Source organism: Anabrus simplex, chromosome 6 (genome assembly GCF_040414725.1).
Source record: "Anabrus simplex isolate iqAnaSimp1 chromosome 6, ASM4041472v1, whole genome shotgun sequence".
Classification (NCBI taxonomy): Eukaryota; Metazoa; Arthropoda; class Insecta; order Orthoptera; family Tettigoniidae; genus Anabrus; species Anabrus simplex.
Window position 1 is genome coordinate 163,886,918 of NC_090270.1, and position 144,179 is coordinate 164,031,096.

General features: G+C 41.2%; 1 protein-coding gene across 1 annotated transcript; it reads right to left on the minus strand.

The window, feature by feature from the left end:
• Window positions 1–30,652: 30,652 nt before the first annotated feature.
• Window positions 30,653–80,324, minus strand: LOC136875606 (protein takeout). Its single transcript, XM_067149145.2, has 6 exons — window positions 80,197–80,324; window positions 63,842–63,934; window positions 60,868–61,000; window positions 48,862–48,995; window positions 45,238–45,387; window positions 30,653–30,901 (listed from the first exon to the last, which is right to left on the minus strand). The coding sequence occupies exons 1-6, from the start codon at window positions 80,264–80,266 to the stop codon at window positions 30,744–30,746; spliced, it is 738 nt and encodes a 245-aa protein (XP_067005246.2). The 5' UTR covers window positions 80,267–80,324; the 3' UTR covers window positions 30,653–30,743.
• Between the last annotated feature and the right edge of the window lie 63,855 nt (window positions 80,325–144,179).

Genomic DNA, 144,179 nt, shown 5'->3' on the forward strand with positions numbered 1-144,179 from the left:
GTGATTTAGTTTAGCGGATATGTTCAACATTACGATTGGACTTCGTCAAGAAAAGGTGTTCTTTTTGACTTGGTGGTGGAGTATGGAGTACATGAGCAGAACGGTTAAGTAAGTGAGAGCTATCGGAAAACAACGTAAGCAGATAATTTAGTGCTTACTGTCAACGCTAAGGAAAAGTTTGAAGTTATGGCAAATGAATGGGCTGGTACGTTTGAGAGGAACGATCTTAAAAAATATGATGAGAAAACTGAAGTCATGCAGGTCGGCTTACCTCTCAAATATGTTAACTATTTCAGCTACCTTTGTGGACTGTACAAAGAAGAGGAAATGCGGAGAAGAATTACAATTTCATGAATGGGAGTAAAACGTGTCTCTGGAATGCTGTGTATTCTTAGACTCGGCATGAAGCTGAAAGAAAAACCGAGTACCACCTATGTCGGGTGTCGCCTCATGTAGCCTACTAGCTGAGAAGTGTATACCTAAAAAATCCGAGAGAAAAATCCTTTTGGTTGCATAAAGCACCATGAGAACTGTTTGCCGGAAATATAATTCAGACAGGTTCAGACATAATGATATGAGAAAGTGGCTCCATATTGAGTGAACCGTCAGCGAAGAGGTAACAACGCTAGGCTGATGTTGGCAGGTCACCTACTGAGAATGCAAGAGGAGAGGATCCCGTGGTCAGTATTGCTCATTGAAAAACATGGAGAGGTCCAACTAGACCAGGCGTGAGATGAAAGGGTAGTCTTCGACAAAGCCCGGAAGCCCTTGGAGTCCAGAAATTTCACTAGATAGATCTGGCAAAAGCTGAAGGGAATGGAGCACCACTAACAATCCAAACACTACAAAATGTGAGATGAGGGAATGGTGGTCTTCCTATTGGCTCTGTTTGAAATCATAATCTGTTTAAACAAAGAAGTACAAAATAGCATTCTTTTAAACTCGCTTACTTGATTGCCGACGGCATTCCTATAGCGGAAGTATGCGACAACTCCCGTCGGACGGAAGTGGGAATGCCCGATGAGTTCAAAATAAACCACTCTACACTCGAACTACAAATGCAAACCCCACGTTACTGCAGCACTGGTCGACCTGTCTTACCAAGCAACCGCTGCTCAGCCGATAGGCCTCCTGGTTACGAGTGATGCATGGTCAGTGCGACGAGTCCTCCCGGGGGTTATTCGGGCTTTCTAGATTCGGGCCGCTACTCGCAGTCAGATAACTACTCAAGTGTTGTTACGTAGAATCTCGAACGAGCCCTCAAGTCCAGAAAAAATGCAGCGAGAAGTTATTTTAACTCAATGATCAATAAAATGATCACCGCTCCTAGATTATTCGAGGGCTAGGGAGTCTTTCATTTTCACACCCTTTGTGGCCCTTGTATTTCTTTGGCCGATATCTTCATTTCTCGAAGTGTCGGATCCCTTCCATTCTTTTTTTATGAATAGTGTTATATAGAGGATGCTTGCCGAGTTGTACTTCCTCTTAAAACAATAATCACCGGGCGAGTTGGCCGTCTGGTTAGGGACGCGCAGCTGTGAGCTTGCATACGGGAGATAGCTGGTTCGAACCCCACTGTCGGCAGCCCTCAAAATTGTTTTCCGTGCTTTCCCATTTTCACACCAGGCAAATGCTGGGGCTGTACCATAATTAAGTCCACCGCTGCTTCCTTCCCACTCCTAGGCCTTTCCTATTCCATCGTCGCAATAAGACCTATCTCTGTCGGTGCGACGTAAAGCAAACTGTAAATAAAGAACAAAAACAATAATCCACGATTCCCTGAATGTACCTCTATATAACACTTCTAGACAAACCTCCTAACTTTCACGCATAACTGCGGTTCGTCTGAAGACGATCTAAGCGTAGATCTCTTCTCCTATCCGCCCAATAGTATCTCCAAATATCACTCCCGGTTTCCCACATACCCACTCTCATTTAAATCCCCGATCATCTTATAGTCTGTATGTATTCCACTGACAAATATATCTGCTCCCGTAAAGTTCCCCGTGCTGCATTAACCAGATCCCACACATTCCCAACTATGTTGGTACCTTCCCTGTCTTACATTGTTGCCACCAACGGGAAAAGCTACCACTTTCTCCTTACTCTCCCCTTTCTCTTCTACCTTCTTGAACATCTACCTTAACATGATTCCTCGATGACACCCTACACACTTTATGCACATGCCTAACAATAGAGTCACCCATGACCAGAGCCTCGACCCTACACACCTCATTAGATCAGATCACCTCCTCTCCTGGTTTCTATTAACATCTCTGACGGCTGCAGAACCTACTTCCTGCTCCCTTTTCTCCCTCCCATGAACCTTTTCCACCTCTCTTTTCATAATGAAGTCAAATAAATATTAAAATTTATTTATTCCACCTATTCATTACATAAATAGAGATTTTAATTAAGAAATTAAATCTTGAATACAATTATAGGGACATGTTTCGCACTTTAATTAAGGGCATCCTCAGCCTTAATCTCAATCTGAAAGGTAATTAATCAGGTACCTGATTGTATTAAAATTACATATGAAAGTGAGGATGATGTTGGAAATGTGCTTCAAATGGTGAGCAAATGGTTAACAATAGTTATGATATTCTTAAAATGAAGCCTTAATAAAGTCTTTAAAAAAACAAATAGTCGTAAATTTATACACTTTCTTGAATGTCCTTGTTTAAAAATTGGTAACAAGTTGTATACTGGTAATTTTATAAGAACGTAAATTGTTACGTTAAACCTCGTAAAGTGGCGCCCTGTGGAGATTGAGGGCGTTAGAATAATCTGGAGCTAAATGATGATGGGACAGCAGCCTCGGTCTAGAAAGCCAAGAATAACGGCTGAGAGGATTCGTTGTGCTGATCACTAGTTACCTCGTAATCTGCAGGTCTTCGGACTGTGCAATGACCACTTGGTAGGCCAAAGCCCGTCAGGGTCATTTTTTACAATATCCTTCCTGGCCTTTACTTCGTTATCTAATGTCTGCACTTCATATGTATTTAGCGTTTCCTTTTCTTTCTTTTTTTTTTTTTTTTACTGTTGGACGCCCTTTCTGAAGACAACACTATGAGGAGGAATATATTCTGTAGAGGTTTGTAGTGTGATATGTTGTGTGGAAATGGGGATGTTTATTGAGACGAACACAAATATGCAGCCGCACCGCTGGGCTGAGTGGTTTACAAGGAGAGACCGTGTCGTCTCAAAACTCACGAGTCTCAAAACTCACGAGTCCCAAAACTCACGAATTCCAGGAAGAGGATTAGTAAGAACAGGTTTCTCTACCTGGGCCAGTCTCAAAACTCACGAGCAAGGCGAGTTCTTCTTTGAATGGATAAATGTCCACCCTATTAGTGATGGGATAATGGAATACTCTTAATAATCGAATAACTTCCATCCAATTATTTAAATAATCGAATGAATAACCAATTTAAATAATCGAATGAGTTTCAAATATCATTCAGTTATTCCGCGCAGAATAATCGGATGCGTCATGAATAATATTTTTCGGTTTAAGTGTGTCGGGTAGATGATCTATTGAAATAAGCGAATAGATGAACTCTTACAAAAAATAGAAATACGCTTTTTTCCAAGTGAATCTCCAAGTATTGAAACTAAATGAGTGAATTAACTGTCTTGATCTTAAATATTTCTAAATGAAATTCCTCATTCAAGTAATTGCCGCCTTCTGGCCGCATAATGGAACTAAGTCGCAGTACTATCAACTGACAGTTTCTTTTAACTTGCAGCGGGCAATACTGTATACCTACTTTAATTTTGTGTCGTCCGGCTTCATACATAAATGGTTAGCATGCTGGCCTTTGGTCCATGGGGTCAAGGGGGTTCCGTGTTCGGTTTCTGGTCGGGTCAGAAATTTTAACTTTCTTTAGTTAATTCATATGGCTCGGGGACTGAGTGTTCGTGCCGCCTTCAGCATTAGACTTTATTTTAGGTAGGGCCTCATCCTCACTGACGTGCAGGTCGCCTTTACGGCGTCAACTCTAAAGACCTGCACCAGACCTCCCGGTGAAAGGAAAAAAAAATATCAGCTTTAAGTCAACAGCAAAATATTTTAATAATAATAATAATAATAATAATAATAATAATAATAATAATACACATCGGTCTCTTTAATTCACCAGCCATTATTCTTCCCCTGTGGGTCGGGATGGCAGAATAACTTCCACAGTATCCCCTGCCTGTCGTAAGGGAAGAGTGAGTCACGGCGCACCTCATCCCTCCTGCAGTCATCGCAAGCACCTGCTGTCCGGAGTCGTGAATTTTGAGACTCATTAGAATGTTTACTTTAGCAACTAGTTTGTATTCGTGAGTTTTGATACTATTTGTAACTAATTTTAGCCCTTGAGTTTTGAAACTCGTGAGTTTTGAGACATAACCGGAGAGACCAGTCCCTGGGTACAGCCTATTTCAACGAGCTTCAATGTACCTGTTGGGGGACACTCAGCAGTAACTCGTGTGTGTGAGTGTTTAGGTCAATACGGCTTCCGTTTTCGAAAAAGTTGAGGCCGAATGTCACGACGCAGGATAGAACACTAAAAGGAGAACATATTGTACTTAAACATGTCAGGTTCGCAAGGTAATAATTTCCGAAAAACTGATGAATCCCCGATTCCAATGCAACGCATATACACTTGGATAGTTACACCGCAGTCAACCAGAGTGGTGGCTCAGTGGTCACCGTACTCGTATCCGAACGTCGACGACGTGAGTTCGCGTCTCGTCGGAGCTATGTTATATTTTTTGTACAATATATTTGTAAAAGTTGCCTTACGTCGCACCGTCACAGATTGGTCTTATTGTCTTGTGAGAACGTTTAGGCCTAAATTAATTTCAAGTAGAAAATATAATGTTTAGAATGTAACAAATTGCGTAATGTTTTTGTTCCCTTTTTGTCTTCACGTGCCCTCAAATAATAATTTATTTTATCGAGTGAGCTGACAGTGCGGTTGAGGCGCGCTTTGTGAGCTTGCATTAGGAAGATATTTGGTTCGAGCCCCACTGTCGGCAGACCTGAAGATGCTGGAGTTGTACCTTTATTAAGGCCATGGACGCTTCCTTCCCACTCCTAGCCCTTTCCTATCCCATTGTCGCCAAGACATATCTGTGTCGGTGCGACGTAAAGCCAATTATAAAAAAAAAGTATATTTTGTACAAAAACAGCCTATAGCTTCGACAAGACTCGAAATCACGCCGTCGGGATTCACAAACAAGTACGGTGACCTCTCGCCCACCGCCCCGGTTGACTGCAGTGTAACTCTCCAGGTATATAATTATGTGTTGGATTGGTATCGGGGATTCATCAATTTTTTGGAAATTATTAGGTTGCGGACCTGACATGTTCAAGTAAAATTTGTTCGCCTTTTAGTGTTCTATCACCTCCACTTGGTCCGAAGAGGATCCTGCACCATGACATTGGAACTTAAATTTTTCGAAAACGAAAGCGTATTGACCTAAACCCTTCTACACGGGTTACTATTGAGTGTCAGCCAACATGTACATCGCAGCTCACTTAAATCGGTTGGACGCCTTGTCAGACATTTGAGGCACTGGCCTTCTGACCCAACTTGGCAGGTTCGATCCTGGCTATGCCGGTGGTATTTGAAAGTGCTCAAATACGTCAGCGTCATGTCGGTAGATTTGCTGGCAGGTAAAAGAAGTCCTGCGGGACTAAATTCCGGCGCCTCGACATCTTCGAAAATCGTTAAAGTAGTTAGTGGGACGTAATACCAGTAACATTTTTTATTGCAATCTGCTTTACCACACACCGACCAAGATAGGTCTTAAGGCGGCGTGGGGTAGTAAATGAGAATTAAGGTACATCCCCAACATTAGCCTGGTGTAAAAATGGGAAACTACGCAAAACCATCCTTACGGCTGCCGACAGTGGTTTTCGAATCCACTATATCCCGAATGCAAGCTGATAGCACAACCACTTGCTCGGTGATACTATTATTATTAGTAGCAGTAAGGTTGTTTTTTTCGCCATATGTCTGTTTGGACACCCCCTAAGAGGTGCCTATTGCGGTGCCAGTACCGGTGCGCTATGTAGCGCTCCTCACCTGGCCTGTTGTAGAAAATAAGGTATAAAAATAATAAGTATATGAGAATTGATAATAATAATAATAATAATAATAATAATAATAATAATAATAATAATAATAATAATAATAAAAGAAAAATGGTGAAGTTTTAAACTGTAATTGATTGCGGTTGTGTGGGAATATGGTAAAACGCAACATTATCCGCAGAGTGCCATGGCTTTGTTGGAATATATCTAAATTGGTGTGGTCCAGCGGCAGGGGCCGAGTCCGGATGGTGACCCATCCAAGCTCTGACCACGCCCGATGTTTCTTAACTGTATCGGACCCTGTCGCTGGGTTGTAAGCTAGAATAGGATGCTATTCTTGTGTGTCGGTTGTTTGTGACACTTGTAATTTAGATTGACAGCATTTGTTTTGAATTAGCTTGTCGGTATTGCTCATATTGTGCGACCCGCCTCAGCGGTTCTTGGTTCGTGGCAAGGTTACAAAAACGGTCCTTATCTTGTTGTGTGTATGACTGTTTAGGTATGTGGGCGTTATGCGTTGGTGTATTTTAGTCTGGATTTTGTAGTATGTCTTTTATTAAAAATATGTATTTGGGTAAACGGTGAATTTTGTCGTGACGGTCTGGTTCGTATTGGCCTAGAGATCTGATTAATGGGTTGTTATGTTGCTGTGTTTTGTTGTAGAAGTTCGTTGCTTGGTCGAGGGCGAAGTCTAGTATGTATGGTGTTTTTGTGATGGTGTGTAGATCTGCAATGCTTGTGGTGAAGTTTTTAACTGCTAGTTTTAGTGCCCAGTTTTGTATGTACTGCAATTTTTGTATAGTTGTTCTGGAGAGAAAGCCTATTGCTGGTAGTGCGTATGTAATGATTGGTCTTATGAATGAGGTGTAGATTAGTAGTACGTTCTTTCTGGATAATGAGCTACGGCTGTGTATGAGTGGATAGAGTGTTAGTATTTGTTGTTTGGCTCTCTTAAGTGTTTGGTTTACGTGTTCTTGTAGGTTCAATCTTGTGTCTAGTGTGACTCCTGGGTATTTGTGTTTGGGAACCCATTCTATGTTCTGATTTAGTAGTGTTAATTGTTGTTGGGGGCGTCGAATTCTGCGTGTAAAATGTACTGCTTTTGTTTTCTGTATGTTGACCTGTATTTTCCATTTGGTGAGCCAGGGTTCGAGTTGTTGTAGGTGTTCTGTGGCTAGGTCTGGGTTTCTGCTTTTGGCAAGAATTGCTGTGTCGTCGGCGTAGATGGCTGTGAGGGTGCGTGTGTTACGTGGGATATCATTTATGTATTGTAAAAACAGGGTCGGGCCGATAATACTGCCTTGTGGCACGCCTGCCTGTATGTTTTTAAGCTGTGAGTTAGTTCCGTCTAAGTGTACGAAGAATTTTCTGTTTGTGAGGTATTGGTGTATGATTTTAATGTATGTAGGGTGCAATTGTAGTTTTATTAGTTTGTATATAAGGTATGGGTGGTGTACTTTGTCAAAGGCTTGCGTATAATCTAGGAAAATTGCGGCTGTGCCTTGGTGATGTTGGAAACCTTGTGTTATGTATTCCGTAACTCTTAGTAGCTGTTGTGTGGTTGAGTGCTGGGGTTTGAATCCGAATTGTTCATTAATTAAGTTATTATAAATTGTATGTTTTATCCTGTTATGAATTAATTTTTCGAAGACTTTAGAGATTATGCTTAATAGGCTTATGGGACGGTAGTTAGCTGGATTTTTGTGATCTTTACCTGGTTTGGGGAAACAGATTATGTTAGCTACTTTCCACTGATGTGGAAAATATTCTAGGTTTAGCATTGCGTTAAATATGTTTGTTAGGATGTTTATCATGTTATTATTGAGGTTTTTTAACAGTAATGATGGTATTCCATCTTCCCCTGGAGCTTTATTATTAGGTAACTTTTAATAATGTTCTTAATTTCAATAGGTTTAAATTGGGGGACGGGTGAGGGGTTTGGTGTGTTTAGGTAGTTTATTACTTTGGTTTTTACTTTTTCATCGTGGGCATTGTTTATTAGCTGAGTATTAGGAGTGAGTAGCAGTAAGTACACAGCCCCTGAGCTAGATGAATTAGCCAGACAAAGTCAAAACCCCGACCCGGCCGGGAATCGAACTTGGAACGCTCTGAACCAAATGTCATTCGGCCAAGGAGTCAGATAGTTCTAATAATAATAATAATAATAATAATAATAATAATAATAATAATAATAATAATAATAATAATAATAATAATAATAATAATAATAATAATAATAATAATAATAATAATAATAATATTTGTATGGCAATGCAAATCTTGTGAAGCTTGCCTATGAATTTCAACAATCCGATTGTGCTGCTATCTAGCATCGAAAGTGGAACACTACTGTTTCATGATTGTGGGTCACTCAATTCGGTGTGGCGACGGTGAGTGCACCATCAATACAACATGCGGTCAGAAATGCCATAGAGTGCCAGAATTGATCGGGATGGAAAACACGGCACTCTTATCACTGATCCACTGACGAAGACAGATTATAACATTAGTATAAGATTATTACGGCATTTCTTACTTCTAATGGGAGCTCAAAAATATGATTGTGGCAAAGAATCTACGCTCCGAACATCAAAAGGCCAATCCATCGACACACTAATGTAAACAAAAAAGAAAAGTGTGAAATTCAAAAGAAAGCATATAACAAAGTATTTTCAGATGTAAGTATATTGGGTATCCCGCCCGAGGGCTGGTTTGTTCCTCAATAACTCTGCCATCAGCCGTCATAGAAGGCTTGGGCACCACCGAGGAAACAGTGAGGTAGTTTCCCGTTGCTTTCCTTACCATGCCAGTAGTTGTAAGTTGGTCTCAATCTACCAAGACCCTTGAACTGCACTCACCAATCCACCATATGAAAGACATTTTCACACCATTCTTAACAGGGATTTCGCTACATATGATATCATTAGCATCGCTCATATCCCAGTAATTCACAGGTCGTCAAAGCCAAAGATGAGACTGAGACAGGTCAATGAAATAAAAAAATTAGTTATAGTTCATACCAGAAAACACAGTGCAATTTAATTAAAGGCATAATGCTCGAATACATATAAACATATATAGTACTCGTGATTTAAGAGTACTAGTCAGGCTGAGTAGCTCAGGTGGTAGAGCACTGGGCTCCTGAACTTATATTGGGGGATTCGATCCCAGCTCATTTCGGTCTTATTTCAAGGTCCTGAAATACGCCAGCCTCGTGTCAGTAAATTTTTCGGGACGTAAAAGAACTCCTGCGGGACAGCATTTCGGCACCTCGGGGTCTCCGAAAACATTAACAACAGTTACTGGGACGTAAAATCACTAACATTATTATCCTCAGGAGGTTCAGTACAACTCTCCACCCGAGATTTATATCCTCCTCTTTCATGCTAGAGCCTGGGATCGACACCAGGTCAACGAAGAGACTACACTGTTGTCATAGTTTCCTTCCAAAGCCGCCACGACATAGTCGCAGTTGTAGAAACAATCTTCTCAATCTTCTCTAAGTGTCATGTCATTTTGTGACCGGATATAGATAATCAAACATAAATAATCTTGAAATTAGCTACGTGTGTATTTTCGCTAGCGTGAATTCCTCCAAAATTATTCGTTACTAAACATGCATTCTGCCTGCTGTCATTTCTTGATGGATACAGTACTTTTGCATCCATCTCTTGGCACAGGCCAGAGTACAGTGTAGCTTCCACCCAAGTCCCAGTCAACAAGCATGGCTGTGACAATATGGAAGCTGCTGGGGTATGGGTAGTGCTGAGTAATGATATTCGGAGCATGACTAGTGCATCTGGGTATTATGAAAGGTGCTGCTCATAGGGCCAGTCGTGCTGCAATAGTACTTTCTGACCCAGTGAGGAAAGCAATGGCAAACCACCTCACTCCTCATCTTGCCTAGTACGCCTCATTTTGATGCTGCCATTGGTTTTTGGGGTTTCCTTATAATCGCATAACCTTTGGTGGTGCTATTTGAGGATCCAACCAGCCTCTGGGCTGATGACCTAACAGACAGACAAACATGCATTCGCATGACTTTGGTAAATAATTGATAATGATATAATGACACATTACCTACAAGAGCAGCTAGATGTTGTCTGAGCACAGACCAATCACGTCCAGTATCTCCTTCATCTTCACCGTCAATATTTTTAACCACAGTCACTTCCATTAATTCAGTCGTCTTAAAGAGCACTCTAGCATTACTAAAACTCTTCCTGCTATGCCACTCACTTATCTGACCGGAGTGAGATACAACAGTATGCTTTAAAAGTGACTGGAAGATAATACAAGAGGCACTTGAAAGATTAATGCTGCCGTGTACCTCATGCAAACGACTAACGCGTTGAGGCTAGCTATTGGTACACGTAAAAAAAGATAAAGTTTATCATTGATAATGACATCTCTATGAAAAAAAATTAATAACCAATTTTGTTTAGTGAACTGGAAAGTTTACTATCGTACGACTTTTAGTGTCGGGAATGTCCGAGGGTAGGTTCGACTCACCTAGTTCAGGTCTTTTGATGTTACACCCATGGATGACCTGCGCATTTGGATGTGGGATGATGATGATGGGAGAAGGTGAAACCGGTGTCGTCACGTAGCATACGCTTGTCGAATAATACTGTTAGAGTAGCCTAACTTGACATTTGCTCTTAAATTTGTATTTAAGAATGAAAAAAGGTAAAAAGCATTGATTTACTGTTAACACAGCAACACACTCAGTTAACGACCAGATATAAACAAACCTACATAAATATACATTCCACAAGGAGGTTATACGATCTTAAAGAAGCAAAGAGAGAATGTAAAGATAGGTCACTTGGAGTCGTTTTAATGTAGGTGGAGCCACCACATACTCCCTCCGCAGTGATAACGGAGAGGTATAGTTGGGGACAAAACATGACGGCCTCAGTTCCTAGAAGCGAGCTGGAAGCCACTAGTCAATCACATCCTGCACCCTGCTGAGTTAATGAGTTCTAAGTGATCCTTGTTTGTTTTGGAGAGGCTGTCTGTAGTATTTACCCTTTCTTCGTGTAGAGTGTAGTAGTCGATTTGGCAACTCTGGCTGCAGTAGATGTATACTGAAATTCAAGTTAAGAGCTTAGGAAAAGTATCCTTCCGCATGTGAGCACGTCCCCTGTTCCCCCCTTCCCGTCTCGTCGCGGTTCTCCATCTCCGCCACAACCAGCTTATCATTAACGCCGTGCGTCCATCTGACAAGTACAGTACTTCATTCTGAAATAGTGAAGCATCAAATGAAATCACTGCCTTTCACATAGCTGTACTTTGATTACGTACCATACCTATTTATTCCTTCATTGACCATATAAAACCTACAGATTACTGACGAATTCCGAGGCAAGAGAAGCAAGAATTATTTTTGTTTCATAATGCGATTTGTGTGAGGCACATGGAGACTTACAACATACGTATACGATTCCGCTCTCTTGCAACGACTATCCGTGGCAGTTTCTCAGTTAAAAAAGCTGAAAAACCCACCGGTGAGTGGGATTGCAAAATACAATGCTTCCAGGAATGTTGTAAATATTGTAGTCTCGTCATTCGGAAGGTAAAAACGAACTCATGATCCTCTCATGACAACATTTCTGTAGGTAGAGTGCGGTTGCGAATATAAAGTAAAGTACACATTATTATTATTATCATCATCGAATACGCCAAAGATCCTATTCCCATACCGTGTTAAGGCCCTTCCTGTTTTATTTACGGCGAGTGCTGAGCTGACACATCTTTCTTTCCCTGGAGACTTGGATTTTCCATTCCAAGCGAGCGACGTAAAAACTGTACACAGAAACGCCGATCAGCTGCGCGGACTTTTTCACGTCTTCCACAGTCCACAGTGGATTCTAATCTCGTAGGCTACTGTAAACGTTTAAAACAATTTGGTTTGGATTTTCTACTTCATTTTCCTCTACTTTTGTTAGCTTTAAAGTATTTCACAGGGAACTCAAGCGTCACGGCATCACACACGTCTTGCTCACAGCTGGCAGCCATTATGAATACTGAACAGTGAACACGCTGTTGCAGCCAGTATTGCCAACAGTTTTCTTGGATCCATCTTCAACGTCCCACCTACTATGCGAACTTATCAACAGTGGAATGAACTCGAACAAACTTACTAAGTACACAGTGCAATAAGATATCAATATCATATTAAATTATTATTATTTTGCTACATACACCACTGAGAACAATAACTATTCACAGCCATCTACGTATGAAATATAAGAGTTGGTAACGAACCCGAATAACATACAACCTGTATATTTTCCATATTTATACAGGGCAAAAATTTTAATTCATCAAGTCAGTTCACCAGAATATCTAACCAAACTGAAGGAAGCTCCTGACTTCAGGAACAAGTAACAAACCTAGGGAACTATTTGGCGCTGCGGAAGCCTTTTCACCGACCAGAAGTCTGACTAACATCAAAGGGACCGCTAAGGTCTTAAGTTGACTCTCAGTATAGTAAATCCCATAAGTCGCTAATAGACACAGAGCTCCCCCTGGAAAGTAGTGGTGTGAGGCGAGGTCGTCATGATTTGTCCCCAACTATATGTAGCTGGAAAGTGAACAGGCAAATCTTCAGTCGTACTCACGTAAGTTTATAATCATGGCTGACGGTGGGCGAATGGAGTCTGCCATTGGTTGAAGGTTACGGCCAATGAAATGTCGTTCCCATAATTGTATGGCGATAATAATAGCGACACTCCTCTGCAGTTATTTACATTCGTTCTATCTCCTTTCTTATGAAGAGTGTGTATGACTGCACTCTTCCAGTCTTCAGGCAGTGTTTCAGTTTCCCAAATATCTTGTATTATCTTCGTGATTTTACTGATTGTTTTAGGTCCGAATTCCTTTAGCAGTTCGGGTACGAATCCATCTTCTCTTGCAGCTCTACCGTTCTTCATTTTCATGATTTGTGCCTTGATCTCTAATTCATCTGGTGCTTCAGTCTTCTCATTTCTGTTGATCAACTGTATCCTTGGGAATCTCTCTGTGGGTTCGGGACAATTCAGGAGTTCTTCGAAATGTTTTGCTAGTGTTACGCAGTTTTCTTTGTTGTTCAGTGCCAGATCTCCATACTCTTTTCTGAAACAAAGTTATTGTGCTTCATACTTGATATCCTGTGATTCTGCGTTTGAACATCTTGTAGAACTCTCTCTTATTGTGGTTACGAAAGTTCTCTTCTGCCCGTCTCAACTGATCCTTTAGATATTCTCTTATGACCTTTCTGATATATCTTGTCGTTTGATTCCTTGTCTCGAAGTATATTGATAATTTGGTTTCCGTTTTATCGCAGTTCCAATTGTTGTATGGTGCTTTTATATTCTCAATTGCTTCTTCACATATGTCATTCCTCCAAAGGTGTCTCTTTGATTTGGTTAGAGGAATTGTCTCTTTAGATTTCTTAATTATCTTCTCTTTCAATTCTCCCCAGGTCGTTGCTGTCTCCTCTTCCCATTCCTCTTTCATTCCTGATGATTGTAGTTTTGTCATATCGAACTTTGGTATTCGTGGAGTCTTCTTCTTTATTCTCTTCGGTGTCAGTTTGATTTTGATTCTCGTGTGGTAGTGATTGGAGTCGATGTTTGCCCCCTTCACACTTGAACGTATATAATTTCTGTGTGTTTTTTGTGTGTTAATGCCACATGATCAATCTGGTATTCTCCTGAGGACGTTACTGATGAACACCAGGTCTTAGTTTTCCTGTTATTCTTCTTGAAGTGCGTCGACATTTTTTTGATATTGTGCTGATAACACAATTCCACCAGTCTCTGACCATTCTTGTTAGTGAACTTATGTCCGGGGTAATGTCCTATTGTTCCCCTGAATCTTCTATCTCTGCCTAATTGCACATTGACGTCACCCAGTAGAATTTTAACATCTCCTTTAGGGATTTATCTCATTGTTTTCTCAAGTTGTTCCCAGTACCGTTCGACTCCTTCTTTGTCTCTCTTGTTATCTTCGTTTACTTTTGCATGTATGTTGATTATTGTATAGTACTTGTTAGCACATTTGAGCCTCATCGTCATAAGTCTGATTGTTTAATGGTTTGACTTCCATTCCTGAGATGAGTATGTTCTTGTTGACAGTGAAGGCCATTCCCAGGAGCGGTGTTCTTTTACCTACTTTCTTTTCTGTTATTCTCTTGAATAACCTGTAGTTGCCGAAGTCTATCGTATTGTCATCTGCCATGCGCGTGTCTTGAATTCCTAGTACCTGCATCTTCTGTTCGTCTAGCATATTTTCCAACTCTAGTAATTTCCCTGCTCTGATTAGTGTGTTGATATTCAATGTCCCTATGTACGTCTTTGTCTTGGTGGCGAGTTTGCCAGAGGTCTCCGACTCCCTCTGTTCTCGCGGTTGGCCGGACTCCCCAGAATCCGATAGACCGGTTGCGATGCTACCTTAAGCACTGGTGGATTGATTACCACCTAAGGTGCGCTTGTTGACTCTTGCTGAGTGGTTAGAACTGGAGTGGCTAGTTCCAGAGCTTTGTTTGCAGCCGCACCAACTAGGCTAACAGACGCTGACTGCCTGCCGCTCGCTCCGAGTACAGACGCAGAAAGATTTACTTCATTCAGATCTTCCGTTCACTCCGCCGTTGGGAAATGGAATTCCTCTTCCGCCTTCGAGACCGTTGACTGTATTACCCCACAGTATTGGGTATAATAACAATAATAAATTATCCAAACTCTGTGTCCTAGGCAACGCCGTGAAGAATATACATTGTGCCAGTCTTCTTCGTGGTTTCCATGATAGTCTCGATAAATGGCTGACACTTAGGGCAAAGGTTATAAGCGTGATATCAAGTTTATTATTATTACTATTATTATTATTATTATTATTATTATTATTATTATTATTATTATTATTATTATTATTATTATTGGAGCTGGTGCTGAGCGTGACAGCAGGAAATCCACCAGTGACATAATGCTGATCAGATGGGCCCCTGAAAATTCTACAGCCGACAATTCAGCTAGGAGAACTCGACAGCTACCTTCTCCTCCTGCCGAAGGTGTTTCAGAAGTTCATCTGACCACCAAGGCAGGTAACCCAAGGCAGCGCTTGAAACGGACAGATGAAATGAATACATTCATAATGCGCCCCTACTTTATAACTACGAACTTGGAAATAGCAACCAACAACAGACTTCCTGCCACAATAATTCAAGATCTTAAAGAAGAAGCTGCTAAAATTTTAGCTACGAGGCCGAACAGTGAAGGCAACTCCATCTCAGTGTCTCAAATTGGGAAAGACGATGCTGGAAGAAAAGAACCTCAGGAAGACAAATCTGTGGATATAAGAGAAACTGTGCTGATGAAACACGTCGTGCTAAAGACGTTTAAAGAGGCAAATGCCTTCGTTTATTACGCAGCAGTAGGCCTAACTCTGGTTAGGCTGAACAATCAAAATCTAATACCCCTCTCCAGAAGCTCTTGTAAGAACGTATATTCAGCAGAATACATTCCACGAGTTCATGGGTCTCAAAGTGAACTATAGACTAATACTGCTCAAAATTCGAGAAACGCCCTTGATCAAAACCCTTGTAAGTACTGTAAATGACATCCTAAATCAGTATATATAAACATCCAGTAACATAGAGCAAACAAATGCCTTCGTTTATTACGCAGCAGTAGGCCTAACTCTGGTTAGGCTGAACAATCAAAATCTAATACCCCTCTCCAGAAGCTCTTGTAAGAACGTATATTCAGCAGAATACATTCCACGATGGCGACGTCGATTACGAAGTGATATCCAAGAGCTCAGAAAAACCATAGGTCAACTTTCCGCGTACCTCTGTAACAAAACTAAAACGAAAACTAACAGAAACTTGAGGAATGTGTTCACGAAAATCAACACCCACACAAATGAACCTGAGCACAGAGAAAAGGTCAAAAAATACATTGACATCCGAAAACAAAAGTTGTGTGCAAAAGCAGCAAGGCTCAGGAGGTACAAAGAATCTCGACCTGGGAAATTGCAAAACAAACTTTTCTCCAAGAATAAGGGCCAGTTCTACAGAACGCTCGAACAAAACCGGTAAACTATACAGAAGAACCTCCAAGTATGCAGGACATGGAAGGCTTTTGGAAACGTATTTCGTGTATCAATAAAGTCCACAATAGAAACAAAACGTGTATTAAGGAAGAGCAAAACAACAATGCTTATGCAGAAATGAGTTTTGGTAACATAGAAGAAAGCCATGTGAGTAATGCTGTAAGGAGAACTCAAAGTTGGAAAGCACCAGGTGCAGAAGAAAAATACAAAATTTGTGGCACAAACATTTCACTTGCTTGCACAACAAATAGCCCAACAATTCGCTTACCTCGTGCATCATCCTCAAGAGTGTCCTGAATTTCTTACGTCATGAATTAGATACCTCCTACTTAAGGAAGGTGAAAATGCTATAGATCCATCACCTTACAGGCCAATTGCATGTACACAAACGATTTTCAATCTATTTGCATCCATACTCACAGAAGAATTGTATAAACAAACAGCGACCATAACATTCCAAGTGAGGAGCAGAAAGGATGCGAAAAGTCATCACTACAGTGCAAAGAACAGATAATCATCGACTCCGTTGTAACACAACAGGCAATACACTCATAAAAGGAACCTATACACAGCATGTATAGATTATCTGAAAGCATTAGATCATTTCCCCACTCACGGTTAAAAGAATTACTTCATTTGTACAACATTAATCCTCCCATAAATAAATTTCTTGAGGCTACTCTGAACCATTGAATGACAGTGCTCTGTATTGACAGAAGATAAATGTATTATATCCGACACAATTAAAATAGAACGTGGTACATTTCAAAGAGATTCGTTAAGTCCTCTGTGGTTTTGCCTTGCAATGAATCCCCTATCCATTCTTCTAAAAGCTATTGGTTTGGGATTTGATATTAAATAAAACAATAGTAACACAGAATATCCCATTTGTTCTATATTGATGATCTGAAAGTGTATGCCCACAACGAAACACAAAGGAATGTCCTGCTGAATATAATAGACTCCTACTCATCTGATGTGGGAATGGCATTGGGAGTAAAAAAAAGTGTAAATTGCTAACAATTGAACGTGGTCGGTTCACAAACTCCCAACCATATGAGCTTCATACCGTATCTTTAATTGATGGAATGACACAAACGGAGACCCACAAGTACCTTGGATTTGCTCAGAATACAACTCTGGAACACAAGAAAATCGAGCAAGAACTCGTTGACAAATATACATCAAGGTTGCATCAGATTTTGCGTAGCTACCTAAATGCCACGAACAAAATTAAAGCAATAAACACGTATGCTATTCGAACCCTTGTTTATTCGTTCGGAATTCTGAAATGGTCTGCTACAGAAATAGAGCACATACATAGAAAAACGAGAACTTTCACTCACCGCCTATAGATTACATCATCTAAATTCATGCATGGAAAGGGTCACTCTTCCACGAATATCGGGAGGCAGAGGAGTACTCGATCTTCAAGTCATGCTCCTGAATCAGATAAAGAACCTAAGAAGATACTTCCATAAAAGCAAGGAAACAGCCCTCTACATAAAGCTGTAGTACTTGCTGACAAGTACACTGTACTGTATCCATATAATGCCTCTGACCCTCATACAAATCACCAAGTATCCCTGCAGGAGAAAGAAAGGACCTGGGGAGAGAAGACAATCCACGGAAAATGCTACAGTAATCTAAACCAACAGAGCATAGGCAAGAATGCGTCATGCTTGTGGTTACAAAGTGGGCGCTTATTTGGGGCGACAGAGGGATTTGCAGCTGCTATACAAGACCAAGTAATAGCTACAAACAATTACAAAAAGTACATCATCAAAGACAACAGCGTACTCTCCGACAAATGCAGACGATGCTCCGTTCATCTCAAGACCATTGACCATATTGTAACGTTCCAGACGTTACAGTGTAATTATGTTAATTTTATTATGTGTAATTAATTCAGGAATTTAACGTCATGATATTTATTTTGGTATGTAATTGTATTATAATTCATGTTTAATCATTTGTTCACTATCATTTCATTACTTTGTAACTACGACTTGTAAACGAGGGCTGAATATCCTAATATTCACTTAGATTCTTGCGACATTAGTTTAAAATTAACTTGCAGTAGATTTCCTCTATCTTGCCACATCACCGAGGAAGAAGGAAGGACAAATTTAGACACCAAGTTCTGGGAAAAGCGAGCACGTGTTCAAGCGTTGTAACGATGCTACCGTATTTCGACCAGAATTATTCAAACTGATCACCGCCTACAATTTCAAAGGAGCGTCATGTTGCCATGGATACTGAGTGAAAGGACTAATAGAAGAACAGTTAATATCATGGTTAAGACCCGTCAACTCTAATATCTAGAGTGGGGAGAGACGTGTCATCTGATTGGACCACGTGTAGCGACCTGTAATTAGCGCGAGAGAAGGTTATAAAAGGGCGTGTTGGAGCTCTTGGCGTCATTCTGATCGATATTCTTCTACGGATCTTCTACGAGTCTCTCTACATTATTCTGATCGATATTATTCTACATTATTCTACTTGATCTCTACTTGATTCTTCGTCTCGATACTTAGAAATTCTGAATGAGGGGTATAGCCACTCTCATCAGGAAGTACGTACAGCTCGGCTACAAGACCGGTTTGAACCAGTCTAAGTCAATAGGTAGTATTAATCTAGATAGAAATGAAACTTCAGAGCACATTTTCAGTAAAGTTGGAAGGATTCTTAATTGAGTATCCTCTCCATAAAACCCAAGGTGGTTTTTCTAACTATGACTTAGGGCTTATCTCCAATATATGGGATAGAGCATAATAGGGAGTGATAGTTTTGAAGTCATCTTCCAATTAGTGGTGGGTGCAATTTGCAAGGTAGGAATGGTACTTAGCTGCAGATGAAGAGATCTCAAAGACGACCGGTGATGTTCCAGCTACAAGGAGGGAAGCTTTCCAAAGACCAGCAGAACAAGACTACATGGTGAGCAAGCGAGTTAAAGATATTGCAAGTTTTCGCGAAGTAGAGTCATTCATTTTTTTGTTAAAGCATTTTCTATTTTAAATTCAGTTCTCGTTAAACCGTCGTCATTTATATTCAATATAATAAATAGTATTTTTCTAGTTCACTTTAATCAATCTGCCTTAATTAGCCTTTTGATTTCTAATTCTCCTGCTTAATGATTAGTGTACTATCACCCCACCCCTGTGATAAGAGTCCGTCCAAGCTTGATTATAAATTTTTATCTTTAAGTCCTCAACTTAAAGATTGGCGCCCTTAGCTTGCTTGGTTGCATTTCTCGTTCGATGATTGTTCTCCGAGAGGGGAAGTCACAATATCACTGCAGGCTGCCCAATACTTGCCTCCGTAGAATACACGAGACGGCACAATCATGTATCGGTAATTTAATTATACACCAGGCACTTGCTCAGGAAAACCAGTAAACTCAGGAGCGTATCCCTTATTACAAGTACCAACCAACGCCACTCCTGGAGAACGAGTCGAGTAAGCTTTATTGGGACACTGCGGTAGTGACAGACCAAACAATCAACCATAACAGATCAGACATCATACTGGTAAATAAGAAAACCGGGACAACTTTTAGTATTGGCATCGCAATCCCCAATGACACCAACATCGACAGGAAGTACCATGAAAAAATCTGCAAGTAAAAATAACTTGCAGAAGAGATCAAGGGGATCTGGAAGATGAAACTGATACGGATAGTCCCTGTGGTTCAGTCAGTCAAGGGCATCATTCCACACACACTTCATAAGAGTCTGCAAAAACTGGGTCTTCCACCGAACATCTACAAAATTATGCGACATTCTGTCCTCCAATCAACCAATCAATCCTGATCTGCATTTAAGGCAGTCGCCTAGGAGGCAGATTCCCTATCTGTTGTTTTCCTAGCCTTTTCTTAAATGATAGGATATTTTTTCCCATAAGTATTTCCCCTGAACACCCCGTGAAACCACAGGAACATAAAGGTTAGATATATAAAGAGAATGAACCAAGAGAGAGCAGCAAGAGAATGGCTTGAAAAACATCTTGAAGGCCAGAGACCAATAGGCTAACCAAAAACATGCTAGATCACTCAAAAAATAAATAAAAGAGGACTTGAAATCAACAGCTGTGGAATGGTGCAAAATCCAATAGAAACAAATGTTCCTTGATCAAAAACAATGGAGAGTGCTCTTATACTGCTCCAGGGAAAATGGAGATGGTTAAATAATGATGATGATGATGATGATCTTATAGAGATATTCTTCTCAAACTACACTGTAGAAATGAAATATCATGCCAGGTGTGATGAATGAGAGAATAAAACCTTTAACTAAGTTATAGCTAAGATATTGGTGCATTCATGTATAAGCCATTCTGATATCTGATAGATAATGAATGGATTATGGGGTTACATATCTGTCAAAATAAAACATGACACCATAATTACTTGCTATAAGACCTTCCCCTCCCCCCTCCCAGCTTTTCAGGACAAGGACAATTAAAAAAAAATTAAAGCTTGCATGTAAGACCCCCTCCCCAACATAATTCATCAAAGAAGAACAAGATTTTCACTTCATAGCACTACAATAACAGTGCAAAATTGTTTCAAATGTCAATGAATCAATGACAACAATGCCATAACAACTTCCTTTTGATAGTTTTGAGCAATAGTCTGCTGCAAAGCTCTCTCTCTGTGAGTGTGTGCACAAGTGTGCATAACTGATGGAGTTGAAAAATACAATAAGAAAATCAAGAATTATAGTTCTACCACAGCTTTCAAATTAAAATTGGTGTCTTTATAAACAAAGGTGTGAAGCTACAATCCAAAAGATTTAATATGTAAAAAAAAAAACAACAACAGAAACTGTAAAAAAAAAAAAAAAACTCGAGCTCGATAGCTGCAGTCGCTTAAGTGCGGCCAGTATCTAGTATTCGGGAGATAGTAGGCTCGAATCCCACTGTCGGCAGCCACGAAAATGGCCCTCCGCGGCTTCCCACTTTCACACCAGGCAAATGCTGGGGCTGTACCTTAATTAAGGCCACGGCCGCTTCCTTCCTGTCAACATGCAACATTGTGCGATCGTTTCTCTCGCAAGAATGAAGATCCCGTGATCTAGAGTTTTGTTGTATACCTGTACATCAATGTTTGTATTATAATGTGTAAATAATTATTGTAAGGCACTTGGTGCATCCCATGCCCCGTTACTACCCATATTTCCTGTGGCGAAGTGTGTGTATAATAATAATAATAACAATAATAATAATAATAATAATGGTGGTGGTGGTGGGTTCAAATCCCATCGTCGGCAGCAATGAATATGGTTTTCCGTGGGTTTCCATTTTCACACAAGGCAAATGCTGGGGCTGTACCCTTCCTATTCCATCGCCGTAAGACCTATCATGTGTCGGTGCGACGAAAAGCAAATTATAAAAAATGAAAAGCAATCATGAACGAAATTTGCAGAAAAGAAAATCGGCGGTGACTCGGCAATTCTCTGACTGGAAGGGCTGCAAACGTTATTGAACTGTAGCCTGTCTAACACTTTTATCCAAAAAGGAATTAACAGTTAAATAACACGAGAAAACAAAAGGAACAATTTTATAATTATAGCTACGTTAGACTAAATTAATTAAGACTCGAAAAATTCCTGATTTTCCGACGTCACTCTCTCGTAGTGCCCACTAAGCACAAGCTCACAAATTTGCCGCAAACGGCGCACTAAGAATGTAGCAGTTTTCGAACACTTCCTTTTTCAAATGTTTTGTTTTGCGGTTGTATGCAGAATCTCATCTACAGCTTATGTCTACATTCTCGTATGTATGTTCAGTCTTCAGCCCTAAGGCTTGTTGGATCCTCAACAGCTCTGCCATCAGCTGTCATAGATGGTCTAGGCATCACTGAAGAGGCGTACTAGGGAAATGAGGAGTGAGGTAGTTTCCCGTTGCTTTCCTCACCGAGCCAGACGTTGCTATTATATATCGGTCTGCCAAGCCCACTGAAATGCATGCACCAACCGACCCCATGAGTGACATTTTCACACCATTCATAGCAGGGACTGGCTGCAGAAGGAATGGCATTACTAGCATCGCCCATACCTCAGTCACTTTCATATTGTCAAAGCCAAGGATAAGACAGAGACAGATCAATGAAAGTAAAAAATTGCTCTAGCCTATACCCGAAGACATAGTGCACTGTAAACACTAGGTCCTGCCAGCAAAAGCATCAAGCATCACAAAGTAAATGCCGCTATTTATGTGCTTTTCCTTAACTTTCTCACTAAGGTGTTTTTTTCTGAAACGCCGTTCATAGCCACGCATGATCATTATCATTGCTCATGAAACTAGTATAACAAAAGAATGCGTTTCTAATTTCACACACAAAGAGAGAGAGAGAGAGAGTCAGCGTACTTACGATGGGAAGGATCAAATTTACTGGTGTAGCCTCTTGTTATTGTTTTTAAATGAAGATTAAATTAGGTGTTGGAGGTCCCAAACTCTCTGTTCTAATCTATATTTAAAAGTAATTCCCACCATGTTTAAAAACCCTATGCATTCCTCTCCTGCAAGGAATCGTACAGCAAAGGTAACCTGCATATTAAACTCTTTACCATTTAAATACATCATTGCTTATCTATATATATATATATATATATATAAGATAACTTGTCCTGACTGATTCATCATCGCCGAGCCAAAACTATTGGACATAAAGTAATGAAATTTTGGGGATATATTCATATTAAGATGTAGGTGCTCGCTAAGAGAGGATGTTTGAATATTCCGTCGCTAAGAGGGTGAAATTTTAAAATGAGTGAATCTATATCTCCAAACTTCTAAAGTTTACAGATGTAAAAATTGGTATTTAGAATCTTCTTTAAAAATAAGGAAACACGTATTTTTTTGTTTTCAGAAAATCCCAATAGGAGGGGTGAAAAAGGGTGAAAATGGGGGGAAATGGGTTGAATGCCTTTAATCAGGATACCAGTACTTATATCTCAGAAACTGAAGATATTACAGACCTGAAAATTGGTACTTTTGATCTCTTTTAAAAATAAACATGTATTTTTTTGTTTTTGGAAAATCCAATTAATGGGAGGGTGAAAAGGGGGTGAATTTTTAAAATGAGTGAATCTATATCTCCAAACTTTTAAAGTTTGCAGATGTAAAAATTGGTATTTAGAATCTTCATTAAAAATAAAGAAACACGCTTTTTTTGTTTTCGGAAAATCGCAATAGGAGGAGTGAATAGGGGTGAAAAAGGGGTTGAATGCCGTTAATGAAGCTACTTATATCTCAGAAACTGAAGATATTACAGACCTGAAAATTGGTGTTTGGGATCTCCTTTAAAAATAAAGAATAGCGTATTTTTTGTTTCTGGAAAACCCAATTAAGGGGGGGGGGTGAGAAGGGGATAATATTTTAAAATGAGTGTATCTATATCTCAAAACTTTTAAAGGTTATAGATGTAAAAATTGGTATTTAGAATTTAAAAATAAAGAAACACGTATATTTTGTTTTCGGAAAATCCTAATAGGAAGGGTGGAAAAGGTTGAAAAAGGGGTCGAATGCATTTCATGAGTCTACTTATATTTCAGAACCTGAAGATATTACAGACCTGAAAATTGGTGTTTGGGATCTCCTTTAAAAATAAAGAATAACGTATTTTTTGTTTGTGGAAAATCCAATTAATGGGGGGTGAAAAGGGGGTGATTTTTTAAAATGGGTGTATCTGTATCTCAAATCTTTTAAAGTTTATAGATGTAGAAATTGGTATTTAGAATCTCCTTTAAAAATAAAGAAACACGTATTCTTTTTTTTTCGGAAAATCCCAATAGGAAGGGTGTAAAAGGGTTAATAATGGGTTGAATGCCTTTAATGAGGCTACTTATATTTCAGAACCTGAAGATATTACAGACCTGATAATTGGTATTTTGGATCTACTTTAAAAGTAAAGAAACACGTATTTTTTGTTTTTTGGAAAATCCAAATATTGGGGGGTGTTAGGGGGGTGAATTTTTTAAAATGAGTGTGTCTACATCTTAAAACTTTAAAATTTACAGATGTAAAATTGTTAGTTAGAATCTCCTGTAAAAATAAAGGAACGCGTATTTTTTTTGTTTCCTGTAAATCCTAATAGGACGGGTGTAAAAGGGTGAAAAATGGGTTGAATGCCTTTAATGAGGATACATATATCTCAGAAACGAAGGATATTACAGAACTGAAAATTTGTATATGGAATCTCCTTTAAAAATAAAGAAACACGGATTTTTTAGTTTTTGAAAAATCCAATTAATGGCGGTTAAACAGGAGTGACAAATTGGGGTGAATTTTTTGAAAGACTATATCTACAGAATATCTTGGAAAGATAAAATGTTACAGACGTAAAAAGTGGGTGTTTGGAATCTCCTGTAAATGTAAAGAAACATAGGTGATTTATTTTTGGAAACTCCACTTAAAGGGAACTCAAAACGGGTGAAATTTTAAAATGATAATTTTTACAGTATATCTAAAAAAACTTAACATGTTACAGAAGTGAAAAATAGTATTTTTTATCTCTATTAAACATAAAGAAACGTGTATTTTTAGTTTTCGGAAATAACACTTGGATGGAGGGAGGAGGGGGGTAAAAGTGAAAATGATGTTGAATTATTTTAATTAGGGTACTGATATCTCGAAAATGAAGATGTTACAGACGTCAAATTTGATATTTGCAATCTGCTTTAAAAGTAAAGAAACACGTATTCTCGGAAAATCCAATGAAGGGGGGGGGGGGGGTGAAAGAATTGAAAAAATAATTGACTTAATTGTATGAGAATACATACATCTAATAAAAACTAAAGTTGTTACTGACGTGAAAATTCGTTTTTGGATCTCATTTTAAAACAAAGAAAAACGCGTTTTGGTGGGTAAACCATCTTGGAGGGCGGGAGTGTAAAGGAGTTGAATTCCTTTCATGAGGACACATAAATCAAAAACTGAAGAAGTTAGAGTCGTGATAATTGGTATTTAGAAGACCCTTTACTATTAAAGAAACAAGTATGTTTTGCGGGAAAATTCACTTAGGGGGGGGAGGGAGTATTGTGAAATGAAGTGAAAAAAGTAAATTATTTTTATGAGGATACTTATATCTCAAAACTGAAGGTAATAGACGTGAACGTTGGTGTTTGGAATCTCCCTTAAACATAAAGAAACAAGCATTCTTTTAATTTTCTGTGGGGGGGGGGGGGGTGGCGGTAAATAAACTTAACGGCGGTGGGGTGTAGAAGGAGGTGAGACCAATTGATTTTACTGTTATTAATGTACTTATAAGGATCCTCCTTTGCTCAGGCGCCAGCGCGCCTGTCTCTCACAGCTGGGTTCCGTGGTTCAAATCCCGGTCACTCCATGTGACATTCGTGCTGGACAAAACGGAGGCGGGACAGGTTTTCTCCGGATACTCCGGGTTTCCCTGTCATCAGCCATTCCAGCAACACATTATAGTAGTAGTAATAATAATAATAATAATAATAATAATAATAATAATCCGGACCGTCGTCAAATGTGCGGACCGCGCTGGAAACGGCTCCTGGACGGGTAATGACTAAGAATGCAGACCGGCCGCAGGTTCAGTGCCGCCAAGGCACCCAATATGACAACACGCCGGATCTCCTGAAGGATTTTATCCATATTAAAAATGATTATAGGAAAAGATGGCAAAGATTTACGGACCCAACTGAACGGGAGAAATACCTGAGCCTAGCCCGGGAAGAACGAAATCGATTGCTGGAAAGGAAGATTGAAAAATGGGAGGAAACGTGCCGTAAAATAATAGAAAACGAGTCAGATCGGGAATTTTGGTGGATTCTCGCAGAAAACGAGTCAGATCGCGAATTTCGGCGGATTATATATCTAAAACAATAAGCATTCAATTATAAATTTCAGTATAATACCGTAGCGAAGCACGGGTATCTTGTTAGTATAGTGTATAAGATTACACATTTGGCCTTCTACAATTTAATATATTACCTTTCAAGAGTTAATCCAGTAATAATAATAATAGTCTGTATTTATCACGATTAAATAATTGTACTGCTGTCATCACGTCCACGGGCTCTCCCCTAATTTCCTTTAAACCACACAACCCTCTGCAGCCCACGGACTGCTTTCACCCAACCACTCGCCGCCCGCATGGCAGCAAACCAAGGAGCCCCTTTATGGGCTGTGTTAGGAGCCTCACAGGTTATCCGGAGTGATGCAGCTTTCATCTACCGAGTACTACAGAGAACGAATACCAGAAAGGGAAGAGAAGCAAATATAGACAATGATAACTAATTTACATAAACAAAGACCGTAATGGCACAAGGAAAATGGATAACGGGCAATGTACAATCATTTATTATCATATTCACAGTGGCGGCTCGTGACCAAATTTTCAGGGGGTTCACAACAAACTTTGTGTTCACGTCTCAAATATACCACAGTAGAATGCAAATACGAACAAAATCACTTACTTAAATCATTTCACAAAAAGTTCCTTGTACAGTTGCTTCTCTGCTCATAATATGGTATAACCCTTATAACCGAGGATACATTTGTCCGAGACTAATTTGTGAGTGTACAAGAAGATTAAAATCAATATTACCGGCCTGAGTCGCTCAGGCTATGACTGAGGTTGAGGCTCTGGCTTTCTGATCCCGTGATTACGAACACCTGTTCAGAATTACCTACTGGCGAAATCTTCCGGCGATGTAATGCAATAGTAACTTCTGGGAGCTGTGGCCAACAGTAACAAGGGAGGTGGCGGAACCTTGTGGTCAGCTGTAATACTATCTCTGGTTTGAGGGTGGTCGTAGAGGGAAAGGCACATTCCGTACTGTGCTCCTCGCTTATGGAGATATCTGTGCATAAACCATGACGTCAATTCCATGCGCATGCGTATAGTCTTAAGGCTCGTAACAAAATATCCAGTGTGCTCCCTGGTATTGTCAGCCGAAACGAACAACTGTTAGTATAACGGAGCTTCGATATAAGTCGAATGCTTTCGATCGATTGACGAAATCACGTCGAAAGAAAGGAAACAATTTTGAATTACCGGTATCCATGAATGCGTGAATGTTAGAACTGGGTGTTCACGTGCTCGTGTGCTCTTGAGAGCCCACCGCCACTGCATATTCAGCTACCAGTTGATGTATTTTATATTAGAAACATAACTAAATTACTTCAATTATTTTATGACTGGTCCGGACATCAGGAGTGCTCCGCCCCAGAGCCCATCGTTACCTTCTATTACATGTAACGTAACGTAACGTAATATTACAACGCAGACACTTAAAAATTCACCTACAATTTACAAAATATTAGAACTCCCTGAAGAACTCCGCTAATTTAGAGGAAGTTGTTAACTATTCTTTCTCACTTTTCATTTTTCTGTGTGTTCCAGTTAGTCGGTAGCTCTGTCTGTGGATCAGTGATATAGTGTCAGCCTATGGAACCAAAGATTACGGGTTGAAGCACAGCAGAGACAGTGGGAATTATGAAGGTTAGGAGAGTTTTTATTCAACACTAGAAGATGTCTGGCACCTACCCGGCAAAGTTATTTGCTACTCATCAGTAGGTCACCCAGAAGCCTCCGTGGCTCAGATGGCAGCGCGTCGGCCTCTCACCGCTGGATACCGTGGTTCAAATCCCGGTCACTCCATGTGAGATTTGTGCTGGACAAAGCGGAGGCGGGACAGGTTTTTCTCCGGGTACTCCGGTTTTCCCTGTCATCTTTCATTCCAGCAACACTCTCCATACTCATCGCTCATTAATATAAATCACTTTGGGAGTGGCGACCCCATCGTAATAACAGCCTATATCTGATTCATTCATTACATCCCTGACCCGGTCAAAGACTGGAAAACAGGTTGTAGGTTTTCATTCAGTAGGTCACCCAACAGAATTCTGGTTCCTCTGTGATCTGTTAGTGTTAAACATAACGTGAAAATTCACATGAAACATGTCAAAATATGACCATATAGCTCGGAAAGTATTACATATATGGGAATAGTTTGTATATTATTTTTAATTAGAAGGAAGAATGCGCAAGACTTGATCGCTGTAGCTGAACTGAAGTGCATTACGTCATCACAAGATGGCCGCCAAATTAAGGTATGCTTTGGTACTTACTGCACGGAGTAGCTGAGCTTGCGTGTCATTTGACTTGCGTCAACCAGATTTATCCGAAAAAACAAAAATTAAAATATGGTTGAAAATAAATAAAAGGTTTTGTGGCTGAAAATTAGCAAATTTTGGCATACCTAAAAATGACTAAATATAGGACTAGAATACCAGTTACATCCTACAGAAAACATATTCAGGAGGAAACTAGACTCAGTAAGGGATCGAATACAAAAAGTATATTTGTAAAACGAAGGGAGCGCCGCAAACGTGAGCCTGCAGTATATCTGTAAAACGAAGGGAGCGCCGCAAACGCGAGCCTGCAGTATATCTGTAAAACGAAGGGAGCGTCGCAAACGTGAGCCTGCAGTATATCTGTAAAACGAAGGGAGCGCCGCAAACGCGAGCCTGCAGTATATCTGTAAAACGAAGGGAGCGCCGCAAACGTGAGCCTGCAGTGTATCTGTAAAACGAAGGGAGCGCCGCAAACGTGAGCCTGCAGTATATCTGTAAAACGAAGGGAGCGTCGCAAACGTGAGCCTGCAGTATATCTGTAAAACGAAGGGAGCGCCGCAAACGCGAGCCTGCAGTATATCTGTAAAACGAAGGGAGCGCCGCAAACGTGAGCCTGCAGTGCTGGCGTCTTGTAAAACCAAATGGCAAATCAAACGATATTGTAATTCGCACATCTCTTACTTCTCATATCATTCACCAATGTTCAATAAAATTTTGATAACTGCTAAAAAGTTTGCGATGAAAATTTACATTAATGAATAAAATGTTGTAAAAATTTCAACTTGTTTATATTCTTCATTACAATACACGAGAGATTTTCCACGTTCATATCTCTAGCGGCTGTACCTTGTAAATACCATGTTTATTATTATTACAGCACTATTATTATTATTATTATTATTATTATTATTATTAATATTATTAGCCCATCTGGCTTCAAGTCTTTTTTTTTTGCTATTTGCTTTACGTCGCACCGACACAGATAGGTCTTATGGCGACGATGGGATAGGAAAGGCCTAGAAAGTGGAAGGAAGCGGCCGTGGCCTTAATTAAGGTACAGCCCCGGCATTTGCCTGGTGTGAAAATGGGAAACCACAGAAAACCATCTTCAGGGCTGCCGACAGCGGGGCTCGAACCCACTATCTCCCGATTACTGGATACTGGCCGCACTTAAGTGACTGCAGCTATCGAGCTCGGTGGGCTTCAAGTCTATATGGTCTGACACTGTGGTTCCAGTCCCATTGATCGAAACAAATTTCACCACCAGAATGTTGGTCGGCAGGATAGGAGAGTTATGCAATTTCTAATCACTAGATTGAGTGCCAAAAACCTGGATTCATTTTCAAACCTCCCCGCTGTGTTCATATCAAGTAAGGGCGTATGATGCATCGAACCTCACAGGCCTCGTTCGATTCCCATTACTCCAGAGATTTAAGGATTTAAGAATGGCAGAAGAACTGTTATGTGGTTCAAAATAATGGTACATGCAGCTCAGCTCCATTAGGGGTGTGCCTAAAAGGAGCTGTACCACCTCGGTACGAGGAACACGAATTTAATTTACCAACCTAAACCGCCGTTCCTATAAGGTCCATATATTTTTCTTGCAAGTGTACACTCATCATCATCATCATCAGTCACTTCTATCATTACATGATGTGGCCTCTTTAAGTCGTGAACTCAGGTAAGTCTTTAGCAGGACTCTCCAGGTGGAACGGTCTTGAGCAGTTCTCAGCCGGGTAGCACCAGCTATTCTCTTGATGTCTTTATCCAATCTGTCTGGCGGTCTTCCTGTAGGCCTCTGATGATCTCTAGGACCCCATTCTAACTCTAGCTTCGTCCATCTGTCATCTTCCCTTCGAGCAATATGTCCAGCCCACTGCCATTTTAACGTGGTTATTCTCTCAGGAATGTCATTAACTTTAGTGACTGATCTCATGTCATCTGCAGTGTCCAGGTCTCACAGCCGTAAGTCAGCACAGTTAGAATGAACTGATCATAAACTATTTGTTTCAGATTTACTGACATATTTTATCTGAATAAAGTTGAGTTTCTTCCATTCACCTGCCATCCTAGCTTAATGGCAAGTGCACATTACATTTCCCAAATGCCGCAACTACATTCAAGTGTCTTTTTATAGTACAGACACAGAGAGGTTTTATAGCGACGAGACGGGAAATGACTCAAACCGCGAAGCCACTCACTCGGTACAATCAATTTGAAATGAAGAATTAAGTACTCTTACATTTGGATCATCGCTTCGGTGCGATTAAATATTGCCAATAAAAACATCTAATTTTAGGAGGTGATATGTCTCGGTTCTGCTATAACAATTTAAGAAATGAAAATTCAATATGGATTTGACCAAAATTAGTTATTTTCTTAATATTACAGAAAAACACTAATATTACATTAAACGAATGTAAGATGAAGGTCTACGGCTTCTTCAGTCAGTATCTGGAAAGATTTCATCGAACGAATAGTTTGATGCCAGCGAGTCCATGAACCCTTTAATAATGTCTTGTACGACGGCTTCAATGTCTGGTTTCAACTCGGACACAACATCCTTCCAGTTCTCGTTGATAGCAGCGTTCATGGCATCACCTGGAACAAAGGAAGATCACGCACGCACTTTAGTTAATATATTATATGGACACAGCCATTTCATTTGTTCGGTGCTTGACTGAGCAGGAAGATTCGCGAATTCCATAATGATAAAAAATCAAATACGATGGATAGTTCCGCTGAAATCAATGCTTATTGTACCAATTTTAGCTGCCCATAGTTGTAGTTATCCATGATAGATATTGGTATAACAATTAATACGACAAGAATATCAGTAATGAAATGGCGTATGGCTTTTAGTGCCAGGAGTGTCCGAGGCATATGGCTTTTAGTGCCAGGAGTGTCCGAGGACACGTTCGGCTCGCCAGGCGCAGGTCTTTCGATTTGACTCCCTTAGGCGACCTGCGGGTCATGATGAGGATGAAATGATGGTGAAGACGACACATACACCCAGCCCCCGTGCTAGATAAATTAACCAATGATGGTTAAAATTCCCCACCCTGCCGGGAATCGAACCCGGGACCCCTGTGACCAAAGGCCAGCACGTTAACTATTTAGCCATGGAGCCGGACAAGAATATCAGTAATGAATAATGACTGGATTTTATTAATTTTATTAGTTGTCCTTACTATAACCTGAAGCATGTTTATGGCTCTTGATGTAGAGATCTTTAAAGCGTAAATTTATTTATGTATTTATTTCTTTATTTATTTATTTATTTATTTATTTATTTATTTATTTATTTATTTATTTGCGGTCTAGAAAGCCAAGAATAACGGCCGAGAGGATTCGTCGTGCTGACCACACGACACCTCGTAATCTCCAGGCCTTCGGGCTGAGCAGCGGTCGCTTGGTAGGCCAAGGCCCTTCAAGGGCTGTAGTGCCATAGGGTTTTTATTTATTTATTTTTCGTATGGATTTTAGTGCCGGGAGTGTCCGAGAACATGTTTGACTCCCCTGGTGCAGCAGCCCGTGTAAGGCAGACGCTCCAGGCAGGGCGAGTGGCATCTGTGGTGTATGGGAACTGCGTGTTTTATTAATGGAGGATAGTGTTGGGTGTGGGGGTTGCATGAATGTTGGGGACATTCCAAACATCCAGCCCCAGAGCCAGCGGAAAATATCCGACCTGCCCGGCAACTGAGCCCGGGGCCGTCTGAACCGAAGGCGACTATACTGACCGTTGAGCCAAGGAGCCGAACAAAGCACACATGAGGGTACAAGGGGCCAAGGGGTACAAGTGACATTTTTGAAAAAAAAATAGTTAAGTGCAGAAATGGATACCTTATGTAAAATTATTGTGGCCAAGAGATACAAGTGCACCTCCATCTGGTGGTGTGATCTGGTAAGTGAAAGAAAAACTACTTAGTAAATTTCTTATTTTCTTTGGAGGCCAAGAGGTATTTATGTGACTTGACCATCAATGTCTGCATATTTATTAATGTATACAGTGTTACTGTTTTGAAGTGAACATTTGTGGTGTTTGTAAGTGAATGAAGGAACTGTTCTTTCTTCTTTCCATTCATACATATATTCATATCTTTTTTATACCGAAATGATGGAAATAAGACTGAAGAAGTTTAAGTAGCCCTGGTAAAGGAACACCTTGGAAGCAATAGCCATTATTCACGCCAGAAAGCACCTAACAAGAAATATCTCGCTGTTAACCTAAACCTTAAGAGAATGTATCAGATTTATAAGGAATTTTGTGAGGGGAAGCAAACTGAACCAGTACGGAGAAGCTTTTACTCACATATTTTAACACATGCTTTAATCTCAACTTCTATAGGCCACATACAGACACGTGCGACAAGGTGAAAAATACCATTGGACATGGTTTGCCTGACAAAAAAAAGTAATGCTCTTGTCGAAAAGGATTTCCATTTACGGAAAGAAAAAAGCGCTCCGAAAAAAATGGTGGATGTACAAAAACTAGTTGAAAATGATCCTAAAGGCGAGGCTTCTCGGATATGTCAAGGGATCATGTACTGTCCGTTGAAATTTATTAACAGTTTGCCACCTACCATCATGCATCTGACCGCACTTAGTGACTATAGGGGAGGACAAAACAAAGGATGAACCATGGACATTGTTCTATAAATGTAACATTAAACGAAGGTATAGAACTCTTAACATACAAGATAAAAGCTAACGCAGTTGAAGAGGTGTTCAGACATTGCTATCGCTTACTCGCTGGTCAACATTGCCAAAAATTAATGGAAATAAGTACCAAGATTTACTCAATCTTCTACCATTCGTTCCTCCTGTACATCACAGATTCTAGAGACAACTGAGTGCCCAAGTCAGTCCACAAGAGCATAGAGACGTTCGAAGCTTGTGGAGAAAAAACAGAACAGAAACGTACCAGTTACAGGTCTCGGAACCAACATGTGCAGCACGAGTTGAAGAACACAGTTCCCAAAGAGCAGGTTACAGGCCTCGGAACCAACATGTGCAGCACGAGTTGAAGAACACAGTTCCCAAAGAGCAGGTTACAGGCCTCGGAACCAACATGTGCAGCACGAGTTGAAAAACACAGTTCCCAAAGAGCAGGTTACAGGCCTCGGAACCAACATGTGCAGCACGAGTTGAAAAACACAGTTCCCAAAGAGCAGGTTACAGGCCTCGGAACCAACATGTGCAGCACGAGTTGAAGAACACAGTTCCCAAAGAGCAGTTACAGGCCTCGGAACCAACATGTGCAGCACGAGTTGAAGAACACAGTTCCCAAAGAGCAGTTACAGGTCTCGGAACCAACATGTGCAGCACGATTTGAAGAACACAGTTCCCAAAGAGCAGTTACAGGTATCGGAACCAACATGTGCAGCACGAGTTGAAGAACACAGTTCCCAAAGAGCAGGTTACAGGTCTCGGAACCAACATGTGCAGCACGAGTTGAAGAACACAGTTCCCAAAGAGCAGGTTACAGGCCTCGGAACCAACATGTGCAGCACGAGTTGAAGAACACATTTCCCAAAGAGCAGGTTACAGGCCTCGGAACCAACATGTGCAGCACGAGTTGAAGAACACATTTCCCAAAGAGGAGTTACATAGACAATGCAATTGACAATATCTTTGACAGTGTTTCAGATTAAATGAAATGCATCAAGAAATTTACAGTTAATCATATTTTCTTTATTTTTTATTATTAAGTTCATTAATCTGAAGAGATAATTTTCAGAAATTTACAGTTCATTTTATAAATTTTAAGAGACAATTTTTCTTTACTTAATATTGCTTCATATTATACAACCAGATTTTCAAAGTCATATAAAATTTTATTCACCTCCTACCTGTTCAGTTCTCGTTTGGAAGCCAAGGAGTACAAGTGATACCTTTTATTACGGTATCAATTATAACTGTCGACTGAGGGAAAGTTTTGTTACAGTAACAATAGGCACGGACACATAAAACACTATCTTAACATGATATATAAATAATATTTCCATATGTATGTCCTAGAATTAAATACCCAATCTAAACTTTATCCTCGATTTTCTCAAAAGTAACTTTCTCTCACTTGTACCCCTTGGCCTCTCACCCCCTCAAATGTAAACAGCACGTTGCGTTGGGAGTTGAGCAACTTATATCTTCAGTGTCCCAGATAATATTGTCAAGGCCGGGCTGAGTAGCTCAGGCGGTAGAGCTCTGGCCTCCTGAGCACAAGTTGGCGGGTTCAATCCCGACTCTGTCCGGTGGTAGTTGAAGGTACCGAAATACGTCACCCTCGTATCGGTAGATTTACTGGCACGTAAAAGAACTCCTGCGGGACAAACTTCCGGCACCTTGGCGTCTCCGAAGACCGTCAAAGTAGTTAGTGGGACGTTAAACGAATAACATTATTGTTGTTTTTTTTTGTTGTTAACATTGTTAGGAGCACCAAAGGCATTACATTCTACAAGAAAACGTAACTTTCTTCGTGGCATGCTGAATCATGTTACTGAATATTGGGAAACTGAACTGATCGTGGATAAGCGCATGAAGGTTGATGATATCGTTACGTCTCTGGAGGTCAATGTCTATCTTGTCGAGTAGAAATCGCTCACGAAAACGTTTGACTAATTACTTCCACTGACGGAAAAAATCCAAGGGCTGAACAAGGGAAGTTGCACCAAGATAAACGATTGTTACCTGTATGTGTTTCTCCAAAATTACGAACAGATTTTGCTGATGGAGTGAGAATGAACTAGTTAGCATGGCCAGCTAAAACTTCGTCACTGCCTTCTAGAGGATCATTTACGCCTAATTACGAACGGTGAAATAAATATTCGCCAGGCACTTTGCGAATGTTCATTTTGAGAGAAACGAGGCGGAAGATGGAAGAGCTAGTACGACGTGGAGACAGTAAATTGCACACATGTTTTAGAGTACGTTGGTGCCTTCAAAAACCGTAAAAGTAGTTAATATGACCTACGACCAATAACATTATTAACACTCCGAACCGCTGTGAGTTTAGTATCCCCTGGGTCACATATAACCCACCATTCTTCTTGTATTTTATTATTAATGGACGGAAGGAATAAGTTGCTACTATCGAATAGACTGTTACGTGTGTTTTACGTTTTATTTTGAATTTAAAATACACAAAATATTTTTATGTGAAATGTTAATATAACATAAGAATAAGTAAAATGTAGGCACTGGTAGACTATAGTGTATCATTATTGGTTAATATCACATGATGTACAAGCAAAATTGCACGGCTCTCTACTAAAAAAAAGTGTAAGTGGTGAGTGTGATTAACGCCGCAGCTCGTCCATTCAGGCGATCAACGTGCCGAATGACTACACGTAAGACACTCCATGCTTGTATATTTGTACCGATATGGTGATTATGGCGATGTAAAAATTGTATAAGCATGCCAGATAGATGTCAGTGTCGGGGTGCGTAAGCCACTATAAACTATCAGTAAAATTAGAATGATAGATAAGTTGTTTTAGATTGCCTGAGGATTTTGATCTTCGTCTTAAATGGATTCGTTCGTTCCCACTCACAGACTGATTTAAGCGAACAGATCAGCAATGTGTATGAATCATATTCAAGACAATGACTTGTTATTGAAAAATATGTCGATAGGGCGGAAAAACGTATTTCCATAAATGCGAACATCCTATTTTAGGCGAATTAGAGTAACCAGAGATTTTAGTGTGTAAATGCATGCCAACTCTGACTGCCTACGGAATGAAGTTTTAAGAGTTAAAACTTCTAGCTTGCTAATCTGTAGAAACTGTCTAGTTGCAGAATGGAGTCAGGTTTTCCGACAACCACATAACTTTGTTTCTAAAGGTCGTGGTGTAACCGTTGTCGTACCGCCATATCGGACTTGTTGGGAGATTTCTAAATGCATCATATATGAAGGTTCTGGATAGATATTTAGTTGGTTAAATCGCCTTTGTTCGTAAATTCCAATCTCACATTTTGAGTTCTTTCTTTCCGGATTATTCATTTGAGATTCAGACATATTTTTATACGAATGTAAGGTGTCAAATGCTCTAGCTTTAGATATCTTAACTATCTTCGTATGCCTATTCGATTCGGAGGTACTAATCGCAAACCAGATCATATACCTCGAAATCATCACTTCTTTTAAAGGTCCCCACCCACCCCCGCCCCGTATATTTAACGGGTATCATACATTTTGTTCTCTTATATCCCACATATCTAATGAAACTACCTCAACCATCCAGATCGAATCTTCAGTTTTGGAGATATCAGACTCACTGTAACCACATGATTTCGTTGCGCTAAAGTTTGACTCTATACAGCCTGATTTTATAGACGTCTCATCAATAATGTAATTTAAAAATAATTTTAAAAAATTCTTCGGTCAAAAGAAACAATATCTTACTAGGCGTTCAAGAATTCCTTCCTCCTTAAGGAACCTTTCGCTTGAACAACTCCAACCTTACTAAAATTACCAGTATGTCACGGGTGTGTGGAATGATACAATTCTCAGTTATGAACCTCTGACTGGAAGTAGCCAAAGTGGTGGTGGTGGTTTTTGTTTCAAGAGGAAGTCCAACTTTTTAACCATCCTCTCTGAACAAATTAAGTGGAAACAAAAATGAACATAAAATGAAACTATTAAACGGAGGAATTTGAAAATGGATTTAAAAATAAAGCAAAAATTATGTCATTAAACGAAAAAATCACAGAACACCTTGAATTTATAAGCCCTTGATTTATCCACTCTCGTACATAAAGCGAATGACGAGATCAGCAGTTTTCTCGTCACCGGCTATTATGAGTTTGAGTCTCTCCTCCAGGCCGAAAGAACGGCGAAGGGCGGGGGAGCGAAGAGGGAAGGGGCGGGGGTTGTACATATCCCTCTTTAGGAGGTGAGAGTGCGCATATCTTCCAGGAGCTTTCTCAGCCTACACAAAGCTACGACCTCTCTCCATGAGTACCGGAAAGAGGACCGTCACACGGCAGTTGTCTTGGTGGCGCTTCCGCAAGCGGGCCGGCATTGGTCATCATTAGTAAAGATTGAAAAAGAACGTTTTACAATACCTGGAGTGCCTGAGAGGAGAGATCCTTCCTCTACGCTTGCTATAATCCCACCATCCCGCCCCCAAAACTATTCTTTCTTTTATAGGAAAACAGAAAGTAATACAGCATGAAGGAAGAAATTGCCACCATTATCTTTACTCCCATTAGCTAGCTCCGATCAGCTGTGAAGAAGCCTATGTAACTTTTTCCCCGCTAGAGGTCGCATGGTCGGTCGCCACAGGGACACCACACCGCGCAAAATATAAACACTCGATCGTCAAGAAAAAAAATGTAATTTAGTAGCTGTAACCTATCATTTTAAATCCAGGCCAAGCTCTGTCATGAGAACAGTGGCCCCCTTCGGGGGCCACACTCCCTTCGAGAGGCTCTTCACTATCGCCGCGGCGCATACTGCCCGCACGGCAAGAAAAAAGTTAATTTAGTGGTTTTATCATATCGTCACATTTTCTCAACTCTTTTTAAATCCAGTCCAAGCTCTGTCATGAGAACAGTGGCCCCCTTCGGGGGCCACACTCCCTTCGAGGGGCTCTTAACTATCGCCGCGGCGCATACTGCCCGCACGGCAAGAAAAAAGTTAATTTAGTGGTTGTAACGTATCGTCACTTTTCCTCAACAGTTGGTAACAGCATCACCCGCCGTCAAGCCACCGTGCGTACAGCGAGCGGAGTGCGAGGCGCGCCATGCCCGGCCCGCTTGCGGAAGTTTTACCGTTGTCTTCTTAATTGCTCTCAGCTTGTTAGCTACCCATTCCGACTCTCAGGACGGCAAGACGGTTCGACAGCTTGCATTTGGGAGATAGTGGGTTCGAACCCCACTGTCGGCAGCCCTAAATGTGGTTTTCTGTGTTTTACCATTTTCGTATCAGGCCACGGTCGCTTCCTTCACTCTCTTAGACCTTTTTGTATCCCATCGTCACCATAAGATATGTGCCGGTGCGACGTAAAGCAAATTGCTAACAAAAAAATTGCGGTGGTCGGAAAAGTGGGATTTTCTTAATCTTCTTCTTATCGACTTCTCACTGTAAATGTCAATCCATTGTATGTGTATCACTAAACAGAAAATCTTATGCCCAAAATAACGGTGTATGGAGGTAGACTTAGAATGATTGGAGCACAAGTTACATGGAGTTGAAATGTCAAAAATGACCAAATATATGCTGACTTATTTTCGTTTTTCGTATTATGTGAAAGTGGAATGTGGAAAGGATTGAACTGCGCCATCGTAACTCTTCTCAGACAAATTATAACCGTAAGGAATCGTACGACTTACTTATGTGCACGCACGGAAGGATACGCTGTGGCTCGGTTCGCGCATGTTCGGACTATATAATTGGCCACCCTTGACACTAGGCCACCATCCAGACAAGTTAGTTCATCCAAGTCAGACTTGCGGTGTGGAATGTAATCACTAGGGCCCGGATTTATATGCACTAAAAACCTGAAAATATGCATGCAAATATGCACTAAAAAGTTACAATATATGCACGGAAAATAAGGAAATATGCTCTTAAAATATGCAATTTTAATCACTTACCTATTTACAGGTATCATTTATTGCAAAAAGAAGCATCACAATAGGTAACTAGTAGTCTTTCAATGTTTTCTGGAGACAAACTATGTCTGTTGTCCGTCAAAATGACTTTATAGGCTGAAAATGATCGTTCTACAGCAACTGACGTAATTGGACAGTACTTATAGGGACCGTGCGCGCACGAGATTTTTGGTAGTAGCGCCCCTAACGGAAACAGCTGCAGTCGTTTGATGGGGCACTCACAAGACCATTGACAGTGCAGTTCATTACAACCAGGGCAGTAAGCTTTGACTTGTGATTGTAAAATAAAGAGGTAAAACCGGACAATAATGGCTTCGACTGTAGCAGCGACCGCTATAAATTATCTAGGGTTTCAGACAGTGCAACACTCAGATTATTTCCGGGAACCCACGCTAAAGAAAGGTGAAGATTTAAATAGCAGTAACCATGTCTTTAACGTGAAGGAAAGGTTAGGGCAAGAAATATACGGCAAGTGTCTACGGGAAACGAGTATTAATCAGTCACCATACAACGTTGAAATTAAGGTATTTACTATATTTTATTCCTATTTCGGGAAATTGTTAATTAATTATTTATTCACAATAACTTTAGTTATAAATAAGTGAATCATTGAGCGGTGCCATTGCATACACTGAGTTCTATAAGAGTTGTAATCATGAATTTAGAGTCGGATGCCTTTCCTGAAACACAATTCTTTCAACTGAAAATCGCACTTCAGTGATACTTGGGTTCAAACCACGGTCACTAAATTCAGAAGCTAGCTGCTAAGCTAACATAGGAAAAGCAAGCCAGTTTTTCTCAGTTATTCTACTGTATTATAAAGGGGGTAGCGAGCGGCTTGCTTCAAGTTCCGGCGACTGTGGTTCAAATCCCGACAGATTTTCACTTTATAAATAACTAGCTGATGTACCCGTGCTTCGCTACGGGATTCTCAGAAAGACTGACTTTGTTGTTTTCCTAACTGAATTCAACATAGGTCATTACAAATACGTCAGTAGGAATGTAGCGATTGAAAGCAATGTTATCATATAAAATACCCGATCAAATGAAAAACCGCACACTTTCTCACTTTCAACGAACAGTACTACGGTGCCGATCTAAGAGTCCAAATTTCCAGAGCTGGAATAACCAGGTCGCAGACTGTCGTGAACACTCCTCTGTCATTATTCCGTTAAATATTCACACTACTCATTCCAATCAGTGGCTCAGAGTAGGGATTGTATAGCTCGAATACTATGATGAACCAGTGTGTTACGTACCAGATATATCAGAAAATGTATGAACCAGAGGAATGGCATGCTAAACAAGAAAGTTATCTTGCACCCCAGCTACTTCCCACCAATATACAGGCAGGCTGTTACAGTCGGTACGACCAGGCGAGTTGGCCGTGTGGTTAGGGGCGCGCAGCTGTGAGATTGCATCCGGGAGATAGTGGATTCGAACCCCACTGCCGACAACCCTGAAGATGGTATTCGGGAGATAGTGGGTTCGAGCCCGACTGTCGGCAGCCCTGACGATGGTTTTCCGTGGTTTCCCATTTTCACACCAGGAAAATGCCGGGACTGTACCTTAATTAAAGCCACGGCCGCTTCTTTCCACTTCCTTGACCTTTCCTATCCCATCGTCGCCATAAGACATATCGGTGTCGGTGGGACGTTAAGCAAAAAAATGGTATTCCGTGGTTTCCCATTTTCACACTATTCACACCAGGCTGTACCTTAAAGCCAAGGCCGCTTCCTTCACACCACTATTCATTTCCTATTCCATCGTCGCCATAAGACCTACCTGTGTCGGCGCGACGTCAAGCAAATAAAAAAACACTTCGGTACGCTGCAGTAATCCTATCTATCCTATCTATCGGGGATGAGAGGAAACAGAAGACAAAAAGCACATCACAACAAACAATGGTCAATGTAATGTTACTGTTGATAAAGTTTATAAGCTTTCTATATTGCAGGCCTTCACATTAGTTTTCTTTCGACTCTGTGATATTAGGGTGTCTTACAAAATTATTTATATCGTAGATTGTAGTTCCCTATTCTCAGACTTTACATACCGATTTTCACTAAATTCTGTTTACCCATTTTCTCGTTACTCGGCGCTGATATGGACTTAGTAACAAAAATCCAAATTCATGAATATCTCCGACTATATGCGGTACGGTAACAATCTATAAGTATAACTGATCAGAAATGTAATAACTTCTTACATAACTACTACTAATTTACGACATAACTAAAGTTAGGTTAGTTATGTAGTATTTATCGATACGACCACTAATAACATAAATAACTTATTTGAGAATTACATTTCAGACCTTCCCCTAAACTACCATTTCACTCAGCGTGAATAAAATAATTTGTAGCCTAGATTGCAGTGGTTCATCACCCGACGTTACATACCGATTTTCATTAAATTCTCTTCAGCCGTTTTATCGTGATGCGTGTACAGACAGACGGACAGACAGACAGACAGACAGACAGACAGACAGACAGACAGACAGACAGACAGACAGACAGACAGACAGACAAAACTCTTATTTTATATACAGTATATAGATGAGTGAGAAAGGACAACCGACCCGCAATTCATGGCGACAACTTCTTCTTGAGTGTACTTCCCCTGCGCAGGCGGGCTAAGCTGTGAATGACGATGAAATGGTTCAAAGATTATAACAAAAATATTTAATTCCTAAAGGTGATGCTATAAATAATTCCTCATTATAAGTATTTTTATTTTTTTTCACATTGACAGTAACAGGAACATTGTTGACGGTGATTGTGGATGCAAAGCAGGTCAATCGAAACGCTGTAAGGACATTGCTGCTTTGTGTTCCTTTATTAACTCCGAGAAGGACTCCTCCAAAACCACCATAGTGCAGCAATAGAAAAAATAAACCTAAGTGTGCTCGTAAGGATCTATATTCGAAAGGAGAGAAGATAGCAGAACTGTTGAAACCATACGTCCACGTTGCTGAACAAACAGAATCAACCACTTTCAATAAAACTTGTTTGTACCAACGAGTAAAAACATATTGAGTGTGCCCTCACTGATATGCTTAAAGCCGAATGGTAGAGTGAAAATTACGAGGTGACAAGTTCCATTCTACAAAAAGTTATAGATGATGCTGTAGAACGTAGCGAAATTGAGGATTTGATCTTGTGTCTGAACGAAGTACAAAATCAGAATACCCATGCAGTCCATAGGTGCTATTTTGTTACAAAAATGTCCACTGTTAAATTATGAATCAAACCCATGAATTATCTCGATTTCTTGCCTCAAGATGTGCAACTATTTTATATCGCAAATGAAACAGTTACAACAGAATAGATGTACAAAATTGCATTTGACACAAGGTTTCAGTATCGCTGTGCTGCGTGGTTCAAATAAAGAAAATTACGCTTATCTGCCAGCCAGCAAGCTGATCAGATTAAGACACTGAGAAGTGGTGATTATGATCAGCTTGCAAGGTCATTTCTAATTTCCACATCCCTTAACACACCTGCGATGAGGTAATGTAGGAACACTGAACAACTTGCGGTGGCTGAGTACTGCAAACTCAATGACTGTTTTGTAAAACAGGTGGGAGTGTGCATCAAAGTAGAGCACCCATTGCTGTGTTGAAGTCCAGACGGGATAGTATTTCATCCCAATGACTTTCTCTCCTGGAAATTAAGTGTCCTTTTTCGTGTAAAGGAAAGCCTATTATTCAAGAGAAACGGAGCAATGTACCGTATTTATATGTGACACAACAAGGTGAAATTATTATTAGAGATAGTCACGTCTACTACACCCAAGTGCAGATATCCGTGTATGTTTTGAACATCAACTTATGTGAACTGTTTGTATATTCTCCTAAAGGAAGTATCCCTGGGAAAATTTCAAGGCATGAGCAAATCATGTGTACTGCCATTCCCTTACTGGAAAGGTTTTATTTTCAGTATTATCTGCCATTAATTCGGAATATGTCGTTACGGGTACGGGTAGTGTCACATTGAGGGACACGTGTATGCACTTTTACCTTTTTATCTTGCTCACTGACGCACTTCAAAGTTTTCAATGCAGGGAACTAACAGTAACAAAGATACATTGTATTCGGTCCCAAACGCTATCAGCGGTTGAGGAGACATTGCTTTCTCTTTTTTGGCCAACGTTGAGAGGCTTACCATGCTGCAAAACCCACCTTATGTCTCATAATAAAACAGGATGAACACGAGGCTAGTTCATTTTAATTTGAAGAAGTTCCCTACAATAAATGTTAATGTCAATTCCTTGCTGGGAGATGAGTGAAAGTTTTGTTTACTTTTACTTTTACTCGTTCGACTCTCCATTCTTTCAGTTAACACCGTCATGGAACTAACTCGAGCGCTGGCTTTCAGCTTACCCCATCAAACGTTTTCTGAGGTAGTCGCAAGAGTGCACCACTCGCCATTCGCACGGTCCCTATACATGGGCACCAACGTTTCGGAGCATACATCTGGCAAGGATACCCTAGTTCCACTCAAGTATTGACTAATTAACTTAATCTTCTTCAGTCCTGGGTTCGAATTCAACACCTTTTCTAACTTGCATTTAATCTTCTCTCCAATTTCGCCTGGAGCGTAATTCAACGAAGATGCAGCTTTTTCAACGAGATCAAGTGATTCATGGAGGGGAGTACCAGAAGATTCTAAGCTCCAATGGCTTTCGGAAGTTTAGAAAAAATGTGCATGAATGAAATTCACATCTTGATAAACAGTAGCGGTTTCACACACACCTTTTGCATCACGGACACACGCAATATGTTCATCTTCAGGTTTTGTAACCACTTCTTTCACTTCATTAAAATGTTCCTGATAAAATGATACTGCAGATAACCATGTCCCCCACCTTGTCAGGACAGGTTCAGGTGGCAAAGGAACTTCAGGTAGACAATCTTTGTAGAGCTGGACACGATCTGGTGCTTTCAGAAACAGTTTCTTCCCACATCCAATTAAATTGTTAACAGCTGGAAACTGTGCGCGTATTTCTTCTGCAATGCGGTGTAATCCGTGCGCTAAACAGGTTACGTGTATGAGTTTTGGATAAAATACTTGGAGGGCCTTTGCTGCTTTCAACATATACGAAGCTGCATCTGTGAGTAGTACAAGCACTTTACAACAGTCAGTCTCAATTTCAGATGACCACAATAGTCGCAGAGAATCATTTACAAATCTTGCTATTGTGCTATGGTTGGTTTTCTCTAGTACTTTACAAGCAAGAAGATGTGGCTTACCGGGTTCGTCTGGATGTAATTTACCAACCACGAAATTTGCTATGTAACGGCCACACGAATCCGTTGTCTCATCCACCGATATCCAGACACAGTTCCTTCCGATATCAGAACGGATCAATTCCAGGGTAGATTCATATAGCGGAGGTAGGTAATTTTTCCTAAGAGTTTATTCATCTGTTATTTTTTGATTTACGCAATATTTCTCGAGAAATGATCGCAGAACTGGATTGTTTAATTTATTCCATGGAATGTTGCCGCATACGAAAGCCCTACAAAGATCATTTGAAAATGTATTAAGACTGCAGGACTTGGGCTTTACCTGTGTAAGAAGTAGTTGTTGTGGTTTGCTGTTCTTCTCCTCCTTTGCTTTAATATGTGCAGTTGTTTTTGAATGCTGTTCAAGCTGAAATTTCTTTTCACATTTCACTTCCGTTGAGCAAACTTGACAGTACACGATGACACCATCTGTTGAATAGTCCCTATTACCCGACACCCACTGATTTAGTAAATCTCTTCTGCTGCTCTTTTCCTTAGGCATTTTTTAAAAACTAACACTTTTAGAAATGAGATGCAGGGCACTAAAATGGAACGTAACTAGTGAACTGAAGATACTTCTGTCCTGACCAAGTGCCCAGCCCCCTGAGATTATTATCTGCTGTGGTAGAGACAGGAATTCAGGGAAGTCCAGCCTGCCTACCCACACCTAAGCTATCTGTTGCCATTGTCAATTGTGAAAGTAAAGTGCCGTTACACGGACAGTCGAAAATACCAACTAGCGAGGGATGCACATAAAATAGGCAACTAGCTAGGGGTGTACAAAACAGATTTATTTTAGTAGTTCTTGGAATTATCCTTAAATTCAGACATTATATACCGGAATATGCTGTTACGTCTAGAATATGCACTAACCCTCAAAATATGTCAAAATATGCAATTGCATATGCGCATATGCATTTTTAAAAAATCCGGGCTCTAGTAATCACGAAAACCCAACGGGCAGAGCCCCCATCTCCCCCCACCCGTGTAATTGGCAAAGAGGCAAAAGTATCACAATGCTACGTACCCAAGGTCTGATCTCCGTTGAAGAGGTTAGACAAGCTGAAGTAGGCCTGGTCTAAGTCGAACTGAAGTTTACCGTTCTTCGACACGGCGTACTTCTTCCCTTCTCTCTCCACCAAGTCGAAGTCGAAGGAATGTTTTGCTTTGTTTCCAACTGAAAAAATAAAAACACAAATACTGTGTATAAGGAGGCAATGCGATCATTATCGAAGACGTTTCCTGCTGCGAGCACATTTGCACATATGATCAGTTTATGAACACTAACTGACCAAAAGGCGCTAAGCACTTACAAAGAGCGATGGAACTCAAATGTAACAACACATTCTGAAAGATCATATGACCTTATTGCGATAATTACAAACCAATATAATGAACTTCTAAACTGCCAGTACGAGCATGCTACTGGTGCCATGTAAATAGGATGTAGACTCAGAGCTATCCACATAAATTCTGGGCCCTCTGAAATATCAAGATAGCAGGGCCCATCTTCCTCAACTATATCATTAAGTTGCAAATACACCTTTTACAATAATTGGTACACATATACATTATTTGAAACAAGTAAAATACAAAAAAAAAATATCACAATTGTTGTATAATAACTTTACGAGTTTGTAGAATTATATATCTATCATCAATAGCATTCTGAACTTTCTTACCTTGACAGTCTCAAAATCATTTTTAAAGTCTGATAAGTTTAGGCTTAATGATAGTTTATTTTCTACCTACAAACATTTTTGTAACGGGTCCTCGGTATCCCGAGGATAGTTGCCCAGTTGTACTTCCTATTAAAACAATAATCACCTCGATAGTATGCATATCGACAATGGGCCTAGTAGTGTCAAAAAATCACTTTAAGATCTTGACGTGGTGTTTTAGAATTTTCGTGATGCTGACATCGAGGGTGTTCCTAAATCTGTGTTCTCAGAGTCTGGTTTTGGTCATTAGTCGGCCTGTGGACATTGACTAACGTATAAGTTTGGTTTGCACAGCGCAAGGATAGTAGGCATAGCCTATCGTTTAGAGGTACAAAATTTGAGACAGGCCTAGGATTGACGTGTTGGCTTCAAAATTCGTGCAGAAGGTTGGAGGTGCTCTTCATTACTTCTTTCTGGGCTTTGCTCTTGAAAAAACGGTACCCATCTGATTCGAAGTCAGGCTCCAAGGCTAAATGGTTAGCGTGCTGCCCTTTGGTCACAGGTGTCCCGGGTTCGATTCCCGGCAGGGTCGGGAATTTTAACCATAATTGGTTAATTCCCATGGTACGGGGACTGGGTGTATGTGTCGTCTTCATCATCACGACGCGCAGGTCGTCTACGGGCGTCGAATCGAAAGACCTGCACCTGGCGAGCCGAAGACCCCGGAAATAAAAGCCATACACCATTTTATTTTTATTGCCTGATTCGAAAATGTTTTCCTCTGTGAAGCGGGTTTCTTGCCATTTTATTACAGATATCTTGTTTTCATGGAGGGGTTTGGTCAGTTGTTTCACATTACGGCTTGTGTGAGACAGTTTAATGTTGACGTATGCTAGAAAAGTCTTAGATTTGGGTCTGAGTTTTCGTGACTGTTTGGAGTTTCCGAGACTCTCCGACTCGTCTTCAGCATGACGTTGTAATTCGATCGGGATGCGTGCGTCGCATGTCAGCGACGGTGGATTCCTGCAGAGCGTTACCACCTGGAGTAATAGTTCGTTTCTGTTGTGTCATCATGCTTGTAAACTTGAATTTGATTTGGAGCAATTGCTCACTCCGAGTACTACCAGGATTGTTAGTCTTGGAAGGCTTTGATTTTTATTGAGGCATCTGTTTCACGGCCTAATGACAACCGTGCTCCTTTATCCGGGCTTGGGATCGGCAAAAGCAACTACTGAGCTACTAAGTTCACTCAGTAATTATTATTATTATTATTATTATTATTATTATTATTATTATTATTATTATTATTATTATTAGTTAGAGCCATTAAAGACCGCAAGATCTGAACTGTTTGTCTTCTTGCGGGCCCACCAGGTTTTCATCCTTTAGGAGTATGCTTTCTTCCATGTATCAGAATGGACATGCTTCAGTCGACGTGGGACTTCTTGATGAACCTGTCTAAGTTTGTGTCTTAGTGGTGCTGGGAGTTGAATGTCTGTTTCTGCGACTCCCTACTTCAAATGATCCTTATCGATCTCCACCAGTCAAGGATGAATCGTTTTTAGACTTCTGAAGTAGGATAACAAAAATTTTAAAGATTCTTTCAGCTGGCAATCTGAAGAGATAAGCGTAAAACGTTATTCTTTTCCGAATTACGCTTGATATCTTTTCGGTGTGGGGTGTATATTTCTAAGTTGCTCCGAAGTCTGCAAACAGCATCTTTGGAGCTGTGACCAAGAATTTTTCGGATAATCCTCTTTTCCTTAATTGCCAAAATCTCAAACAAGCTTTGTGTTTGAAGTGTTAAACATTGTGCCGCATATACTACTTCAGGTCTAATTACAGTTTGATAATGTCTATTTTTCTGCATTTCGAGAGACAGACCTTTTGTCATATATGGTTTGAGTGAGTCGAAAGGCTGTTTCAAACGTGTTGATACGTGTGAAGACTTCTCAGAATTATTATTATTATTATTATTATTATTATTATTATTATTATTATTATTATTATTATTATTAGAGCCTCCGTGACTCAGACGGCAGTGCGTCGGCCTCTCACGGCTGGATACAGTGATTCAAATCCCGGTCACTCCATGTGAGATTTGTGCTGGACAAAGCGGAGGCGTGACAGGTTTTTCTCCGGGTACTCCGGTTTTCTCTGTCATCTTTCATTCCAGCAACACTCTCCAGTCTCATTTCATAGTATCTATCAGTCATTAATAAATCACTTTGTGAGTGGCGACCCCATCGTACTAATAGCCTGTATATGATTCATTCATTAGATCCCTGACCCGGTCAATAACTGGAATACAGGTTGTAGGTTTTCATTATTATTATTATTATTATTATTAAGGCCGAGATCGGTGCGGCCGCAATAATGTCAGCGACAGATGATAATCGCGGCGGAGAGAAGACAATGTGGACGGAGCCGGTAGCGAGTAAAACAATCTACTAGATGAAGCTGAGAGCTAAATAACAATGCACCACGCACTCAGAATGATCTGAAAAGTGGACTACAAAAGAATCTTCCACGGGTCTTTATAAAAGCACAACTGGCGCACGCCAGTCAGTCTGGAGTCAGTCTCAAGTGAGTCAGCCTGAAATGCGTCGATCACGAGTGAAAGTAAGTATTACGACCCGTTCGTGAGTCCGTGACGAGTCATTCATCGGGAGTGCGTTCGTTGGACGACTGCGCGGAGCTAACGAGGCATGCTATTGCGGAAAGCTCTGGAACAACACTGCACTGTGAGAAGTCGTGTCGGGGACCGGAAGTTGAACGCGCCGTTGTGCAGTGTGTGTGTGTGTGTGTGTGTGTGTGTGACTGTGTCGAGTGAAAAAATCAAATGCCAGTGAACTTGTAAATAGTAGTTTATAGTAAAACACGCTACTTCTCTATGCTATAGGCCTAATTATAGTTTTAAGGACCACGATAAGCCGCCACTGTCTGCAGTTCATTCCACCTGGAAGTGAAACATACACAACTGTTCTTACCAAACGTGAAGTTGGAGACTCCATTTCCTTGGATGGGTAGGGACAAGATCTTGCCGGTGACTTCATAATTGCTGACTATCTGCAGTCTAGGAATTGAGTACTCACTCTCAACGTGCTGCTTGTCTAAGTCGACTCTGAAAAAAGAAAAGTGACAAATATAACACATTAATACCTCTAGCCTGGCATTTCATAGATTTTAGATCTACCGACGACGAGTATTCTTCTGAGCTGCTGGAGTAATACAATATATTCGTCCGTTAACCTAACAACACTTGTAGTTGTGGATGTAGAACACATCCACAGTATACTCTGCCTGTCATAAGAGGCGACTTAGAGAGGTAACTCCAGAGGGTTCTTAATTTCATAGTGTGGGTTGGCGACCATGGGCCCCTAACTCATTCTGGAACTGCGTCTACTTATTTGCACCAGCCTCCTTTTTTAATCTATCTTACGAGATCTATCTCGGCCAAATCTTGCTCTTTTACAGCCCCGACGGTATTACGTTGACGAGGCCTAAAGATTATTTCTGTTGCCCAGAACTTCACTTTGCGAAGGCGGACACGAGATGCTGTCAGTTGGTACAATTAATTTTATTCACATATATACACATATATACACAAATTAACACACACATAACCTTAATCACAGTATCAAAACACTTCACTTCGAGAATATCAACAAGACGCCATTATTAAGAACAACTTAATAACAGAGCACATGGACATTACTGTACAACCTTGAACACAAATAAAACAGTTGACTGCGTACGGACATGTCACTTCAATATGAAGACTGCGTTTACGGCATGTCAAATCAACAACTGTCTTCCAACAACTACCAATGACTAAGTTCAGTAACTCGCAGTAACTGACTTCAACGTCAAGATCGTCTCTTTATATTGAACCCTACTGGTCCACTATGAAGGATACCTACCTTCCTTACCTATCAGCAAAATTTCATGAGATCTGTCTCTTGGGTCGTATCGGGTTCTTCGTCACTTGCTGAGGTAAAGGTAGGGTTCAGTAATTCTAACCTATCTACTCAAATGAAAGGTCTGTTTAAAAAATATTCCTATTTATTCAAGTAGTCTCTGAAGAGTTAATCATTTACCACCGGTATCATTGGGATCCAATCGTGTCCACTGGACACCACAATCATTTTACACAGGAGGTCAGAACACTGGTGTGAACCTTTGACATAACTGCCTGATGGGCATCCTTATTAGAAGCCATTGTCTCAATTATTAATTAAAGAAAAGAAAGTCTGGAAATCCTTAGATTCGGCTTCTATGTGAGACTCCATGTACCATCATAGTGATTCTTTATGCTCTAGTCCTCGTAACACGAACTCTGGACTCTGGGTATAATTAAGGCAGTCCAATCGGTGTGTGCCACACAGTGGTTCTACGGCATGGACCCTTAATTGAATCGATGTGACCTGCGACTATGTCATGGACCGACATCTAAACTTCTAAGTCATTGTGGATGATGACCGCAAGGAAAATGATTCTACGGTGGCATATGGCCCTACTCTAAGTCACTGAGGTTGATGACCCCATGACCATCCAAGTTTCTAAGCTGAAGGCTAACACAATTAAGTTACATTGGTTGATGACCAAAGTTTCCACTTTACTAACCCCAGCACATTTACTGCTCCAGGAGAGGATACAAAGGTTCCCGTTATCCATAACCTCAAACTAGAAGGGCAACAGTTGTTAGCTCTAAGCTCAGCTAGCTTTGCCTTCTCCAGTTAACCGAGTACATAGTAAGCTGTGTGAACTCCAGGAACGATATGCCTCTCCAGAAGAGAAAGCCTCTTTTTCAAATAATAATAATAATAATAATAATAATAATAATAATAATAATAATAATAATAATAATAATAATAATAATAATAATAATAATAATAATAATAATAATTTATTTCAAATCTTAAGTTCTCAGAAGGAAACCATAATTTAATTTCATCGATTGTAAATGTTTTTGTGTAGTGGTTAATGTAATTAGCTGCCACCCCCGGAGACCTGCGTTCGATTCCCGGCTCTGCCACGAAATTCGAAAAGTGGTACGAGGGCTGGAACGGGGTCCACTCAGCCTCGGGAGGTCAGCTGAATAGAGGTGGGTTCGATTCCCACCACAGCTATCCTGGAAGTGGTTTTCCGTGGTTTCCACTTCTCCAGGCAAATGCCAGGATGATACCTAACTTAAGGCCACGGCCGCTTCCTTCCCTCTTCCTTGTCTATCCCTTCCAATCTTCCCATACCCCCACAAGGCTCCTGTTCAGCATAGCAGATGAGGCAGCCTGGGCGAAGTACCGGTCTTCCTCACCAGTTGTATCCCACGACCCAGAGTCTGAAGCTCCAGGACACTGCCCTTGAGGCGGTAGAGGTGGGATCCCTCGCTGTGTCTGAGGGAAAACCGACCTTGCAGGGTAAACCGATAAAGAAGAAGGAGAAGTAAATGTTTTAATCATGTATTTATTATCGTAGCAGAAATATCATTTACATAGTTCAATTATACATACTAAACTACACAACAAACTATATAACACAGATAAAAAGCACTTCACACCAATCTCGACCAGAACCTAGCAACAAGTGTATTCCGTGTTGCATAAAAAATATCATCTTCAATGCAGGGAGATGGGCACAATGAACACTAGAGCATAATTATGCTGCATAGTTTGTTCTTCGCCACAGTTACATTTGATGTTACTAAAGTCGATATAGCCCCATCTTGCTAGGCTGACTTTGGATCTGCCCACTCCTGTCCTCAGTTTGTTCAAGGGCTTCCAGACAGACAAGTTTTCTTGACATCAAGGTGGCAAACGTTCTGCACCTGTCATCTGTCCTGGGATGACGGGGACCTTGGCTTTCCAAAGCTGTACTCCTTCAGTCAGGTTATCCACTTATTTCCTCAGACGTTCGTAGGAAACTTTTCCTTGACTTCAGTCTCTGGGATGGAGGTGTATGTCCATGCAGGGGATGAGTACTTTGTTGCTCCATTCTAGCCCTCTCCTTGTCTGCAGCTACTTTCCTTCGAATACAAACTGGAGAAATCCCTGCAAGACAATAGAGCTTGTCAAGTGGAGTAGACTCTAAGCAGTTAGTCTCTAGCTTGCATGTCACGTTGAGGGCCACATCACCTGTCTGGCATGGGATGATGAATACCAAACAGGACATGCATATTCTCCGACGGAATAAGAAAGTGCCATTACAGATGTACTGAGGGTTTGCGGTTGACTACCCCACTATGGACCAGCCAATTTACGAAGTAGGTTATTCCTTGCCGACACTTTGAGTTTGCAATTCATGCAGTGCTTCTTGAATGTGAAAGTTCTGTCAAGGTATTTTGGAGTGTCACAGTTCCGTAATTTGATACCAGACCACACTATTTCGAGTTCCCGATGAGCTTCCTTGTGCTTCAGGTAGAATGCACACACCTGAGTTTCTGTAGGGTTAGGTTTCAACTGGTTTTCACTGCAATATCGTGACAGGCACTCAAGCGCATTAAATAGAGTTGCTTTCAACTGTGGCCAGGACAAAGTCATCAGCATACAGGAAGCTTCTGGTGTTCAAAAATACTGGCTGATCATTCGTGTAAATATTGAAAGGTAATGGAGCCAACACACTTCCTTGGAGTAGACCATTTTTTCTGTGTCCTCCAACAGCTACGCTGTCCTTGGAAGTCGACGAAAAACCTCTGGTTCTGGAGAAGCGTAGCGATAAGTCTAGTTAAACCATTATCGCTCGTCAGATTGTAGACCTTGTCTAGAACTATTTGATGGCTGACAGTATCATATCCTACTGAGAGATCCACAAAGACTGCACCTGTGATATTACGGGTTTCATATCCATTCTCTATAAACTGCGTTAGGTTCAGTAATTGTTCGGTACCGCTCTTGCCAGGACAAACCCACACTGTTGTGGTATTAGTAATGAGTCAATGGTAGGTAAAATGCGTTTTAAAATCAATCTTTCGAACAATTTGTAGAGGTGACACAGAAGCGCTGTAGGTCTGAAATCTTTATGTTTGTTACGTCCCATTAACTACTCTTACGGTTTTCGGAGACGCCGTGGTGCCAGAATTTATTCCCGCAGGAGTTCTTCAACGTACCAGTAAATCTACCGCCACGAGACTGACGCAGACTTGAGCACCTTCAAATGCCACCGGACTAAGCCAGGATCAAACCTGCCAAGCTGAGGTCGGAAGGCCAGCGCCTCAACCGTCTGAGCCACTCAGGAAATATGTAATAGTGAATGCATCCCTCTACATAGGTTTGGTGTCAGGAAATGCATTCGTCGTAAAACTGGGCCAAATCTACACTAAATACCAACCCCAAGTAGTTGGAAAAGAAGCCAAAATAATAATAATAATAATAATAATAATAATAATAATAATAATAATAATAATAATAATAATAATAGAAAGAAGAATAAGAACCGCATGGTATAACAGTTTCATCAGGTAGCACACAGGATTTGCCACCACAGCTCATTTACGACGTGAAGTTCAGAGTAACATACAGAATTATCCATCCTTCTCATATCTGACTACGTCTGTTGGATTCGAACCCACCTTTTTGGTATCCAGAGATCAACACCTCGCCGCTTATCTAGAGATGAAACTAATGACTAGCCGAGTTGGTTGGGTAGTTGTGAGCTTGCTCTCGAAGATGGTAGGTTCTAACCCCTCACTGTCGGCAGCCCTGAAGATGGTTTTCCGTCGTGTCTCATATTCACACCAGACAATGATAGGGCTGTACTTTAATTAAGGCCACGGTGACTTCTTTCCCAGTCCTAGCCTTATCCTATCCTATCGTCACCATAAGATCTGCCTGAGTAGATGCGGCGAAAAAACAAATCTATATATATTTAAAATAAGAGTTTTGTCTGTACATTGCTCAGAATTTGAAAAGAATTATATTCATGTATCGGTCATCTCCACAGTAACAAGGAAATGCACTTTTTACTTTTCCGTAATGTCTGTCTGTCTGTCTGTCTGTCTGTCTGTCTGTCTGTCTGTCTGTCTGTCTGTCTGTCTGTCTGTCTGTCTGTCTGTCTGTCTGTCTGTCTGTCTGTCTGTACACGCATCACGAGGAAACGGCTGAAGGGAATTTAATGAAAATCGGTATGTAAAGTCGGGGGATGAACCACTACAATCTAGCCTATAAATTATTTTGTTCACGCTGAGTGAAATGGTACTTTAGGGGAAGGCCTGAAATTTAATTCTCGAATATTTATATTATTAATGGTCCTATCGATAAATATTACATGACTAAAGTTATATAAAATTAAATTTCCGATCATTTATGTCTTCTACATTTTTACCGTACCGGGTATGATAACAGAGATATTCGTGAATTTGTTTTTGTTGCTATGTCCATATCAGCGCCAAGCCACGAGAAAATGGGTGAACAGAATTTAATGAAAATCGGTATATAGAGTCGGGGAATAAGAAACTACAATACAGTCTAAGCTATAAACAATTTTATTCACCCTGGATGAAAGTGTAGTTTAGGGGAAAGCATCAAATATTTAATTTTTAAGTACTTATGTTATTGGTCCTATTGAAAAGTACTACGTAACAAAAGTTAGAAGCAATACAATTTCCGATCATTTTGTTTCGTTCAGTTTTACCATACCGATTATTATAAGAGTGGTATTTCAGAGTCGGAAGAAAACTAAATGTGAAGGCCTACAATATCGAAAGCTCTTAAAATTGATCAACAATAACATTAATATTGACCGTTGTTTGTTGTGATGTTCTTTGTCACTTATGCTGCCACTGAACTCCGATAGATGGGTTTACTGCTGTGTACCGAGTATAAAAGCCCGACTGAATATTGGCAGGAAATAGCTGGGGAGTTAAAAAACTTTATTCTTTAGCATGCCATTCTTCTGGTTCATATATTTCCTGATACTGCTGGTACGTAACACACTTGTTCATCATACTATTCCAGCTATTCGATCCCTACTCTGCCGCGCTGTTTTGAATGAGCAATGTGCACATTTAAAGCAAAGGTTCACTTAGTAGTAGTAGTAGTATGACCTGGTCTCGAATTATAATTTAGGTCTATTCCAAATTATAGCACCACAATTCACCAAATAACTTAAAATTCAACCCTGAAAAGAGCTGTTTCTTAAGAAAAGCTTCTTCCTCTTCATCTTTATTAAATTATACATTCATTTTATTCCAAATTAGCAGTGAAGAGGGGGTTTCTCCTCTGGCTTGGAGGAAGAATTTGCCTCCAAGTCACATAGTTCTTTCCGCCGCCAGTGTTAGTGAATTGAGATTTTGCGATTCATCGGGTACTCCTAGGAAACAGATTAGCAAAAGAGCATAGTTTTTGGCCTGGGACTCTATTTGATAACCCCCCCTTCCCTGCCGCCGAAGAAAGACTAAGATTTTTCACGAATCACGGCTGTCTGCGGCTTGGTCATTCCAGCTCTGGAACTTTGGACTGTTAGATTATCAGCGTAGTACTGTTCATTAAAAGTGAGAAAATATGTGGTTTTTCATTTGAGTATTGCTTTTTTTTTTTTTCAAGTTGCTTTACGTCGCACCGACACAGGTAGGTCTTATCGCGACGATGGGAGAGGAAAGGGCTAGGAATGGGAAGGAAGCCGCCATGGCCTTAATTAAGGTACAGCCACGGCATTTGCCTGGTGTGAAAATGGGAAACCACGGAAAACCATCTTCAGGGCAGCCGACAGTGGGTTTCGGAGGTATTGCTTTTAATGGTGCTATTCCTACTGATGTCATTGTAATGACCTATGTTCATTTCAGTTGGGGAAAGTACTAAGAAAGTCTTTCTGAGGATTAAAAAGGCAGGTGGAGATTGAGTGCCTACAAATTATAATGAAAACTCCCCAACTTGATTGTGATTGATAGTAGCCTAGCGGACCTACCGTTACAATGATATATTCCTAACCCAGTCTCCTTATGAGAAAAGACGTTTGGTGACTTCCCCGTCGCGTTTCTACGGTAACATTAAGTGCTATGCAATTTAATAGTCTTGCTCACAACGTGTACACTAGCTAACCTACAATTCTGTATACAATGTAGAATTCCGTAGCGAAGCACGGGTACATCAGATAGTATTGTATAAATCTTGCTAACGGTTTAACGTCGCAATAACACATCGAAGGTTTTCGGCGACACAAAGATAGGAAACCGCTAGGAATGAGAAGGACGTAGCAGTGGTCCTAATAGAGGTAATAGAGGAAATCCGGTGTGAAAATCGGAAACCACGGAAAACCCTCTTCAGGGCTGCCGAGTGTGCAATTTGAATCCACTATCGCCCGGATGCAAACTCACCGCCAATCAGCCCGGCAAATATCGTGTGTGTACGATTGGGTCATCCTAAATTAAGTTTTTTAAAAATTTATTTTACCTGTCGCACCGACACAGATGGGTCTTATGGCGACGATGGGATAGGGAAGGCCTAGGAGTAGGAAGGAAGCGGCCGTGGCCTTAAATAAGGTACAGCCCCATCATTTGCCTGGTGTGAAAATGGGAAAACACGGAAAACCATCTTCAGGGATGCCGCCAGTGGGGTTCGAACTCACGATCTCCCGGATGCAAGCTCACAGCTGCGTGCGCCTAACCGCACGGCCAACCCGCCTGGTCTAAATAAGTTAGATCAGTGTTTTATTCGTAACAGTGTGTTGACGATTTACCCCGAACGCTGGTTTCATCCTCAACAGTTACGCTATCAGCTGTCATAGATGGCCTAGGCGTCGTTGAAGAGGCATACTAGGAATATGAGGAGTGAGGTGGTTTCCCGTTGCTTTCCTCACCGAGCAAGAAGTTGCTATAACATCTGAGTCTGTTAGCCCAGTGAAATGCACGCACCAACCGACCCTACGAGTGACATATTCAAACCGTACATATCAGGGACTGGCTTCATAGGGAATGACATTACTAGCATCGCTCATACCTCTGTCACTTTCATATCGTCAAAGCCAAGGATGAGACTGAAACGGGTCATTGAATGTAACAAATTAGTTCTAGTCCACACCAGAAGCCATAGTGCACTGTTTACACTAGGTCTCGCCAGTAAAGGCACAGGACTAGGTGATCGAGGAATAATTAAATGCCGGGCTGAGTGGCAGAAGGTTGAGGCGCCCTCCTTCTGACCCCAACGTGGCAGGTTCGATCCTGGCTTAGTCCGGTGGTATTTGAAGGTGCTCAAATACTTCAGTCTCGTGTCGGTAGATTTACTGGCACGTAAAAATTCCGGCACGGCTTCTCTAAAAACCGAAAAAGTACTTAATGGGACATAAAGCCAATAACATTATTATTATTAATAATTAAATCATTTACGCATATACTGTCTATTTTCTCCCTCCCAAGGATGGAACCCCAAATCTCTCTACACAAGCACTGTCTCGGTCATTTCCCTCATAGGCTTACTAGACTTCTTTCACTCTACTGAATAACGAGTTCTTGAGGAAAAAATCAACATAAACTTTCACCTTGACGAGGGAAGGTAGCCGTATGCAACAGCAGAATGATTCTCCGAAGGCCACTTGAAAAGAAAAAAGAAAAAAAAAACCATGGATGTTGAATGTTTTACACGATCGAAGGTTATTACACGCGTCATAATAATTCAAGGTATTTCGCTTTCCTCTGACCATGACTTCTCCCGTATTAATTGAGCTGTCCATGTTTACCTTATTGAATGTCTGCCAATTGTACGGTGTTGACTTGAATGCACTATTTGCGGAGGGTTTGGGGTGATAGCAAAGTGGCATCGTTACAGGCTTTTCACCAAGGTGGCTGTGGTTCGTATGGCAAAGTGATTTTTGATTTTATTTTTTTTCCTAGGGGATTTACGTCGCACCGACACAGATAGGTCTTATGGCGACGATGGGATAGGAAAGGCCTAGGAGTTGGAAGGAAGCGGCCGTGGCCTTAATTAAGGAACAGCCCCAGCATTTGCCTGGTGTGAAAATGGGAAACTACGGAAAACCATTTTCAGGACTGCCGATAGTGGGATTCGAACCTACTATCTCCCGGATGCAAGCTCACAGCCGCGCGCCTCTACGCGCACGGCCAACTCGCCCGGTGATTTTTGAAATGAACAGTCACGTCTCAGTGATTCAGATTCAACGTAAAATTGAAGGTCTCGTGGCTCGGGTTACGTTATCACACTTTTAATTATTTTCGTTATTTAATTATTATCATTAAGTTCAAACGTTTCAACAATTATTATTATTATTATTATTATTATTATTATTATTATTATTATTATTATTATTATTATTATTATTATTACAAGTTGCTTTACGTCGCACCGACACAGATAGGTCTTACAGCGACGATGGAACAGGAAAGGGCTAGGAGTGGGAAGGAAGCGACCGTGACCTTAGTTAAGGTGTGAAAATGGGAAAGCACGGAAAACCATCTTCAGGGCTGCCGACAGTGGGATTCGAAACCACTATCTCCCGAATATTGGATACTGGCCGCACTTAAGCGACTGCACCTATCGAGCTCGGCAGCTTATTATTATTATTATTATTATTATTATTATTATTATTATTATTATTATTATTATTATTATTATTATTATTATTATCTACAATCTGTTTTACATTGCACCGGCACAGTTGGGTCTTATGGCGATGATGGGATAGTCAAGGGCTAGGAGAGGGAAGGAAGCGACTGTGACCTTAGTTAAGGTACAGCCCTAGCATTTGCCTGCTGTAAAAATGAGAAACCAAGGAAAACCATCTTCAGGGCTGTCGAAAGTGGGGTTCGGACCCAATATCTCCCGAATGCAGGCTGGTAGCTACGTGAACCAAAGATGGTGGTGATTATTGTTTTAAGACGAAGTAAAACTAGGCAACCATCCTCCATATAACACCAATCAGAGAGGAAAAATATGGAAGAGATCCGACACTTCGACAACTGAAGGTATCGGCCAAAGGAAGACAAGGTCCACGAAGAGCGTACAAATGGAAGACTCCTTAGAATTCGCAAACCTGATATTGTTGGGGTCGAAAAGAACAAGAGTTGACCAAGTGAGATCGGATAGGACAGATTAAAGTGAGGGGTCTGACACAAGGCCAGGAATCAGCTCGGGGCCGCGTGGTCTCAACCCACGTTCCCGAGTTAAGAGGCCCTGGGGTGCTTTTTAGTCGCCTCTTGCGACAGACATGGGATACCATGGATGTTATTCTATCGCCACCACCCACACTGCGATACGTGACCCAAACCGCACAGCCAACTTGCTCGATCAACAATTATTAGGAAGGTGTACACAAATGTTTTTACACTTGTTCATAATATTCATCTATTAAAAAAAAGTGTGATTTGGTAGAACATGGTGATGTTCTTTCAAGAACGAAGGAAACGTTATTCTGTTTTTAATTAAATGGTACCTTCTTCAGGTATAATCTATAATTATTTTTATTTTTCAGGTATTATTTCATTTTATTAATCGTGCGTTAGTTTCGACAGACTGGAAACTTCACACTTATAGATCAACTAAGGCGAAACTGACACAGAATGGATTCCAGTACAACAAAATGAAACATTTTACCTTCACCACAGGAAAGTGGATTATTTTCATATTCCTCAGTAAATATTTAGTAAATGTCGACTGATATTTTCACTTCAGATATTACAAACTGATTTCACAGTCAAGAACGTGAATTTCAAGATGGGGCGTGGTTAATGCAGCGACTTAGCTCATGGCTTCCTATCAAGAAAAACGGATTCGTTGCAGTCTCAAAATATCCGAGAAATGTAGGTGGCTATATAAGTTACAGGAACTTTAAAAACAAACAATTCTTAAGTTTACTAGCTGGGTGCCGTACTTTGCTACGTTGAGGGTGAAATTATTATTAATATTATTATTATTATTATTATTATTATTATTATTATTATTATTATTATTCATGATATTTGAAAGTTTGTTTCGACTTTTTCGACGACCAGTTGCACAATCTACAAATGCCACTTGAGCAGTGAAACTGTCATGGGAAACGACGCCGAACAAATAATGACGTTGAAGGATGGTATAGTAAGTTCAACCGTCTGATTAAAAAAAGTCCTCGGCCCCGCTTCAAGGAGTTGGTATCTTGTTTGAAAACAGAATCTAAAACATTGATTTTCAAATCGGGATGGATATGAATCTCGAAGTATTGAGGATAAGAAAAAAATATTGCATTTTATATGAAAGAATGAAAGGGACTACAGCTAAATACGAGTAAACTCGAGACTTCGACTTTTTTCAGAATAATCTCTTACTTCATCATAACGGCAACATTCTGACGAAAATATTGTAAATATATTTTTACGAAAATATTGTAAATATTTTCATAGTAAAATTTGTAAATGGTCAAGGTTGTTCATATCTAACATATTTAAAAGAATGGAACCAGATGAACTTTGTAGGCCACAAGATTTTGCACATACGACAAAGCAATAGCTGCATGGGACTAGAGCTAACTTCGCACGGGTTCGTGGCATCCGCGGGCCTACTGACCCCTGTCGTATATGTTCGTATACGGCAGACAGACGTCAAGATTGAGGTACATTTCTTTAGAAGAAATCACCCCCCCCCCCCCCCCCGGTGTTAACAATGAACATTTTCACACCTTTTTGTACTACTTCATTCTCATTATTATGATAATACTGTATATACGCAGGGTGTTTTGAAGCTGTACTGCCATTGGAAATCAGGATATTTTGTGACTCGTCGTACAGGTAGCAAACTGGTTTGTTCAACTGTCCTCTGGATATTTTGAGACGGCACGGCGGATTTCAACCCCGGCTAATCACGGGCTGAAAATTTCTCCTCCAAAATTTCGACACTAAGTGCCTGGCCAAAACACAAAATTAGGCAGGGTGGTTCCAGTGCCCCGAAAACAATTGTACCTGGGATAAGTAGCAGAACGATTTATAAACATAAAACTCAGGAAAAGGATTTTTGTTGTTATTTGCGGCTGATAATAAACTTCAATTCTGTGGTTGAGAATAATGGAGTCCTTCATACCTAATACTGTCAATATTCGCATCTCTCAGTCCTGTGATCTCTACGTCTCTACTCGTCACGGTCAGACCATGATCGAACTTGACCTCAGGAATACGCATGGGATCAAGAGCTGGAAACTTGATCTTCGGATCACCTGAAACAGAAGGTGGACTCTCAGTCAACATAGAAATGAAACCAAGAATAGAAATACAAATAATATTTACAGTGGCGGTCAAAATAATAGTGCCACCTCTATTGACGGGATTAAGAACTAGGATATCTATTAGTTCGCAAGATCTCCACGAGTGCCGTGTTGTCAGTCCGTTTTAGACATCAGGGAAGACGTCGCTGCTATCTGTGGTCGTGCGAAAGGAAGCGTTTGAGCTAAACGTGCGAAAAGAGGCATAAAGGTAAGAAGCTTATGGGTCAAAATAATAGAGCCGTTTTACAGAAGTCCCGTTCAAATTGATTTTTTTGCAGTTGTTTTGGGGGCTAGCGATATTATTTGTCAACAAACCTGCACTCGATATTATTTTGTATGTAAATTAACGTTTGGTTTTGTTTACATTCTTCTAGATGGGCAGAGCAAAGCATACAAGTGATGATGAGCATATAGTAATATTCTGGATGTTCAAAAGTGGGATGTCCATGAATCAAATATCCAAAGATTTACACGTTTCGCGAAAACAAGTCCAGAACACAATTAGACTGGCAAAACAAACAAAGCCACCGGTGGAGAACAGGGGGCAACATCGTGTAACTACTCCTCGCGTAGACAGACTCATCACTAGGGAAGTAAAGAAAAACCCATTTTTGTCAACACCACGACTGAAAGCCATTTTGTTTAGCGACAAAAATGATGTTCAACCATCAAACTCAACGATTCAAAGACGACTGAGATCCACAAAACTGAATGGACGCATTGCGAGACAGAAGCCACATGTTTCAAAAGCTAATGTTCAGAAAAGGTTGACGTTCGCCCGGAGAAATGAACAAAAACCTAATATTTGGTGGAAGAACATCCTTTGGTCCGATGAATCCAAGTATAATAGGTTTCCCTCAGACGGAAAAGTCTATGTGCGCCGCCCACCAAACCAGGAATTTAATCCCAAGTACACTTTAAAAACTGTGAAATACGGTGGCGGAAGTGTTACGGTATGGGGATGTTTTTCATGGTACGGCATTGGCCCAATACACCGTATCAACGGCGTAATGAACGCACAAATGTACAAAGACATCTTGGCAAATGTGATGCTGCCTTATGCTGAAGAGGAAATGCTGCTGAAATGGAAATTTCAGCACGATAACGATCCAAACCATACTGCAAGGATCATAAGGCAGTTTTTTCAAGATCACCATATCGAAGTATTAGAGTGGCCACCTCAATTCCCTGACGCATCACCCATTGAGATCTTATGGGAGATCGTAGACAAGAGAATTGACCACTCAAAAGCTACATCTTTAGATGAACTGTGGGAAGAAATCCAGAGAGCCTGGTATATGATCAGCAGCGACGAATGCAGGCATTTAGTCGACTCTATGAGTAAGAGGTGCAGGGAAATCCTCAAAAATAAGTGTTACCCCACGAAGTACTAATGCACTCCTATGCAAAAATGACTGTTCCTGTAAATTTCATAAGACTGAGATCAAGTACATAATATTTGTGTCAATTGGCTCTATTTTTTTGACCCTGTGGTCTGGTATTCTTTTGAATATTATTGATTAGTTTGAGTTGTGTTATCTATATAACTGACTGTGGTACAATGTGACTCTGTTGTAATGGTTCCTGTACAACGTAAAATTTTGTTTCCATCATAGTACAAACATGTCTAGTAATAAATTTGCACTTTATTCCAAACCTTTGCCAGGTGGCTCTATTATTTTGACCACCACTGTATCTTCAAAATTACAATTCTGGATATATCATTTTTGTTATTTTTCTCATATTTGTAAGTATATAAATCTAGTCTTATATCTGACGTGGTTCACGAATAAAAGAGTTTAGTAAGTCTCCGATAAGCCTTTTGACGATCGACAAGGGTGATTTAGAACTTTTTGGTCATTCGGTTCTCTTCAATGCGTTTTCAGAAATTTTGTAGTAATTTATTGTCCATGTGTCGCGACATTTAACGAAAAAATGTTGTACTAATTCTCCACAGTATAAATTTCTCACGTGTTCACTATTTGGTAATATTTGCCGAATACATGTAGAAACCACTGAGTGAATCAAGTAACACCTCACACAATGTGTCCAGAACTATACTAATTGTTAGACACCTGGCACGGAGATTTTTGTACCTCGATATGGCACAAGCAGAGTCATCTCCGTGCAAGCCATGAAGGCCCTTGGAGGGGTGGAAGGTAAAGGCTTCCACTATCTATAACCTCGGCGCTTGGTGGGGTAGAGTGGTTAGCTCTACGCACGGCAGCCTTTGCACCCAGGAATTAACCTAGTACTCATTTTTGGACTAGGCTGAGTAAACCTCAGGGCCATTTTTTCCTCCGGAAGTGGAAATCTCGTTTTAAAATGTTTCGATTTCCTAACGAGGAATCGATCCACGTCCCTCCGGGTGAACCGAGCACGCTTTAACCGCCTCGGGCAGGTAACTTCTACCTCAAAATGGAGCAAGATCAAAACCGTTAGAATAGAATAGAATACTCCCATCCCCTAGTTCTGAAACTGAGGAGAGAGTAATCATTTTTTGTAACTTATAAAAAATTATTTATTTTATATAGGAATGGTTTTCCTTATTTTTTTAGCTTTACCATTACTTCATTAAAGATTATAATTAAGCCTAATAACTCTTTACTACCATTGTCCAAATTATCATTTTCAAAGCCGTTAGCGAAATATACTTTTTTTACTTTCTCGAATTTCCCATGTCACACTAGAATCAAATCCATCCTTGAGACCCCGTGACAGGGGCTATAGTTCCTCGCTATTAGAAAGTTAAACAGTGTTAACTCCACACTTCATGAATATAAAATTACTTACCACCAACGAGGTAAGGTAGCGCTTCTCGGCCATGTTGAATGATGCAGTCGTTCAAGTTCGGGTTATTCTTTGCACAGGTTTTGATGTACGGCGCTGAAACAGAAAAATGTTCTTGAAGTAACACTATTGTTACAAATAAAAATGCTATTAAACTACTAGTACGCAAGCCTGTCTTCGATAGTCGAAATTACTCTGCGAAAACTAATAGGAAATTTTTTGAAATGGCAATGTATCTTATGAATAAAACTTACACAGGGCCGTCGATAGTCGTAATTATTATTTAAGAAGTAACTCGAAATTTTAAATTAACATATTAGTATAATTATCTTATGTATAAAACTTTAGATGTTGCACATAAGGCATTTGAACAGAATTAGAACAGGTATTATACTATTTCCTTATAAACCATATTGAGTATAGTTGCAGATGGGAGTTGTACGTCTATAGATGTGCGGACTATTGAGAATGCTGTATGGAGTTGTCCATGCCTAAACACCGCTGTGGAGAGATCTATCCAAGCTCTATGTAAAGTTTGTCCCTTTGACTAATTGATTGTGACACGGGATATATTAGAGGAAATTGTCTCCGTTTAAGAACGAATGGTATAGGCTATCGGGATTAATAGGTGCTAAGTCTATTCTTGGAATAAAGCATTTCTTCCTGAAGCCGAGCTCCTCCGAATTTCTCTGGGAACTATTTTTTTTGTCACGAATAAAATTTACGACGCATCTAGCTTGTGAGGTGGCAAATCCGAAGGATGAATAGAATTCAGAAATTCAACAGGATAATATGATACTTCATTAACATCATCAGATGTACTAAGTTAATGTTATCGCACGTTATTTCGACCGAGGAAGTTGGCCGTGCGGTTAGGGTCGCAAAGCTGTGAAATCGAATTAGGGAAATAGGGGGTTCGTACCCCACTGCCGGCAACCCTGAAGTTGGTTTACCGTGGTTTCCCATTTTCACACCAGGCAAATTCTGTGGATGTACCTCAGTTAAGGCCACGGCACCTTCCTTTCAATCCTAACCGTTTCATATCCCGTCGTCGTCGTAAGACCTATCTGTGTTGATGCGACGTAGAACAAATTGTAAATGGTAGGTAGGTAAGGGTTATTCTACCCCAAGGCAGGTCCGAACCTCCGCAGAGGTGTTCCTGAGCCGGAGTTTACGTGCGGTAGGGTGGCCAGTTCCTTTCCGCTCCTCCATTCCCTTACCCCCCACCAACAGCGCGTGGCAACCCATCCAACTCCTGACCACGCCCAATGTTGCTTTACTTCGGAGATCTCACGGGATCCGGTGTTTCAACACGGCTACGGCCGTTGGCTAAATTGTAAAAAAGTACATTATTTGGTCACCTATAAAAATATTGTGAACCTGTTGGTTAATGTCGTTAAACGTGTTTGTTTATTGGCCACAAAATTGCTACTTTTGAAATAGTTGAACTCCCACTCAGATACAAAGGAAAACCAAATAAATGTTGTAGGCCTACATTCTTTTTGAAATCTGATTTTGTGGAATGTCGATAATGCCACTTTTGCCCAGTTTTTTGTTGCCGAATTTTAGAAGCCATTAACTGAAGTTAGAAACAACATCTCTTATATTCTTGATTTTTCAGAGTATAATACAGCATTTTAAACTTGACTGGACAACATCTGCTCGGTGACTAAGTACTATTTGTTTTGCTTCACGTCGCACCGACACAGACAGGTTTTATGGCGAAGATGAGATGTGTCAGAGCTAGGATTAGAAAGGAAGTGACCTTCTCATTTTCTCAATACCGCCGTAAAAGACAAACAGAATGGAGATTATATATATTTAGATTCTGAGATCGTTAGTTTAATAATGTAACAAGAATAACTACAAAATTAACTAATAATGATAATAAAAGTACAAAACAAACCAAATACATAGGTATTCATAACCTATACAGAGAACAAACTTACGTGTGTCGCATCATAATAACACAGTTACGTAAATGTATTATTTAAAACAACTTAAGCACGTTATTATAACAAAGAAGATATATATAAAGATGCTTCAATGCACTGTTCTCATGAATTTATGTAAGAACAAATGCACTTAGGTGCGATGACATGTGTCTCGAAATAGAACTGTTGTTTGAGTGATGTTCCTGAATTTCTTGTACCGGATTGGTCACTCCAGTTATGAGCTAAATAGTATCCACAAATAAAGTTTACGCTTTGTATCGAATGAAGATGATCAGTTTGTTTGACTGAAAGCCTGTCCCTGTCATATAGAGACTTTAGAGGTCTGGTTCAAATTCTGCCGGTATGTATGTATGTAGCCTATGTATGTATGGTATGTATGAAGCATGAAGCCTATGTATGTAAAGTAAAGGGCAGGCATACGGTTTTCAAACTCAGCATATACAGAGTGTATCTAAAAGTGTGGTCTGAACTTCAGATATGGATTCCTCAAAAGAAGAAAAATAAGTTATCTCAACATGGGTTCTGCTGCTGCTTTTGGTTATTTCATTCTCCCTATTTGGGGAGCGGGCCAACAGTCCAACTAGGGACTCTTTGGCCACGAATTCGGTGGTTTTGTTTGAGTTTGCTTTAGTTTCTTATCTCTTGGTTTGCTATGGCATACGTGTTGTTGGTTTTGTTGGTGTCGATATAGATACTGGCGTGTGGATTGTCACAAGGCGTCACCCAGTGTGAGTCCCGCACCGCACCCACCCGGCTTATACCCTGCTATCCCCCGTTTATTGAATCTTTTTCCAATTTTTAAATATTTACACTTTATATTATTTTCATTTCTTCTTCTTTCAGAGTTTTTGCTCATCATTCTTTCTTGATGTTGTTATTAACATTTTTCAATACTGTGTTTTGTGTAATTGTTACATTTTGAAGGGGTGTAGTGTGTTGTATCGTGTGTAAAATGTATATTATAACCACATTCACTGTAATATTATTACTTCATTTTTTCAGATTTTGAGTTCTTTTGCTTGCGGTTTTGATAATTTACAAATATTAGTTTTATAATTTGTGTTCTTGTTACATTTCATATTCGTGTAGTGTGCCTTTGTATATGAAAGGGATATAATATAAGCATGTTTGTGTGTTTAAAATTATTGGTGTATTGGTACTTTAATTGATGGCGGTATTATCGCCTTAAAGTCAGTGTTGTGTGTTGTCAATGGTAAAATTATGTGTGGGGCCTTTGCCCTACTTTTGCGCTATCTGCAGTGGTTTATTGTAATTTTCTGATCATTGTTATTTTCGGGCAATGGCTGTTGTTGGGAATAGGTGAGTGGTAGCGGGTTCAACATGAGTTTGGTTGCCGCGTTATGTGTTACAAGTATGTTTGGAATCCCTGTGCTGGCGTTAATATAATCAATCCTACATCATTCACCCTAAACACGATATCTCACATTATAAAAAATGAAATGAAATGGCGTATGGCTTTTAGTGCCCGGGTGCCCAAGGACAAGTTCGGCTTGCCAGATGCAGGTCTTCTGATTGGATGCCCGTATGCGACCCGCGTGTCGTGATGAGGATGAAATGATGATGAAGACAACACGTACACCCAGCCCCAGTGTCAGCGGAATTAACCAATTATGGTTGAAATTCCCGACCCTGCCTGGAATCGAACCTGGGACCCCTGTGGCCAAAGGCAAGCACGCTAACTATTTAGCCATGGAGCCGGACTCACATTACAAAATACGTAACACACGTCTCGGATTTTTTTTCCAGCAAACAAAGGTTCTGGAGTACACACTGACCCTGCTTGCAATCCTTAATAACATTAAATATTAAGTTTAAAATATTATATTAATATTTTTCCATCTCTATACGACGAAATTATACCTAAAGTTTTGCCCAAGGTTTTCTTTACTTTCTATATTCTATAATTGCGTTAACTTAGATTCTTGTTAAATTGACATTACAATATCCCAAAGGGAGTGGGGCTGAAAGCGGTATTGAAATGGTTTGTTGCTGATATTTTGAAAACGGTCAGCTTTATTTAGAAATGTTTCAAATGAAAATTAATTTAAACTTACTTTAATACTAAATATTTTTGCTCACGATAGGTTTTCAAATGGTACAATCTCTGACTGACGTAACGGAGAATGACCTACGGAATATTCCTCTTTCGGTTTTGAGCGTGCGATCTTGGGATTCGTAGGCCTACAGTGTTCTGTAACACTAATCCTCAGAGAGAGCCCCTGGAACTATCAACAATACCATAACACTGGCTAACTATTGGTAAGTGACGTGTGTTCTGTACCATCTGTACCGAGCACAGACATATAGTAAATAGACTGGCAGCGCTCTATCTCGTAGCAGTGGTGCTAGTGAGGCCGGAAGCTTGCGGCCGCCGCCATCTTACGTCACTACAGTTCCACTGTAAACATGCATATTACCGTGTTACGTGCAGTTTTTTTCTATTTGTTTTACGTCGCACCGATACAGAGAGGTCTTATGTTGACGATGGGACAGGAACAAGCTAGGAGTGGGAAGGAAACGACCGTGGCCTTAATTAAAGTACAGTCCCAGCATTTGCCTTGTGTGAAAATGGGAAACCACGGAAAACCATCTTCAGGGCTGCCGACATTGGGGTTCGAACCCACTATCTCCTGAATACTGGATACTAGCCGCAGTTAAGCGACTACAGCTATCTAGCTCGTTACGAGCAGTTTTGGTTTATGTTCTTTTTATACACATTTCACATTATTTTTCGGCGAAATACTGTGTGGCAGAATGGTAAATACCTGTGTACTATCTGGGTGTAGATTTTACTATTCACGAACAAAGAGAAAGGAAAGAACAGGAGTTTCGATACACCGGTAAAAGGCTTACATGTGCTCATGTTCATTTGCTTTCCAGTTAGTAATGCAATTAGATTTACTATTAAAGATGTCTAATTATGTAGGAGACTGAGATCACTTCCTTCCGATGTATATCTGTTAGAGTTAGCCCCCTTGTGATGAAGTGTGGCATAGCATTAATAATAATAATAATAATAATAATAATAATAATAATAATAATAATAATAATAATAATAATACACGTCGGTATAGGTTTTCGTTTTGGTTATGTTAGTAACTGAATAATAGTGATCTCGGTATTCTCTATTCTTTATTGCATTTTTGGCTATTTTTAAGCAATTGTAAAGTAATATACAGTACCAGTGTTCCTTTTCTTTAACAATAAAACAAAATGACATAATAGGTCCAATTACTCAGTGTTATTATCATTATTTCGTTGTGCTTTTAATTATTGTAATTATCTCCTGTCCAATTTTCCCGTTTCGGCTGCTATTTTACATTAATGCATCGGGATAGTGCGGCGGCCGCATGCTTCCGGCTTTAGAATTCTGCTGCTCATTGCCAGTCTAAATCTATTTTTCTGTGGTACCGAGCGAGCTAAGCGTGCGGTTAGGGACTCGCAGCTGTGAGCTTGCATTCTGGAGATACAGGGTTCGAACCCCACCGTCGGGAGCCCTAAAGATGGTTTTACGTGGTTTCCCATTTTCACATCAAGCGAACGCTGGGGCTGTACCTTAATTTAGGCTACGGCCGCTTCCTTCTTCTATCGTATCACTTCCCTATCCGAACGTAACTATAAGACCTATCTGTGTCGGTGCGACGTAAAGCAACTTGTTAAGAAAAACGTATCTTTTGTTGCCCCTACGCCGACAAAGACCAGTACAGCCACAGGCATCTTCATAATCGACATGACCATGGTACAGCTGCTAGTATATTGTACAATACTCAGTAAGATATTACAACTTCTCTGCAAGTCCTGCTGTTCGGACTGAACTTTACCCTTTCACTTGGTACCCCGAGAGCTATTGAACAATCAGCCTAATTAATAAGTCGAGAGAACCAAGACAATAAGACCAGATGTAAATGAAATGGCGTATGGCTTTTAGTGCCGGGAGTGTTCGAGGACAAGTTTGGCTCGCCAGATGCAGGTCTTTTGATGTGACTCCCGTAGGTGACCTGCGTGTCGTGATGAGGATGAAATGATGATGAAGACAGCACATCCACCCAGCCCCCGTGCCAGCGAAATTAACCAATTATGGTTAAGATTCCCGACCCTGCCGGGAATCGAACCCGGGACCCCTGTGACCCATTTAGCCATGGAGCCGGACAGAACAGATGTCATGACACAGCAAAGCAGTTGCTCGTTTCTCACACTCTGAAGTTCAGGAAATTTCATTCGAGAAACGAAACCTGATATTCTACCATATTAAGCTTGTTTTAATGTACGTGCAACTATAATGATGATATTTATATAGCAATGCCAGTGTATCGTGCCTTCCTCTCCCGACTCACGATCCCTGCTGAGATGCTCAGTTAAATATCACTCCTGGAGCGCTCAATGTCGCCCGGCAAAATTAAATTAACTCAGCCTAGGCCGAGCAATACTGACTCTACTGCAGTTCCTTTGCTAAATTTAAATATTGAATCGGAATTGCTTTATCAGACATAGTTATTTTGTGTTAGTAATTTTTGTACAATGTCATTTAATATATTTGGCTTTTTTCAAGTCACAAAGAGGTCGAATTTTTGGACAAGTACTAGAAATTTGGCTCGAAAATGTGAGAATTTCATTCCGAATTGCTTGGCCACACCGTCAAAGCTTATTTATTTGTCAGACATGTTGTAATGTTTAGATATTGCATTGTTATGGTTAACAGACAATCAATATTGAAGATATGGTCAATCCGTAGTGTTTTGTGCTGAATATTATTATTATTTTGATGTTCTATAAGTTTCTAGAAGAGTTTCAACATGGTAATAAATTGTTTAAATTATACAGACAAGTTTTGCTACGTGTGTGGTGAACAAACTTTCAAGTACCCGAGACGAAATTTCATGTCACTTTAAAAGAAGAGTGTGATGAACTTTATTTTGGGTGCAAAGTTGGTGATTTTGATCAATAATGGGCCCCAGATATGTGCTGTGTATCATGTGTTAGGCTTTTCACTGGGTATATCAATTCAAGATTTCATTGAACATTTTTCAAATAAAAAAGCTAGAACTTATATCTTCCCATCAAAATTCACCACTTTACAGACTACGCAGTACAACAGTGCATCTCGGAAAAAATAATGCTCTGGATTTCGGTACCATCATGACAATATTTTTAAAATAATTCACGTCTAGCTTTAGAAGATAGCAGTTGTGATCAAACACTGTATGCTGAGTGTATTAAATCATATTATTATAACGAAGACTTGCAAGACCAAGCCCATAATAACAAAAGAGAAAAGATTAGATTAATCATACAGTGACCGAGCTCGATAGCTGCAGTCGCTTAAGTGCGGCCAGTATCCAGTATTCGGGAGATAGTAGGTTCGAACCCCACTGTCGGCAGCCCTGAAGATGGTTTTCCGTGATTTCCCATTTTCACACCAGGCAAATGCTGGGGCTGTACCTTAAGTAAGGCCACGGCCGCTTCCTTCCCACTCCTAGCCCTTCCCTGTCCCATCGTCGCCATAAGACCTATCTGTGTCGGTGCGACGTAAAGCAACTAACAAAAAAAAAAAAAAAAAAAAAATTCGATTAGTTCAGATTAGTTAGGTTAGGTAATATTAAGTAAAAATTATTTGCAAATTCACTTTGTAGCCTATCACAAAGAATGCCGCTCTAATTGGGATGAAAACCTTGTAGCAAGCAATAAATTTAATTAAATTAATTTAAATACCATAAATACCATTTGCAGTTCCTATGATTCGGAGGGAACCGAAGGATCATTCAACTAATTGATATTTATGTGTAGGTAACGTAAGAGGAATCACAAAAAATAAAAATATACAGTTAACTGTCCCAATTTGTCAACTGCAATGAAAGGTGTGTTACATACAGTAGTTGAGAATAAGTATCCTATGCCAAAGTATCGAGATTTCATAACCTTGAGTGATAACTCCCAATCAATCAATCAATCAATCAATCAATCAATCAATCAATCAATCAATCAATCAATCAATCAATCAATCAATCAATCAATCAATCAATCAATCAATCAATCAATCAATCAATCAATCAATCAATTAATTAATCAATCAATCAATCAGTCAACACGGATCTGTATTTAGGACAATCACTCAGGTGGCAGATACCCTGTCTTTTTTTTCCCTAGTGTTCTTAGATAATTTCAAAGAATTTGGAAATTTATCGAACTTCTCCAGTGGTAAATCATTTGAACTCCTAACTCCTTTTCCTATAAATAAATATTTGCCCCAATTTTCCCTCTAGGATTTCAACTTTGTCTTCATATTGTGATCTCTCCTACTGTTAGAAATTTCACTCGAACTTATTCGTCTGCTAATGACATTCCACATCATTTCTCCGCTGACAGCTCGGAACATACCGCTTAGTCAACCATCTCGTCTCTTTTCTCCCAAGTTTACCCAGCCCAAACTTAGCAACATTTTTGTACCGGTACTCTTTTGTCGGAAATCAGCCAGAATAAATCCAGCGATTTTTCTTAGGACTTCTCATACACTGCAACCAAACTCTAATTGGGGTCTTACCAGTGACTTATACCAAAGAGACGAGGGAATTGGTACTACATTTCAAACAAGTTTTCATCAAAACCACACTTTTTAGCCCAAGAAGATTTTAATCATCTTTTTTTTCTTTTTTGCTAGTTGTTTTACGTCGCACCGACACAGATAGGTCTTACGGCGACGATGTAGAGGAAAGGGCTAAGAGTGAGAAGGAAGCGGCCGTGGCCTTGATTAAGGTACAGCCCCAGCATTTGCCTGGTGTGAAAATGGGAAACCACGGAAAACCATTTTCAGGGCTGCCGACAGTGGGGTTCGAACCTACTATCTCCCGAATACTGGATACTGGCCGCACTTAAGTGACTGCAGCTATCGAGCTCGGTTTTAATCATCTTAATCGGAATTTAAAATTGTCTAAAGAGTTGTCTAAAGTTTTAAGTTTTGTAATCAAAAGTTAGAATCTACTCAACAAAGACACAAGGATAAGCATTTATTGTAGTCGCCATAGTGATTTCGAAGATTACTTCTTTAAAGTGAAAGGTGAAGCTTACTGTAATAATGTTTGTTCAAGTTTTGGACATCAACACCACCAAATGATAGGCGATTTTTCTTAGACTCATCAAAAGTGAGTTTGAAGACTGTACTTGCATAATAGCAATGGATTTCCATGAATACCTCTGGCGCATGCCACTGATATGAGTGGTTTAATCCATGTTAAATGCCGACTCAACATAACTGTCAAACAGGCCAGGAAATAATAATAATAATAATAATAATAATAATAATAATAATAATAATAATAATAATAATAATAATAATAATAATAATAATAATAATAAACGGCTGAGTAACATGTTTGCCGCCCGTTAACCAGAATTTCTGGTTCTAATACTGGCCTACCCTAGGATTTTAATCGTAGTGGTGGTGGACTTAGTCAACAATTCCAAGGACTACGGCTTAAGAATTCCGCACTCTGGTCACGTTACAACGAAATATCTGGTCAACAGCGTACTGGCAGACTCTCAATAGGCTGGGCTATAGGTGGAACAGGTTTGTTGGTCCACAGGTATGTTCGCTTTGTTAATTCGTTTTGATAAGTGCCGTCGTAAAATACAGGTAGAAAGAGTGTGAACAGGGTGAGAATATATGTATAATATACTACTAAAAATACAGTTGTTGATCAATGTATATATAAAAAGTAAAGAGTTTTGTCAGCACTTTGATCAGAACTTAAAAGGAAAGGTATTTCTGTATTGGTCGTGTCTACGGTAACAAGGAAATACACTTTTTAATTTTCCGTCATGTCTGTCTGTATGTATGTATGTAGTATGTATGTACGTACATACATACTACTACATACTAAAGGCACTACAATCCAGGATATAAATGATTTTATTCGCACTGAGCGAAATGATAATTTAGGGAAAGGCGTAAAATGTAATTCTCAAATGTCTATGTTGTTAATGGGACTAAGATGACCAGGCTACTGGCAGAGCTAACTCTGGAACATGCAACATAGACATGTACATGTGAAAAACAGTCCTCTCTCCAGTTGAAAAAAAAAAAACGTGTTTCTTTATTTTTAAAGAAGATTCCAAATGGCTTCATAGAGTAGTAAAATTAGCGTGGAGTGTTGGTAAGGTACCTTCAGATTGGACAAAAGCAGTAATTGCACCTATCTATAAGCAAGGGAACAGGAAGGATTGCAACAACTATCGAGGTATCTCATTGATTAGTATACCAGGCAAAGTATTCACTGGCATCCTGGAAGGGAGGGTGCGATCAGTCGTTGAGAGGAAGTTGGATGAAAACCAGTGTGGTTTCAGACCACAGAGAGGCTGTCAGGATCAGATTTTCAGTATGCGCCAGGTAATTGAAAAATGCTACGAGAGGAATAGGCAGTTGTGTTTATGTTTCGTAGATCTAGAGAAAGCATATGACAGGGTACCGAGGGAAAAGATGTTCGCCATACTGGGGAACTATGGAATTAAAGGTAGATTATTAAAATCAATCAAAGGCATTTATGTTGACAATTGGGCTTCAGTGAGAATTGATGGTAGAATGAGTTCCTGGTTCAGGGTACTTACAGGAGTTAGACAAGGCTGTAATCTTTCACCTTTGCTGTTTGTAGTTTACATGGATCATCTGCTGAAAGGTATAAAATGGCAGGGAGGGATTCAGTTAGGTAGAAATGTAGTAAGCAGTTTGGCCTATGCTGACAACTTGGTCTTAATGGCAGACTGTGCCGAAAGCCTGCAGTCTAATATCTTGGAACTTGAAAATAGGTGCAATGAGTATGGTATGAAAATTAGCCTCTCGAAGACTAAATTGATGCCAGTAGGTAAGAAATTCAACAGAATCGAATGTCAGATTGGTGATACAAAGCTAGAACAGGTCGATAATTTCAGGTATTTAGGTTGTGTGTTCTCCCAGGATGGTAATATAGTAAGAGAGATTGAATCAAGGTGTAGTAAAGCAAATGCAGTGAGCTCGCAGTTGCGATCAGCAGTATTCTGTAAGAAGGAAGTCAGCTCCCAGACGAAACTATCTTTACATCGGTCTGTTTTCAGACCAACTTTGCTTTACGGGAGCGAAAGCTGGGTGGACTCAGGATATCTTATTCATAAGTTAGAAGTAACAGACATGAAAGTAGCGAGAATGATTGCTGGTACAAACAGGTGGGAACAATGGCAGGAGGGTACTCGGAATGAGGAGATAAAGGCTAATTTAGGAATGAACTCGATGAATGAAGCTGTACGCATAAACCGGCTTCGGTGGTGGGGTCATGTGAGGCGAATGGAGGAGGATAGGTTACCTAGGAGAATAATGGACTCTGTTATGGAGGGTAAGAGAAGTAGAGGGAGGCCAAGACGACGATGGTTAGACTCGGCTTCTAACGATTTAAAGATAAGAGGTATAGAACTAAATGAGGCCACAACACTAGTTGCAAATCGAGGATTGTGGCGACGTTTAGTAAATTCTCAGAGGCTTGCAGACTGAACGCTGAAAGGCATAACAGTCTATAATGATAATGTATGTATGTTCCAAATACCAATTTCCATGTCTGTAACATATTTCGTTTCTGAGATAAAAGTGAAAATGAAAACCTACAACCTGTTTTCCAGTCATTGACCGGGTCAGGGATGTAATGAATGAAGCATATAACTTATAGGCTCTTAGTACGATGGGGTCGCCACTCCCAAAGTGATATATTAATGACTGATAGATGCTATGAAATGAGAATGGAGAGTGTTGCCGGAATGAAAGATGACAGGGAAAACCAGAGTACCCGGAGAAAAACCTGTCCCGCCTCCGCTTTGTCCAGCACAAATCTCACATGGAGTGACCGGAATTTGAACCACGGTATCCAGCGGTGAGAGGCCGACTCGCTGCCGTCTGAGCCACGGAGGATCTGAGATAGAAGTATACGCAAAAATTAATTCAAACCGTCTATCAGTCTCTCATCCCCCCCCCCACCACCACCACCCCCAACCTAAGTGGATTTTCCGGAAAAAACGTGCTTCTTTATTTTCAAAGAAGATTCCAAATACAAATACAAATTTTCATGTCGAACTTGAAAAAAAGTAATCGTTCCTCGGTACTGTTCTAATACATTATCTCAATATCGCAAAATTATAACAACTCACCGAAAAAAAGCATCTTTAGTTTTTGAGATATAAGTATCATAAACAGAATTAAATTCCTTATTCACTTATTTTCCAAAAGAACAAAAAATACACGTTCCTTTATTTTTAAACGTATGTAACACGTTAAGTTTGAGATATACTGTAGATATAATCATTTTAAAAATTCAACCACTTTTTCAATTCTTTTCGCCCCTTAATAGGATTTTCTGAAGACAAAATTATGATGTTTCTTTATTTTCAAAGGAAATTCCTAGTACCATTTTCACATTTGTAACATCTTCAGTTTCTATGATATACGGATCCTCATAAAAGGAATTTGACTCCTTCATGTCTTTTCGCCCCCTCCCCCATTAAGTGGACTTCCCGAAAAGAAAAATACGTCTTTCTTTATTTTTAAAAGAGATTCCAGTTACCAGTTTTCACGTCTGTAACATTTTTAGTTCCTGAGATATAAGTATTCTCATAAGAAAGTACAACTCACTTTTCACTTCTTTTCAACCCCCCTCAAGTGGATTTTCTGAAAACAAAAACCTACATGTTTCTTTATTTTTAAAGGAGGTTCCAAATACCAATTTTTTACATCTATAACATGTTAAAGTTTTGAGATATACTAATTTTAGAAATTCACCACATTTTCACTTTTTAAACCTTTTAAGTGGACTTTCCGAAAAAATGCATGTTTCTTTAGTTTTAAGGTAGATTCTAAATGCTAATATCTAAGTTTGTAACACGTTAAATTTTTGAGATATTCTAATTTTTAAAAATCGCCCCTTTTTCACTTTTCAGCCCCCTAAGTAGGTTTTCCAAAAGCAAAAAGATACGTGCTTCTTTATTTTTAAAGGAGATCCCAAATACCAATTTTTACCCATGTTAAGTTTTTGAGATGTACTAATTTTAGAAATTCACCACATTTCACACTTTTAACCACCTTAAGTGGATTTTTCGATAGCAAAAAATGCATGTTTCTTTATATTTAATGTAGATCCCAAGTACTATTTTTTTTCGTCTCTAACACGTTAAGTTATTGAGATATTCTCATTTTCAAAATTCAACCCTTCTTCACTTTTTCACCCCCTAAGTGGGTTTTCCAAAAGCAAACAATACGTGTTTCTTTATTTTTAAAGGAGATTCCATGTGCCAATTTTTACTTCTGTAACTTCTTCAGTTTTTGAGATATATGAATCCACATAAAAAGGATTCAACATTCTTTCACTTCTTTCCCCCCTCCCCCCCTCAGGTAGACTTTCCGAAAACAGAGAAATACGTGTTTCTTTATTTTTAAAGGAGATTCCAAATACCATTGTTCACGCTTTTAAATCGGTAAGTTTTTGAAATATAGATATACTCATTTAAATATTCATCCCCTTTTTCACCCCCTTAGCAGTGGAATATCCAAAAATCCTTCCTTAGTGAGCTTCTACACTTTAATATAAATGTATCCGCAAAATTTCATTTCTTTATCTCCATTAGTTTTGGCTCGGCAATGATAAATCAGTCAGTCAGTCAGTCGGTCAGGACATGTTACTTTACAGTATATATATATTTTCAACTGCTGTTCGTTCAGACCAAACGATCTGTGCGACGCCTGGTGTTCAAATATGGAACTATTCTATGGACTACAGAGCCTTAATAACAACTATTATGATTATTATTTATTTATTTATTTATTTATTTATTTATTTATTTATTTATTTATTTATTTATTTATTTATTTATTTATTTATTTATTTATTTATTTATTTATTTATTTATTTACCACAAATCATACAGATTATGGATGGTCTAGCGAAACAGGGCAAGCCCCATGTACTTAAGTTGCTTCACAGACTTACTAAGCTAATATATACAAAAACTAGCTGATGTACCCGTGCTTCGCTACGGGATTCTCAGAAAGACTGACTTTGTGGTTTTCCTAACTGAAATCAACATAGGTCATTACAAAAACGTGAGTATGAATGTAGCGATTAAAAGCAATGCTATCATATAAAATACTCGATCAAATGGAAAGCCGCATGTTTTATCACTTTTAACTAACAGTGCTACGGTTAGATTGCGGTGCCAATCTAATAGTCCAAAGTTCCAGAGCTAGGATGACCAGGCCGCAGATTGCCATGAACACTCATCTGCCATTATTCTGCTAAATATGCACACTGTTCATTCCAATCAGTGCCTCAGAGTAGGGGTTGAATAGCCCGAATGCTATGATGATCCAGTGTGTTACGTACCAATAGTATCAGAAAATTTATAAACCAGGGGAATGGCATGCTAAAGAAGAAAGTTATATAACTCACCAGCTACTTCCCGCCAATATACAGGCAGGCTGTTACACTCTGTACGACTGGGCGAGTTGACCGTGTGGTTAGCGGTGCGCAGCTGTGAGCTTGCATCCGAGAGATAGTGGATTCGAACCCCATTGTTGGCAGCGCTGAAGATGGTATTCCGTTGTTTCCCACTTTCACACCAGTCAAATGCTGGGCCTGTACCTTAATTAAGGCCTAAGGCACTCCTAGCCCTTTCCTATCCCATCGTCGCCATAAAACCTATCTATGTCGGTGCGACGTAAATCAAATAAAAATACTCTGTACGCAGCAGTAATCCTATCTACCGGAGATGAGGGGCAACAGAAGCCACAAAGCACATCACGACAAACAATGGTCAATGTAATGTTATTGTTGATCAATGTTATGAGATTTCTATATTGTAGGCCTTCACATTTAGTTTTCTTTCGACTCTGTGATTTGTAAAATATTTTATACCGTAAACTGTAGTTTCTTATTCTCCGACTTTACATACCGATTTTCACTAAATACTGTTTACCCATTTTCTCGTTACTCGGCGCTGATAGGGACTTAGTAACAAAAATCCAAATTCATGAATATCTTTGTGATCATAGCCAGTACGGCAACAATGTATAAGACATGAATAATAGGAAATTTAATACTATATAACCTTAGTTATGTAGCATTCATCAATTACACCTCTAATAAGAAATATTTGAGAATTAAATTTTAGGCCTTTCCCTAAACTACCATTTCACTCAGCGTGAGTAAAATGATTTATAGCCTAAATTAGAGAGGCTCATCCCCCAACTTCACATACCGATTTTCATTAGACCACTAATAACATAAATAGTTGAGAATTCAATTTTAGGCCTTCCCCTAAACTACCATTTCACTCAGCGTGAGTAAAATTATTTATAGCCTAGATTGTAGAGGCTCATACCCTGACTTCACATACCGATTTTCATTAAATTCTCTTCAACCGTTTTCTCGTGATGCGTGTACATACATACAGACAGACAGACAGAAATTGCGGAAATGTAAAAAGTGCATTTTCTTGTTACTATGGACATGACCGATACAGAAATACCATTATTTTCAAATTCTGAGCAATGTACAGACAAAACTCTTATTTTATATATATAGATTGTATTATTGCCTCTTTCTGTGATGGTTGGTAGTGTGGTGTGTTGTCTGAATATGGAAAACAAAGTGTTGGAACAAACTCGAACAACCAGTCCCCGAGCCAGAAGAATTAACCCCACGGGATTAAAATCCCCGACCTGGCCGGGAATCGAACCCGGAACCTTCCGAACCTAAGGCCTCGGCGCTGATCATTCCGCCAAGGAGTCTGACAGTAATAATAATGATGTTGATGATATTGATTTTCACGCTAATCACTTTTTTTGCTATTGGTTTTACGTCGCACCGACACAGATAGGTCTTATGTCGACGATGGGATAGGAAAGGGCTAAGAGTGGGAAGGAAGCAGCCGTGGCCTTAATTAAGGCACATCCTCAGCATTTGCCTGGTGTGAAGATGGGAAACCACGGAAAACCATTTTAGGGTTACCGACAGTGGGGCTCGAACCCACTATCTATCGGATGCAAACTAATTACTTCATTGCCTTCTCGAGACACCTAGGTACCGAAATTTTGTCCCACAGGAGTTCTTTCACTCTCCAGTAAGTCTCCCGACTAGAATCTGTCATACATGAGCACCTTCAAATACCATGATACTGAGCCATAACCCAATCAAACAATGTCGTCTCTGAAGGTTAAGCACTCGACCGTTTGAGCCATTCAGCCTTGCCACCACCCTCCAAAAAATTCGACTTCCGTGCTGGGCGTGTCCTGGAATCTTGGAATCCGGAAGCTGATATTACATGATTTATCCATAGAGTGAGTTGAGAGGTAAATTGAAACTTAAAGTACACAATACTTACGTAATTGTGAAGCGCTGGCAACTGACCACAGCACCACTGAAGCTGCGAGTGTGTGTAGGAACCCTTCCATTCTGACAATGACTATGGTACTGAGTGGGAAGAACCGTTCAACTCCATTATATAACGAGACGCAGATTAAACAAAGGAGGCACAAAAAAGGACGCACAAAAAGTAACTCTTAAGGTAGCAATGTCTACATTATTTGTTGGCATGGATCCAAGAACACCTTGGTGCTCGTAACGAATAGAAAAGGAGATACATAACTGTGATTATCAATTAAAGCTTGAAGATCTCAGGCCTTCAACACCTGTTTAATTCTAAGGTCGCGCAGATGTAATACGAGATACGTCATGAACTTTATTGATAAAGAAGGGACCGGACTGAGTGGCTCAGACGGTTGAGGCGCTGGCCTTCTGACCCAACTTGGTAGGTTCGATCCTGGCTCAGTCCGGTGGTATTTGAAGGTGCTCAAATACGTCAGCCTCGTGTCGGTAGATTTACTGGCACGTAAAAGATCTCCTGCGGGACTAAATTCCGGCACCTCGGCGTCTCCGAAAACCGTAAAAGTAGTTAGTGGGACGTAAAGCAAATAACATTATTATTATTGATACAGAAGGGGAGGGGAACAATGCCACAGAGACATTGAAATACTAACATTGGTGCGGGAGGAAATTAAAAGATGGGGGCGTAATACTGCAGATGACAAGTATCCCCACTGGTTCGTGACCGAGACAGCCTTGGTTCGAATTCCGGTCAATGGAAGTGGGACTTTTGAAAGGAATAGCCACATCTTTATGGTTCCAATTCGACGTGAAACTGGGGATCCCGTGGCTATGATCACGGTATCAACAGTCTTACATAATTATCTTTGCTTTAAAGGTAAACGACTCGAACATAGTAATACCGTATTGGTATGTTGGTAAGAATGTGCGAAGTTTTGTCTGCCTGTCTGTCTGTCTGTCTGTCTGTCTGTCTGTCTGTCTGTCTGTCTGTCTGTCTGTCTGTCTGTCGAGACCTCAACCCATAGGCTGTTCGGATTTCCAACATATCCACCATCAGCTTCCTTGGATAGCCGAAGCGTAACTGAAATAAGGAATGACGTGGTTTCCCGTTGTTTTCCTCACTGATCCACAAGATATTGGCAAACTAAAATAAGATAATACCCATCTCCCATAATCTCGGAAACCTCAGATCTGGGAGAGAGATTTGTTTATTTGTAATCGTTTCTTCGTTTTGGTACATGAAGTATACAAAAGTTGATATCCTATAGCATAATTATAGAACACAAAGAAAGCACAGATATAGAAGTGCCCGGTAATCATCATAAAACAATTTTAACACTTAAATGATTTAGGAATTGTACAGAGAAAGAATGGTCTGAAATGTATTTTAGAAACATTATGATAATAAATGAAACTTAAAAAATAAAAAAACAAAAAATAAAGAAAAATACGAGATTTTTCTGACATGCTGTAGAGATTCACTGGATACCCCGGAATCGTGACCCCCAAAGTGAGGGTCACCACAGTATTCACCCTCAGTCCCTGCATACCACGTCCGACATCTCAAATGAATATTCATATTACGTTATCGCAACATGCAATTTAAATAGAATACGATGGTTCATTATTTATATGCTATTTACTATAATGTACGTACCTAATAGCTCAAGACTTCTACAAAGTTATACTGTCCTATTTACCTTCATAATTCCATCACCAATTAGCCTGTATCAATTATTACCTCTATTTATTTATTTATTTATTTATTTATTTATTTATTTATTATGGCTTCTTTCATTTGGCGAAGTTAGGGCACACGGCCCTCTCTTACACTTAACCACAATACAACAAATAATATTAAGGTAGCCTATTACTAATTATACTAATTACACTACTTATACTATTTCCTAAATAATTTAGTTACACACCCACCCAATATGCAGTTTATTAGCTTATTAGCTCGTTACTTCAGTCCTCTTTTCTATCTCCCACAGCCACTTGCGCACACACACTTACAATGTACACGCTTATCAACTACCCTTACGTTTACATTATATAAAACTAACAGAAACAATTTTTAATTTTACAATTACCAATCACACGCACACAATACACACCAATACACACTTCAATCGGTAACTCTCAACAGGAAGTCTCGGCAAGATATTTTAAATTTGAGAAAGGAGTCAATGCCCCTGACACTTACTGGCAGGGAATTCCAAAGCCTGGATCCGGTTACAATGAAAGATTTATTATACACAGAAGAGTGGTGAAGAGGAATAGCTAAAGTGGAGCCCGAGCGAGTGTTACGATTATGGAAGGAAGAGAAGTTTAGATGAAATATACCGGGGGGAGTTACTATGCAGGAGTTTGTGTATTAAGACAAGTATATGATATTCACGTCTCTTATGAGGTTTTAACCAGAACAGTGCTTGATAATAAGGAGTAATATGCACATCATACCTTAGGTTAAAAATGAATCTAAGGCAACAATTCATAATACGCTGCAGTTTCCTAGTTTATTCTTTAGTAGCGTCTACCAAGATAACATCACAGTAGTCAAGGATAGGAAGAATTAGGGTCTGTGTTAATCTTTGCCGCATGTTTAGTGGTATAATATCTTTATTTAATTTCAGTGGGTGTAGAGTAGCAAACACCTTCTGACCTACGTTTTTGATATGTTCTGTCCAATTTAGAGTTTCAGTCATAGTCACCCCAAGATTTCTCACTGTTTTACTGTACGGAATTGTGCTATTATTTATTTGTAAAGGAGGAATGATCAAATCGTTGATCTTGTGTAGGAGCTTCTGGGAACCGACAATCATAGCTTGCGATTTTGATGAATTTATGAGAAGTCTATTTGCGAGAGCATATTCACTGAGTTTTTTCATGTCATCATTTATGCATTTTACTGCGTTTAGTAATTCGCTTAAGCTGCAATGGTAATAAATTTGGAGATCATCAGCATATAGGTGATAATTACACGTTTTTAGAGAAGATGAAATGTCATTGATATACAATTTATTTCTCTACATTCCCGTAATATGTTGAATAATTTAGCAATTCTTCCGGGGTGCATCGACTCTCTGTTCAATAACTTTTTAACGGTATAAAGCTGAGCTTCATTATCAATGTTTATATTATCCTCCTCATCCATTCCTTCTCATTTCCTTTGTCTCTAAACTTTCGTAAGATGTGCCCATTCCCTTTCTTTAGAACATAATAAACATGTGTTTTCATCCCTGTTCTGTTTGCATGCTTTATTTCTGTGTACAGCCATTAACCACCATGTTATTCCCCTCATTTCCTTTTTTGTTACATTACCTACATTTGTTCTCATTTCCCAATTACATTACAAAATTCTGCTGGTGACCTCTAATTTTTACACTGTGAAACATTTTGTTGCTTTCCAATATCTTTAAGTCTTAGGACTATTTATTTTACTTATTCTTTACTGCTCTAAGACATTCCTTTCTCAGGAGTATCCCATTCTTACAGCATTTAAAAATGAAATGGCGTATGGCTTTTAGTGCCGGGAGTGTCCGAGGACGTGTTCGGCTCGCCAGGTGCAGGTCTTTTTGATGTGACCCCCTTGGGCGACCTGCGCGTCATGATGAGGATGAAATGATGATGAAGACGACACATACACCCAGCCCCCGTGCCAGAAGCCCCAGGGGCTCTGAACTTTGGAGCGTGGGTTGGCGATCACGGGGCCCTCAGCTGAGTCCTGGCATTGCTTCCACTTACTTGTGCCAGGCTCCTCACTTGCATCTATCCTATCCGACCTCTCTTGGTCAACTCTTGTTCTTTTCCGACCTCGGCGCTATTAGGTTTGCGAGGGCTAGGGAGTCTTCCATTTTCACGCCCTTCGTAGCCCTTGTCTTCATTTGACCGATATCTTCATTTTTCGAAGTGTCGGATCCCTTCGATTTTTTCCCTCTGATTAGTGTTAATAGAGGATGGTTGCCTAGTTGTACTTCCTCTTAAAACAATAATCACCACCACCACCCCCTGCCAGAGAAATTCACTGATGATGGTTAAATTTCCCGACCCTGCCGGGAATCGAACCCGGGGCCCCTGTGACCTAAGGCCAGCACGCTAACCATTTAGCCATGGAGCTGGACCTTACCGCAATGGCAACTAAAGAATGCGTAAATTATCAGTTTATCAGAAGAACTGAAACAAGTTGTGATTTCTCGTGCAAAAACAATTTTGTAGTTTTATGGTTGATCTCATATATTATGTTAGTCATAGAGAACAAACTGTTGATGCAAGACTTTGTCGGAGGACAAATCTTATATAAACAGTAAAATCTAGACGTTAACTGCAGATACACTAGTTTCCCCACTTTCGCTAGTTCCTGTCCCGACCAAGACGAAATGTGATCGCCCAGATTTGTCCTTTATAGCATGCGGAGTCTGTAAGCGAGCGTGATTTTTCCGTCCACGAAAATAAAGACAATGTTCTGATCCTTGCGCCGTCATTATTAAATCAATACAGCAAGAGTGCTCCGTTTCTTGAAATAATATACAACGTCAACCCCTCCCCCCTCAAACCCCATGGCCCTACAGCCCTTGAAGGGCCTTGGCCTACTAAGCGACCGCTGCTCAGCCCGAAGGCCTGCAGATTACGAGGTGTCGTGTGGTCAGCACGACGAATCCTCTCGGCCGTTATTCTTGGCTTTCTAGACCGGAGCCGCTATCTCCCCGTCAGATAGCTCCTCAATTCTAATCACGTAGGCTGAGTGGATCTCGAACCAGCCCTCAGGTCCAGGTAAAAATCCCTGATCTGGCCGGGAATCGAACCCGAGGCATCCGGATAAGAGGGAGGCACGCTACCTCTACACCACGGGGCCGGCATAAAACGTCATATTCATTGAAATAACAATTGAAAACCCCACAACCCCATGTGCAGGAGCCCCGAAGGGCCTTGGCCTACCAAGCGACCGCTGCTCATCCCGAAGGCCTGCATATTACGAGGTGTGGTGTGGTCGGCATAACGAATTCTCTCGGCCAATATTCTTAGCCTTCTGGACCGAGGCCGCTATCTCATCGACAAATAGCTCCTCAATTGTGTTCACGAAGGCTGAGTGGGCCTCGAACTAGTCCTGGGAACCAGATAAAAATCCTCGAACTCGAGGTCTCTAGATAAGAAGCAGATACATTACCACTACACAACAATTATTATTTTCAAATACATTGCGATGTAGTGATGGTGACGCACAAGTATTCTAAAAAGTAACTAAAAAGATCTCACAACTTTATACTTAAAAACGACAGTGTTTAAAGGAGCGTAATGAATTTCCTACCGTTGTTCCATTTCTCCTTGGGATCGGGTATGAAGTGATTCTTCGTAGCGAGCTTTTACGACCGGATGCCCGTCGTGACGTCAACATCACCAGAGGAGTTAATGAGATGAAATGAATTACGTGAAATGGACGAATCACCATCAACAGCATCATCCACATGAACCCTATGGAAACATTTGAAATTGTATCCAAGCTTTCTTTTTCATTTTTTATTTTTACAAGTGGGCTTACTTCGCACAGACACAGATAGATCTTGTGGCGACGATGGGCAGGGAAGGACTAGGAGTGGGAAGAAATCAGCCGTGGCCTTAATTAAGATACATCCCTAGCATCTGCCTGGTGTGAAAATGGGAAACTACGGAAAACCAGGGCTGCTGACAGTGGGGTTCGAACCCACTATCTCCCGGATGCAAGCTCATAGCTGCGCGCTCCTAAACACACGGCCAACTCGCCCAGTTGGTTTATTATTAATGAAGAAGTTACTGACAGCGTAGTGACCACTAGGGTACGCGTTGGTCTTGGTGATAGTCGGGTCATAGCCATAGTTATTGTCTTTAGGAGTAATAATAATAATCTGATAACTCAACAAAAGAATTTTGTGATACGATGATTTAGAAATTATTCCACGAGTTCGAATATGTGTATTCTCCGAAGTATTCGTGATGGTATGTAATTGTGATGGTTTAGGTTCATCTGATCGTGGTAATTTGTCTCGCATTATACTGCTATTCATTGCTATGAGTCGTGTATGTCACTACTGGAGGGTCTTCTACAGAATCCGGGGTTCGAGATAATAATAATAATAATAATAATAATAATAATAATAATAATAATAATAATAATAATAATAATCCACACGGTGATAAATCTTTTTCCATAAACTCGAGGGGGTTGTATGGTCGCGTGATATTTTTGCACCTGTGCACTTTATGTTTTAGGATTTCTTTTTGGGGAATTCTATGTATACGCTCATTGTGATTATTCTGGTATGGCTGAATTTAGAATGTTTTTGTTTTGTTGGTTGTGATTGTGCTCTATTTCTCAGTTAATGATTAATTTAGTTAATGGAAGGATTATTGGTGATTAAACGGAGGAATACAATCAAACGAGCTCTAAGAAGGAGGAGAATAAGCCAAAGAATTTGAATGGAAACAAATATTATGTATAAAAAAGAAAATCTTATATGTAAAAATTTGAATCCAAAATTATAGAAACATTATATGAAATAATTTAAGTGAAATCAAAAATTATGGTAACGTGTTATGTGAGAATTTGACCATTAAAAATAAAAGGAAATATAACGACCTGTAAATGCAAGAATCGAAGAGCTATTAAGAAACCTAAATTATTAATTATTAATTCATGAGTAAAATATGGAAGGCAAGAGGTCCGACTCGTTGGCTGAATGGTCAGCGTACTGGCCTTCAGTTCAGAGGGTCCCGGGTTCAATTCCCGGCCGGGTCGGGGATTTTAACCTTCATTGCTTAATTCCAATGGCTCGAGGGCTGGGTGTTTGTGCTGTCTCCAACATCCCTGCAACTCACACACCACACACAACACTATTCTCCACCACAATAACACGCAGTTACCTACACACGGCAGATGCCGCCCACCCTCATCGGAGGGTCTGCCTTAGAAGGGCTGCACTCGGCTAGAAATAGCCACACGAAATTATTATTTATTATTATTAGAAGGCAAGAGTACCTTTTTGGAGCCCAACTTTATAGAAAAGAACTGCCCTGATACTGCAAAATCTGTCCTGCGATCGTTCCACCCATGGGACTCAAGCTCCGCCGAGTGAGTGACCCCGGAAAAGGGGACAATATATATGGGATTTATTTCAAATCTTGAACTCTATGCTAACTTCACCCACCGAAATTTTATGTAACCAAATATACAATGAATACCAAAAAATACTTTCATTTCCATTGGTGCAGGAGGTGGTTTCAGTTCTTCTTTTGTTAGTAGTACTGATTGGTTGGTCATAGTCATAGTGTGTTGCTGAAGACTCCTTCTGTATCTAGATATGCCGCCAGTGCATATATATATATATATTAATTAAATGCAAACTGATATATATATGTATGTATTTTTCCTTTGTTTTTACAAAATAAATGCAACACACTGTTAATTATCCGAACATATTCACAGTGAATGTTAATTTCATTTAGCATTGTCATCTTCATCTACAACGGGGGTTTCCAACTTTTAAGGTGGTGGTGGTGGTGGTGATTATTGTTTTAAGATGAAGTACAACTGGGCAACCATCCTCTCCAACTTTTAAGGGCTCGAGAGCCATATTGAAAACCTTAGGCACGATCGCGGGTCGCAGTTTAATAACAGGGAAATTTTCGTAAAATATTGCAGATAAAACAGAGGTTACTTTTCTTTTCACTGGATAGGAGTTTAAGAAAATGTGACCGCTTTTCTTGTCTGATCCAGAGCCAAAAAGATCTTCCTTGTTGAGAGAAAATTCATATTCAGTTGCAAGAGTCTAAAATCTCAGCAAGAGTACTTACCTCTAAATTTCTTCAAAAGTGGAAGACTGCATAGGTCTACCAGACAGTACTACCAACAAAAGAACTGAAACCACCTCCTGCACCAGTGGAAATGAACCTATTTTTTAGTATTCATTGTATACTTGGTTACATAAAATTTCGGTGGGTGAAGTTAGCATAAAGATTTGAAATGAATTCCATAGCCAATTTTATAACAGTTAAGACCTAACACCGACATTTCTGAGGGCTAATTTTCACAAAAATTATGTATTTAAATTTAAAGAATCAAGTTATGTACTATATTTAGATCAAGCGAATAAAGTACATATAAACAGGAACTAATATTTATTTATTTATTTATTTATTTACTGCGCACTACAGGATTTCTAATCCCAATTACAGTGGCAAATGTTTACACTTTTTTTTGTTTCAATCAGTCTAATATCATAATATCTAAACTATTCTAACATTATATTTACGTTGAGAAATAAATGATATTACATATCTAATCCTTGCAAGAAACAAGTATATAAAAACATATTTTCATATCTAAACTAGTCTAATAACCTAATACCTAAATTATTCTAATATTATATTTACAATGAGAAAGGAACAATATTTAACATCTTATCTAATTTAATCTTTACATGAAAGAGGAAAAAAATATAAAAAATAAATAAAAAATCGTAATTTCATATTTAAACTATTATTTGTTTTTAGTTCTAACACTTATAATTACTTTTGTGGGATAGGGCTTAATGTAGAATGTTTATAATACATTTTTTTGGTTCAGCATTACAGAGTTTTCACGGAGATGGTGAATTGTTGTAAAAACAGGCCTCGAGGTACACAGAAGTCTAAAGAATTATTTTTCTGAACTGCACTGTTGTAGACATTGCATAGCCTGTAGAGTGGGGAATTTTTGTGAGCGGTTGTTCTGACTTTTTTATTATGAAAAGTTACATTTGTCCTCGCATTAAAGCGGGGCACGTGGAAGTTCAAGAGGCATAAAAAGTCAGGGTTGTCAATAATAGAGTACAGTTTTGTACAGAAACTTCATGTCATCCTTTTTTCTCCTCAGTTCCAAGCTTTCTGTTTCAAAATTTAGGAGAAGTTCGTTGTATGCTATGTGTGGATAATTACCGGTTTTTTTGAAATGTAAGTATTTTAAATATCTCTTTTGGATTTTTTCGATCTGTGCAATATATATTTTGTTAACTGTATTCCATATAACGCTTGCGTATTCTACCTTGGGCCTGACGAGAGAGCTGAAGAGGTGTATACAGGTTTTTAGGAGTTTAAAGGGTTTGACATTCCTCATCACAAATCCTAATGTCCTGTATGACTCAGCAACTACCTTCTGTATATGTGGAGTGAAAGTGAGTTCTCGGTCTAATAATATCCCGAGGTCTTTAACCTCATTTACTGGTTTCAGATCATCGTAACCTAGTTTATAGTTAAAGGAAATACACGTTTTATTTCGCGTGAACGACATGGATACACATTTCTCTACATTTAGATATAGTTGATTTTCAGTCGTCCATTGCAGTAAGTTACTTAAGTCAGCCTGGAGAAGTTCGCAGTCGTTAATAGTGACAATCGACTTGAATACCTTAAAGTCATCGGCGAATAATAGAGAGTCCGAGAATTTTATTCGTTCAGGTAAGTCATTGATTAGCATCAGGAACATCCACGGCCCAACATTAGAGCCCTGGACTATTCCTGAATTTACAGGGTATTCTCTGGACGAGTTTCTTTTATATATTACATACTGCTTTCTACCTCTTAGGTAGGAGCTGAAAAGACATAGTAGTGGGTAAGATAATCCAAGCATATTTAATATTTTTAGGAGAATGTCATGGTCAATTTTGTCAAAGGCCTTTTCGAAGTCAGTAAATATTGCATCTATCTGGCCACCTTTATCAAGTTCTGAGGATATTGATTGTGTAAAATTTATGAGATTTGTTACTGTAGATCGTCTTGAAATAAATCCATGTTGCTGTTCTGATATTAAAGGTCTTGTATAGACTGTTAGTCTACGACATAATATAAATTCGAAAACCTTGGCTATAGCTGAAATAATTGATATTGGTCGGTAGTTTTTTATTAACACTGGATTACCCGATTTAAACACAGGGCATACTCGGGACAGTTTCCATACTGTGGGAAATACAGATGTTTTCAGTACATCTTTGCAACCTTTTATAAGATACGGTGGTATCTGATCTGGGCCCGCGGAAGACTTTGGCTTGAGCTTTTTTAACGCTAGTTCAACATCCTCTACAGTAATGCTATCAATGTGGATATTGCCAATGGTTCCTGATGGAACGTTTGGAATGTTATACTGAGCTCTATCTTGGGAATATACAGATTGAAAGTACGTTGCAAACCCTTTCGTAATGTTCCTATCATTCTCTAATACTTTAGAGTCGTATTCATAGGTACTGCGATTATTGTTGTTTTTTCTTTTATTCTTTACCCACGTCCAAAATGTTTTGGTGTTATCAGTGATATCCTGCTCTACAGTTTTTACATAATCGTTATATGAGGATTTAATTGCAGACTTAGTTTCGGACCTTAACGCTTTAAATTGCCTATTGTAATATTCTGAAAGGTGCTTCCGTTTTCGGTAGTATTCTTTTTCTTTCAGTTTTTGTTTTATGCTCTCTGTGAACCAAATTGGGTATGTCCTGACTTTCCACGAGCCGCTTTTAGGAACAGTCTCATTTAACACTGTGTAAATTTTAGACTAAAGACAGGCTACTGCTTTGTCTACATCAGTGCATTCGTACAGGTCTTCCCACGTAAGATCTCTTAGTCCTGTGAACAAGTGTTCAAATTTAGCTTTTTTGAAATTATAAGTATTTTGAGCTTCCCTTTTACAGTTCCCACGGTTTGGAGTGATATGTACTTCTATTTCTAGGGCGGGGTGATGGGAGTCCTCAGGCAGCAGCGGATCAGTGTTCTTTTTACAGGTGACATTCGTTATTGTCTGACTGGCGAATACTAAATCCAAAGTTTTACCGTTACTATTGGGAACAGAATTATAGGAATTCAAGTTGTGTAAACTGAGGAAGTTCTTTAGTTCTTGGGTTTGTCTCGTTAAATTTAAGTCACTGTTTTCATTAATTACTGTTGGCATGTTAAAGTCTCCAGTAATGATTACATTACCATCTATTATTTCATAGTTTTTTTCGGGGGGGGGGGGGGCCCCCGAAGCCCGCTCCCCCCGAATGACCAACGACTCAATCTACATGGCCTCCGACATGCTATTATTTCTAAGAAGAAGAAAGAGATAGCAGGGAGGAGTGGGAAGTGATACAAGGAGTATCTGCCGGTTTCCGAGTCAGACTCGCTACCACGGCAAGAGTTTGTGTTAGGTATATGGTGTTGAAGTATGGTATTGAAGGGTCAGGGAAAAACCACATAGGCAGAAAGAAGAAAGAGCCTACATGTAAAACCTGACATCTTTTGATAGCACATGCAAGGATGTGGGCTGGAAAAAGACCAGAGGTTGTGTTAGTTAGGAACAGGTAACATGCACAAAACATAAACCAATTCCTCGCCATTCCATCGCCTGGGGATCAGTCCGTCTGGGCACTGCTGGGACTAGCGCGGTCCTTGCCTGCTGCGGAGCCATGCGTCGAGTACCACTAGGGCCTGTCGCACGGCTCCACCTCCTTGGGGTACCTCGTACCCAGTCTCCGATCCCGGAGAATGAGGCCAAGCCCGCCGAGGCGGGGGCCTCCTGGAATGGGGTGGGTCATGGCGCCGGGCCTCCCTCATCTCTGCCCGCGCCATGGCCCTGTAGACTGGGCAACTGCGGTGGGAGGCCGGGTGGCCCCCCGCGCAATTGGCGCACACCGGCGCCTCCTTAAGTGTTGCGCAGGCCGTGTAGTAGTGATCATCACCACAGCGGTTGCACTTCACTTGGAGTCCACAGCTAACTTGACGGTGGCCCCACCTCAGACAGCGGAAACACTGCAAGAGCTGCTGAGGGGGACGTTTTACTCTCACCTGACTGCCGCTACCCGCTGAGGTCCTCTCCTGATTGGCTCCTCGGTTGACTGTTGTCCTGGGAGCAGTCTTGGGTTGCGGCTGGGCGGCCCTCTCCTGGTGGGCCGGTGTCGCCTTCTGCTTCGTGGTCCGGCGTCGTCTTCTTCTTCTTCTTCCCGGGCGTGTCTTTTCGGCAGGGGAAGAGGCCTCGTCCTGGTGACGCTCCTCCCGGCCTGGTGACCCCAGGGTAGCTGATGGCTCCGCTGCGTCGCCGTCTACTTCCTTCTCCTGGCTGGCGGCGGCGGCGTCGGTCGGTGCTAACGCTTGACTGCGTTCCCTGTCCTGTGGGGCGCACATCGAGGTCTGCAGCTCGATAGACGTGCTGGCAGGCTGGGTCTGGACAGCAGCCTCAGAACGCCAGGGGGCGTCCTCCTCCACTGAAGTCGCACAGTCGCGGCGCCAGAGGGCGTCATGCCCCACCTCCCTGGTGGCGTCGCTGGTCGCCGGCTGGGTGGCCAGGACTAGGTCGGTATTAACCGCCCTATTCCTTAGCCTCCTCGGCGTCTCCCTGGTCTCCATCGCGGCCCTGACTGCGCCGGTGTTCATCCCTGGTAGACGGATGACCTGGAACAGAGAAGAAAGCTCCCTCTCTGCGTCGCGCATCCGCTCCTGGTCGTGATGCCTGATGATGAGGCCTCCTGGTAGGAAGCTCTCGACGGCCATGGTTGTCGAGATGATCCTGCCTCCTCGGCGAGGGCGCCGCATTCTGTCCAGGACGAGACCCCGTTCAGAAGTTACAGGGCGCCCCGGCCTGTAGTACACGAGCAGCGCTTCGTGCGCCGGGTCGGTGTAGCCTTCGGAGAAGAAGAAGCCGTTAGGGGGTCACACCCGTCCCTGTAAGGCTCCGTCTCCACCTCGATCTCCGGCTCCTCCTGCGGCAGCTCCGGCTCGGGTGCCGGGGTCTCCGGCACAGGTTCCAGCGTCTGCGGCTCCGTGTTGCTCTCCGGTGTTGGTGTCATGCCGGTGAAGAGATCTCGGAGCAAGTGCCCGATCGCCACCGCCCGTTCTTGGGTTGTCATCGTATCCGCCTGGTTGTCCATCCTGGTCCTCCTGTAACAAACTCTGAAAGAGAAAGAGCGAGCACTGAGAAGTGCTCAGCTCAGACAAATGCTCTTCCGAAGTCGTACTAATAAGTACAGCTACCTGGTTAGCACTAGAAGTACTGAGCGCCTGGCAAGGAGAGAGAGAGCGCAGCGAGGGGCACGTACGTCCTTTCACTTCAGCAGTCACCTCGTCCTTATTATTTCATAGTGAGATTCCATCCACCTAAATACCTCACAATGCACCTCTAGTTTTGCGCTTGGAGGTACGTACACGTTAATTAGATACCAGACCTTTCCCCGGATATTCACCTTCAGAAATAACCCCTCGAAGTGTTCCGTTGTTTGTTCGACCTTGTGGACAGCTAATCCGCTTCTAACTGCTATGACTACCCCACCTCCTCGCCCCGTTGAGCCCCTTACTCTGTCAGCACGGTATACTTCGTACTTATTACAACAGACCTCGCTATCATAGACACTAGCATCTAGCCAGGATTCAGTGAGCATTATAACATCGAAATTATTACTAAGAATATTTACATTTAAGTCATCTAGTTTAGTCTTAAGACCACGCACATTCTGGTAATAAATGGAAAGCCTACTCTTCTCCATTGCAATTACAATTTAGATAGGTCATCCTGGTTATTGATAACAATGACTCCAGACCCTTGGGTCTTGCGTATTTTAATTATACCATTCCTTACCCAAATGTAAGCGTAATTCTTCTCCCTCCGGACTGCACGCGCCTGGGCCAGCAACTTCTTCTTCTGAGGGGACAGACTCTCGTTTACATATATGATGTTGTCGCCAGGAAATCCTAGTTGTCTGTTGGAGAGATTTCGCTTCACTCGCCTCCGCTCCGTGAAGTGGTCCTTGTCCGTTCTTCTTACAAATTTCACTGTGATCCCGCAGTGTTTCTGGTTTGGTGCCTTAGGGAGTCGATGGCAAGCATCCACCATTTCTTCTTTAAGTTCTACGCCCGACTTTCTTTACCGTGTCTAGAACAAAATAATTCGGTATATCCGGAATCCCATGTATTTCGATGGTATTCCTTCTCGTATACTGTTCAGCTTTCCCCACACGGATTTTTAAGGATTTTACTTTATCCTTCAGAAGATGATTTTCCTGGGTGAGGTTTTCTATATCTTGAAAACACTGTTCCATATCTTTTTGTTGTTTGGAAGTCAGAAGTACAGTATTATCTAATTTCTTGTGACACAGTTCAAGGGAATTACCTAAGTCTGTCTCTCGAGTCTTCTGGTCTTCCTTCATTTGCCTCATTTCTTCAGTTCTACCAGTTCGTGGTAGTCAATGATGTTGATTTCCGCGCACTGTTTTTTGCTTCATGTCTTGTACACTTATCGCAAGTCCACTCCGTGTATCTGTTTACACTGTTCGTACACTTCTTGTGGTACCACTTTTTACATGCCACGCACTGTACCTTGGGAGCCCTACCCAAGTCAACCGCACATTCTTCGCAGGCGCTCATTTCGCTGAGTTGTTTACGTGCTCCTTATTTCTCAAATTACTCGGGTTTATTGGTTAATCAGAATATTGTCACTTTGGTAGTAGTTCTGAAATACCGCACACTATTATCACACCACAGATACACTCGCAAGTCCCGATCTGACACTAGTTAATACACACTTTGCAGGAGCTCGTTATTCTCGTGTTCTTCACTCAGCCGCCATGAATGAAGAAGTTCTCACTCGGGCCTGCAATGGGTACCTATGAAAATTAATATACGTATATGTTTTTGAACGAGCTATGAAATATTTTTTGTAAATTTTCTCAATATTTCTTAAAATATGGTTTTTGTAAAAGCTTTCGCGGGCCGCAAATTGGCAAAGCGGGTGCGGCGTCAGTCGGAAAGCCCTGATCTAGAGTGTGATAGCAACGTACTGAACCATAGCAGCACCAGCTGTCCCCTTATAAATCCTATGCAGCATCTTCGAAATTCTCTGCTGAGAATCTGTATTTTGATCATAGGCGGTATTTTATCCTTTACAGTTCTTGTGCCTAGGTTTGTTGTTATATCCTCTATTTGCGAATGATCGGACTCCAAAATGGTCACGTAACTATTCCAGCGAGTATAACAGAATTGTATTAATGAAGACCCAAGTCGAATGCTCAGACCTCTTCTTTTGAAGTATAAGACAATAGTTTTAGTGGCCTGCAACACCACGCTTACTTCATAGTTTTTATCTTTTTGCTATTTGTTTTACTTCGCACCGACACAAATAGGTCTTATGGCGACGATGGAACAGGAAAGGCCTAGGAGTGGGAAGGAAGCGGCCGTGGCCTTAATTAAGGTACAGCCCCAGCATTTGTCTGGTGTGAAATTGGGAAACCACGGAAAACCATATTCAGGGCTGCCGACAGTGGGGCTCGAACCCACTATCTCCCGAATGCTGGATACTGGCCGCACTTAAGCGATCGCAGCTATCGAGCTCGGTAGTTTTTATCTTTTAAGCAAGACTCGTCCAGTACATGCCTCAATACTGCACGGGATAGTTGCGTGGCAGAGGGGTCCTCACAATATTGCTTTCTTAGTTCTGTAACAAATACGATTTTTTGCGAGTTTCCTTGAGAAACCGGTAGTTGCAACCACCGGCATTCGAACTCCTCTCTAACATTACCTCCAGTTTTAAAACATTTGGGGAGAGCTATACACCCAAACACATAATTTCTCAGCAGCTTGCATTTTTTTTTTATTATTTTATGAAATCCATTGTAACGAACATACAATGGCGCTCTTTATAGCTGTCAGTAAGCAGGTCTGAGATAGCCGTCAAGGACTTCTGGTATCATACTTGCTCGAACTTAACCAGCGTAGGCCTTTACGTGACAAGAAACTATAAGTCCTGAAGGAATAGCGTCACGAATATTCAAAGCACCATATTTGCACAGAGTACTGGTTGAATGCGTTTGTTTTGAACTTATAAAATAAAACTTCTGTCCATTTTACAAGAATAATTAAGACTTGATTGTACTGCCTGGTTTCAAGAGTGGTCGGGGGTAGCTGAGACAATATATAATACTGCCCACCCCTCCAAAGGCGAGTGCTGGTTGCCAAGTGAGGTAGTGGTGGTGATTATTGTTTTAAGAGGAAGTACAACTAGGCAACCATCGTCTGCTAACACGAATCAAAAGGAATAAATGGAAGGGGACCGACACTTAAAAAATCAAGGTATCGGCGAAAGAAAGACAAAAGCTGCGAAGGACGTGAAAAAGAAAGACTCCCTTGAACTCGTAAAACTAATACACTCGGGATGGGAAAAAGAAAAAGAGTTGACTAAGGAAGTCGGATAGTTTACATGAAGGTAAGAAAGGCACAAGTAAAGCGGAAGGAATGCTAAGGACCCCATGATCGCCAATCCCCGTTTCCAAGTTTAGAGTCCTTTTCAGTCGCTTTTTACGACAGTGTTATTCTACCGCAGGAGTATGACGCAAGTGTGATGAAATGAAATGAAATGAAATGTCGTATGGCTTTTAAAAGTGCCGGGATATCCCAGGACGGGTTCGGCTCGCCAGGTGCAGGTCTTTCTATTTGACTCCCGTAGGCGACCTGCGCGTCGTGATGAGGATGAAATGATGATGAAGACGACACATACACCCAGCCCCCGTGCCATTGGAATTAACCAATTAAGATTAAAATCCCCGACCCGGCCGGGAATCGAACCCGGAACCCTCTGAACCGATGGCCAGTACGCTGACCGTTCAGCCAACGAGTCGGACGCAAGTGTGATGAACATTTATAACTTGAAAACAATATTCTCTCACCCATGGGTAACTAATGTAGATATCGAGCTATTATTATTATTATTATTATTATTATTATTATTATTATTATTATTATTATTGTTGTTGTTGTTGTATGTATGACTGTGAAGTGTTACATCCAGTTAGTATTTGTATTATTATTTATGTAGTCGAATGAACGTATTGTGTGTGAGGTTGAACGTAAACATTTATATCAGTTCCGTTAACGTAAATAGGTTTGAATTAATATTATACTTTATTCTTACAAGTTGTAACCCATAATTGTGAAACACACTGTAATTTCCAGAATGGTAATAAGCACGAGAACGATTGAGAATATTCCATACATTATAATCGTTGTATTAGGCACTCTAGAATTTTCACGAATGTATTGCTTGTAACGTATCTTTGTCCGACTCGTTGGCTGAATGGTCAGCGTACTGGCCTTCGGTTCAGAGGGTCCCGGGTTCGATTCCCGGCCGGGTCGGGGATTTTAATCGCTTATGATTAATTCTTCTGGCTTGGGGACTGGGTGTATATGTCTGTCCCAACACTCTCCTCATCATATTCAGACAACACACTACACTACCAACCACGTCAGAAACACGCAATAGTGCTTACATCCTTCCATAGAGGGTTGGCGTCAGGAAGGGCATCCGGCCGTAAAAACAGGGCCAAATCCACATGTGCGACGCAGTTCGCACCCGCGACCCCACAGGTGTGGGAAAAAAGCGGCAGGAAAAGAAGAAGATTGCTTGTAACGTATCTTTCTGGAAGCCTGGCCAGGATATATATAAGGAGACGATCTTGAAGAAAAGTTAGTGATTGGAAGTTATTGCGAGTTACTGTTAAGTGAGTTTTTGTTCGAAATTATTGGTTGAAAAGTCATGGTGTAGAAAAGTTATGCTTGTGACCAAGTGTGGATATGCTTTTAAAGCAGTCAACTGTTTTGTGTTCCAAGGTTGTAACCTCTATGTGCTGTGACGTTCAGTTGTTTTTAAATTGTTTTTGTGATGTGAGTATTTTATTTGTACCAACAGCGATGAAGGTTATGTGTGAGTTTAATTTGTAAATACATCTTCTTCTTCTTCTTCTTCTTCTTATTATTATTATTAATCTCTTTACCCTCCAGGGTTAGCTTTTCACTCGGACTCAGCGAAGGATCCCACCTCTACCGCCTCAAGGGCAGTGTCCTGGAGCTTCAGACTCTGGGTCGGGGGATACAACTGGGGAGGGTGACCAGTATCCCGTCCAGGCGGCCTCACCTGCTACGCTGAACAGGGGCCTTGCGGGGGATGGGAAGATTGGAAAGGATAGACAAGGAAGAGGGAAGGAAGCGGCCATGGCCTGAAGTTATGTACCATCCCGGCATTTGCCTGGAGGAGAAGTGGGAAACCTCGGAAAACCACTTCAAGGACGGCCAGGTGGGAATCGAACCCCCCCCCCCTACTCAGTTGACCTCAGAGGCTGAGTGGACCCCGTTCCAGCCCTCGTACCACTTTTCAAATTTCGTGGCAGAGCCGGGAATCGAACCCGGGCCTCTGGGGGTGGCACCTAATCACACCAACCACTACACGACAGAGGCGGACTGTAAATACACGTGAATGAAATTATTGTACCAACTGACAGCATCTCGTGTGCGTCTTTGTGGATATGTTAAGTAAGGAGCGGCGTGAAAATGGGAAACCATGGAAAACCATCTTCAGGGTTGCCACCAGTGGGGTTTGAACCATTTCCCGAACGCAAGCTCACAGCTGCGCGCCCCTAACCGCACGGTCAACTCGCTCGAGGGGCATGCATTTGTGGATATAATAAAAAGAAGGAAGAAGTTTCATTCTTATTTATTCTGCAAGTTCAGGTAACAAATCACTTGCTAGCCTCGATATCTGTACTGAACATATCGGAATCTTCAATTTGGGAACAGCTTATTCTACGGGCACCGGAATCTTACCGTGCTTTGCCATCATACTCTTCGTCGCAAAATCTGCCATATTGGCATTCAAACGGAAAATTCGATTTTTTAATATACGCCTATCGGGTTCTGCCTTATTACCATAGATATACTCCCGATGTTCGGTCTAGCAAAATGCGTACACCCACCGAGCGCGACACGTTTACAACAATCATGACAGGGCTTGTAGGTTACGGAACTCCAAGATTCACAAGGAATTTGATGAAGGCTGGTCGCTGATATTCAGTCTTCCGGCATTCTAAGAAGCTGGGATTTACATCCCTAGTATTCATTTTCACTACAGAAACATTTGGACGTGGTTATAACGCCCGTTATGATTACCTCCTGCGGAAATGTCCCATGGTTAAATCTCATCCGTATGATGGTGGTAATGTGCCCCCTGCCCCATCTCAAATCTGAATATCATTGTTTCCTAGGTATGTACGGTTGAATAGTTGCGTAATATCTCCCATGGTCTTGTTTGTATGCCTTCCATAAAGTTGTCAACTCGTTGTAAGCATGATGCTTGTTTTGTGGATGCAAGTCCGTGTAGGGGAGGCGAAACGCTAGAAACGGTCCCTTGCGAGCCATGTATTTGCCAACCTGTCAATGATGTCATTATATAAAATCCTTGTATGTCTATTGATTTATAAAATGGTAATCCTATGTCCTAATGTATTTATTTTCTAAGATGTCCAAAATCTATTTGTTCGAGAATAACTCACTGGGTGTCCTAATTTCATGATTGCACGTTGTGAATCAGATATGATGAGTGTCTTACGATTTTTTGATCGGTTGAAATACACTGATTCTCATATGGTCAAGACTTCTGTGAAAATGGACCTTCAGTGGGTAAAAAGAAGGAACCATATTCCTGAATTTGAATACAATAGTATACAAATCCAAGAGAGTTCTTGAATTTTGCACCATCAGTGCAAAAATTAGTGTAATCCAGCCATGTGGAGTTAATATGTTTCATAACAACCTGTTGTACCCTGAGTGGCCGAAATTCACGGGAAGGGGTGTCCCATTAGATAATGTGCCGTGTATGACCCCTGAACGTTGAGGCTAGCTGCGGCGTAGCTGAGCAGTCTGTCACAGACACCAGTGTCACAAAAGCAATACGTCGTGAGTGAACCGACTTTGAACATGGGATGATCATCGGCGCACGGCGCATGGGTCACAGCATTGTGAAGATTACACGCGAATTCGGGTTTCCGAGGTGAACAGTGTCGAGGGTGGATCTCCAATATCGCAGAGGGAACGTTACCACCCGCGTAAACCGCCGCACGGGAAGACGACAGGTGTTTAACGAATGGACATCACGTTGCCTCCGTAGAACCATGCTGCGCGCTCGACGGGCTACTGTTAGCCAAATCCCCACCAAGTTGAATGTTGGCAGTCAGGAACCCATTTCTACCAGGAAAGTAAGGAGGAAACTGCACCGCATAGGCTTCGCAAGCCGACGACCAACTCGTGTCTAGTTGCTGACACCTCGACACAGAGCTCAACGACGTGCATGGGCCCTCAAACATCGGAGATGGACCGTGGAACAGTGGCGGGTGTGGTATGGTCCGATGGATTCTGGTTCCAGTTGTGTCGATCTAATGGGCGCATGAGAGTGTGGCTTATGCCCCATGAAGCTATGGATCCTGCGTGTCAAAAAGGTTGTGGCTCAGTTCTGGCCTATGCAGCGTTCTCATGGTCGCAATTAGGCCCCATTGTCCGGCTGCAGGGAGCACTGACAGATGCACGTTGCGTTGACATTCTTTCAGACCATCTGCATCACTTTCGGGCCCTAGAGTGCCCTGATGGAGATGCCATGTTTCAACAGGACAGTGCACCATGGCACCACTCTGTTCGTGGCACGGAGGTTGGAAGAGCACTCTAGTGAGGTTACGACCATGGATTAACCCTCGAAACATTATGTACCAGCAGTAGTGTAGTATCCTTAGCATGCTCCCTAGTTCAGTCTCTTGAAGAAGAACTGCAGCCACCGCCGACGACGCGTCGGTTTGGATGATGAATTTCTTCGAGAAATCAGGCATAGCAAGGACACGGACGTTACAAGGCGCTAATTTGAGGTCTTCGAAAGCGGCTTGTTGAGAAAATCCCCACTCAAATTTGACGCCATTCCTACGGAGTAAGTTCAAGGGCGCCGCTCTATTAGGAATAAATTTCCTGAAGAAATTCACCATTCCTAGGAACCTGGCAATACCTTTGATGTCCTTAGGAGGTTTGAAATCACGGATGGCCTGTGTTCTAGAATGATCTAATGCGACACCATCGGGCGACACAATATGCCCTAGAAATGACATGGAAGGCTTAGCGAAAGCAACCTTGGACAACTTCACCGTTAACCCTGCCTTACGAAGGCGACTCAGGACCTCTTTCAGATGATCTAGATGTTCTTCAAAGGTCTCAGAAAATACGACGATATCATCAAAATAATGGTATAAATACTCGAATTTGATGTCGGAGAAGACCCTATCTAGCAGTCTCGTAAGCACAGCTGCTCCCGTGGGGAGCGCGAAAGGCACGCGGTTGTACTCATACAAGTTCCAATCCGTGGCAAAAGCTGTAAGGTGTTTGGATTCTTCAGCTAGAGGGATCTGATTATACGCCTGATTAAGGTCTAAAATGGTGAAGAACTTAGCTTTTCGAAACCATGAAAAACAAGAGTGAAGGTCGGGAAGGGGCACAGATTGTAACACCACCTTCCGATTTAAAGCCCTATAGTCAATCACAGGCCTGAAGCCAACTTGGGGTTTCGGAACTAGAAAAATAGGCGATGAATACGCCGACTTAGAGGGTCGAATTATATCATCTTTTAACATCTGATCAATGGTCTCTTTCAGAGCCTTCATTTTAGGTGGAGATAACCTATAAGGTGGAAAGCGGACAGGAATCGAATCCGTAACTTCAATCTTGTATTCAATAAGGTCAGTAACGCCAAGAGTATCGGAGAAAACATCTGGAAATAACTGACACAACTTACGAATACTATCAGCTTGCTCCTCAGGTAGATGTCTAAGGTCTAACAACATCTCATCCTGGGTAGGCGAAACAGATAAACATGACACAGAACTACATTTAAGTAAGGGGATTTTGAAATTACTAGCAAACTTGAAAGTGCACCACTTGCTCTGAATGTCGAGCACTAGACCGGTGTGCGACATGAAATCCGCTCCCAATATAGTGGGGCAAGACAAATGCTTCGCCACAAACAGTTTAACTTTCCAAGTAAATTTAGCAATTCTGATTTTGGCATACAGCAAACCTAAAATTTCTACTGGAGAAGTGTTAGCCGAAATGCATTGAACCGAAGACGAACAGAAATCGGAAAATTTACAAACAGATTTTGATTTGGAATAACATTCAGCCGAAATAATGGAACATACACTCTCAATAGAGCGGTGACAGGTTCATTATGTAATTCAATTTTGAGAAATGGTATAGGTGCGGGGGAATCCGCCGCAATCCTAAGACATTCTTTAGGGCATTCAAATGTGGGGTTGGAAGATTTCCTACCATGTTCCGAGCCTGAGATTTCGGCTGGTTTACTTGGGGCTGAGCCTTGGAAAGATGAGTTAGCCGACTCAGCCGAAGCCACTAGTCACTTTTGATTATTGGTGGAAGTTGCACCCGAAGTTGAGCAGGAGGGGGTGCTATTAGTATTAGGGCAATTTTTGGCAATATGGGAAAAAGCACCGTATTTAAAACAGCCTCGAGATGACCCTGCTCCATTCTTTGCCCCGTTGGATTTGATCAAAGAGCACTTGTTCCGGAGATGATTCGCGGACCCACAAGCATAACATTTGCGGGTTGCGATGGTTCGGCGAGGTGGAGGCCGAAGATTACTTGAAGAAGGAGGGGGCTCCCACGTGACACGTAGTGTGTCCGCATACCTAACTCATTCGGCTGAGACGGCCATAGCCTCTAATTCGGCAAAAGTTTGCGGGCGCGACGCAAAACACAAGTATGACCTATAGGATGGTGAAATTCCTTCCACAATGGCCTGTACAATTTGATATTCAGGGAAATGTAGAGCAAATACCCTAGTGTAAAATTTAATGTCTTGGATAAAGTAGGCAAGATTTTCATCCAATCGCTATACTCTATAATATTACTTCTGTATTAGAGGAGACCTTGAACTAGCCGGAATGAAGTTTGCCAGAAGGTGTGCATGAAAATCTTCAATAGTTGATTGTTCAGCAATTGCTTTTACTATTTTGACAGAGAGGACACCAATGGAATAGGGATGAATAATCTGAAGGATTTGACAAGGGGAAAGCGAAAACACGGGAGCATGATCTTGGAAGTCAACTAAAAACCTTAGGAATGAAATAACATCACTGGTGGAGTTGACAGAAAACTTAGAAATACCCCTGAGCAACATTGGTATTGGATGAGGCAAACTACTGAACCCGGGTGACATAGTAGGTAACGACCTATGGGGCGGAGAAGCTGTTTCAGAGGGTGCATTATTCAACACAAATGGAGGGATGGATGTACGCCGACCTGACTCGGTATCTAATGGGGCAGATGTCTGTTGAGTTGCCACGTATTTTCTACCTCCTTCACCCGTGGGAGAATCCTCCTCGCTAATTATGTTTACCAGAGAGGGTTGGTCGGTTTTGGGGGTAGCCGATCCAGATAACAATTGGCTAACCTTACTGGTCAATTTACAGACGTGTTCGAGAAGAGCACTAGCCTCCTTCCCTTGAATGTCATTTAACTTAAGAGACAATAGATCAGTGACCCTATTGTAAAAATGGAACAATCTAGCTTGTACACGTTTAAGTTGATTTGGGGATGGATCACCCACATCAAAAAACTAACTACGGATGCTAGCTCAGTAGTGTGGTCAGTGATTGTAGAGAGAGCCTCATCAATATCCTTCTCTCCCAAGGTAGGGATACAAATCGGCAAATCAAGTGAATCCTTAAGTTTGTTGGTGTCTACCGCAACCGTGCCTCCAGATTGAACATTTCTAATGGTTAATTCATAAATTAATTCCTCCTTGCGCAAGTAGACGGGATGGAGGACTTCGCGAGAGCCGGACATGATGACAGAACTTTATAATTTTAGAAAACCGAAAAAATTCCAGCGACTGAGAAAATTGTTAGAGTTCAAAACCAAAGCAATTTTTAGCCGTCAAAAGGGGCTTAAATGAGACCCATTAAACCACGCTCTGCTACCAGTTGCTACGGGGTTATCCGTGGAACAGCAGAGGTGAAAGAAGGTGCGGGCTGGAATGGGTCTGACTGCAAGTCCGAAAGATGAATTAAAATTTCATTAAAGGTTATATTTTCAGAACTTAACAATTTTCATACAGACTTTCAAAATTCAACAAGTAACATATCAACAACAAGCCAAAAATCAGGTACAAGGTATAATTTATAAATCAGAACACGAAAGCACATGTTTAGGGGATCAATACAAGATCTGGGCTTCGAGCCCCAAGTATTATAATTCCTGAGCCCTCAGCTCATAACCACAAATTACCAAAGGGCAGAAAACCCCTAATTACATGGAGCACTTGCTCCCACCTAGTAATGTCAAGCCCCCTAGAGGCACCTTTCAAAACACCAGAAAGAGCTGACCCGCTCTCAATCTTTCAAGCCTATTAAAGGTAATTCCATACCTTACAATCACTTGCCATCAAGGCACAACTTACAAGAATTAATCAGGGGTATCTCGTACCCAGACTACAGGGCCTTAAAGGAAAAATAATAGGTTAATTAAATGGCCCAAAATACCAAGATGAATGGAGGCGTTGCTTGTACTCCTACATGAACACTTGTTAAAAACTAAGGGGCACTAGGCTGAGTAAACAGGGGCTATTCCCACACTAGGGAGGTGACTCGTTTAAGAAAATTTTAATATATTAAGAGTAGAAAATCGGGTATGAAAACGTAGTGATCTCAAATCAAAATGAAGGGGAGCTCGAGAGGGTAAAGCACTCTATATCCCCGAATTACAGTTAAAGATAAATGAAGTTTTACAAAGACTGAAAAAGGTTTACATGTTTCAAACGGTTTTGGACCTTCCCCGCGGTTTAGACTGCTGAGCTAGCGAAAAATAAAGATGTTAAGTGGCCATTACCTTGTAGAAGAGCTGCTGGCGGATGAAAGACGCCCTTCCTGCCTCCTGCTATACTTCCATACACTAAGCTGGATGTTGTTCGAGTGGCGGAGAGCCAGGAAAATCAGCAGTTTTTATACTCTCGGGAAAGATTCGAGACCTTTCATGAATAATTAAGATACACCCACAGTCGTTTATTGGGTAGCTTACAGTTACACATCAAAATTGGAGAAGAAAGACGCAATTGGCTGAAAATTAATGACATAAATTATTGATTGGCTAACTTCAAAACTGGCGGAAAGAAAAGATTCATATTGCCAACCCACAAATGAAAGAACGAAATTTAGTAAGAAACAAACTTATGAATACAAAATTTCTTCAAATAAAGTTCTACCACTTCGCACCAGGGTGCATGGTCATAGCTTTTGTAGAGACATCTATCAGAGAATGTCCACACTTCTTGATAATTAGTAAACAAAAGCAGTTCGAAATTAACACAGTGACATCTTCTGAGAAACTGTTGAGATAATTCAGTTTTTTAAAGTTCAGAGTTTCTGCTGTAGGGGAGTACTTTAAGGCGAAAAATTCAAAGTGCGGCGTAGAGGTGTACCAACCGGTACAATTATTATTATTATTATTATTATTATTATTATTATTATTATTATTATTATTATTATTATTATTATTACACTGACTGACAGTGACAATGCAACACCAAGGAGGAGTGGTTCGAAAGGGATGAAAGTTGGGAAAAAAACAGAAACGGCACGGATGAATAATTGATGTTTATTTCAAACCGATATGCAGGTTACACAATGCGCACGGCATCGACTCAGTAGGATGTAGGACCACCGCGAGCGGCGATGCACGCAGAAACACGTCGAGGTACAGAGTCAATAAGAGTGCTGATGGTGTCCTGAGGGATGGTTCTCCATTCTCTGTCAACCATTTGCCACAGTTAGTCGTCCGTACGAGGCTGGGGCAGAGTTTGCAAACGGCGTCAATGAGATCCCACACGTGTTCGATTGGTGAGAGATCCGGAGAGTACGCTGGCCACGGAAGCATCTGTACACCTCGTAGAGCCTGTTGGGAGATGCGAGCAGTGTGTGGGCGGGCATCATCCTGCTGAAACAGAGCATTGGGCAGCCCCTGAAGGTACGGGAGTGCCACCGGCCGCAGCACATGCTGCACGTAGCGGTGGGCATTTAACGTGCCTTGAATACGCACTAGAGGTGACGTGCAATCATACGCAATAGCGCCCCAAACCATGATGCCGCGTTGTCTAGCGGCAGGGCGCTCCACAGTTACTGCCGGATTTGACCTTTCTCCACGCCGACGCCACACTCGTCTGCGGTGACTATCACTGACAGAACAGAAGCGTGACTCATCGGAGAACACGACGTTCCGCCATTCCCTCATCCAAGTCGCTCTAGCCCGGCACCATGCCAGGCGTGCACGTCTATGCTGTGGAGTCAATGGTAGTCTTCTGAGCGGACGCCGGGAGTGCAGGCCTCCTTCAACCAATCGACGGGAAATTGTTCTGGTCGATATTGGAACAGCCAGGGTGTCTTGCACATGCTGAAGAATGGCGGTTGACGTGGCGTGCGGGGCTGCCACCGCTAGGCGGCGGATGCGCCGATCCTCGCGTGCTGACGTCACTCGGGCTGCACCTGGACCCCTCGCACGTGCCACATATCCCTGCGCCAACCAACTTCGCCACAGGCGCTGCACCGTGGACACATCCCTATGGGTATCGGCTGCGATTTGACGAAGCGACCAACCTGCCCTTCTCAGCCCGATCACCACACCCCTCGTAAAGTCGTCTGTCTGCTGGAAATGCCTCCGTTGACGGCGGCCTGGCATTCTTAGCTATACACGTGTCCTGTGGCACACGACAACACGTTCTACAATGACTGTCGGCTGAGAAATCACGGTACGAAGTGGGCCATTCGCCAACGCCGTGTCCCATTTATCGTTCGCTACGTGCGCAGCACAGCGGCGCATTTCACATCATGAGCATACCTCAGTGACGTCAGTCTACCCTGCAATTGGCATAAAGTTCTGACCACTCCTTCTTCGTGTTGCATTTGCTCTGTCAGTCAGTGTATTATTATTATTATTATTATTATTATTATTATTATTATTATTATTATTATTATTATTATTATTATTATAAAATGATAAAGTATATTACCGTCCGATGTGTGAGTGCTCCCTGGGTTCGTTAAGAATGACGTAGCTGTTTTAACCATTTATCATTTCAGTAACGCAATGACAGAGTTTCCAAAAATAATTCTTAGACTTCAAATGTCACGTAATGAAACGACATGCGTAATACTTCTTGAATAATAAATTCATCATAAAGCTCTTCAAGCAATTAATTTCTGTCTAGGACTTCCATTCATTTATTATCACGAATGAATAACTTATTGATAATGTTTTCTCATAATTGTATACCGTACGAATCTAAGTAAGTGTAGGCCTACAGGTGCAAGAGAATAGGGTCCAGTCACTATTAACAACTGTAGTTTACGTAATTAATTTTGTGAACAATCTAAATGCTGTTTTTAGCTAAGACAATCTGTCTATTTCCCTAATTTGCAAATGGTCTGATCTTTACGACAGGTTTTTAATACAGACTGAAAACACCCAGCTTAAGGAAGACAGAACAAACAAATATTTGCAAGCACACCGACTAAAACGTGACGAGGGATGTGATCGAATGTCATTAGTGTTTAATACTGGCCACCATCTCGGAAGCTCGGCACAATTGTTCACTTATTTTACTTAATAACTGTAACGTTTTATCAAAAATCATAATACAATTCTCAAAGATATTTTGACGCTATTACGGGTTCCATATCAGGTTTGTAATTAGAGTAAGTTTTTACACATCTTTAATATCAGTTTAATTATGCAGTAAGATATTCTTAAATACCCATCTTATTAGTCTTATGAGCACACAAGGTAATGCATATAAGTTATGACAAAAATATTCATTTGTTTAGTGATACTTTCCCACTTTCTTTTTACATCCTAGTATCAGTGTACTGTCCACCTCCGTAGCGTAACGGTTAGTGCTGTTAGCTGCTGTCCTCAGGGGCCCAGGCTCGATTCCCGGTACTGCCAGAAATTTAAGGATGGCAGGAGGGCTGGTATGTGGTTGAAATGGTACACGTAGCTCACCTCCATTGTGGATGTGCCTGAAAAGAGCTGCTCCACCTCGGGATAAGGACACAAGTTTACTTTTGTCCGACTCGTTGGCTGAACGGTCATTGTACTGGCCTTCGATTCAGAGGGTCCTGGGTTCGATTCTCGGCCGGTTCAGGGATTTTAACCTTCATTGGTTAATTCTAGTGGCTCGGAGGCTGCGTGATTTTGCTGTCCCCAACATCCCCGGAACTCGCACACCACACATAACACTATCCTCCACCACAATAACACGCAGTTACCTGCACATGGCAGATGCCACCCACACTCATCGGAGGGTCTGCCTTACAAGGGCTGCACCCGGCTACAAATAGCCACACGAAATTTAATTAAATCAATAAACTAAAGGAATTCCTGTTGTAGAATCCATAGTGAGTAAACATTTCATGTGTGAAGTGCGACAGATCGCAGTCACACACGACCACTAAAACAAGAACTAAAACCTTTGAAAAATATGATCATATTGTCACAGAATAAATATAGTTTCCAACAGATATGTATACCTTGTGCTAGTAGCAAATGGAGGAAGGCTAGTATTAAAAAGGATATATTTTTCAAACTTTTAGATACGTCTACTGTGAAGAAAGTTGAATGACCTCGAATTTCCTAAGAACAATGGCTACATGCGAAGAACCAGAAGATGTTTTCTCAGCAGTTAAACCACTCTTCTATTTCTTGAGACTTACTGGATTAGCTCCATTCACATGCAAGTTCTCCATATCTTCAAGGACGACGTATTCAGTCATACTACATCAATGTGCGTGCTCCATGCTGTACAGTATTTTCATATTGATAGCAATGATTATGGCTCTGATAGTTTCAAATTTTTGGAAGTTTCAAAATGAATTTCAGGAAGATACTTTCCCATTCCTTATTACCAGCAGCCTTCATGGTAATTTATGCTTTGCTACAACAATATTAAGTATAATTTTTGGACTTTCTCGTAATACCTATTTTTTACAAGAAATATTGAATATATTCAGCGAATTGGACCTTTACCTTCTTAATCATAGATTTATAACTACACTCAAGAGAACGAATCGATATGTTTCGGTTGAGCTATTTTCCGGGTTTGTGCTTATAATGTCATACATAGTTATTGACGGTCTCGTGTCCGACCCCGAGTATACATATTTTGTGGGCTTAGGAAGAAATTTGTCGTTTATTATAATCATGGCGTTACAGTTTTACTACACAGGATTGCTGAAGGTTGTCAGACAATACTTCATTACAATTAATGAGCAGCTGCAAATCGTGATAGACAATTTGGAATCCTCACCAGCAGAACATCATTTCAAGTTATTTCGACTTTCGGGTGCAATAAACACTAATTTTCCTGAGCATGTAAATGTAGGTAGATCTAAAATTCGTAGCGATATTGAGAGACTTTGTCTATTGCGCTATTGTCATGCCAAACTTTACCACGTATCAAATTTAATTATGAGAATGTTTGGATTGCCAGTACTATTGCAGGTAGCATTTTATTTCGTCACAATTCTGATGTGTATTTACATCCTTGTTAAAGATCAATACGTAGATGTTACCAAACAATATATGGTAATCGCCTGGACACTGCTGGCAATATTTAGTCTTGTAGAACTTACAACTAACTTTCAACTGACTTCAGATGAAGCCTACGAAACATCCGCCATACTAACTAGATTACGGGCAAATCCTCAGGACCAAGAGCTGTCTTGGACACTAGCATTTTTTACACTGCACTTGCTGCATTCTAAAGTCAATTTCACCATTTTTGGCTTCTTACCAGTTGATTTCACTTTGCTTTACTCTGTAACTGGTGCCATGGCTACGTACTTGGTAATTATGTTACAGTACCATGAACCGAAGTAGGGGAAGGAAATATAAATTTACACTTGACTTAACGAATCTTGAAACTCAACATAAACATAACCTAAAGGATAATTCACATTGAAAATTAAATATAAATGTTTAACATAAAACTTGCACGCAAAATTAGCACGTGTTTGAAGCATTCACAGTGAAAAAATTTAACGTAGATAATAACCAATCGCAAATGGGAACTAGGTACAGGTGATTTAAAATAGCGGCCATTGACGAGACAGAAGCAGCATTCATACATAGACAAAGTACTATCGGCACACTTTTTCTAGATAGATTTGTGTACGGGGGTGAGGAGTAAGGAGGGAGCTCTCCCGGTTCCGGTAGTGCTGCCAACTGAATGGAAATGAAATCTGAATTGAATCGATAATATGATCGATATGAAGTTTCTAAACCTTTATTATCTTAAGCCAACAACTGTCTCACGCAAACATTATATAACATTATATAACTTTTCATGATGGGAATCTTGTACCTAGCATGAATTCTATAGTTTGGCTTTGCTGGGTAAACAACAACAGTACTAGTATGTAAGTGTACGCCAGATGTCGCACAGTGATGTATAAGCGATTCATAGTTTGTGTTTCAAAGGTTGCCAGTACGAATCTCGAAGATTGCCGAGGTGTACCGATTCAACACTAGAGTGTAAATATATCCAGAAAAAGTGTGCCGATAATACAGTGGCCAATTTGCTACCTAGATTATATTTAAAACGAACATGCTTTCTGATAATTACTTGTGTTATCATTTGTATGCCTGATTAAGTGTTCAGTTATTTCTAAACGAAAATAAACAAATTATAAATACATGTCAATGTTATTAGCTCCTCCTTCCTCAATGTTAGACCTGCCTTAGAACTGTTCAGTATTTTTCTTAGTAAGATATGTGGTAATTTAGAAAAGATAGCAATTCAAATTGTAACCTCTTACCTGTTGACAACTTTGAAATAAATAGGAATTAGAACATTGAACATTTTCAGAGAAAACAAAATAAGATCAAATTAAATCAGATATAGTCAACAACAACTAAAGGTTAAGGATGTGGAAAGTGTAATGGACCCTAGAACAAGTAGGAAGGTAAATGTTTGTGTATGATAACCTCGTCAAGGATGTGGAAAGTGTAATGTACCCTAGAAGACTTAATTTATTTAGCTTATTCACTTAAATGCCCCAGGTACAGACCTAAATTAATTACATTCCGAGACCTAAAAAGTATAAATAACGAAGCCCTATTAGAAGACGCTGCAAACATACCTTGGCATAATGTCCATATTTTAGATAATATAGATGATAAAGTGCAGTTCTTAAACACACAACTGCTAGCTTTTCTTAATAAACACGCGCCAAAACGCACTGCTCGCGTAACACGCCCTGCGGCTCCATGGATGACTCAGGAAATACGAGACTTAATGACAGAGAGAGACAAAGCTTTCAGAAAATTCAAAACTAGCCAAATACCAAACGATTTTGACCTCTACAAGACCCTTCGTAACAGGACCACACAGGCCGTAAGGAATGCTAAAATAAGACACTCACAGAACATTTTGCTAACCCGAAACACGACAACAATCTGGAAAACCGTTAAAAAAATGGGCATAGGTGGAAATAAAATACATACTGCTGACATTAAACTATCACTGGATGATTTAAACCAATACTTTACTACAAGACCCGTTAATATTGACGAGACAACAAAAGAACAGACGATTAACAAAATTCTACACAATGGCAATACTAACAATGGAGGAGAACAGTTATATTTTTCCCTCGTAACTCCTGCAGAAGTGAGACAAATTGCACGATCAATAAAGACAACTGCGACAAGATGTGACGAGATTGTTCCACAGTTGCTGTTAAAAACTCTAGACGTAATCCTACCAACTCTAACCCACATCATTAATACCTCACTGATAACCAGCATATTCCCTTCCCTTTGGAAATATGCAATTGTTCGCCCACTCCCCAAGACCAACAATCTCGTGGAACCCAAGGACTTTCGATCCATTTGCATTTTACCATTTCTGTCCAAAATATTGGAGAAAATAGTTCACAGACAAATAACCGCATATTTAAATAACAATATGCTTCTTGACAAATATCAGTCTGGTTTTAGAAGCAATCATAGCACAACTACTGCACTGCTTAAAGTTACAAACGACATAGGAGTAGTTGTGGATAAGGGAGAAGTTACTGTTTTAACTCTTCTAGACCTTAGTAAGGCCTTCGACTGCGTTGACACGGACATACTAATAGCAAAATTACGTGCTCTTAATTTCTCACAAAGCATACTATCCTGGATGTATTCCTATCTCACTGATCGCCGGCAGTGTGTATCTACAGGTGAAAATTTCTCTTCATGGCAATCTGTAGAGACTGGAATACAACAGGGGTCAGTGCTAGCGTCACTCCTATTTTCGATCTTCATTTCAGGACTAACACAAGTAATTAAACATTGTCAATATCATGTGTACGCAGACGATGTACAGATATATACACGTGCACAACCTCGTGACTTACCGACTGCAATAAATAATATGAATGACGACCTAGGAAGAATATGTAGGTGGACCGATGACCATGCACTAAAAATCAATGCCCAAAAATCGCAGTGTACTCTTTTAGCTACCCAAAAACCCACGCACGACTTACAGACGTCCATACCCACTCAGTAACATTAAGAGGCACTCAGTTACAATTCAGACACAGTTAAAATCTTAAGAATGATAATGGATAAAAACCTTAGTTGGAACGATCATGTAACAGGTATATGTCAGCGAGTGTCTTATTCCTTACATTCCCTTAAAAAACTCAGAGATTTCCTCCCCCAAAATGTAAGAAAACTGCTTATCCAAAGTATGGTGATGCCAATATTCGACTACTGTGACGTAGTATACAGTAACCTGAACGCCTCACTTTCCATCAAGCTCCAAAAGGCACATAATGCATGCGTTCGATTTATTTCAGATATACCAAGGTTTAGCCATATTTCTCCCGCGTTTGTTAGGCTTTCATGGCTACGCTTAAGAGAGCAACGACATTTACACACTCTTTCCCTGTTACATCGTATACTGAATCTTAACACACCTGAATACCTTGCCACACAATTCCATTACCTAGCATCGCCTTCTAGTATTCCTACCAGATCATCATCCAGCGCACCGGGCGAGTTGGCCGTGCGCGTAGAGGCGCGCGGCTGTGAGCTTGCATCCGGGAGATAGTAGGTTCGAATCCCACTATCGGCAGCCCTGAAAATGACTTTCCGTGGTTTCCCATTTTCACACCAGGCAAATGCTGGGGCTGTACCTTAATTAAGGCCACGGCCGCTTCCTTCCAACGCCTAGGCCTTTCCTATCCCATCGTCGCCATAAGACCTATCTGTGTCGGTGTGACGTAAAGCCCCTAGCAAAAAAAAAAAAATCATCCAACGCAGTACTAACCATTCCCATTCACCGCTCAACTGGCTACAGTAGATCATTTATAGTCGCCGCCAGCCGAATTTGGAATTCCCTACCTGCTGAAATTAGGAGCGTGTCAAACCACCTCCGCTTTAAGAAACTATGTCAAACCTCGTTAATGAATAATAATAATCTCTTATAACATTAGATCATAGCTGAGTTATTAGGTTAAAAAACATTTAATTGATACCTTAAGATATTAAACTGTAGATAATTTAGTGTATATTTAACTCTTCATGTAGGTGTATGTATGGTCGGACAGAATAGCAGGCTTCATAGCCTGAGTCCCGCCATATAAAACAAGACAATAAATAATAAGAAGTGGTAAGGTAAAGGTTTGTGTATGATAACCTCAAAAGAGGTTAATTTTTCTAAGAGAACAATTTATTGAACATATTTTAAGATAGATTCATGAAAATTATTAACAAAACAAAAGATAAAATAAAAATAAACTTAACTCATTTTACAAACGGAACCACTTGCGAGAGGCAATGACCTAACCTTAAACCATAAATGTTACAGAACAAGGAATTAAGATTAAAATTAACTTGCATTTACAATGGGTCACGCCATGTGGTCACGAATTATGAAACCCTACTTCGATGTTTAACATCAATTAATTTAGAGAGGACTACTCCCATATATAAATTTAATTTACCAAGAGTTGAATTAAGTTTAAATTTAAAAGAACGTGAAAATAAACAAAGAAGCAAGGCAAAAGGGTAGAAAAATAATGAACGAAACATTTGATTTTCTACACACATCTAGAAGAGGACAAACTTTATGGATAATTAATGATGCAATAGTGATTTAAAGGAAGGCTTACCTCAAGAAAAATTTGAGATGGGAATAATAGGCAAATTGTCCCATTTAAAATTCTGACCACCTTTTAGGTTAAATAAAACGATGGGTAGACAGTTGTGGTTAAAATTACATTCAAAGTATAAGTTACTTTTAAATTAAATAATAAAGATCACAAGTTGCCAAGCCCCCTCACGAGCACGGAGCACACGAACAACAGAATGCCACCACACCGCAACGTGCTGGATGTAGGGACCGGTAATTGCACAGCAGCAAAATTAACCAACCCTTTTGAGTTATTTAATCCAATCATTTTAAATATTTTAATCTGACGCTGGTCATTTTGTCCTTGATGCATTCTCGAAACTTGTAGAATTTTGCAATCGAAGCACGCTCTAGAAAGTTTGACACGTGTGGTACAGTGTGTCCCGCAAGTTTCACTGATTAAAATTTAGACGATCTTGAATTTACTTAAAGTACGCCAAATATATAACAGAAGCAAACACTCGCAATACACATCACACAAATAATTGTCACTGACTATTAGCCGAAGCCTTTGAGCCAGTCCTACTGCACTTACAGAAATAGATTTCTTTTTCTCTGCACCATCGCTCACATAAAGTTTTCACTCTTGTCTCACAGACATCAGCTCTAAAATAATGTGCTGTTCTTAAATAATCATAACAATAATAATATAAATGTATCTTCTGGATGTAGTTATTTTTGATATAACGACAATCACAACAAACTGAATCCCATGGTGCAAGAGTTGAGAAGGGCCATGGCTTACCAAACGACCGCTGCTCAGCTGGAGGCCTACAGATTACGAGGTGTCGTGTGATCGGCACGACGAAACCTCTTGGCCGTTATTGGATTTCTAGACCGGAGTCGCTATCTCACCTCCAGCTAGCTCCTCAGTTGTAATCACGTAGGCTGAGTGGACCTCGAATCATCCCTCAGATCCATGTAAAAGTCTCTGACCTGGCCAGGAATCGAACTCGGGTTCTACGAGTAAGAGGTAGGCACGCTACCCTTACACCGTGAGGCCGGCGTTTGACATAATAAAGCAAAGCAAAGTCATCTCTGTACAGGCCATGAAGGCCCTTGCAGTGGTGGAGGGTAAAGGCTTCCACTATTCGTAACCTCGGCACGTGATTGGGTAGAGTGGTTGGTTCTACGCCCGGCCGCCTTTGCCCCCCCCCCCCCGGAATTAACATGGTACTCACTTTTGATGTAAGCTGGGTGAACCTCAGGGCCATGTGCACTCCGGAAGTGGAAATCTCGTTTCTTAAATTTTACAACTTCCTGACGGGGATTCGAACCCACCTCATTCCGAGCGAACCGAGCATGCCTTTACCACCTCGGCCAGACAGCCCATCGTTTGATATAATGAAAATATATAATATAAAATATATAACCAATATTGTATTGTTATTTCCGTATCAAAACATCTAGAAGAGCAGAACAAAAATTAGGTGGTATAGGCGCCAGAGTAAATTACGTGATACTTTTATCGTGTCTTGTAATTATACATATACATACTTTTCAATCTGCTTTCCGTAGTGCCGATACAGATAGAAAGGGCTAGGAGTGGGAAGGAATTGGGCGTGGCGTCAATTAAGGTGCAGCCCTAGCATTTGCCTGGTGTGAAAATGGGAAACCACGAAGGGCCATCTTCAGGACAGCTGACAGTGGTGTTCGAACCCACGATCTCCCGAATGCAAGCTTACAACTGCACGCCAACTCGCTCGGTGGAAAATATAAATGAAGTTGAGTTTTACTCGTTCCATATTTTCATTTAAATTTCCATTTTTACCATTTATAGCAACTGTCAAAATTATATTGAACAATGTGAATGACACGAGTAGTAAGAGATGTATGACTTATTAATGTGGCAATTTATTTAATTTAAATTTAGATCTCAAATCAGCAATCAGCAATTCCGATAATTTCTAAAAAATCCTTATAGCTAGTCCAAGACTATTATCCGAAACAGAACAAACAACTCTCCATCAATGAAAACTACGCCCCCTGGGGGCAGTACCTCCCTGGAGAGGCATTAGCCTCCCCACCCCCCTCCACTTCCCCAGTGTTACGGATACATAACAGTCATCCTTTACAGTAAACTGTAAAATATCTTGGAATCCTGCTAAGTCAACACCTACCCTGGTCCACGCGTATGGTATTGATTTGCAGGCGAGTATTTGCGTCAGTGCAAACCCCAAGAAGTTCAAATTTGTATTTCCATTTAAACTAAAAACTGAACTATGAAACGCTAGTTAAGCCCGTTCTTGATTATTGCGAAAAAGATTATAACGACGGCACTGATGAATCACTACAGAGGTTACATACAGCGCTCGAAAAATGCATGTGTGATGTTAATCTGCAACCCTAGAAGGCCTATACAAATCATGTGACATCGTCGTGCACCGAACTCGGCTTCTTCCATGTGTACAAGACTAGTGTAATCTTCAATGTCAAACCTTACTGCAACGAAATTTAAATTTCAGTTATCCTCCTTATCTTAAAGGCAAAATCACTGCGAGCACTTTTTGAGGGGACCGAAGTCGTGATAATCTCATGGGGAGAGATCAGGACTATAGGGCAGGTGCTCGAGTGTCTCCCACTTGAGTTGTTGTTGTCCGTAATTGATGAGGTAGCCTGCCGGATCGACTGGCGTCTTGTGTCGAAACGCGACCCGCACGGAACTTGGTGCACCATTCCACAACGGTGTTTTTCGACAGACTTGTTGCCCCATGCGCAGTTATCATTCTGTGATGAGATGTCCACCGCTGTTTGTCCTTGGTCAACCAACAACAGAGTGACAGCACATTGGTCCTGTTTGGACGCATTTGGTAATAATGTCGCCATAGTTCACGTGGATGCATTTAACGCACGCCCTTCAGAACGACACGGCTGCCACACTAATCCCTTTGTTTGTAAATTTGTTTAATTTGTTCCGGGGGGGGACCCGAAGCCCACTTCACCCGCGTTTCAATCGACACTAATCCATATTGCCTCAGACATGGTTTTAATTTCTAAGGAGAAAAGAGGTAGCAGGGAGGAGTGGGAAGTGATACAAGTAGTATCTGCCTGTTTCCATGTCAAACATGCTACCAAGGCCAGAGTTTATGTTGGATAGGTAGTGTTGAGGCGTGGTACTGAAGGTCAGGGAAAAATTACACAGGTGGAAAAAGAAAGAGGCTGCATGCAAAACCAGACAAATTGTTATAGCACATGCAAGGATGTGGTTTCTGGATAGGTCCAGGTGATTGTGTTAATTGAGAAAAGGTATCATGCACCATCCATGAGCCAAATTCTCCCCAGACCAGTTACCAGGGGATCGGTCCGTCTGGGCACTGCCGTAACTAGCGCGGGCCTTGCCGGTTACGGAGCCATGCGTCAATAGTCACCCGGTTCTGCCGCACCGCTCCGCCTCCTTGGGGTCTCTCGTAACCAGTCTCCGTTCCCGCAGAATAAGGCCAAGCCCACCAAGGCGGGGACCTCCTGGATGGGGATGGGACATGACCCCGGCCCCCGCGCAGTTGGTGCACACCGGCGCCTCCTCGAATGCCGCGCAGTTCATGTAGTGGTGATCACCCCCACAACGGTTGCACCTCACTAAGAGCCCACACCTATCCTGACGGTGGCCCCACCTCAGGCAGTGGAAACACTGCAAAAGCTGCCGAGGGGGACGTTTCGGTCTCACCTGACTGCCGCTACCCGCTTCAGACCCCTCTCCTGATTGGCTCCTCAGTCCACTGCTGTCTTGGGAGCAGTCTTGGGTTGCGACTGGGCGGCCCTCGCCTGGTGGGCCGGTGACTTCTTCTTCCTGGTGCGGGGGAGGCACCTGCTTCCTGGCTGGGGCGGTCTCTTCTCGGCTGGGGAAGAGGCCCCGTCCTGGTGGCCTCCTCCCTGCCTGGTGACCCTACGGTAGTGGGTGGCCCCACTGAAGCACTGGCTTCTCCCTCCTCGTGGGTGGCGGCGGCTAAGCGCCCCAAATCGATCTCACATTCTTCGGCGGTCATCGTCTTCAGCTAGCTGACCTCGTTGTTGTCCGTCAATCAAATACATCAGTCTTGTTTCGGTAGATTTACTGACACGTTAAATAAATCCTTTAGAACAAAATTGCGGCACCTTGTTGTCTCCGAAATCCTTAAAAGTAGTTAGTAAGACGTAAAAACGGTAACATTTATTTTCATTATTAATAAAAGTTATAAATGCCAAGGAGAAAGAGCACAATATTACAGAAACATTGTACAGTTTTGAAGAGGTACATAAATACTGAAGTTGTAAAAAAAAGAATAACGAAACAAAGTAGAATTGTACATGAAATAGTAATTACCCTTATACCCTCAGTTTCCACCCGATTTAGAAAAAGTACCGAGAAGGATAATGGAGACGGGGTGAAGAGAATTTAAAAAACGAGGAAGCAGGAAAGTGATTATGTCTTACTGCTTTGCTATTTGTGTCTTTGCATAAGATGTTTTATGCATGCCTGTTTAAATTTCCTGGGCTATGATATCTCTCTGACGTCTTGTGGCAGATGGTTTCATTCAGGAATTGCAGCAACTGTGTACTGAGGACTTGTGTTCAGGTATGATAAGAATATGGATGTTCTATGTTTATTCGTGGTGTAGGTAGAGATTGTTTGAGGCGTAATCAAAAGGACCCCTTCGACTCCGATCACAAGCCCGTCCTTATGATAGTAGACTTCTCTCCCGAATTTACCCCCACCCACATCCCCATCTACAGCCGAAAAATCAACTGGACCGCCTTCCGAACCGCTCTCTTCTCTGAAATAAATTGTAATCCCAGTGTGAAAAGCCCGTTCGAGATTGATAGCCTAGCAGAGCAGATTTCATCTGCTATCGTTGGAGCAACAGAATCTTCCGCCGTGGGACTGAGCGTTGTCCAACGTAAGGACACGCTCCCTTCTGAAATCCTAACTCAGATTAAAATTAACAACAGAGTTCGTAGGCTGTGGCGTGACACTAGGGACCCGTACCTAAAGCGTAAATGGAACAGGTGCGCTAGCGGGTCTAAATAAGGCTGACAACTCCCTCCACAGTCTGGCTCGGAAATTTAATAACAATAGGACTGGTATTCTCTGAAACAGGAACGCCCGTACTTTAGCTTAGTGGAGATCATGGATTGACGCCAGGGCGTGTACGGTCCATGCTGAGAGAGTATAAGAGAGAAGGGTAGTGCAATAAGTTTATTTTAAAATGGAACTTGCAGTTTATTCAAGAAAACATAGAAATTATATCACCTTTACAGATTAATGGTTTGAGTGTCTTGAAAGATGTGGAGAAGGCGTCGTCCCTCGGCGTCAGCGTTGGCGTCGGCTTCGGCTCCTCCATCGGCGTCTCGTCGGCGTCGTCCCATGTCGCTGAACTCCTCACCTCCCACCAAGGTACCAAGTCATCCCACGGCGGTTGTCGACCCTCGATATTAAAGGAGACTCGAACCTGGGGTCGGTCGTCTGGTGATAGTGCAGCGTGGAATAGTTGATTAGCTATGTATTCCACCAAAGTCCCATGAAGGGGGTAGAGAAATGTAAGAGGTTCGCACAGAATGTCAATAGAATCTGATACGACACTTCCCTACCGCACTGCACTGCAAGTTGTGGCGAGACACTGTTTATTAACTGAACATCCACTGTAAATGGCGTTGGACGCGAATTACTTTGAAAAAATGGATTCAGAGTCACAGTTCTGTGAAAATAATAGAAATTAACACTGTTCATGAAATAGTTACTGGCGAACTCGAAGTGATAGGCACCGAAAAATAATCTGGAACTTTCTGAGATTCAACTGTATACAACTTCACTTAATCTCAGTGTGAAGAAGAGAAATATAGTGAGCCCTGCGGACACAGTCTTTCGTACTGTTTGTAAGGAGTACGGAGAAGCAAATGCAATGATCTAGCACACACACACACACACGCGCGCGCGCTCGTGGAAATATATTAAAGTTTCTATGAAAACAGTAAAGAAGCAGTTTATGACTTTTAACACGCAGTCTCGCGAAAAAGAATCAAGTTCCATTAAGACGCAGTCTTAATCAAAAAAATAATACAGTCTCTCAGAAATAAATTCTCCACTGAGGCACAATTTTTACAAGTAGCTTAACACAATCTCTCGACAATAAATATAGACACAGTTTTTAGGAAGTGAGTTAACATAGTCCTTTGAAAAGAAATGAAGGCACAGTATTAAACGAAGCGAATTAACACAGTCTTTGAAAAGAAATGTTAGCACAGTCTTATGAAAGGAATATTAGCACATTTTTCACGAGTGAATTAACACAGTCTTTGGAAAGAAACATTGACAGTGTCATTTACGACGCGAATTAACAAAGTCCTATAAAAAGAAATGTACTTTCACTAGGGCACAGTTTTCACGAAATAACTTAACACAGTCTCTCGAAAAGGAAACAATGTTTCGCTAAGGCACAGTCTTTACGCACTAAGTCCTTCACACTCTTATAACAGCACAGTTTCAAAAATATCTACAAGACGGCGATTACTGTATAGTCTCTGCAATACGAAATTCACAAGTCGTAAATAATGTTAATCAGTTCGACAGGTCGACATTACAAATGAACAAGTTTCCTGCTTGCACGCGAAGTTAGAGTTCGATGAGAATATGTTCGACACTTGTATCGCGTATTTTCTGTCACCGGTCCTTAGCCGGACAGAGTAACAGACTGTACTACCGCAGCTGGCCCGCACGCCGTGGCAGCTGGTACACGACGAAATCACACACTCACTGTCCACTACGGGGCTGGCGAGCTCCTTATATTGCCCTAGGTCGGATGGTCAGACTGAAAATATGAGCCTCTTTAAAATTGTATGACTCGGCCATCCTTCCGCCGATTTTCATGAAATTTTGGGAAATAGTATTTGTTATCCAGGCCTACAAGGTGACGTTCTTCAAATCACGACCTGACATCCCGTTCGTGATATAATGTCATCGAGGCGAATGGAACATTCGATTCTGACGTCACTTGGCCTTGGTGGGTACTCTGCAGCAAGCGATCACTTCCACGTTGTCACCCATGATGCCTGCGCGCTCGGCGTTCGTTTTAAATCCACCCGCCCTCCACGGCAAATGGAATGGAATGGCTTATTCAATCAAAGAAAAGGCCGACGCCCTGGCGAACACGTTCGAGAGTGCGTGTACCTCAAACGGCGAACCCTGCGACGAAGATTTCGTATAATTCGTCGAAAACGAATTACACGAGACTGGCGAGACTAACCTCCCCCCTGGCTTTAAATTAATTATGCCACCCGAACTGTTCGCCGCCATTAAACGATTCAAGAACAGGAAATCGCCTGGACTTGACAGCGTCTCAGCGTCCTTTCTTAAGAACCTGCCGAGAAAGGCGCTGGCATGTCTAACTAAACTTTTTAACGCTATTTTCCGGTTTGGCCATACGTTCAACACCAGGCATTTTTGAGCGTGTTCTTAACGCAATGAGACGACGAGCATAAGTCTAAAGAATGGCAGGGGCTGGTTATTTTGAATACTCTTTGTTGGAGAGCATCATTACACGAAGTTCAAACTAAATTCGAAATAACATTCAAGTTTTACGGAACTTGCCCTGTATATCACACATTAATCTATACAAATATTATAGAGACTGGATATGTTTGATAGATATAATTAGTTTTCGTAGGTTTTGTGTCTGCACAACATTCTAGGTTTTTTCTTTTGCTATTTGCTTTACGTCGCACCGTCACAGATAGGTATTATGGCGACGATGAGAGAGGAAAGGCCTAGGAATGAGAAGGAAGTGGCCGTGGCCTTAATTAAGGTACAGCCCCAGCATTTGCCAGGTGTGAAAATGGGAAACCACAGAAAACAATCTTAAGGGCTGCCGACAGTGGGGTTCGAACCCAATCTCCCAGATGCGACCTCACAGCTGCACGCTCCTGACCGCACGGCCAACTCGCCCGGTATTCTAGTTCTTTAATATGTTCTGTAATGTAGAATAGCATCGTCTCTTTTGGTTCACAGAGCCCCGGGGTCGATTTCTGACAGGAACGGGGATTTTATCTCCGTATGGTTAAGTCCTCTAGCTCGGGGACTGGGCTTTTGTGTTCGTCTTGACTATTTCTGCATTTGGACTCAACAGACTACACTACCAATCACCACAGAAACACATAATAATAAATACATCCCTCCACAAAGAGAAGTTCATCCGTCCGTAAAAGTGTCCGAGTCCACACGAAATCCCATCCTTAAGAAACAGGTATGACAGACAAAAAAATATGGCTTGTGAAATTTTTAATTTTAAAAAGTAGGGCATGTCGGAAAAATTGTACGTTTGGGACCCATAAAAGTGAATAATAGGCCAACTCACTTGGTTTTCCTGTATTTTAGCGCTTGTTAAACCGTTAATCGTATAAAGAAAAGGATAAAGAATTAAATTTCCTGTTCAGATATTCATATACAGTTTCTTCGTAACTTAATTGGGAACATGCATCAATTTCAAAAATATATTTTTTGAAAAGTACACCAATGAAATAGTACGTAAACGTATTACATTGTGGTATGTTGCCTTGTTTTATACCATTAAAAAAATATTTAATAGTGCCTTTCCGCTAGGCGAGTGAAACGGCCTCTGACGTAAGCGGCGCGCTGTGACGTCACGATCCAGTACCGCATGGAGCTCTACCAGCCGTTGTGCATCAGCCGTTGCTAAAAGCCGATTGTTTATTATTCATGATCGCGAATAACTTCGAAATGTCAGAAGAAAGGTTCAAAACAGCACAGTCAGACAATCTACCATGTGTAGATGTCATCATTCTTGAAAAATGTGACTTTTGTGGCCGCAGAAATTAGCGGATAACAAGCAAGTTTGTAAGTGGCGTCTTTTATATACGTGCAATGTACTGTAACCCATAGTATTAGGATAACAACGAATCTGGATAGATATCACATCACTTTCAACATTTCCTTCTAGACTGATTCCCCTATTAAAGAATAACATTACATTTTCGGGCTTTCAGCATTAGTAAAGTAAGAAATCGGATTTCAGCACTAACATAAACATATAAGTAGCATTATAGTACTAGTCCTCCGCTTCTGTGATGTAGTGGTTAATGTGTGCCACTCCCGGAGGCCCGGTTTCGATTCCCGGCTCTGCCATGAAAGTTGAAAACAAATAGTACGAGGGTTGGAACGGGGTCTACTCAGCCTCGGGAGGTCAACTTAGTAGAAGGGTTTCGAATCGCACCTCAGCCATCCTCGAAGTGGTTTTTCGTATTTTCCTACTTCTCCTCCAGGCACCTAAGGCCACGGCCGTTTCCTTCCCTCTTCCTTGTCTATCCCTTCCGATCCTCCCATCCTCCAACAAGACCCCTGTTGAGCATAACAGGTGAGGCCGCCTGGGCGAGGTAATGGCCCTCCTCACCAGTTTCATCACCATACTCAAAGTCTCACGTTCCAGGACACTGCCCTTGAAGTGGTAGAGGTGAAATCCCTCGCTGAGTCCGAGAGAAAACCAACCCTGAAGGATAAACTGATTAAGAAAGAAAGAAGGAAAGAAAGAAAGATCATAGTACTGTAGGTCTATAACCTATCATTTCTGAAAAAAAAATTTATATTTATGGTTGGGGCAACTGGCCTACCCACTTCCGGGGCCCATGAAAGAGAATTAAATATCTTTGTGGAGGGAAAAAGTTAAACATGATAAAGATAAATATGACTTCATCTAGTTTTCACAAGTTGGGCTGAGTGGTTCAGACGGTTGAGGTGCTGGCCTTCTGACCCCAACTTGGCAGGTTCGATCCTGGTTCAGTCCGGTGGTAGTTGAAGGTGCTCAAATACGTCAGCCTCGTGTCGGTAGATTTACTGGCACGTAAAAGAACTCCTGCCGGACTAAATTCCTGCACATCGGCGTCTCCGAAAATCGTAGAAGTAGTTAGCGGGGCGTGAAGCCAATAACATTAATTGCATTTGGCTTTTAACAAGCTGAGCATATCAGGAAAGAAAAGTGTCCTGGTTACATTTTAGTCGCTCAATACAGGAATGTCTTTGGGTGCTGTGACTTTTACTTTTTTTTTTGTTTTTGCTGTTTGCTTTACGTCACACCGTCACATATAGGTCTTATGGCGACGATGGGACAGGAAAGGCCTAGGAATGGGAGCAAAGCGGCCGTGGCCTTAGGTACAGCCTCAGCATTTGTCTGGTGTGAAAATGGGAAACCACGGAAAACCATCTTCAGGGCTGCCAGAAGTGGGGTTCAAAACCTTCTATCTCCCTGATGCGAGCTCACAGCTGCGCGCTCCTAACCGCACGGCCAACTCGCGCGGTATTTTTACCCTTCGGTTTATTGACTTGGCTTGTATAACCTAAAACTTAGGCTAAGTTGGATAATATTTTAAACACCTACATCACTATTTTCACCTGTGTGCAATTATGGTATTTATTTCATTAATATTATGATAATTATTATAATTGAGCATTGTTAACTTATAAGACCCCAACAAACAAGCATTGGTTTTGTGTAGAGTTATACATTTGTTAAATTCACGTTCTTTCCTTTCATGATGTACACGCCTATTCTTTGTTGCTTTATAGAGTATTTAGATATAGCCTAAATTTCTTTACCAATTAAGCTCATTAAAGACATACATAACTGTCCCATGCCAAGATATATTGGTAGAATTAGAGCTGTCAAAATGGTTCATAACCACTTTGATTTATTATCTTGACATGGATCACCCAAAACATAGGTTAGGTTTGGAGAATACTTTAATAATCAGCATTATTTAATGCACTGTTTATTACTTTCATATTCCAAGATGTAATTGAAGCATTTAAATAAAGCATCATACATTAAAATTTAAAGTTTTACCACTAGAACAGCGGACATGGAAAAGTGATTTGAAAATTCAAACAAATTCATCTTACGTTAAAATCTTCAAAAAAATAAACTGTAGACTTTCCCGATATATCACCAGCATTTCTCCGGCACGCCAAAATCCATTTCTCCCTAGTTTTAGCGTCTTTGGAACATGTATAAACAATTTGTTTGGTATGGTATGCGATGTGCTATTGCACATCGGAACTCTACACCATTTATAAGTTTCCTGCCTCACTGTCTGCGCAGGATTCATTTTAAGTCTAAAATATACCACGCAGATTATTATCCGATGTATAGACCTCGAATTTAATAATACTAGACACTAACGTAAAGTAGAAATACGCGAAGTGTATCCTGCTTCTCACAGCGCACTACGTGTTATTTCGTCTGCTAATTCAGTCAACCTGTACGATGACGTCAGACCAATGAGATCGCGTACTTGCGTGACGTGACATTTTCGTAGATTTTTATCATGTTTGGAGTTATTATTTGTACATTCTGATCACATTTTTGAATTCTGCATGAAATTTTGAATCAGATTAGCATATTTTTAATTAAAACCCCGGATCATGCATGTTCCCTATTAGCTTCCCAGTACAGCTGGATGGAATAGGCGAGACTAATTTATTTTGTCTATTGGTGGTCCAGGTCGAATAATCGTTATACATTTACACGCTGGGGGAGAATGTTTGAGGCAAAAAGTCAGGGAGAGTAGTGGTAGGGGTGGGGCGGGAGGGGGAAATGAAATAAAATACGATCCAAGTGAAAGGAAATGTAGCTACAGCTTGGACCTTTTACTGAGAATACACAGTCTAATCTGCTCAAAGTACAGGTTCTGGAACGAGTAATGTTTCCTGACCACTGCCTTTGACACGGTAATTGGTATTGCAGTCCTGGAGAGAGATGAGAGTATTCCCGTTTTAAACTATCTTTCCATTAACATGATGCCACTATTTCCAAAAATAATTCGCCATAGAATTAAAATGTCATCATCATCATCATCATCATCTGTTTACCCTCCAGGTTCGGTATTTCCCTCGGACTCAGCGAGGGATCCCACCTCTACCGCCTCAAGGGCAGTGTCCTGGACGAATTAAAATGTCACGTAGTGAAATGACATTGTCATCACCCGTCTGAACGTGAAGTACTTACTGAATAATGAATTGGTCGTTATGCTCTTGAGGCAATTCATTCCTGTCCGTCACTTCCTTCTATTCATTTATCATTGCTGAGTGAAATATTAATAATGATTCTCATGTAGGAGCAGCACTACGAGTGAATGTAGGCCTATAGGCCAATAAAATAGTGTTGGTCAATACTAACAATCATAATTTACGTACTTACATTTTCTGAAAACTATTAAGGTAATATTTTTTACGTCAGTGACAGAGTGCTTAATCCTCTCATTTTGTAAGCGGTACCTTGAGTAAGATAAATGATTAGCACGGGTACTACAACAAATCATCGCCTTCGAGAGAGGGGGAACAAACGCAAATATTTGAACGAATGCTAGCTGGAAGAAGATCGCATGTCAATACTGTTGAATGTTGGACATCATCTCAGAAATTTGACACAGTCTAATTGTTCATTCATTTTCCTTAGTGGTCGACAATAAGTTTTTAAAGAACGTTTTGACACCGATTAAGGTTCCATATCAGATTAGTACTTTACTTTTTCGACAATAGGATTCGTTAATATCCTGAAAACATATTTTATTTGTTTAATTACGCACTGAGATATAACGTTTAAAATAGTCCATTTTACTAGCCTTCTGGGTGCTCAAGGTATGCAAGTCTATACACAGTTCGTAACGATATTTCCTATTTCCTGACTTTCTTTTGAGATTCTGGTATCTGGGCTAAAGGAATACTGCAGTAGAATACTTAAGATAAAAGTATAATTTTTAACGTAAAGTTTCAAATTAAACCTTCATAAAATACCTAAAAGAAAGACGTGATATGTGACATTGCCACTGACTGCCCACCAGGCTAATGTATGTGAAATTTCGAAATGAAAAGTCACGTTCATGTGGTTCGGATTCCTTGACAAACCGAAGGTTGTGGTTGGGATATCAACAGTCACGCAAAACAAGAAGCTTCAATCTTTATATCAACATAAAACTTCTGAGTTGGTTGAGTCTTCTGTAAAGAATATTGTGAGTTAAAGTAATATGGATTACTTAATTTTTTTTAAATAATTAAGGAACATTTTAAAACGAACTGTAACGTATTACAAAATTATTCCTCATCTTCGCCTTTTATTAAATTTTTTGAGGATGGGATGTCGTGTGGATTTGGACCTCTTTTACGGACGGATGCTCTTCCTTGTGTGGAGGGATGTATTTATTACTATGTGCTTCCGTGGTGATTGGTAGTGTAGACTGTTGAGTCCAAATGCAGAAATTAGTGAATACGATCACAAAGGCCAATCCCAGTTCCTGCCGGAAATTGACCCCGGGGCCCTGTGAATCAAAAGAGACGATGCTGACCACTCAGCCAAGGAGCTAGATAAAGTTTGATAAAATGAAAAACTGAAAATCCACAGCCTGTTTCCAGTCATTCAAAGGAGTCAGGAATGAAACGAATGAAGCCCCCATCTAGCGGCGAGGATATGAACTGTGTCGGCTATCAAAGTCTGCCGCAATTCTCTGATTAATGACTGATAGATGGAATGAAATGATAGTGGAGAGTGTCGCTGGAATGAAAGATGACAGGGAAAACCGGGATACCCGGAGAAAAACCTGTCCCGCTTCCTCTTTGTCCAGCACAAATCTGATATGGAACGACCGGGATTTGAACCACGGAACCCAGCGGTGAGATGCCGGCGCGTTGCCGCTTGAGACACGGAGGATCCCATTTTGACAAAATATTGCTTTGAAATTTCCTCTCTCTTTAATCCCAACATACTGGATTATTTTACTTGTTTGACGTCGCACTAACGAAGGTTTTCGGTGACGATGGGATCTGAAAGGGCTAGGATTGGGAAGGTAGCGGCCATGGCGTTAATTAAGGCACAGCTCCAGAATTTGCTGGTTCGAAAAAGGTAAACCATTGAAAACCATCTTCAGGGCTGCCGACTGTGGGAGCCGAACCCACTATCTCCCGAATGCAAGCTTACAGGTGCGTGACTCTAAACGCACAGCCAGCTCACTCGATAATATGCATTATAACATTTCTTCCAAACAAGGCCTAACTTCATGTTCTTACATTTCATGTTTTAGCAAATGTTCCAGCTAACTTTGGGTTACTGGATTTGAACGTTAGAAAGAATGGTAAGTTTCAGTACTGAGAAAGCAATGAATAAACGTTCAGCAATTTCCTTGGAAGTTATTATTGCTACAAACCAAAGAATGCATGCAAGATACTCAAGAACATTGAAGCATTACAGCAGAGGCATAGTCGAATTTTATGGTTCGTGTTACTCAACAGCAATACGCCGCACTTGAATCATGAAATAAGAAGGTGGAAGGAGGTCTGTGTTATTCTGGGCCAAGTTCATTTCTCATCAGAAAGATAAATTAATTACTACATTCAAATGCACTTTGAATACATTTCTTCAGGTAATATATAAATAAAGTGTACAATTTCGAAGTTATTTGTGAAGTTTCTGGAGATATCTGGACTCTTTTTGTGTTATCTTCTTGTGGTGTGCCTTCCAGTAGACCAACAATTTCTTTCATACCCTCATGTACTAGGATTCAAAAACCGGCCAAATCAGTAGTAAGCCACAGCTAAGCTACTGTCCTATTATGCCTGTTATACGGTGTGATACTAAAAATAAAAAATAAAACATTATGTCAAAGGATGTCGTTCCGAACATATGTGTATATTGCATTATGTTGTCCCGACAGTAAATGGAGAAATACTTGTGATAATATTGAGATGTATTTCAAGGACTAGGCTGTTTGAAATTCTGAATGCGATCGGGATCAGTTATGGAGAAAAAGGATTATCTACAATCTGTTCAAAACGTCTGCAGTGCGGTGGCTATCGTGAGTGTTGACATTCCGAGCATAAGTAGTGCGTCTGCACACTGTGGAGGTTATTACAGTCGTGCTTCGGTAACATTTTCTTGTTCAGCGATAAAGGCAATGGTAAACTGTCCCACCCACTATTTTGTCCAGTACGCCTGATTATAGCGCCACTGTCGGTTTTGTCTAACATCTCTCAACCTTCAGTGAAGATATCTGAGAATCCAATCAGTCTTCGAGTCCTAAGAAAAGTAAGAGTAACTCGGTTTATTTTGTACCTACACGTACAGTATATTGCAGTACTTTTTCTAAATTTTAGTTCGATAATCCGAAAAAATTAAACATTCTATAGCAGAGTTGCTCAGCTGGTAGCCAAGTGCGCCGGGCACGCTTGCCTTAAGTGCGGACAGCTCACGAACGAAGCGTACGTCACAGTCAAGTGAGAGTCCGAACACATTCTTCTTCTTCTGCTTCTACCAATTTTCCGACGCCTGTGGGGTCGCGGGTGCGAATTCTGTCGCACATGAGGGTTTGGCCCTGTTTTATGGCCGGATGCCCTTCCAGACGCCAACCCTCTATGGAGGGATGTAATCACTATTGTGTGTTTCTATGGTGGTTGGATGTGTAGTGTGTTGTGTTGTGGGAATATGAAGAGGAAAGTGTTGGGACAAACACAAACATCCAGTCCCCGAGCCAGAAGAATTAATCAGAGGCGATTAAAGTCCCCGACGCGGCCGGAACCGAACCCGGGACCCTCTGAACCAAACCCTCAACGCTGACCATTCAGCCAATGAGTCGGACAGAGAGCGAGCACATTCGGTACGGTGAATCCTAGGTTCGATTGTGACTACGAAGCTCTCCTCACACCTTAATAGCTAGCCTCTAAATAATGAGTGAGTTTCATCACCAGAGAAGACACAGGTACTTACATTTTTTTACAAGTTGCTTTACGTCGCACCGTCACAGATAGGTCTTATCGCGACGATGGGACAGGAAAGGCCTAGGAGTGGGAAGGAATTGGCCGTGGCCTCAATTAAGGTAAATGGGAAACCACGGAAAACCATCTTCAGAGCTGCCGAGAGTGGGATTTGAACCCACTATCTCCCCAATACTGGATACTGACCGCACTTAAGTGACTACACCTATCGAGCTCAGTCAGATACTTACAATCCGAGTACAACACCACTGTAAACAAGTAGATATAAGTGTGTCTTCAGATAAATCATCTTACTTGTGTTATTCCCTGTAAACATGATTGGATTGTGATGCTGATGATGATGCTTGTTGTTTTAAGGGGCCTAACATCGAAGGTCATCGGCCCCTGATTGGATTGTTGACGAGTTTATTAGATCATTTATTCTAAACTCAAGCAACAACAAGCCACAGTTTATCCACTTTGCTCATTATATTAGGAATGCTTCTAAAGTGTAGTCCTCTTAAATTATAATAGACCGAGCTCGATAGCTGCAGTCGCTTAAGTGCGGCCAGTATCCAGTATTTGGGGGAGAGTGGGTTCGAATCCCACTGTCGGCAGCCCTGAAGATGGTTTTCTGTGGTTTCCCATTTTCACACCAGGCAAATGCTGGGGCTGTACCTTAATGAAGGCCACGGCCGCTTCCTTCCTACTCCTAGCCCTTTCCTCTCCCATCGTCGCCAAGACCAATCTATGTCGGTGCAACGTAAAGCAACTTGCAATGTAATTCATTGTGTAGAGTACAAAATTATTTTGAGATATCGGTAAACTCTTTCTTGTATCCTATCAACACATGTAAGCAGAACAGAAATAAATAATTTCTACAACATAAGTTAATTGAAAATGACCTGGATTTTTGGCCACTGGAAGAAAAAATGAACACACTTCCCTTCATATTCAAATGAACGTTCACTGACCATCACGGCCTGGGACGTAACTACAACGTTGCTTTCGCTGAAGCGAATACACTGATCCCTCATCCGCCCAATGTGTGCCCGCGGGACGAAGAGCCCAGCGTGAGCAGCCCTGCTCTATAGTAAATGATTTGCTGCATCGATTGTCCGCTAGATGACAATACAGATGTGCCAGCACATCTAGATAGTTCGTTATGTCAGCTGCAGATATCTCACTAAAGTTACGTACATTGGAAATAAGAATTAAGGAGCACGAGATAAGAATATTAACAAAGGAGTTTGCCGCAGCAATGTTTTACATAAATAAACAAATAAAATAGTTCCTCCAAATAAATAGGATATTTTATTCAGGAAACCATTTCAGGATTACTGTAATGAACAAATTGAGGTCATTAATTGAAATATACTACATTTAACATTTAGAGTAACACTAAAATATATTTAAATTCACAATCCCTACTTTGCTTGTAATTAGTGTACTAGGGCACTTTCTAAGTGTTGTCATGGTTTCCTCTTGACTTTCTTGTTGTTCCTCCTGGTATTCACTTGACTTACCGAGTGTCTATCGCTGTGCAAACTGAAACAGAAGAGAATGATGTCAGCTAAGAAGGTAAAGTTCTCAGATAAAATTGAAATACTCAGATGTAATATCAGAAGATGAAAAGTAGATCCATCCTTGAGCTTTACATGATATAAGCGGTCACCTTTCCTTTGTTCTGATCATGGTGGTGACTGCTATTTTAAGAAAAAATATGGTCCGGTGGTTGCTAGTCCACGATCAAGGGGTGTAAATCTCAGGAGGTTTTACGTTGAAGGTCGCTTACCCTATAGTTCTAAGAATTTAGGCTGGCTGAACGAGCTCCTCGCGATGCATTCCTCGCTCTCAGGCAAACTTATCTCCCTTTACACAATGAAGAATACAAGTGTCTGTCCCGTTATTACTGCACAGTTCCTTCTGTAACTCCCTCTTCAACTAACTGGGATGTAATACTGTCAGCCGTGCTGATAATGTAACATTGATTAACGCGTATGAAAATGCTATTCTTTATGCGGTAAGACACTGACATTTAATAATAATGCTGAAGATAGATTTTATCAGCTTTAGTCTCTCCACTGGAATTACTATTCGGAATAAAGTCTGAAAAATAGTCAATCACCTAGGCTCTACCGGTTTGGTAATTATCTCTCGGCATAGCGTTCTGGATAGTTTTAATGATTGCCGTAGCCACTTCGCTCGCTTACAACGAAGCAAATAATATTTGGTACCGCGCCAGCACATTCATTATCCTTATAACACTATTAAATCCTGTTCTTTTACATTTTCTAATAGAAATAAATTATTATACAGTGACATGACATAGGAGAAGGATCTCGTATCGTGTGAGCCCTCCTCTAGTTCGGCTAAATGCAGCAATTCGTCGTAGCATCGATTCCACAAGTGGAAGAAACACCTGTGGAAATATTCTGATCCACACCGTACGGATAGTTACCCACAGTTTCCTGCTAGTTGTAGGTGCACTGTCTTAGGTGTGAATGGACTTCACCGCCACGTCCTATAAATACTCGACAAGGTTCATGTCAGGCGAACGTGGTAGCTATAGCAATCATTAAAACTATCCAGAACGCTTCTCAATCCAATTCTGGACAACTTGGGACCGATGTTAAGGTGCATATCTCATCTTTGCAGAGGTAGGCCTACTTGAAGTCCATGAAGGGCTACACGTTGTCACCAAGTAGTTCATAATAGCAGTCACTGGTCAACGACACATTTTGTGTGGATTAGCGGAGTCCGCACCTCGTGAACACGCCCTTCATCATTATGAAGCTACCATCAGGTTGTATGGTACCTTGTTGACAACTTGGGTCCATGGCTTCATAGGGCCTGCGCCATATCCGAACCCTACCATCAGCTCGAAACAATTGGAACAATCACTCTTCGGACCAAGCTACATGTCACTGGTCCTGCAGGGTCCAATTAGCAACGTCATGCACCCAGATGAGACGCTGTGCCCGGTGTCGTGGTGTTAACAAGGGCACCCTGTTAGGTTCTCTACTACCATATCCCACTGACGTCAAAAGAACGCTGCACTGGCCTGCTGCATATGCGTCTGGTACCTTCAGCATTGTCCGACTCGTTGGCTGAATGGTCAGCGTACTGGCCTTCGGTTCAGAGGGTCCCGGGTTCGATTCCCGGCCGGGTCGGGGATTTTAACCTTAATTGGTTAATTCCATTGGCCCGGGGGCTGGGTGTTTGTGCTGTCCCCAACATCCCTGCAACTCACACACCACACATAACACTATCCTCCACCACAATAACACGCAGTTGCCTAAATATGGCAGATGCCGCCCACCCTCATCGGAGGGTCTGCCTTACAAGGGCTGCAATCGGCTAGTAATAGCCACACGAAATTAAATTACCTTCAGCATTGAATGTGATTTGAGTCAGTGTGGCGTGTCTGATACCAGTAGCAATTTTAACTATATGTTGCTAATTTCGAGCATTAAGCATCAGTCGTCGGCCACTGCGCTGTGGGTGTGGGGGTGGTAGAATAACACCCACGGTACCTCCTGCCTGTCGTAAGAGACGACTAATAGGGGCCTCAGGGGCACTAAACTTTGGAGCGTGGGTTGGCGACCACGGGGCCCTTACTGAGTCCTGGCACTGCTTCCATTTACTTGTGCCAGACTCCTCACTTCCATCTATCCCATTCGACCTTCCTTGGTCAACACTTGTTCTTTTCCGACCCAGACGCTATTAGGTTTCCGAGGACTATACGGTACCTCTAATATCTAAAGATAAATTCTGACAGTTCTTAGAGGGAGGTCCGTTTACTGTCTGCCGGGGCGGGATAAAGGGAGTGGGGGTTTGGTTGCCATGGAACAGTGTGAGTGACATTCTATTTTTGTTTTCTGGCCGTTAGTAAGTATCTAAAGTATTTTAAATACTAATTACGTACAATTATTGTCTTTCAATACATATTTCGAGTACGATGAATACTCCTCGAAAGAGAGGGAGCCCCATGACTCGTCCACCTCGTGAAAAAATACCGCCAACCGTGGTGTAACAATTAATCACCAAGGAAGAGAAAGGTTATGTGCCACAAAGGAATTCTTTGAAGAGGAGGCTACGAGTTTTTCGGAAAGAAATGTTCCCTTCATTCCATACCAGAGAGTCCAGGATCGCACTGCCAAAGCTCTTAGAGTTAGCAAAAGTTACGATGGAGAAATAAAAGAACTCAGAAGAGGGGTCATCTAAACTGTACCGAGCTCGATAGCTGCAGTCGCTTAAGTGCGGCCAGTATCCAGTATTCGGGAGATAGTGGGTTCGAACCCCACTGTCGGCAACCCTGAAGATGGTTTTCCGTGGTTTCCCACTTTCACACCAGGTGAATGCTGGGGCTGTACCTTAATTAAGACCACGGCCGCTTCCTTCCCACTCCTAGCCCATTCCTGTCCCATCGTCGCCATAAGACCTTTGTCGGTGCGACGTTTTCGCAACTAGCAAAAAAAATGCATCTAAACTGTCCACGCCTGGAAAGAAGCGGCCTAGAACTTTCAGGATTACAAAGCTGGCGCCGTTTGAGGAGGATGCTATTCGCCATCACATATATTCCTACTACTCCAGGAGGGAACATCCAACAATTCAAAAGCTGCTATTTACACTTCCGAACGACTTATTTAAAGACAGTTACTCTTCCTTACTGAAAGTGGTTCATAACCTTGGTTTTGAATATAAAACTATTAACTGTAGGACGCTGCTGTTGGAGAGAGGTGACGTAGTAACTCTAAGGAGTAAGTTATTCGAAGGCGGGATCTAATGTCTATGGTGTGGCTAGACGAGACATGGGTCAATGCTGGTCATACCAGAAATAAGGGATGGACCGATGACTCTCTCAAGGGAACGACACGAGGCTGACGTATTTGAGCACCTTCAAATACCACCAGACTGAGCCAGGATCGAACCTGCTAAGTTTGGATCAGAAGGCCAGCGCTCTTCTGTCGGAGCTTATCAGCCCGGGCCATGTTAAAGATAACGGAACGTGAGACCAAGTCAGTCGCAGTCTGGCCATGTAGTCTACAACAGAACACAGCTCTGAATGAACGAGGAAACAAGTGAGCCGGAAGCGAGGGTTACGAGAAAGGAATGCTGGAATGTGGCAACATCGTGAAATACCACGTGCAATGCTCCTCCTTCCAGCCCTAGCTGTCAGAAAGCAACTTTAGATATTAGAGGTATAGGAAGTCTTTCACTTTCACGCTCTCCGTGGCTCTTGTCTTTCTTTGGCTGATACGTAGAGGATGGTTGCCTAGTTTTACTTCCTCTTAAAACAGTAATCAACACCACCACCTGTGGGTGATAATGCCTTCTGTTGGGTATTCCCGTTACACACGTGACACATTCGATCGACTAACTCTTAAATGTCCGTACAACTTCGATAATGGAATGTTCCATCTATCTGGTCCCCTCTATCATGCCCCGTTCGAAAGTCGACAATACACGTCGCCTTGCCACGATCAGCATAGACGGTGTTTGCACTCACTCTGGAGATTTCAGATCACACCTTATACGAGGTTTGTCCGGAAAATACGTATAAAAGTTGAATAATAACTTTATTTGACAATTATTCAGGTATTACAATATGGTCTCCTTCAAAGTACTCTCCCTGAGACAAGATGCACTTCTGCCAACGCCGTTTCCACTGTTGATAACATTGTTGAAAGTCTTCAGTTGTGATGCTGTTCAGTTGCCGTGTCGTTTCTCCCTTGATGGCTTCCACATCACCCAAGTGCCGCCCCCGAAGCACCATTTTGCATTTCGGGAACAGGAAGAAGTCACAAGGGGCTAAATCGGGTGAATAAGGCGGGTGGTCTGTCACGGTGATTGAGCTTCGGGCCAAAAACTCACGCACAACGAGCGACGTGTGAGCGGGCGCATTGTCGTGCCCCCTTGTGCCAAATCCGGTCGAACTCGGGCCACACGAGCTCTGAGACTTGATGTTGATGCGCTGTTCCTCAATCAGAGAGAGCTCCATACCGACGGCAGGTGAAGACGGGTAACTTTCAACAAGCAGACGCACACTGCTACTGACACGCAGAGCTCTCCGACTCGAACTGAGCGTTGAGAAGATTGGCGACAACAGCAGTGCCACCTGGCGGCGCCTCCACGATACGTGATACGTCACCCCGACGGATTTATACGTATTTTCCGGACAAACCTCGTACATGCCTGGGTATTACCAAGACGTGACGCCACCGACTATTACCTTTAAATAGTGCTTTCAATGACTTTTGGCATATCAGTGTATCATTTCGAAATCGGGTTGTAAGACGACTCGAATGAGTCATGACCAGCGAGGACAATTTACAAAGTAGGAACCACAAAATTCCTAATCTCTTGCCAAGGGTTAGATCAGGGCCACTCAAACGCCCAAAATCTCACGCGTGCAGAGCGAGGCGCAAGAGCTCCGTGCACTGTGCATCGATGCCGCTTGGTGCCGCTCGGTATGGTTCGGATCAACGCTTCGTCTCTGGGCTACTCGGCTATGCTCGGCTCTACTCGGCTATACTCGGCTCAACTCAGCCCGGATTTTGAGCGCTAGGGCGCAAGTGGGGGAGAGGGAGACAGGCGGAGCGAGCGAGACAGGCGTGAGGAAGGAGAGAGTAAGCGCTATTGCTCCAAATCGAGGAGAGGGGGGTCTGCACTCTGGTCAACCAAGCCAAGTCGTCTTTTGCACCGTGCACAGTGCATGCACCACGCGCATGCACCCTGAGAGGCCCTGGGTTAGATGTTCCTTTGAAACAAGTGCTTCACAAACAGCTATTCAATATCCACATTTAGTTCTGCGGCACTTCCCTTCGCACATTGTCGTAGCAAAATAAGATAGCACATTCATTGGAGAGCAGGAATTTTAGGTCCAGTTCTCGATGGTTGTCCCAGTTAACATTTAATTTAAGGAAAAATATATCCTGAAACATTCTATAGCGTTATTTCAAGTTTGTAAGTGAAATCTAATAAAACGTATTAACACTGTATATTAACATCGTGTGTAACAAACCTTAGAATTATAAGGCCTGTAAATCGTCTCACCTTGGACGTCCAACTTGATGCGAAGTTCAAGCAGTCTGGACTGTACGGTACTGCTTGTCTCCAGGGACTTAACAATCTCAATTCCTTTCTCCATACGGGGCTACTGTAATGAAAGAAATTTTGTTATAAACATCATAAACTGAAGTAGAATGGATTAGAGTATGACGTCTGTTTGTGCTTCTAACTTTTCCGGGGTTAATGCGCACAAACGAAAACATAAACTGGAATTTGGTGGACATTCTGGTACTTTTGGTTCAGCCAGTCCTCGGACCGCTAACTTTTTAAATTCACGATACTCAGCGAATTTCGTGATATTATTTCATAATACATATCAACATTAATGGAAATATAGAGAGTACTGGTAGTCATTAAAAGTAGTTTCCACGGTAAATCAGAATTATATGTAGATTTTAATTTGTCGTGCTTTTTTAATTTATACATATATTCGAAGTAACGTGTTTGTAAATCACCAAATAATTCTGCAAGTTTCTTTTACATAAGGCTTGTAGTAATAATGGCGTGTGGTCTCCAGAGAGCCTGGTGCAGGTCTTTCGATTTGACGCCGTATAAGCCCCCTGCGCTTCTGTGAATATGGGACCCCACCTAAGACGAAATCTAATGCTGGAAAACACCCAGTCCCCGACCCATAGGAATAAACTTATGAAAGTTAAAATCCCCGACCCGGCCGGAGATCGAACCTGGAACCCCCTTGGATCAAAAGCCACAATGCTATTGCTAACAATTTAGCCGTGAGCTGGACATGTTGCTGATAATAATATTGTGCAATAGGTTATGTGTACAATAGGTTTATATAAATTAAATATTTATTGTCGATAGTTTCAACTCTAAGTTGTGTTGTGTACATTTGGAATGTGGCATATTAATTGTTAGCACAAATATAATAGATCACAGTCATAATACGACGACAATGAGGTCAAGACATTTTAATGTTAAATGGAATATTTAATAAGACATGCTGCAATAAAATAAATTTGGGAACATTGGAAAACCTACTGCAACATAGTTTATTGTGTGTACTAGCTGGCTAAATACCCATGATAATAGTTAACAGAAATGTAGACATTTCTTATTTTCAGATATTCCCTTGGTCTATTTTATATGTTCAGAAAAATTATCCTCGTTTGTATTTTATCATCAGATGATGTTTTGTTTCAAAAGATTCTGATGTTGAAAGAAGTAAGAAAACGCATTAATTTGAACGATATTGAAAGCAAATTAACGTTAGCTTCTTTAAGGAACTTTCGATAGCAAATAATTACACAAACTAAGTGAAAGTCCGGATCATTATTTCACGTACATTGTCTCGTATCACATTTCACTCTGAATTAACCCACGCTCTGTCCGACTGGCTGGCTGAATGGTCAGCGTAATGGCCTTGGGTTCAGAGGGTCCCGCGTTCGGTTCCCGACCGGGTCGGGGATTTTAACCTTCATTGCTTAATTCCAGTGGGTCGCGGGCTGGGTGTTTGTGCTGTCCCGAACATCACTGCTACTCACACACTACACATAACACTATCCTCCACCACAAAAACACGCAGTTACCTACACATGACAAATGCCGCCCACCCTCCTCGGAGGGTCTGCCTTACAGAGCTGCACTTGGCTAGAAATAGCTACACGACTCATTAAATGCTGTGTATTCCACCGCATCACTACATTTCCCATCCATGGCCGCTCAAATCTCCTATGCTCATAGCTCACTATAGTTATGGCTTCTAGTAAATAGTTAAGGAAAATCATAAGAACATACTCACACGTCTTAACTCCAATAGTATATTGGACCTGAAAGAAGAGAGAACACACTTGTTGAATTACCGTCCATTTGTAATTCATAATATGCATTATGCATGTGCATTATGTATATGCTCCATGTAAAGTTATTAGAAGACTACTCAGTTCATATTTGTAAATGTAAGTCCTAAAATTTATCTACGCGGCTTTTACGAGGGGAATGTTATATAATAGTTATGATTAAATTTTATTGACAAAATTCACCCGGCTAAATTTATGCTGGAAAATGTGACAATACTGTTCGCAGGAAAAATTATTAGTTTTAGAGTGGATAAGTAGTTCATTTCCATCAAGTTAATAATGTTGTTTCTTTAAATGCAAACAGTAATAATTGTGTTATTTTCGAACTGGTTTAGAGTTACTTTTACCCCTTACTTCGGATGACTATAGTTGCTTGTCCTGAATCGTAAGTTTTGTCACAAATATTTACGTAACTACTTTTGCCCTTCTGATGTAGCCTGAATGCATTATTATGTGGAGACCACTTATTGGAAACAATTCAAGAAGTTTCTGCCCTAGAAAGATTCATTGCTGAATGGTAGATTTACTCCCAAAGTTTACCTGGTAATTCTTGAACTGTTGGAATACCTTCACTTGCTACATAATTTTGTTTGAAACATAGACCCTTGCATCCGGGAGATAGTAGGTTCGAATCCCACTATCGGCAGCCCTGAAAATGGTTTTCCGTGGTTTCCCATTTTCACACCAGGCAAATGCTGGGGCTGTACCTTAATTAAGGCCACGGCCGCTTCCTTCCAACTCCTAGGCCTTTCCTATCCCATCGTCGCCATAAGACCTATCTGTGTCGGTGCGACGTAAAGCCCTTAGCAAAAAAAAAAAAAAAAAAAGAAACATAGACCTAGACCTCTTCCATATAAAATTTTGGGAAAAAGGACCGGGCCGGTTTACGTTCAGATCGAGCCAGGCCTAAGAATCTCTGCCCGTGAAGACCTCCACTTCTTGTCTCTCTCAGCGCTGTCAGTACATTGAACATAGTACGAAGGCGTAGTCCGTATAAGAAGTAAGGACACCCCGTCCACAGATGTTTGAACAAGTTTTGCTAGAATGTGTCTTGTTACAGGGTGGTCATCCCGATTGGATATCATATATCGTTCAAGTCCTTTATTATTGTGTGCCAGCCCCGCAGTGCAGGGGTAGTTTGCCTGCTTCTTATAAGGAGGCCTCTGGTTCGATTCCCGGCCAGGTCATGGATTGTTACCTAGGTTTGTGGGCTGGTACGAGGTGCACTCAACTTGCGTGATTAAAATTGAAGAGCTAGTTGACGGTGAGATGCGGCCCCGGTGTCTAAAGCCGGCCAATCACATGACACCTTGTAACCTGCAGCTCTTCGGGCCGAGCAGCAATCGCTTGGTAGGCTCTGGTTCCTCGGGATTGCTGCGCCATAAGGTTTGGTTTGATTACTGTATGGAGGGTTCGTTATGTCATTCTCATGTGTATGATGACGTACGAGGACTTGCCGTTAGTTTAATACATGACCCTACCAGCTTCATAACTCTCAGAGATTAGCTACATGATACCCGCTCGTAGAAAAATGGCCGCAAAGCTATTATCTGCAAATTCTCCGTAACAAAGTCGAACGCACATCCTTGAGCTCAGTGTTCTACCAAATTAACCAGTCAACCCTGGAAAATAATGTATGTATGCTGTTAAGTGTAGGCTAGTACATTTCAGAAGACTGCAAAACTGATTTAATATACGATAGAATAATTACATTTCCTAACTTTTCCCTCACAATAAGGACGGCAGGGGTAGGGTTAGATAGATATTTCACCTTGGTGAACCTGGTTGCTAGCCGGGATTCATGATATATGAGATGCTCTAGTTCGTGGAACCTAACCAGATCAGGTTTGAAAGACAACATGAGAAGTGACAAAGGAAAGGAGAAACGAGGGTAGACTCAAGCAAAGGGAAGTAATGCCAGGTACACGGTTCACCACTTGTGAACCTCTAATGTGACAAACACTGCAGCTGAGGTAGCCTACTTACGTTCATTGCGGACCGGTGAAGCGTAGTGGTACGTAACTCTGTCCAACGGTTCCACGTACTCCTCGCGGACTACGATTGGTTCATCGTAGTCGTTCATGAAAGCAAATTCCCTGTCGATTTCAGGGGAGGGACTGTAATCGTAGTCATCGAGGAAAGCGAATTGTCTGTCCACTTCTAGGCATGGGTCACCTCTGAAAATAGAAATACCGTCGAGTTAATGATCATTTAGCCTAAAATCAGTCAGACATCTGCCTTTCTTAGTCTAGTTGAGCATGTGTTATGGTGTTGTAGCATGATTAGCCAAAACTACAAAATAATGTTACAATATATATTTATCGTCTCTGAAACAACTATTGTGTTGGACGTTTGAAGCATTAAGCCACAGCTCTCTTTATATTTGACACGTAGACAGTCTGTTCGTATCCAGGCACCGCTCCAGACCACCAGCGATGTAATCACGTTTTTTCTTATCTAATCGTCGACATGTCACTAATGTACAAATTAGGATGCGTTATTTCATAAAATACAACATTATTACTAATTGTATTCTATACCGCTAAGCTATTATCTCCAAATTCTCCGTGGCAAAATCGAACCCACATCCTTGAGTGTTCTACAAAGTGAACCTGTCTACCCAGGAAAATAATGTTTGAGTGAGTTATTTTATCTTATTTGACCATTATATCAAAACGTGAATTATATAGTGATCAAAGAATTTATGATTCCAACTGGAATCAATGGGCTTTTCTGGTGTGTGGTAATCTAGATGATGTACGTGTAGTGTTGTCAAATTCAATGACTTCCTTCTATCATAATAGATTGAGAGTTGTGTTTTCCGTATCAGATGTGTGTACTGTCGATGCATGGATTCGTTACAGGAGACATTGCAAGCAATAGAATGTAAAAAAAAAGTCATGTCACTCCTTGAGTTCAAGGCTTCTATAGCGTCTGCATTGATGAGTGCTCGAAAAATTGAATCAAAGGAAAGATCGGGTATCTCCACCTACTCCGAAACTTCCATTAGTGGACATACTCTTTGACCAGATTGGTCACTGGCCTGAATACTCGAAGCAAAAGAGCAGGTGTAAGCTTTTTATCAAGTCCTATTCAAGGTTCCGATGCTCAAAACGTTGCGTTGCTCTCTGTCGTTCATAAAAAAAGTTTCGAAGACTTCCATATGAAAAATGAACTTCCAGCACGTTGTGAATATGAACGAGAAATGACAAATTACTCTTCATGTCTAAATTGTGTGTGCTCAGGTGACATATCCAAATAATGTTGTACACTGCATATTGCATAATGTAACTGATGTTTACAATTTAACATTACCCCCACTCCTCATAACATACTGTGGTGCGCTATGACATGTTTGGAACATACTTTGACTTTATATGTAATACTATTGTATAATACACTCATGCTCATAAATTAAGGATAATGCTGATACATGGCGAAACAACGCTGTGGTGAGCGGTTTGCGGCTTTAAATAATCTCGGGGTATGACCATGTGGTGCATTTGACCTGCGGTCGTCTCACGGTGGCGCTGGCAGCAGTGCAAATACGCAGAGGTGTGTTGGTGCATGTCAGAGTATGGTGCAGCGAGTAAGTGTACAGATGTTTTCAGACGTGCTAATGGGGAATGTGTGGTGAAAATGGCTCAACGAACACATATTGATGACGTTATGAGGGGTAGAATAATAGGGCGACTGGAGGCTGCTCAAACACAGGAGGTCGTAGCACGGGCCCTCCGTGTTCCACAAAGTGTGATCTCAAGATTATGGCAATGATTCCAGCAGATAGGAAACGTGCCCAGGCGCTACAGTACGAGACGTCCGCAAAGTAGAACACCACAAGAAGACCGATATCTCACCATCAGTGCCCGCAGATGGCCACGGAGTACTGCAGGTAGCCTTGCTCGGGACCTTGCCACAACCACTGGGACACTTGTCTCCAGACACACAGTCTACAGACGACTGAACAGACATGGTTTATTCGCCCGGAGACCTGAAAGGTGCATTCCACTGACCCCTGTTCACAGGAGAGCCCATAAAGCCTGGTGTCAAAAACGCAGTATGTGATCATTGGAACAGTGGTCCCAGGTTATGTTCACGGACGAGTCCAGGTATAGTCTGAACAGTGATTCTCGCCGGGTTCTCATCTGGCGTGAACCAGGAACCAGATACCAACCCCGTAATGTCCTTGAATGGGACCTGTATGGAGGTAGTGGTTTGATGGTGTGGGGTGGGATTATGATTGGTGCACGTACACCCCTGCATGTCTTTGACAGAGGAACTGTAACAGGTTAGGTGTATCAGGACGTCATTTTGCACAGGTATGTCCGCCTTTTCAGGGGTGCAGTGGGTCCCACCTTCCTCCTGATGGATGATAACGCACGGCCCCACCGAACTGCCATCGTGGAGGAGTACTGTAAAACAGAAGATATACGGCGAATGGAGTGGCCTGCCTGTTCTTCAGACCTAAACCCCATCGAGCACGTCTGGGATGCTCTCGGTCGACGTATCGCTGCACGTCTTCAAACCCCTAGGACATTTCAGGAGCTCCGACAGGCACTGGTGCAAGAATGATAGGCTATACCCCAGCAGCTGCTCGATCACCTGATCCAGAGTATGCCAACCCGTTGTGCGGCCTGTGTACGTGCGCATGGTGATCATATCCCATACTGATGTCGGGGTACATGCGTAGGAAACAGTGGCCTTTTGTAGCACATGTGTTTTGGGACGGTTTTCTCAACTTATCACCAATACCGTGGACTTACAGATATGTTTCTTTGTGTTCACTATGTGCCGATGCTATTAGTGCCAGTTTTGTGTAGTGCCACGTTGTGTGGCACCACAATATGCAATTATCCTTAATTTATGAGCATGAGTGTACATTACATACTATTAAGCTTTATATTGCCTGTTATTTGAGAACTTTCGCATCCATGCTGCCCAATGATTCCAATTGGAATCACTTTTCTATTTTTCTTATTTTTCCAAAAAATGCAAGGATGTTGACACACAAACTTTATTCATACCTACATGAAGGGGATTTTCAAGAAATGTTTTTTCCTCGGTCAAACAAATTTGGCCTGGAGAAGGTTAACCTTCTTTCCACAATACTCTTTAGGATTAGTTGGTATACCACAACGATACTCCGATTATCTAGACAGTTATATTTCCTGAGGGGGTGGTGGTGGTATTATTGTTTTAAGAGAAAGTGTAATTGTGCAACCATCCTCTATGTAACACTAATCAGAGAGAAAAAATGGAAGGGATCTGACACTTCCAAAAATGAAGGTGACGGCCAAAGG

What these genes read in the sequence shown, in the direction of transcription:
- LOC136875606 (XM_067149145.2), bottom strand. Translation starts at nt 80,266, where the DNA reads ATGGAAGGGTTCCTACACACACTCGCAGCTTCAGTGGTGCTGTGGTCA. An exon ending in GCGAATATTGACAGTATTAG is followed by an intron (nt 48,996 to 60,867) that starts GTATGAAGGACT and finishes TTCTTTTTTCAG; the next exon opens with AGTCGACTTAGACAAGCAGC. An exon ending in CAACGGAGATCAGACCTTGG is followed by an intron (nt 30,902 to 45,237) that starts GTACGTAGCATT and finishes CCTTTGTTCCAG; the next exon opens with GTGATGCCATGAACGCTGCT.